This window comes from Pteropus vampyrus, unplaced genomic scaffold (assembly GCF_000151845.1).
Source record: "Pteropus vampyrus isolate Shadow unplaced genomic scaffold, Pvam_2.0 Scaffold572, whole genome shotgun sequence".
Lineage (NCBI taxonomy): Eukaryota > Metazoa > Chordata > Mammalia > Chiroptera > Pteropodidae > Pteropus > Pteropus vampyrus.
In genome coordinates this window covers 249870-393421 of record NW_011889353.1, presented here as the reverse complement: position 1 = coordinate 393421, position 143552 = coordinate 249870, and the positions used below count along the sequence as shown (strand labels likewise).

Below are 143552 nucleotides of genomic sequence, written 5' to 3'. Positions count from 1 at the left end.
ATATTTCCTAGCACTGATCACAGGAAGAGTTAAAAGCAATAACACTACAGTATCAATGAGCATACCTAGGACCCAGATCCTGGTTTTTAAATATCATTCCCCATTAAAAGGGAATCAAAGCCCTTGGCTTATCTTAAGAACTGGGATAAGGAAGATCTTATTGTACCAGAAAGTGCAAACGTGCTCAAAGATTAATGGGGATTGTCAAAAGAACACAGAAGTCCTTGTAAAGGGGACTTCCATTGGTCAAACTTGAGGCGATCTGCACACCGCAATAAATGACAATAATAGATTATAATCCATTAAATAACATAGAAACTTATGAACCTGTGACAATTAACAAATAATGGAGAGGAGGAAAGCTCTTGTTTACAGCAGAATGCCAACTAATAAATATAGATGAAATTAGAAAATCACCACTTGGCAACAATAGTCACTAGAATCACATTTAGGCAAGAATCAATGAAAGCTAAAACTACTGGGTGAAAGTTTGATTAAAAATAAGATATTTATATAGTTTCAAAGTATCTCCCCATAAATATTTAATAAGTACAAAGGCAAAAATAATAATTTTATAGTGAATAAACCCAGCAGACACCAATTTTATGCAAGTAATCACTTATTATCACTAATAAAAGGCTATATTGACTTCATGTGCCTCCTGATGATATACTAAAAATTATTTCTGTGATATTCCTGCCAAAAATGTATAGCCTGAATCTACTCATAAGGAAACAACAGACAAACCCAAACTGTGGAATATTCTATGAATGACTGACCTGTACTCTTTAAGAATATTAAAATTCTGTACAAAAGACAAGAAAAGACTAAGAAATTGTTCCAGATTAACGGAGACTAAAGACTAAAGGGACATGACAGCTAAATACAACCCGTAATTATGGACTAGCAAGAAAATATGTTCATGTATTCATTTTTTAAATCTATTTTTGCCATAAAGAACATCATTGGGAAAAACGGTAAAAGTTGAACAGGATCTGTGATCAGATGATAGCACTGTATCAGAGTTAATTTCCTGACCTTGATGGTTCTACTTTTGTACTTTATTATATAGAAGACTGCCCTGGTTTAGGAAATACATACAGCAGAATTTAGAATGATGGGGTATCTTGTCAGCAACTTATTCTCAACTGGTTCTTTAAAAATTACACACACAGATATAGAAAAATTTGTCAAAGTTCTTTGTACAATTCTTAAATTTTCTTGTAAATTTGAAACAATCTCAAAATATAACATTAAAACGTCTTTAAAAAGCACAAAAAAATAACATTTTTTAACAATTAATTGGTCAAATTTCAAAAGTATAAGTACAGGCATACCTTGGAGATATCGCTTGGAGATTTGGCTCCAGAACACTACTTAATAAAATGAGTGTCACAATAAAATGAGTCACATAAATTTTTTGGTTTCCCGCTGCATATAAAAGTTATGTTTACACTATACTGTAGTCTATAAAGTGTGTAATAGCACTATGTTTAAAAAAATAATGTACATACCTTAATTTTAAAATACTTTATTGCTAAAAAATGTTAGCCATCATCTGGACCTTCATACCTGCCCAGTTAGGAATTTCTGATCAGATCATCCATACTATAGAGTATTACATTACTCTTAAATACAAAGAGGTAGTTCTAAGCCTACTAACAAAAAGATTTCAAAAACACATCATTAAGTAAAAATGCAATGTATAGAACTGTGCAGCTAGTGAATGCTCATTTGTATGGAGAAAATATATACATATAAATGTTTTCAAATGTATAGAATATCTCAAAGATACCCTAAAAACTTGTAACCAGTTACCTGTGAGAAAGGAAGTTAGATGGCAGATCAGGGAAGGGGGACTTTTTACTATGCTCTTCATGACTTCCGAATTTTTTGCCATGCACATTCATTACCTGTGTTTTTAAAAAGGTCATAAGGCACTATATATTGTATAATTCTATTCATATGAAATATCCAGAACAGGCAAAATCATAGAAACAAAATGCCACTTAGTGATTACCAGGCCTAGGAAGAGAGTGAGGAATGGGGACTGCTTAGTTGGTCTAGGGTTTCCTTTTAGTGTGATGAAATGTTCTGGAACTAGGCAGTGGTAATGGTTACCCAACACTATAAACATGCTAAATGCCACTGAACTGTACACTTTAAAATGGTTAAATGGTGATTTTTATGTTATGAATATTTTATCACAATAAAAAAATCAAACATTTATAAATTAAATATAAAACAAATAAAATTCAAAAATCACATTAATATGATAGTGATATTTTACTGAAATTAAACTGCTAATCACTGTATAAATATGGTACCAACAGATCTGGTACAGGTTCTTTGTTTTGTGTTCAACAAGCCTGTTCTCTAATAGGGCATATGATGGCTCAATTCTTTGGCCAACCCTATTTGAATATACAAAACTTCATTTGGTAGGAGTATACCACTTACACATTCTGTCTACCCCTGTTCTTATTTGCAGACATGAAACCTTGTAATAATACTCAATTATAAGGTGACATCCAAAAGATCCAGCATATGCTTACATACTTTTACTCATATCATTTAAAAGAAAATACAAATGAGATAAAATGTTAACAACTATTGAATTAAGGATAATAAATTATTCTCTTCTCTAGATGTAGGAAATTTTCAAAATAAAAAGGTGATGGGGGAAATGAGAATATATTTTAACTGGAACATATAGGCTTAGACCTCACTTTAAGGTGGATTAGATCTAGGGTTGAAAGGATAGATATATAGGTCTTTCATCTCCATACTTTTCTATATACAACATCCCTCTCCAGCAAGCACCAGAGAAAGCGGCACGCATCTTACAATGCTCTTTTCCCCAGTTAACTTCTCTCTCTGAATGAAAGGCAGGAGGGTATCAGGAGGTTGGCACAGGTTTCCCAGTCCAGGGAATGTACTAAATCAGAGAAGGATTAAGAGATTAAGGATTGAGTAAATTTACTCCCTCTTCAATTTATCTTAACTCTTAAGTCTCTTCTCATATTTAGCAGGAAAGGGAATAAAAAACTACAGTAGAACATAATGCCATAAATCAGTAAGATGGAATATATTATACTGTAGAGTCTAAATATCTTTCTCTGAAGGGATTACCTACTGTGATAGAAAAAATTAAGCATACATGGATCATTATCTGCCACAGGCTTGACAGTAGAGAAGAAAGCCTGGAAAAACAGGATATTCACCTAACAAAGATTGAAGGAAGAAAAGAAGGAGGGAGGTAAGGTGGAAAGAAATAAGGAGAGAGCAAATCAGAGAAACAGAGCAGCAGCTAAACTATTATGCCCAGAGCTGTATCTAGGGATCTCCCTGAATTGGTATAAGCTCCAAAAGTCCTTCCCAACTTTGTCTCCACACCAGTTACCGCTTTTTTGAAAAGGTATAAAGAACATGAATGGCACTAAAGATCCTGGCTAGTTGGGAAAAAAGAAATGCTCTCTCCTCAGCAAGAAATGAACCCAATGATAAGTAAAATTAACTAATCATCACAAAGCTCAAGAACTTTGTTCAAAAGGGTTAAGCGCTTAAGGTACTTTGTTGATTTGCACCTGTATCTAAAGGATGGCAGTTACTCTTCTATACACCAGCAGATGGGGCTCTCTCTCTGAATGTATTTATTAAATCAAAAATAAATGAAATGTAATTTGGAAAAATGTGGTCTTAATGTTGCCTTTCACAAGGCCAAATAAACATCTGTGAACAATCCTAATTATTTTTTAATTACCTGAAAAATACTCATCTATTACAGATACAAAAAGAACCATAATCATTTTAATTCAATTCAACAAAGGAAAGAGGGAACGTTTATTAAATGCTTCATTTTTCTGCAATTACATACCTTTATAATTCAAATCTAACTGATGTGAAGTTACTCCTTTGACTATAATGAATTAACAATTTACTCATTTCAGTTCACCTGTCCAATTTTAGTACTATTAACATTTTTTTTAATTTTTTTTCAAATCTTTAAACACATTTTGATACTTGAAGAAAAGGCCATATTTAACCAATAAGTTTTCAATGAACAGTCTTAGACATATGCCTATTATAAAGTATAAGATTTGAATTACAAAGCTATTAATCCAATCATTAAAGATATAATATGACAATAAAAATATATAAATTGCCAACAATCTAGTGGTAATATATCAATAACTTTCAAATATAACATATTCATTCTTATAAATAATCAATTTAAGTAATACTGTAATAAAACTGGTCAATAGAAAGTACAGTCGTACCTGTATGATGTAGCTCTAATGTTGCCATTGCAGGTGCTTCAAAACAGTATTTTTCCTTGTAATTATCACCGTGATTAATTTCTCTACCACTTTCTTCAGCAGGCAGAAGATTTAAACTGCATATTCTGGGATTAGTTTGTGACTGGAGTAAAGTATCATTTGCAGCAACCTAAAAGAATAAAGTATGTATTTTATGCAAAAATTCAATCTAATTTTCCATATTTTTACATAACAGACTCCTAATGAAAAATATGAGCTACCAGTTTCTATAAATCTAAAGAGAACAGATATTTTTAAATAAATTTAAAATCCAATTTTTATTGTTTTTAAGTAGTTTTAATTGCCATAAAAGCTGAAAGACATAACAGAATGAAAATCGTGCTTAGAGTGTATTATAAACATATCAAAAGAGCTTTGAAAAAAGTCATAACATGCCATTCTCTTAGTCAATTTTTTTCTTGCTAAATTTCTCAATATTAAAATGAACACTTAAAAATTGTTAATTTTTTATAGTAATGTCACTGTGTTGTTTTTTTTTAAAGAGTCCTTACGTTTTAGAGACAAATACTAAAATATTTACAAATGAAAAGATATTACTGGGATTTGCATCAAAATAATGAGTGGGAAGGAGGTGGGGAACAAATTAGAGAGGTAAAAATGAAAGATTGGTCATGAATTGACAGCTGTTGAAGCTAGGTAATACATATATGGGGATTCTTTATATGCTATATTCTCTATTTTTGTATATGTATCAGTTTGCTGTTGCTGCTGTAACAAATTACCACAAACTTAATGACTTAAAACAATACAAATTTATTGTTTTATAATTCTGTAAATTAGAACTCTGACTTGGGTCTCACTGGGATAAAAATCAAGTTATCAGGGGGGCTATATACCTTTCTGAAGGCTCTAAAGGAGAATACATTTTCTCGTCTTTTCATACTTTTAAAAGCCATCCACATTCTTTGGCTTGTGTCCCCTTTCCTTTACTCATTTCAAAGTCAGCTATGTTGTATCTCTCTGACCCTGCTTCCATAATCACATCTCTTTCTCTAACCCTCTCTTTTGTCTCCTTCTTCTACTTTTAAGGATGTTTATGATTGTATTGGGCCCACCCAGACAATCCAGGATAACCTCCCCATCTCAAGGTCCTTAAAATTAATCACTTAAAGTTCTTTTTGGCATTTGAGGTAACATATTCACAGGCTCCAAGGATTAGGACATAAGACATTTTTAGAGGGCCTTTTTTCCTGCCTATCACAGGATATTTAATTTTTTTAAAAAATAATTCGCAACAGACTCAGCTGTCATACCTCTATATTTATTAAAATAAGTTTTAGAGACATTAAAAAAACCTATCTGATAAGATTTTAAAGTCATAATAATAAACTAATGAAGCTCATAAATTTTATTTTTTGCCATTTTATATACTTTCAAAGTTATAGAAAGGTTCCAAAAATAATATAAGTCCCATATATCCTTTACCTAGATTCACCATTTGACTACGTTTTGTTACATTTACTTTCCCTCTCTCTCTGCCTCCCTCCGTCCGTGTGTGTGTGTGTGTGTGTGTGTGTGTGTGTGTGTGTGTGTGTGTACACATTTAACATTAATCTGGAGGCACTGTGCTCCTTTCCCTCTAAATACTTCAGTGTGTTTCCAAAGAGTAAAGACACCCTCTTCCATATGCACAGTAAAATTATCAAAATCAAGAATTTAACACTGGTATAATACTATTGTCCAATGTTCAAATGTGGTCACTTATCACTATAATGTTTTTTATAATGTTTTCCCTGAGTCAGGATCCAATCCCAGGTCACACATTACATTGAGTCATCATGTTTCCTTAGTCTCCTTTAATTTAGAATAGCTCCTCAACCTTTATTTGTCTTTTCTGACTTTGATGCTTTTGAAGAGTACAGGCCAATTATTTTGTAGAATGTTCCTTGATTTGGATTATCTGATATTTCCTATGATTAGTTTCAGGTTATGCATTTTGAACAGGAATATCACAGTTCATCACTTCAGGAAGCACATAATGTGGATGGAGGAATTCATTTGATTAAGGTGGTGTTTGCCAAGTCAAAGTTAGTATTTTCCCTTTGTAATTTTTTAACGTATGTTGTTAGGAGATGCTTGTATGTTGTTAGGAGATGTCTATTCAAATATCCTATTTTCTGATTTAACATTCACCCACTAATTTTAGCACCCATTGAACACCATCATTGCTTCTACTTTGATTTAGCATTCCTTTCTAAGAAGAGCTTACTCATCTCTTTTATTTGCTTAGTATAGATTTAGACTCCTATATTATTCAATGGGTTATTAGCCATTAGTGTATTTATTTTGCTGCTCAATTTGTTCCAGATTTTGTATTTATCAAACCAATCAAGTAGAAAAACCCTGAAGTCACCAAAACAACACTTTTAGTATGAATTAATTTAATCTAATTAATTAAAATTATTTTGTTCTTAAAATGTTTTAAGAACAAAAACTTAATAGAATAGACAAAGTAAGGGGAAAGCAGAGTTGACTGCTAAGCCTAATACTCTTAGGTTTCTCATGTTGTCTTGCTTAAAATAGCTGTATAATTTCAAAAATGGCAATTTCATTAGTTTTAAAAAATAAAATAACTACTTAGTTTCCTGATATAAAGAAAAGAATAAACCAATGTTTTAAGTCTGAAATTAGTCTTTAGAACTACATTAGAAAATAAACCTTAAGACAAGGGTGTCAAGTTGACTCAGTGGAGGAAAGAAAAGTCTTTTCAACAAATGGTTCTGGAACAACTAGACATCCACATGGACTCCTACTTCACACCATACATGAAAACTAACTCAAAATGGGTCATAGGGTGTCTACGGCCATGCCGCCCTGAACAAGCCCGATCCCGTCTGATCTTGGAAGCTAAGCAGGGTGAGGCCTGGTTAGTACTTGGATGGGAGACCTCCTAGGAAGACCAGGTGCTGTAGGCATTAAAAAAAAAAAAAAAAAATGGGTCATATAGTGAAATATAAGAACTAAAACTATATAACTTAGAAAAAAATACAGGAGTAAATCTCCATGACCTTCTTATGTATAACACCAAAATCACAAGTTCCAACACCAAAAAATTAAATAAATTGGACTACATCAAAATTAAAAACTCAAAACCCCAAATGAGATACTACTTCACCTACTGCATGGCTATAATCAAAAAAGATAATAATACTTCCCCCACTGTATGGCTATAATCAAAAAGATAATAATAAGTTGGTAAGAATGTGGAGGACTGAAACCCTCATACACTGATAGTGGGAATAAAAATGGTGAAACCACTTTGGAAAAGTGTCTGGCAGTTTATCAAAAGGTTAAATACAGTTATATGATCCAGCAATTCTGCTCCTAGGAGTACACTCAAGAGAAATGAAACCGTGTCCACAAAAAAATCTGTACACAAATGTTCATAAGCATTATTCATAATACCTCATAAATTAAAAAGTGGAAATACAAACAACTGATGAATGGATAAATAAAATATGGTATATTGATACAATGCTATATTATTCAGTGTGGTAGACAGAATAATGCCTCCCAACAATGTCCACATCCTAGTCCCCAGAAACTATGAATATGTTACCTTATTCATGGCATTAGGGACTTTGCAAATGTAATAAAGGTTAAGGACCTTGAGATAGAGAGACTGTCCTGGATTATCCAGGTAGGCCCAGTCTAATCAAAGGAGTTCCAGTTTCAGAGAACCAGAGGTAATAACCTGAAGACTCAAACTGCGATTGTGGTTTTAAAAATAGAAGAAAGGTCATGAGCTAAGGAATGCAGGTGGCCTTTAGAACTTAGAAAAAGCAAAAGAAACATTATTTTCTAAAAGCACCAGAAATGAATGCAACTCTCAATTTTAGCCCAGTGAAATCTGTACTGGACTTCTGACCAACAGAACTATAATAGACTTGTGCTATTTTAAGCCACTAAATTTGTGGTAATCTGTTATAGCGGCAAGAGAAAACTAATAAATTCAACAATAAAAAGAATCAATTATTGATATACACTACAACATGATGAACCTTGAAAACACTACACTAACTGAAAAAAAACAGTCACAGAGATCATATGCTGTATGATTCCAATTATATGGAATGTCCCTAAGAGGCAAATCTATAGAAACAGAAAGTAGATTAGCGGTGCCAGGAGCTGGGAGATTTGGAGGAAAATGGGGAATAACTGCTGCTGTGTATAAAGTTTCTATTGGGAGTGATGAAAATGGTCGAAAATTCATTTCGGTGATCATTGCAGAACTCTGTGAATATACTAAAGACCACCGAATTTCAGTAGGTAGATTGTATGGTATGTAAATTGTGTTTAAATAAAGCTGCTTTAGAAAAAACTTATTTAAAATGTAAAAATGTTTTCTCCTCATATTATGGCCAAAATTCTAAAGAAATGTAGGGTAAAACATATGCAGACCAAAAAAAGCAAAGTTAAAAATTAGATGTTTTCATCTACTATAGGCCATGCTATCCTGAACAAGCCCGATCCCGTCTGATCTCGGAAGCTAAGCAGGGTCAGGCCTGGTTAGCACTTGGAAGCCAAGTGCTGTAGGCGTAAAAAATAAAAATAAAAATAAAAATAAGAGATTGTAAGTTGACAAGGTCCTTGCAATCTGTGAGGTCAACTAAGGGTTGCCTCGCCTTAAAAAAAAATTAGATTTTTTCAGCAACAAAAAAGCAAATAACTATTAAAAATCTGAAAGGACTTGAACAGATAGTTCTCCAAAGAAGATATACAGATGGCCAATAAGCACATGAAAAAATGTTCAGTATCACTAGTCATTAGGAAAACACAAATCAAAACCACAGTGAAATCTCACTTGATAGCAACTAGAACCACTGTATTGTTATACCTCAAATAATTTTATATCAAAAACAACAAGGGTCAGAAAAAATGATGTAGATGATAGAGGCCCCGTTCATCCCTCTGGCAACCAAATTAAAGTTGTGACAAACATGGAGCAAACAGCAAGGAAAATCGCCTGAGATCTAAATGAACAAGCCATACAACTAGAGAGAGAACTAAGAATTACCTTGCAATAACAGAAGGTAGGACAAGGCGAGAATGCAAGGCTGCCTGGTCTCAAGCACCTGAGTGGGACAGAGGCCATAGCAGCAGGAAATGGCAGCTGCAGACGCCTCTTAAAGGGGCCATGTCAGCAAGTGGACTTTCACGGTGTCAGAACTGCCCACTCTAAGCACAAGCACTGGTTTGGCTGTGCAGGGGGCACCAGGGACTTATAGGAAGACAGAGCTATCGAAGTGAGGGCCGAGGGGAGACTCGCTCTGTACAGAAGTGGTGGCAGTATCTATTGTTCCTCTGTTGAGCCGTCTCCCCTCCCAATACGTGGACTCAGTACCACCATAGCTAAGACATCATCAAACTGGTAAGAGAAGTCACTCTGCCCAGTGGATTCCCTAAAACCTCGCCTCCCCCAACTCTCGGCCCTACCCAAGCCACATCCAGGTGGGTCCTCACTTAGTCAAGTGCCCCTTGCTGAGCAGCGCCTAGACTCACACTGGAGGCAGCTGACCTCGGTTTCTGGTGTGGCCTTTTGAGGAAACTATAAGCACGGCATCTGTGGATTGCTTGCTGAATCTTAACAGGTGGCCCCGAAGAGGCACACACTGGGGCTAAACTTGGCCTGCAGCTGAACCCCTCTCAGGACTGTGCTGCTGGACACCTACCATACAAAGCCCCACTAATAAGACTGGGAGACTTAGGAGCTTTGCTTACTACATAGAAAGAGACACAGAAAAGCAGCTAAAATGAGAAGACAAAGAAGCAGAAACCATATGAGAGAACAGAACAGAGATCCATGAATAATGGAGTCAATCTAACAGATGCAGGGTTCAAAACAGTGGTTATAAAGATGCTCAATGGACTTAGGGGAAGTGTAGATGAACTCAGTGAGAACTTTAACTAAGAGATAAAAAACATAAAAATGGAAATGGAATTTATAAAAGGGAACCAGTCAAAAATGAAGAACACATTATCTAAAATGAGAAGTATATTAAATGGAATAAACAGAGTGAATAAAGAGAATCAAATGACCTATACAGAGGATGGGAAAGCCAAGGACACTCAATCAGAATGGCAAGAAAAAAGAAGCCAAGACTATAATAATAATTTAAGGAGCCTATAGGACACTATTAAATGTAAAAATAAACATGTCATAGAGGTACTGGAAAAAAAATAAGATGTTGAAGAGCCATTTGAAAAAATAATGATAGAAAACTTCCCTAACCTGGTGAAGGAAATAGACATGCAACCCCAGGAAGCTCAGAGAGTCCCAAAAACCAGGAACCCAAAGAGGCCCACACTAAGACACTTCGTAATTAAAACGCCAAAGGTTAAATACAAAGAGAGAATCTTAAAAGCAGCAAGAGAAAAGCAGATAGTTACCTACAAGGGAGCACCCATAAGACTGGCAGATGATTTCTTAAAAGAAACTATGCAGAATAGAAGGGCTTGGCACAAAATATTCGATGTGATGAAAACCCAGGATCTACAACCAAGAATACTCTATCCAGCAAAGCTATCATTTAGAGTTGAAGGACAGATAAAGAGCTTCCCAAACAAAAATAAGCTAAAGGAATCATCAACACCAATACAGTATTATAAGAAATGTTGGAGAGACTTAAGAAAAAACATGTATCAAAAATATGAATAAAGAATGGTAATAATTACATTCCTATCAACAAGTCCCTCAAATGGAAAAGAATTATGTGTTCCAACCAAAAGACAGAGTGACTGAATTGATAAGAAAACAAGACCCCTACGTATGCTATCTACAAGAGACTCACTTCAGATTAAAAGACACACATAGACTAAAAGGAAGGGGATAGAAAAAGATATTGCTTTGATGGACCTAGAGGGTATTGCACTGAATGAAATGGGTCAGATAAAGAAAGTCAAATATCGCATGATTTCATGTGCATGTGGAATCTAAAGAACAAAAACAGCAGCAGCAACAAAAGCGGAAAAAATTCATGAGGGATACTAGATGGAAGAAGAGAAGTTGGGGAGGACAAAAAAGAGGCAAAGGGATTAAGAGGTACAAATGGATAGTTGCAGAATAGACATGGAAATGTAGAGTGTAGCATGGGGAAGACGGTTAATAATGTAATAAGTATGTAAGGAGGAAATGGGGCAATAGATTTAGTGGAGTGATCACTGCGAGTTATGTGGATCTCTAATCACTATGCTATACAACTGAAGCTGGTATATTATTGTATGCCAACTATAATTGAAAAAAAACTCATTGTATTGTACAATGTAAATACAAGCAACTAATTGTCTTATATTTCAATAAAGACGAGAAAAAATTAAAAAACAGAAAATAACAAGTGTTGCTGAGATTGTGGAGAAACTGGAATCCTCATACACTGCTGGTGGAAACATAAAATGGTGCAGCAGCTATGGAAAACAATTTGGTAGTTTCTCAAAAAGTAAACAGAGCATTACCATATGACCGAGCAATTCCACTCCTAGGTACATAGCTAAGAGAACTGAAAACAAGGACCCAAACAGAAACTTCTATACCAATGTTCATAGCATTATTCACAATAGGCAGATAGTGGAAACAACCCATGTTCCAAGTTACATAAATAAATGAAGGGATAAACAAAATATGGTATATACACACAATGGAATATTATTTAACCACACAAAGTAACTAAGTTCTGATACATATTATGACATGGATGAACCTTGAAAACATTATGTTAAATGAAATAAGCCAGACACAAAAGGGCAAATATTATATAATTCCACTTATATGAGGTACCTAGTCAAATTCATGGAGACAAAGCAGAATAGTGATTACCAAAAGATGGGGAGAGAGGAGAATAGGGAGTTATTACTTAATAGTTTTAGAATTTAGAATTTAGAACAGTTAATAGAATTTCTGTCTGGGGTAATGAAAAAGTTTAAAAAAAAGATAGTGGTGACTGGTGCACAACAGTGTGAATGTAATTAATACCACTTACTTGCACATTTAAAAATAGTAAAATAGCAAATTTTGTTATATATATATTTTACCACAATAAAAAAAAGAGAAAAAAATTAGTAGACTTGAATCTCCATAATATGCATGAACCTGAGAACTGTAGAGTAGAAGTGCAGATTGCCATTTTATATACTTTCTATGTACCTTTATACTTTCTACATACCTAAGACCGAAACAATCCTTTCTCTTAGTACTAAATATATATTAAGATTGCTTCAAGCATTTACATTTTATAAGTAAAATGAAAGGAAATGTCCAGGATATTGATATAAATCACTATTTATATGTTTCTCTTTAAATTGTCTTATCTAAAGTTTTCACTTATGTATATGGTACCTTTAAAAGGAACCCTAATCAGAGTAACTTATTTTTACAAGAATCTTCACCCCTTCCCTCACAGCGGTATTTTTTACTGTTGCCGAAAGTTTGTTTTATGGACCCAAAAGTTTATTTTTGCCATTTTATGGCATGTTATTCCTTTAAAAAGAAAACGTACTCATTATAGCTAAGGTTTTGGGAAGACTCAGAAAAGCTAAAAATTCCTATAGGCGGTTACATATTGTTAATTCTAAATGGTATTTTTTTAAAGGGTGTTTTTTAAATAAATACATGCTTCTCTATATTATATATCTTTTACTTATTTTTTTCACCTCAAATAACTTTATATCTGGATTCAACTTTGTAATCTCTTCATTCGGACTTGGATTACTTCTTGCTGGTGGTATAAATTTTGTTTTTTTCAAGTGTTTCCCCTGCAACTGACTTGGTGCTGCTGATCGCCTCATATTCAGTAGCAGTAACCTGAAAAATACTGAAAACAAAAATCATCCATAAGTCTGATTAGAATCACCTCCAAATACAAAAATAGATCATCATTACAATCATGATATCTTTAAAAATATAAGAGAATAAGCTTGTAAAAGCTTTAAAATTTCTAATAGCTAGTAAGATTGTATTTTCCATAACATAGAGCTTTTGAAAAGAAATTAAGATATACATTGAATGGTGCAAACTTGAGCATATGTCAATTTTGATAATACTATAGATTAGATATGATGATATACGTTTAATAGAATTCAAACAGTAGTTTCGAAATCAAAGGAAACATAATTATCCCCATACATATAGCAAGTACACTGCTTTTTTCTATTCCACTAATCCATAAACTGCATGAGGGTAGCAATCATGCTTGTTTTCTTCACCATTCTATAAGCAGCATCAATCACTATGCCAGATACATAACAATTACTAATAAATATTTTTGAATGAATGAATGAAATCCTGGCAATTCAAAAGACAAATTTACAATTCATTTTATTTTTACTATCCTATTTCCTTTCAATACAGTGGAATTTTTTAAATATATAAATCAAGAGACTAGAACCAGGTTTCCTAACCTTTGCTCTATATTATTTCCACCAGGACTGGACAGGGGAAGAAAGATGGAAGAATATCACATACATCATGCTTCCGCAACAGATCGTAGCAAGCACTCCAATTCAAAGCTATTTCACAAAACACTACACAAGATAAGCCACCACCAAGGATGTACATGGCTACCGAAATTATTTGTTTAACCCAGAAATTCCACTTCTAGAAATTTACCCTAAGGAATTATCAAAGATATACTCAAAACATTATGTATAAAGATAATCATGCTAGCATTACGTATAGTGAGGAGGAAAAATTTTAATGTCCACAGTACGGTACTAGATAAATAAATTGTTACACCTATACAGTAGAATATCTCTCTTCACATGCCACTAAAACTGTGAGTTAGTACTGCAGTTTCCCAAGCAAGCCATGTTCCCTTTTCCTCTAGGCCTTTGAACAAACTTTCCCCTATACAGTGTTGGGAATGCCTTTTCCCATTTTTCTTTGCCTGATTAATTCCAACTTATCTTTTAGGACTCTCAACCAAGAGCCCTCTTCATCTCCTTCCAAAGACTTAAAGGCCCTTCCTACATGTGCACTATACAAGCACTTTTTGGTGTAATGAAATCTATTATTTCACCTAAGCTGTAAACTCCCAGATCAAGCATGAAGTCTTATATTACATTCATCACTCTATTGCCAGTACCAAACACAAACAAGGCATTCAGTATTTGTTATATGAATAATTCTACAGCCATTAATGTGGGGAAAAATCACATTTTAAAAGAATGTTTAATGACATGAGGGATGTTTTTGATATATCAAATAAAAAATGGCTACGAAATGTGATTATAGTAAGGTTGAAGGATACAAAGTTAATATACAAAAGTCAACCACTTTCCTACATACCAGCAATGAACAAGTGGAATTTGATATTAAAAACATACCATTTACATTAGCACCCAAAAAATGAAATACTGAGGTATAAATCTAACACACTATGTACAATATCTATATGAGGAAAACTACAAAACTATGCTGAGTGAGGTCAAAGAAGAACTAAATAAATGGAGAGATATATTCTATGTTCATGGATAGCAAGAATCAAAATTGTCAGGATGTCAATTCTCAATTTAATCTACAGATTCAATGCAATCCCAGCCAAAATCCCAGCAAGTTATTTTGTAGATATCAACAAACTGATTCTAAAGTTTATGTGAAGAGGCAAATCATCCGAATGGCCAACACAGTATGGAAAAAAAACGGAGGACTGACTTCAAGACTTAGTATAAAGCTACAATAATCAAGACAGTGTGGTGTTGACAAATAGATCAACAGAACAAAACAGAGAACCAAGAAACAGACCCTTATAAGTAGTCAACAGATTTCTGGCAAACAAGCAAAGGCAATACAATGTAACAAACATAGTCTTTTCAACAAATGGTACTGAAACAACTGCACATCCCCATGCAAAAAAAATGAATCTAGGCATAGACTCAAATTGTTAACTCAAAATGGATCACAGACCTGAATGTAAAACACAAAACTATAAAAGTCTTAGAAGGTAACATAGGAGAAAACCTAGATGACCTTGGGTACAGTGATGACTTTTTAGGTATAGCACCAAAAGCACAATCTGTAAAAGAAATAATTGATAAGCTAGACATCATTAAAATTAAAAACTTATACTCTGCAAAAAGGCAATGTCTAGAAAATGGGAGGACAAGCCACAGACTGGGAGAAAATCTTTGAAAAAGATTTATCTGATAAAGAACTGCTATCCAAAATGTATAAAGAACTCTTAAATTTCAACAATAGAAAAACCACCCAATTAAAAAGTGGGCCAAAGACCTTGACATGTCAAGAAGATATACAGATGACAAATAAGCATTTGAAAAGATGCCCCACATCATATGTCATCAAGAAAAAGCAAATTAAAACAACAATGAGACAGCACTACACACCTATTAGGCCAAAATCTGAAACACTAACTACACCGAATGCTGGTGAGGATGTGGAACAACAGGAATTCTCATTCGGTGCTGGTGGTAATTTAAATAAAGAGCACAACCACTGCGGAAGACAGTTTGGCACTTTCTTACAAAACTAACCATACTCTTACCATACGATAACTCCTTTCAACAGAGTTGAAAACCTATGTCCACACAAAAATCTGCACACAATTTTTATAGCAGCTTTATTCATAATTGCCAAAACTTGGAAGCAACCAAGATGTTTTTTAGTAGGTAAATGAATAAACTGTGATACATCTAGACAGTGGAAAATTATTCAGCACTAAAAAGAAATGAGCCTCCCAAGCAATGAAAGACATAGAGGAACATTAAATGCCTATTACTAAGTAAAAGAAGCCAATCTGAAAATGGCACATACTGTATGTACAACTAACTACATGACATCCTAGAAAAGGCAGCAGTAAAAAGGTCAGTGATTTGCCAGGGGTTAGGGAGGATAAATAGAGCACAGAGGATTTTTTAGGGCAGTGAAAATAATGTGATACCATAATGATAGATACATGTCATTATATATTTGTCTAAGCCCAAAGAATGTACAACTCCAAGAGTGTACCCTTGTAAACCATGGACTTTGATTATGTGTGTCAACATAGATTCATCAGTTTTAACAAATGTAACATTCTGGTGAGGGATGTTGATAATGAGGGAGGACATACACCTGAGAGGACAGGGGACACATAGAAATCTCTACCTTCCCCTCGATTTTGCTGTGAACCTAAGACTGCCCTAAAAAAAGAAGTTTCAACTTAAAAAAATGGCTACAAAACATTTTGGTATCAATTCAATTTTATAAAAGAAAAAAAGACAAAAAAAAAATAGTATATGTGTATGTACTTTTTAAAAGACTAAAAAGCAAAAGGTAATGTAGAACTTTTGGGAGTGATAAGAATAACCTGTATCAGATTTTAGTGTGGTTACGAATTTGTCAAAATTCATCAAAGTATACACGACGAACTGTTCACTGTAAATTATACTTCTATAATGATTTTTAAAAGACTAGAAAAACACATGCCACAATACTAACACATTATTTCTGGATGTTAAAATTACCAGTAATTTTTATTTTATTCTGAGTTCTTTTCTGTATATTTTGAATTTTTTACAATGAAAATGTTACCTCTGTAATAAGGAAAGTGTCTTTAACTAGACTTTTTAATTACTATATATCATAAGCTTTCAGATGCTATCTATTGTAAGATGCACTATTATTTTATGTACTTAAGAAAAAAAAGGTGAAGCCAAGTAACCTGTAACATGCTATCACCGATATTTAGACATTTCCCAATTTCAGCAATGTTAAAATGATGAAATACATGTGTATTTGATAAATAATAAGCCTTTATACAGCTTGAGGGAATCACCAGTGGAGGACATTCTCTACTGTTTGTTATTCAAGCCCAAAATAGATCTTTATTAGCACAATCTTAGAGCAAATTAATGGTTTTAATTAAATTAAAAAATGGTTTGTGACTGTTTACTTTAGAAGCAGTATTTACCAATGCCAGTGGTCAATACAGATTCTGTACAAACAAGTCATGCCAAAATAACTTCGTTAACCTCATTTCCTTTTTATAACAGGTCAGCAGAATATTACATGTCTCTAGATACATAATCGACATGAATTTGAAACTGGCACAAGTTAACTGCAGTAAAATGATTTAAAAACACAATATTAGGCCCTGTACTTAGACTCAGTTACTTAATAGTCAAATAGAACAACGGGAAGTTCAGATGAAAAACCCATGCTTTTAGATGACAATATCTCAATAGAGATAACAAGATAATGAGCCTATTGAAAGTAATAAATTCTAAATATCATTAATAAAAACGATGTCCACATCATGAAATGTAACAGGTTCTATTCTCTGCATTTAGTCAGACTACCCCCTCCTCCTCATAAAACTGTGAAAATTCTGACCAACACCTTTTTAAAAGGAATACTAGAAAAATACAGTAACCAGAAACTTTGGGCGAGCTATTTAAACTCTCTGGATTTCAATTTCTTCATTTGTAAAATAGAGAGAATGGACTATATGATAAAATTTCTTTCCTCAGAACCTTAAACCTTATAACTTTTCTAGACCTAATACATGATTTCTAATTTTTCAACCCTCCTATTTAACCTATGAACTAATAAAGAAAAAATAATGAATTTAAGAACAGAGGCAAGTGATAAGCAGCAGAGTGGTGATCCAGAAAACAAACTCTGGAGCCAGCCTAAATTGGCTTAAATTCTAGCTCTGCCATGTACCTATGACCTTAGGCATCCATCAAGCCATCTAATTTGTTTTTGTTGATGCATTTCAAAGTAATTTGCAGACATCAGTATACTTCACCCTAAATACTTCAGCAACTTTATTACTTCTTAAATTAGTGCTATTTGAGCTCTTTTCCCAGGACCTAAAAAAATAATGCCCATTTGGTAGCCCTGCTGTGATGCTACAACTTCAGGGATGACTCTAACATCCTCCCAAGTAAAATGGCGAGTCCAGGCTGACAGCTGCAATGTATCAGATGGCCTTAATTATTTCACAGCATAGTGTAATAATAAAGAACGCAGCTTTGGAGATAAATACCTGAATACAGAGCTGGATTGATACTTCCTAGCATGTAATCTTGCACAGTTTAGTTAACCTTTTTGTATATCCATTTCGTCACCTATAAAAGGGGGTACAATAATCATAATTACTCATAGAGCTGATGGATTAAATGAAATACTTTAAAGCACTTAGAACAAAGTTTACATATAGTAAGCACTCAATGATATATGTAATAATACTACGTATAATTATTATTGGATGTGTAATACATAAGGCTCTATGAGAGTAGAGAAGATGAAGGTCCCGTGAGGGGGTACAGTGAAGGATGTAGTTGAACAAAGGGGATCATGATCAGAATCCATGGATTCATTTGGGTTTTGAAAGGGGGATGGGGTGCAACCATAAAACCTCTGGGATGCAAGAATGTAAATATGACAACCATGAGCCAGCAACAAACTTCCCCTTCTGTTTCTGCTTCTTTGCCTTCCAACTAAATTACGTGACAGTTATTTCACTTTGGGGCTTATGTTGTTCCTTTGACTTTGTGGCCCTACTAAACTAGCCTACAAAAACCTTTTGGTAATTAATTATTACCATGCGTAGGAGCATATGTAGATTAGTCCTGGGGAAAAGAAGCCCAAGCGCCACAGGAGCAGAGCGGGCGGATCGCAGAGCCGGTCAGAAGGCACCAGGGCACCGGGTCGCCTCACCCGAGGACCTTCCCACCACAAACGCAAACCCATCGCCCGCCCTCCGCCACCAGCCACCCTAGGGCCAGCAGCGAGGGGGTCCTTCACACTTCAGACCGCAATCCGAGACCCGCAGGAGGAGGCGACAACACAGCCGCTCCACCGCCTACCTACACTCCTCCCTCCGAGTGCCTGCTCTGGCGCCTCTCCCCGATCAGTCCCGCAGAAGCCTACAGGCTGTCACAACCTCACCTGGAGGTTATCCTCCAGTGCCGCAGATGCTAGAATCCAAAGGAGAAGCGTCCTGCGGCAAGATTCAGGGTAGACGACACTTCCCTCACCGTCAGAGCTCAAGGCTCCCGCCTCTGCGCAGCCAATCAGAAAGAGCCCACTGCACCTGCGCACTACCTTCCTGACGCAATCCTTTGTCTAGCCTCACTCTGATTGGAGGACGTTACTGCGCATGCCCCTTTCCGCTTCTCTTTGTTTCTTTCTGCGTTTTATATTATACTGTGCTTTCTGTCCCTGTATTTCCTATCTACTAATTTGTATTTCTTAAGCCCTTCACCTTTTTCACCCATACCTTCAACTCCCTCTCATCTGGCAATGGTTTGCTCTTTGTATCTGTTTTATTTTGTTCTTTAGATTCCACATATAAGTGAGAGCCTATGATACTTGTCTTTCTTTGTCTGACTTATTTCACTTAGCATAATACCTTCCAGTGCATTTCTCTTTAATCTCTTCCAAGTTTTCTTCAGGTTTATGGTTTCTATTCAAAACGTATTTATTTGGTGCCTACAGTCAGACTTCACATAGTTGCGACAGACCTCACTTTATTTTTTACAAACCTAATTTTAGAACAGATGACACATACTTCTTAAATCTGAGAACATCTGCATGAATACCTCCCTGTGGTTTGATGGTCTGCGTAGCAGTATTTGCTTTGAAAAAAAAGTATGCATATAAAATGATTTTACCATAAAGCTCTTCAGTTATGCTGCATTTTAGTAATGAAGTGACTGCCAACTTTAATATAGCCCTTTTAAACCACCTGGCCCAAATAGGCAAAATGATGTTTTGTAAGTGGCCCAACACCTTTTTAATATAGTGACAATGCAGAAAGACATAGGCCATCAGCCTTTTAATGTAAAAGTATCTCCAAACCAGGCCACTGCAGCATATAGAAAAATATTAGTTTGAACAAAACACTTAAAAAAAAATGTGTGAATAGAATACTTTTCATCATGTAGCTTGATTTTCAAAAGCCACTAACCCTAAAAATATGTGCTAAATTAGGGAGTATTAAATTTTACCAAATTGTGATAGAGTAGCTATCACTTATTATATACTAAATTATAATTTTTGAACTTTATTTTGACAACATAAAGATATTATAGAACAGCATGAAGTTCTATGTTTATGTTTAAAAAGTTAGAACTAATTTTCTACAATAAAAAGTACAAAGAGCAGAATTATGACTGGTGAGTATAATCGAAAGGAAGTATAATCCTACTTAAAACAGCAAATAAAATACTTTTTTGTGAAACAGTAAATTTCAAGAGTTGTTTTTATATTTTATAAGAACTGTCTATGAGAGGGAGAAATCAACCTCACTTTTTATTCTAATAAAAATTATGATGAAATATTTATATTACTTCACATACTTGATTATTTTATACTAAAGATAGGCTAGAAAGATGTCATTTTAGTCAGAAAGAATACAACTATTTGTCAATGCTAACATAATTTATTACATAAATGTATTATTTGTAACTATCTGCATTTCAATCACGAAGTCTACTAGTGAGGTCAAATTTCATGTAATCCACAACTATTGAAAGCCAACTATGTGCCAGTCATAATACGTGCTGGGGATATAATAGTGGGTAAAACAGACAAAAATCCCTATCTTTAGGAACTTGCATTCTAATGAGGAGATAACAACACTTTATAGTTGTTAGATAATGGAAAGTGGTAAGAAGAGCAAAACAGAAGTGGAAGGTATTGAAATTTTAGATAGGGTAGCCACGAAAGGAGTCCCTAAACAAAGGTCCTGTGGCAATAATGTACCAGTAGGAACAGTGGGGAGGTGGTAACTGAAGTACAGTTGAGTTCAGAGAGTAGTAGATGAGGTCAAAGAGATAACAAGGAGGGGGAAATCATGTAGAAACTTGTGGCCCATTTTTCTGAAATGGGAGGCCATTGAAGAGTTTTGAGCTGAATTAAGAGGCTATTACTATAATTCAGGCTAGAGACTATGCTGGCTTGGCCAGGGTGGCTGCAGGAGAGGTGATAACAGTTAAGAGTCTAGATATGTTTTGAAGATAGAAGCCAGATCAGATGTAGAATGTGAGAAACAGTCCGTAAGAATGACTTTAAGGTTTTTAGCCTGAGAACCCAGAAGCACAGTGTTGCCATTTATTGAGAAAAATAAGATTGCAAAGAAGTAGTTACCATGGGGAGAATATCAAAAGCTCAATTTGGGTATGTCAAATTTGAGGTGCTTACTAGACATCATGTGGAGATGTGAAGAGGCAAATCTGAGGCTAGGAGAGGTTTAGGTTGGAAATTTAGAAAAATCGATGTGTAGAAGATGCTATTTGAAACCATGACAATAAATGAGGACAAGAGAGTGAATGTAGTTTAAAAAAAAAATCTTCATCCAGGCAATTTTATGGATAGATATCTTTGGAAACAAATATTCTGGTAAACTTAAGTTCATTTCCTTTCCTTCTTTCGTCGTTAAATAAATACTAGAGTGTTATCACCATTAAATACTTTTTGTAAGGACATTATACTGTGTCTTCAGGTTCAGTTAACATTAGAACTATTGGAGGTAAAAGTTTCTGTAACTCTTAATTTTAAATTAACATTAACTGCTTATTGGAAATGTTGGATAATTGTTTAACCAACACCAACATCAGAGCTGAACATTTCTCCTGGAGGGGGAGTGGAGAGGAGAAAAATATCATGGGCACCTCATTTCAGTGTGATTACCATTATTTTTTCAGTCGTGTTTATTCCATTTGTCTCTTAGCAACCACACATCGATCCATGACTGCTACTTTTTACTTTAACTTTATAATACCTGTAATATCATTTCTCTTCTAATTCATACTCTCCATCACACCACAAACATTGAGTTCTATTTTATATTTCAGAATACCTGAGAAAACAGAAGGCCACTGATGATTTCATTTGTTTCTATCACAAAGCAAGTTAATGAAAGAGAAAGCCAAGATTAGTGCTTAGGTCTTCATTTCTAATTTTTCTGCCTTTTCATTGAAAAGAGTTTTGGAGATAAAGTTATTGAACAGCATGTTGTTTCACATGCTTATGGAAAAGCTCTGGATAACAAATGTTTTAATGACTTTGGCTTACAGGTGATTCTGATTCTTTATTTAACTTAAAGAAAACAATGATTCCACAGGACCCTAAGCTGTTCTAGCATGACCAGGTGAAATGTTTAGTCAGAGTAAGTAGCAACTGTACTGTTCCAGAGCTTCCAGAACACCAAAAAGCATCATTTCTAAACAACTTAAAGCAACTGCAGACTTAAAGGGGTCCATTATGCCTGCTTTGTTCAAAGCTTTACCAAAATACTCCCAAAGCCTCTTTATAGCAAATGAAAAGACCTTCACTGGGGAATAATATACAGTTTGTCAATTCAAGTCATTTGTTAAGATTTATTAACTTGAAATAAATTTAAGTAAGAATTTTCATTTGGCTATTTTAGTTTTGCCCTTTGCTTTCAAATGAAAGCCATGCAAATCAGTATTATTTTTTCCAAATTAGTTATCTCAAAACTTTATTCTATTTAAAACCCCAGAATATATACGATAAATATACTAATCAGAACAGATTCAATTAAAAATTACACTTCAAGGATACTTAGGCAGCATGAAACAAAGGAGCATACTTAAGAATGCCTGAGATGTGAAAGAAGCAGACATAAGAACTTAGAACACAACAATCAGAAATGGAATTTCCAAAGCAGTCTGAAGTCAAAAGTATCGAAGCACAAACATAACTATATTCAAAAGATATAGGCCAGGGACACAAACCCAAAGGCAGTCTTTATATGTAAACTGTTGGGGATGGCTTTTTAGTAATCTCTCCTCTGTTCCCTGTGAAATTGAAAAAATACACATTGCCTATAATTTCTCACTTCTCAGTTATGCAACAAATAGTATTATAGATTCTGCTTACCTTCCCCCAAATTGCACTCCAAAAGAACTGCCATCACAAAAGTTATAAAATCTTCCTAATTGTCAAATCTAGTCATCTTTTCATCTTCACCTTTTGTGATCCATTTGGAGCATACAGCACTAATCGCCCAAACCTCAAGTCTCTTGACCTGCGTCAATTCTGCTTTACCGAAATGCTAACTTTTTCCTTCTTCTGCTCCCCAAGCTCTTGCCTCTCTCTTTTCCCACTAGAAAGTACTTTCAAAGCAGAAACTGCTTTGTACAATTTTATGCAATCATGGTGTAATAAAATTTAGAGATATTATAGTATCTGAAAAATACCTTTTCTATTTGATCACTCCATTTCCATTACCACTGTCTCAGCTGAGGACATTACTTTTCATTTAGGTCACTGAATCCAAACCTGGCTATCAGAATCCCCTGAGAAGCCTTTTAAAAATAGATGTAGGCTCCTGGAACTTGCATTTTTAATGACCTCCCCAGATGATTCCTGTGTCTGAAAAACATTGATATACATCAGTGGTTCTCAAACTCTATGGTACATCAAAATTTAGCAGAATCACTTGCCAGGCTTGTTGAAGCACATATTGCTGGGCCCCACCTCCAGTTTGTTAGATCTGGGGTGCTGCTTGAGAATATAAATTTCTAACAAATTCCCAGGCGATGCTGAGTTGCTGATCTGAGGACCACTCTTTGAGAATCATTGATCTTACTGTAACTGCTTACTTGCCCTTCCTGCCTCAGGTTCTTCCTTCTCTAATCCATCTTCCCCAATGTACCAGAGGAGCTGACTTTTTAAATTACAGATCTAATTATGAATAAATTTATGGAAAACACCTTTCACAGTCACTGGCCACTACTAGATGCTCATAAAAGTGTACCAAATTTGAAATTGCCGTTCATATTAACAACAAAAATCTTTAGTTATTATGTATGGCTTAGCATAGCAAATAATAAGACCTTTCAATAATTATCTTAATTTGGCCCCAATCTCCAAGTCCACCTTCTCTGCATATACATCAACAGCCTTTAATATTTTCAAATAGAAATATTATATCTGAAAATTATCATCACATGCCCTCAAATATCCTGGGAATTCTTAGACAGAAACTGGACTATCTTCACTTAGAATCTATATTCACAAGATCATAGTGTCCCAAAACTAAGTGTCCCAAAACTAAAAATCTTGCTAAAAAACACATTAAAATTGTCTAGTAGAGTTACAAATTGGTGTAATTCTATTTCCATTACTTCCACAGTATTTCTCAAGGCACTGATTTCTATAAGAAATTTATATAGATTTCTATATCAGGCACTAATTTCTATGACTTCAGAAATAATTTAGCAAGTATGCCATATTTAGTATACTTTTTTCCAGGCAGGAAAGGGTCTCATTTAAAACAATACTGTTCTACACATGTAAAAAAAATTTCAAGTATCTCCTTTATTTAACCTCTAAAACCTAGTGAGATACAGATCAGATAGATTTATGATCAGAGATTAAAGTTGATTAAAGTTGCATAGCCATTAAGTGATGAGCTAGTTCTCAGACCCACGCTTTTCAGCTCTGGAAAACTCTGTAGCATCATGTCCTATCAGAAATTTACTTGGTAAATTTTACAATCCCAAATGAAAATATGTTTTTGTCATAAACCAATTCCAATTTCTACAACAGTTGCTATCTTCAGGCTGGAACCCACTGGCAAAATTTTTTCTTGAATCTGTGTTTTGTTTGGCTCATATGATGTTTTTAGTTTTTTAATTTTAATTAATTGCCATATTTAAAAACTGATTACACACTAACAATCCAGAATTTGGGGCTTCTCTTTAAAAGAGTCAGAAGCATATCTGTTATAATGGCTACTATTAAAAAAACAAATAAATAGAAAATAACAAGGATGTTAAATAGGAAAGGATGTGGAGAAATTAGACCCTTATTGGTAGAAAAGGTAAAATGGTTCAGGTACTCAGGAAAATAGTACAGCAACTCTTTAAAAAAATTAAAAAGAGAATTATCATATGACCTAGTAATCCTACTTCTATGTATAAACCCCAAATTGAAAGTAGGGTTTTGAACAGATATTTGTACACTCATGTTCACAGCAGCACAGATTTAAAATTTTTCACCTTAACTAGTCCTTATAGTTATAATAGGCAACATAATAGGCAACAAGTGGAAGCAACCCAAATGTCCAACAGATGAACAAAGTGTGATATATACATAAAATGGAATATTATTCAGCCTTATAAGGAAATTCTGACACATGCTACCAGATGGATGAATCCTGAAGACACTGTGAAAAATGAAATAACCAGTGATAAAAAGACACATGCCACTTATGAGTTATCTAGAAAAGTTCACACAAAGTAGAATGGTGGTTGCCAAGGGCTGGAGAAAAAGGGGAATGGGGAGTTGTTTGATAGGTATAACATCAGATTTACAAGTTCTGGAGATTATTGCGCACAATATAAATATACTAAACCCTCCTGAACTTACACTAAATAAGTTAGGATGGTAAATTTTATGCTTCTACCACAAATCTAAAGTAAAATTTAAAACATAAAAATATCTTTTTAAAGAAGTTAGAGGAATCTACGGCTATGCTACCCTGAACAAGCCCGATCCCATCTGATCTCAGAAGCTAAGCAGGATGGGGCCTGGTTAGTACTTGGATGGGAGACCAGGTGCTGTAGGCATAAAAAATAAAAAAAATAAGGGATTGTAAGCTGACAAGGTCCTTGCAATCTGTGAAGTCAACCAAGGGTTGCTTGCCCAAAAAATTTTTTTAAAAAAAAGAAGTTAGAAGACACATCAGCATTGGATCCATCAGACTTCCAAGATAGCAATCAACTGAAGCTGGAGTAGTTTCCTTTACCACTGCAGGCATTTTTCAAGACCACCAGCTCCAGCTCTCCGTTTTCTCCCTGGTACTGACGCCTAAGCGTCAATTGCCAACTCTTCTCTAGTTTTCCGTTTATTCTTCACCTGGTCCTCTATTCTCATTTCTGTTACTTTCCAGGCCATTGCTAGTACTTGAATTTGCATCCCCTTCTCTAGCTCATGAATTTATAGGACCCTTATAAAATCTGGCTCATTATATCCTAATCTATGAATTTAAAAATGAAAATCAGATTTAAAATTTTTCACCTTAACTAGTCCTTATACAAAAACAATTCCAAAGATATTATCTATGGTCTGGCAATTGTAATGTCAAGTCTCCCTTTTTTATTTAGTTATTTTAAAAAGTTACTTGGAGAGACAACAGCATCATGGTGGAATGAGACCACCTCTTTGTATCTCCCCTTCAATCTACAACTATTAGGACATTTATCACCCAACAAAGGTTCCTCTGCTCAGTGTACTGGGTTGCCTGAAAGATCTATACATTGGTAAATCTGAAGGTAGGCATATGGGTCTGTGTAGGTAGTGTAGAACAGAGGAAAGGACAGGGCAGAATCCACAGCCCCGGCTCCCCAGCCACCATGGCTAGGCCTGCGGCCCCAGCAAACACAACACAATAATGGCAGAGGAGTTGGGATGCGGCCCTAAATCATGGCTCAGTGGAGGGTTGGAAGGTAGCAGCAGTGGAGGCACTTGAGAGCCTGGTAGTAGCAAAGATGCATCTCTAGCCTACTAGCCATAACACAGCAGCTCCAGTGGCTACAGGGGACCAGATAACAGTGCAGTGGGCTCGCAAACCACACTTCCCCCCGCCAACGACCTGCCACATCCCCCTGCCATAGTAATGGCGCCCTGAGACCCAAGCAACCTAGACACAACCTAGACACAGTACCTACCGCCCTCGTCACCCAAGAATGGGGCACCAGTGATCCTGGGGGCACAAGTACTTGCAGGTAAGAAATAACCAAAACTTGCACTAAAGCACCATTTACTAAAAAACAAACCTGTTTATCAATCTATTGAATTGTTAAAACCAAAATGGCACCTAAATAAGAAAAGTGTTCACTATTTCAAATTCACCAGCAGAGGAACAACACATCATACACCATAACAACCAAGGTAACATAGTATCACAAAAATAAAATAATTCTCTAGAAACCAAACTCAAAGTCATGGAAGACTGTGATCTAAATGACAGAATTCATCTATGGCCATGCTACCCTGAACAAGCCTGATCTCGTCAGATCTTGGAAGCTAAGCAGGGTCAGACTTGGTTAGTACTTGGATGGGAGACCACCTAGGAAGACCAGGTGCTGTAGGCATAAAAATTTTTTAAAAAATAAGAGATTATAAACTGACAAGGTCCTTGCAATCTGTGAGGTCAACCAATGGTTGTCTCTCCTAAAAAATAAAAGTAAAAAACAAAAATAAATGACAGAAAATTCAAAATAGTAGTCATGAAGAAACTAAACAATATACAAGAAAACTCAGAAAGGCAGTTCAATGAGCTCTGGAATAAATCAACAAAAGGAATACTTTACCAAAAAGATCGAAACTATAAAAAGAATCAAACAAATTCTGTGGCTAAAGAACTCAATAAATGAGATAAAGAATGCATTAGAAAGCACTGGAAATAGAGACCATGTGGAAGAGGGAATTAGTGAGCTCAAAGATAGAAATCTAGAAATGATTCAGGGGAAGAGGACAGAAAACTAAGGTTTTCTTTTAAATGAAAGAACTCTATGATAATTATCTGACTCCATTAGAAAGGGCAACATAAAGATAATGGGTATCCCAGACAAGAAAAGAGGAAGGGCAGAGAGAGCCTATGCAAAGAAATAATAGAGGAGAACTTCCCAAAGCTGGGGAAGGAACTAGACATACAAGAAAACCTGATTATGTCAATGCAAAAAGACCTCTCCAAGGTTATATTAATAATGCCAAAAGTCAAACATGAAAGAATTCTTAAGGCAGCCGAGAAAAGAAGACAATAACCTACAAAGGAAACTCCGTCAGGCTATCATGATTTCTCAGAAGAAACTCTATAAAATGTAGCAGTAAGTTCTCAAAAATCAATAATCACCCTAAATATAAATGAACTGAACTCCCCAATCAAAAGACACAGAGTAGCTGGATGAATTAAAAAACAAGACCCAACTCCACGCTACTTTCAGGTGACCCATCTCAGCTCCAAAGATAAAGGCACAAAGTGAAGGGGTGGAAGATGATATACTCCTAGCAAATGGTACCTAGAAAAAAGCAGATGTAGCCATAATTATGTCAGAAAAAACAGACACTGATTCAAAAAGATATATGTACCCCTATGTTCACTGTTGCATTATTTACAATAAACAAGATATCCATCGATGGAAGAATAGTTTAAGAATATGTGGTGTATGTATACAATGGAATACTACTCACCCATAAAAAAGATGAAATTTTTTTAAAAAGATGAAAAATTGCCATTTGCGACAAGGATGGATCTCAAGGATATTACGCTAAGTGAAATAAGTCAGATGAAAAAGGACAAAAACCACAATTTCATTCACATGTGGAATATAAAACAAAAAAGAAATAAGTGAATGAACAAAATTCATAGATACAAACAACAGATTGATGGATATCGGAGGGGAAGTGGAGAGGGAGAAATGGGTAAAGGGGTTCAAATATATGGTGACAGATGAAAATGTGTCACCGTGTATTTGACACATATAGTGGTGTATACAGATACTGAATGATAATATACACCTGAAGGATAATGTTGTACACCTGAAATTTATGTTGTTAAACAATGTTATCTCAATAAGTATTTTTAATTAAAAAAAAAAGGAAAGTACAATTACTTAAAAAACTCCACAATAAAATCAATTTGAAATACACTGGTATCAGGGGTGGCTCCGTAGCATGGTGGTTAGCATGTCTGCTTTACATGCAGAAGGTCCTGGGTTCACACCCCAGGTGGAGCCACAGACTATACCACAAGTGCACCAGGCCCCGGGTGCACGCTGCGAGTGTGTGGGAGGAGACACCCCGCCTTCAGAGATCTAGTTCTTAAAAGGAAACAGCAACATCCATGGGTCAGAGGTGGAAGTGGAGGGGAGAAATTGAAGGAGTAGGGGGAAGAAATACACTGGTATCATTATTCAAGAACTCTTATGTTGTTCCATGTTCATACACTTACCTATTTACTTTTTCTAAAATTTGCTTGCATAATTGTTTCCTCAATTAGATTGGTTTTGTTTTAATTTTTATTGTGGTGACATTGGTTAACCAAATCCAGTAAGTTTCAGGTGTACAATTAGATTTTTGAGGGCAGAAATATATCTTATTCATCTTTACATTCCCTAGGATGTACTAGGGTATGTGGAACACAGTACTCTCATTCCTACATTCTTAATCTGCAGGTTTTTTATTATTTTTACACAAACCAATAAAACTAAACTAACTGGACCTGCTACTGCTCTATACATACCAATTATTACCAGCAACTTTGTATTTAAATGAAGCATAACAGTATTTAAGAGTTTTTACTCTTGAGAAATACAAATCATTCTATCAAACTCCTAGATAAGTTTTGTTCTCAAAGGTATTTTGCATTTTTCATTAATTTCTCAATACCACTCCAACTTTTCCTGAAATGTCTTATGTAAAACAAAGTTTTGCAAAAAAATACATATAGTCTACCAAAGTACACATAAAATTAATAATTATTTTTCTCCCCTCTTTAATTTCCACCTTCCCGCCCCCTCCCACACCACCACCACTTCCACCCCTAACCCATGGATGTTGCCATTTCCCCTTAAGAACTGGATCTCTGAAGACAGGGTATCTCCTCCCACACACTCGTGGCATGCACCCGGGGCCTGGCGCACCCAGGGTATGGTCCGTGGCTCCACCTGGGGCGTGAACTCAGGAACTTCTGTGTGCAAAGCAGACGTGCTAACCACTACACTATGGAGCCACCCCTGATAATTATTTTTGAAGGTATATGGTGTTATATATATACATCCGAATGTATACAACAGCAAGCATCTCCCAGTATCTATCTGGCTCACTTCTAAAACAACTAAAACAGAGTATTAGGTCTTTAGAACTCCACTTCCATTTGATAAACTGATTCTGATCTCTAACACATTCAACTTAAAAAGTGGCTTCTTGTCTATAGCCATGCCACCCTAAACAAGCCCAATCCTGTCTGATCTCAGAAGCTAAGCAGGGTAGTACTTGGATGAGAGACCAGGTGTTGTAGGAGTAAAAAATTAAAAAATAAGGGATTGTAAGCTGATAAGGTCCTTGCAATCTGTGATGTCAACCAAGGGCTGCCTCACCTAAAATAATTAAAAAAAAAAAAAAATTAAAAACAAAAAAGTGGCTTCTTACCTCTCCAAAATGTAAAGGAGAAATAAAGAATTAGAGGCTAGCCAACCTGGTTTTAAATACTGTTTCTAAGTCAAGTTCCTCAGCTTTCTCCACCCATAAAATTAGGATAAAACCTCCTTTGTTATAAAGACTGAGTGATATACACATAAAATATATAGTCTGAATTACTGGGTATTAAACTAACAGATAATAGCATAAAAATAGAAATTATATTCAATTTAAAGAATTACTGGGTATTAAACTAACAGATAATAGCATAAAAACAGAAATTATATTCAATTTAAAGCTTAGAAACAAATCAAGAAATGTATATATAGCCATATATTACTTAAGAAATGTGGTTACTTAAAATAGAATTACTTTTATATGTATTTGCATCAGATATTAGGGACAAACTTCAAATTCTACCTAATGTAAAATGCATCTCTACAGAAGATGAGCTTATTAGGTTTGAGAATTGAAAGAGGTTTAGGTTATCTTCGGTTTTTTGAGACCACTAGTTATAAAAAGATTTCCATTACCTTTCACTTAAACATCAGAATCTTTAGAACTGAGCTTTTCTTCAAGGTATTTTCCTAACAAACTTTCTATTCACTCACAAATAGTTTAGCAAAACAGAGTGATAAAGGAATAGAATGAGATTCACACAATCCTTTGTTGTTTAAGCAAACTCTATATTTGATGTCAGTTATGTAGGCTCAGTGTGTTAAGATATCTCTTGGGAAAAATATGGCTATTTTCTCAGTTATAAACTTTACTCCTGTATATAAAGTCCAGATTTGATTAGACAGTTCTGATTCTGAAAATAACAGGATTAGGATACATCTCATTTTAGGCTCTAAATAACTGCATAATAAAATAGCACAAATAGGTATAAAGCTAAAACACAAAGTATACATTTCTTCTAATGTATGGAAGAAGAGTGTTGTGTTTCTTTTGTTATAGCCAAAAAGGTTCCCAAAACTATGCACTAGGGCACCCTAGTAAATTAACACAGGTGCCACAGCATATCTTAAATTTTTGAAGGGAACACATCAGTTGGACACAACACAGCTACTTGTTTAAGGTAGCTTACATTTTAATTAGATAGCACTATATTTCTTTCCATGAAAGTGTATCTTTGCAAAACTGGGTTTTCACAGTTGTGATAAAAGTGTTGTGCAAAAAAGCATAACAAAATAGAAAATGATAGTGGCGGCATCTATCTAAGCTGATTCTAAAGTTTGAGAACATCCTATGCACTTATGTAGTGTCCACAGTTACTAACAGTTATGACATAAATTCTTATTAAGTTGTTTAGATCTAACTGCTTAATAAATGGAAGTATTAGGCATTTCTTTTGTCTTGGGTATGCTGTGAAAAAGTTACTGAAATACTTTTTTTTTTTAAGGGCACTATGAGCTGACAAAATATTGGGAACATTTGTGGTATAGGCAAGAAATACACTAAGACTTAAGTCATTTTCATCACTCTCATTTTCTACCTAAGAAATTTTCTAAATAGTCTTACAAGAAGGAGAAAAATATATAAAAACATACATACAAAGTTTGGATTTTTATTGAAATCTTCTGTTAGGTATCAAACAAAACCTGCTTTCTTCAGATAAAAATATTCTCTCAGATGTCTCCAGATAACTGATAATTCTAAATTGGTCCTTCAATGTTTTATTTTTATTGTTCTCATGAAATGTTCATATACAGTTAAGATGTTACCAAAAGAATTTTTATCGTGTAAAGGACCGTACATGACGACCTCTACCACTGCCTCCACTAACAAACTTTCCTCTTGAGCCTCCACTGCCGCTATTTGCACTTGCCCAGGAAGGTCCAAGTCCCCCACGACCTCTTGAAGCACGGTCACGAGGACTTGGGCGGTAGCCTATAAAAGAAAGAATATAGTTTATAGTTGCAACAACCTTTCCTTTCCCATCTGTAGTACTAAGCTCAACCCAAGACAGGAATTATTCTTTGCTCCTTTAAAATCTGCCTGCAAATTCTGTAATTATGTCAAAAACCAGTGAATTGTCCACTTTAAAAAGGTCAATTGTCTCATATGTGAGAATTACATCTCAAAGCCGTTATAAAAAAACAATGCGCATTTGAAACCAAAAGCTACTTATGACTAGAATTCTGGAGTTACAAGACAACACTGCAAGCAAAAATAGAATACACCCTATGAAGATACCTCTGTTATTAAAATATTTTGGGTCAAAAGGTACCTTAAGGACTGGTTTTCATTGTTGAAATATAAAAACAGAGTACATAACCATAAACCTGCTCAGATTACACACATAGTTCAAAATCTAAAATTTTGATTATTTCTATAGAAAATGTACATTGGGCATTCAGATATAAAATTAAATTAACTTTAGAATCACACATCTACATTCTAAAATATTCTCTCCCAGAATCAGAGTACATGACATTCAACAATTCGCCACCCTCTCTCAGCAGTATCAAGGAGGAAGAATGTATACCTGCAGAACTAAGTGGTCGTAATGGTGGAAGAGGGCCCCTATTAAAATTGCTCTGGCCTCCACGACTTTCATTGTAAGTTCCTCGAGGAGTATTCTGAGCACTCCAACTGGAGCCTCTTGTTCCCTCCCGACGACTGTAGTTTCCTAAAGGCAACACAATCAAAATCTTTTTTCACAACTTCAGTTGGATTAAGAAGATTTGATTTCCTTAATCTTTAAAAGTAATAAAAGAGAAACTATGAAATTTTGTAAATGAAATATACTGTAAAGTGGCAGTGTCATCAATGGTTAGGAGCAGAGGATCTAGAGCCAGACCGCCAGGGTTAAAATACTGGTTCTATTACTTATATTTATGTGTCCTGGTCAGCTGACTGACAGTTTTTTCTTCTGTAAAGAGTGTGCACTAACAGAACCTACCCATTGATGTGAAAGTATTATATGTAAAGTGCTTATAACAGCTCCTAACACAGCTATGTGTTTGCTATTAATATAAACTCCTATTCTCTTTCACTCCCACCATCCTCACTCAGTAGCAGGAAAACATGCCATCAATCACTACTGAAGTATGTCCAGGAGCACACACAGTTTCTAAAATCTTGAAACCATTTAAAACAGATTAAACATTAACATTAGAAACCAAGTAGATAAGAGAATCAATGGTAAACTACACAGAACAATCCTAAGGAAATTGTTGATAAGTGCAACTGCAAAAATAATGTATGAATATTATTCAGAAAGGGTAAACACAATTCTCGATGTAAAAAGGAAAATAATTAGCCAAGATTTATACTCATCATTAAATGTGCAATTAATCAAAGGTTAACTTAAAAAAGATTATTTTCCATCCACTGAAGTACTCTGCAAATAGTACCATTGTCTAGAGAGCCTAATTATAATAACAGAAAAATATTTTTTATCTGAATCACTGCCATCTAAACTATTTCCATTCATTCTTTTATTACCATATTCTAACCCATCAGAAAACATACATAAGTAGTTACCTTTTGAAGCAGGTGGTGTGAAAAACCTATTTTGACTGTGAAAAGCACCCCGTCCTCCTCGATTGCCTGAAAATCCACCACGAGAAGAAATCTTCTGTGATACTTTGAGTGGCCGTTTTGGTGGGGGTATTCCATCTGGAGGGACCACTTCTTTACTTTCCGCAGCAACAAAGTCATCCACATGCATAGATGGTGGTCTGCTTGTGTTCTGTTTTCTCTGACGAAAAATATCATGGGGTCGTATACCCTGTCCAAATCCTCCCCTGCCCCTTCCTCTTGGTGGTGGCACAACATGAGCTCGCTTGGCAGGTTCAATGTATTCAGATTTTCCACTATCAAAACAAAAATAATCCATGAAGACTTTTTTCATATTTCCAATGAAAATGTAAGTCAAGCTTTTTTTTTCTTTTTAACACCTACAGCATCCGGTATTCCTAGGTCATCTCCCATCCAAGTACTAACCAGGCCTGACCCTGCTTAGCTTCCAAGGTCAGATGAGATCGGGCACATTCAGGGTGGCATGGCTATAGAACTGTAAGTCAATCTTTACGATATTGAAAAACATATTTCAATTATTCTATTCTAATTGTATTAACTTTGCAAATATCTCTATTACAGGCATACTTTGTTTTACTGTGCTTCACTTTACTGAGCTTCACGGATACTGTGTTTTTTACTAATTGAATGCAAAATCTTATACCAGCAAAACAATTATGATTCACTGAAAGCTCAGATGATAGTTTGCATTTTTTAGCAATAAAGTATTGTTTAATTAAAGTATATACAATTTTTTAGACATAACATTACTACATACTCGATAAACTACAAGATAGTATAAACGTAACTTTTATATGCACTGGAAAACCAAAAATTTCATGTAACTCACTGTATTATGATATTCACTTTATTGCTGCAGTCTGGAACAGAACCTGCAATATCTATAAGGTATGCCCGTACTTCCCAAGGAAATACAACAAAACCAGCTAAGAATGGTATTCACTTTTTATTAATATAACCAATAATTATTTAAAATAAGACAGTTCACTTTTGTTCAAACCTTCCAAATTCTCATAAATTAGAATAATTTAACAATTGTACTGGGTATGTCCCAAATTATTATCTTTGAAAAAATTTCCAAACAATATTCATGATTCAATTATTATGGAACTTCCTTTATCCTTTAATAGCTATGTGTCTATCTTAAAATACATTAACATATATAACTTTCATGATCACAATCAAGATCTTCAGTAGAATAAATTTTACCTTGAAGTTATAAAGGTCTCATGTTTGTGCTTCCCAAGTTTGAATCCTTTAGTGGTCTTGGTTCTCCCTGGAGATGATGGTTCTGATAAAAATGAGCGCTCTAATTCTGCGTGCAAGTCAAAATCACTACAGCATTTTTCAGAGAGCTCAATTAAGTCGACTTTTACCTACAGTCATAAACATTAACAAAAAATGAAAAACTTATCTTAAATGTTAACTATTAGTGTAACATTTGATTAAAGAAATTTTTATTTTCTAAAATTATATGACATAATAAATAAATTATAGGTCTGCCTCTTTCCCTCATCTTTTCAAAAAGCAACATCAATGGTAGTTAAAAAGAAATCTTAGAAATTCAGCTGTTTTTTTTGGAGGGGAGCAGGGTGGCATTCTTCCTCAAAGTGCTTGTAATCTAAGAGACCTCTCCTTGATAAGAAACTCAGGATTTTTCTATATAAATTAACAACGTAGTATACCTATAACTTTTCCAAAAGAATCTGAAAAGAGCATACTCTGCAAGCCTTGTATAATCAACATGTCTGCTATAAAAGGATTCTGTGCTTTAGATGTCAAGGTTTTATGCATCTAATGAGGTTCCAACCTAAGTTTACATTCAGAGAAATGAAAATTAACTTTACTTAGGTTTTATTCAAATTTATCGAACCTAAAAGTTCCCTAAGCCATGTGAGGGAGATCACAATTATCATCTCAACACAGTTGTGATTCAACAAAAGTTATAAAAACAACAACTTTTAACACAAATATTTTAGAACTGCTACGCCATATATGGTTGCCACTAACCACATGTGCCTACTTAAATTTAAATTAATTAAAAGTAAATCAAAATAAAATTCAGTTCCTTAATCACACTAGTAACATTTCATTGCTCAAAGGTCACAAGAGACTAGTGTCTACTATACTGGACAGGGTAGATTACAGAACATTTCTGTCACCAATACGAAGTTCTATCGAACAGCACAAACTGAATGATTTATACTAAAAAAAGAAATTCTTCAATAAAATTTAAATTGAATTGTATGTGATCTTTTAAAAAAGAAAAGGAGACCTCAATACACTAAATACACTTTCAATGTGAATGTTCTCTCAGTTTTATCGCACATAGTGAATACTAACATTTTTTTGAACTAGGCAATATCCAAATGTATTTATTTCCTTGTTCAAGAAAAAATATATATATGGTACAATAAGATGTGGCTGAAATCACCCTCCCTAATACATCTCTGAGAAGCATAAAACAGACTACATTAAATTTTAAATCTTAGTGTAACTATACTCTTTCATAATCAGCAATATAAGGACATCAATTTCCATTCGTACTATATTATCCTAACAAATATTCTTTACATTTCCCCAAATTAAGAGCAGATACCACAACACCATTCCTCTCCTTAAAACCAAATACAGGAATAAATTATAATTTTGTGGGATACTTTATTCTCTACCCTGCAAATATAAAAAAACAAAGTACTTAAATTATGCAAAAATGTGATTTTCCCATAAAATGTCTTATTCTCATAAATACAGACACTAACCCGAAAGAAGCAAAACATGTAGCATAAAAACAGAGTCCTGGACACCATTAAGTGGGTAACTTACATAAAAATTATGTAGTAATGATCCCCAAACACTTTTAACAGCCATATAATATGTAACCTATTTTAGAGCCAACAATGCGCAAAGAAACAAAAATCAACAATAATGTTTTTCTAAATATTTAGTAATAAATTATACCAAATCCAGATCTGTATCAATTTCTTCAGCCTGAAATGGAGTGAACCACATAGATTTCAATTGATCATCCATGACATCAGCTAGTACATATGCCGTCCTGGAACAGGAAAAGTATTTGGTAAAAAGTAGAATTCCAAAATCAAATATTTTAGCTTATCTTCTAAGTAAAATCTGTGGAAAGTACAATTAAAAATGTTACCCTGTAAAGTATTAGTAAAATTACCACTTAAAAAGACTCCCTTCAAAAAGCTATTTAATAATTAAGTATGGAAAAAATAAATAAATTTAAATAGCTACCTATTAAAAAAAAAAGAATTAAGTATTCTTAAAAACTAATAACAACGGAAACTAATCCTGTTGTGAAAAATTCTGATCTTCCAGTAAAATAAAACAAGAGCACTGCTTTTATTTCTAAAAGGCCAAGCATAGTACATTATATCAATATGTATAGAAACTACCCACATTTAATTTTTCTAAATTCAGAGAATAATTCCATTACACTGAATAGTCATTATGCTCTAAAAGTATAGTGCTCCAAAGATTAAGAAGAATGTATCAGGATCCGTAAACTATGGCCCCCATTCTGTTGGCCTGTTTTTATACAGCCTGGGAACGAAGAATAGTTTGTATATTTTTAAAGTATTTTTAAAACCAAAAGAATACACAAAAGGCTATAGAAGAATATGCAACAGAGGCTTGACATGGCCTGCAGAGTCTACAATTTTTACTATCTGGGCTGTTACAGAAAAATAGTTTGCTGGTGCCATCTAAACCTCAGCCGTTAAATACACAATATCTACTCATCAACCACAAAATATAGCTTTTTTTACCTATTGTTAAACAAATTCTGGAGAGATTCTGGAGCTGAAAGTACTGGTTCTACATCCTGGTCACTGAGAGGTAAAGGATCCCCCGATGACTCCAGCATCTGCTTAAGTCCAACTACATTGTCCAACAACGAATCCAGATTATCATCATCTTTTGAATGCTCCTAGATACAAACAAAAACAGAATAAGAAGATGCAGATAAAACTTGAACATTTATGCCCCAAATCTACTGACTCTTTAGTAGAAAAGGCTGTATAATTTCATTACTTTAGAAATTTGGAGCACCATCAGGGAATTATCAACTTAACATTAAACATATTAAAATAAGCACCAAAGCACTTTTATTTCTAAAGAATGGTAGGTAGCAGGGGGCACTCTGCACTCAAATAATAAACAATTCAAAAAGTACTGCCTTCATTTACTCCTTAAAATTCATAACAGTATAGAAGACTTAACTCCAATTAACTCAAAGAGATTTCAAATGGTATAAATACTCAACTGACAGTTCGCTATTTTAAAAAGTCACTAGAAAAATTTGTACTAGTCATATGGAGACAAAAATATGTCTTGCGAATGCACTGTTTTTATTTTATTTGTTTTTGTTTTTCTTTTTTACCAAAACAAGCTTCTCTAGTTCAAGGAACAAATTTTCTGGACTTTCTTCTTTGCTTTGTAGAAGCTGTTTTAACTCTGCAGCATTAATACTCATCGTCCGTGATGGATGAGCTCCCTCTACTTCCATGAGACCACTATCATCTCCACAACATCCCTGTAAATGTCACACACAAGTTAAATTTGAGAGCAACGAAATTTGCAAAGATGCTTCCAAACTTATTCAGATACTTAAGCCATTTGCTGCAATCTTCCCCTCAATGTTTTGATTTTACATCAGTATAAATGGTTCATTCTAAGAAGGTTTTAGCAGCTCAAAGCTGAAATAAGTTTTGAGTAAGACTCACAAAATAAGTAGTTAAATATATGCATTCAATTTAATGACATCAAGATTTCTCAACAAAAATATCCAGCGGCAAACACACTGGCACATGCAGGACACATAACATATTGACTGATAATTCAAGTTAATAAAATGCCTGCTATAACAAAGAATTGATGGAATTTGAATTTATCTTTCTGGAGATAAGGCAAACAAAGAAACAACTACTATACTTAAAACCATACCCTATCATGCAGGAAAGTTAGTGTTTCTGCTTTAAGAAGTATGCCACATAATAAAATGAATTTTGGAGTGATAATAATTCAATACTAGAAAAATTATCCAGCAAAACAAATCTTGGATAATAAATCCCTCCATATTGTCACATATGAAAAAACACTTAAGTAGTTGCAAATCTTAGAAGACAGCCCTGTTTTAAATGGCTCAACATGAATACAGTTTCTTAGGAGACTACACCCACCAATTCAGATGAGAATTTAGTATTTTAAAGAGGCATCAACAATTAAAATTTTATTTGGAGCCCCTACCATTTGTCCTGTAACTAGACATATTTCAATGAAAATTATTTTAAACAGATTCCCACTCTGAAGCACACTTGGTTCCTTTCAGAAAACACTAGACTAAAAGTCACTTATATTGTGTTAAGGAAGAAGTCATACAATTTTAATGAGAAATTCAATACACTATCATGTCTACAAGGGTTTTTACTTGTTCTGTTTGGAGGTCGGGGTGAAGGGTAGGTTGATGATAGTGTTTTACATTTTTTAATAATTAAGGGAAATGAGTTAAGAATAATCAGTGCACTGACAGAAACCTAGTATGAACAGTTCTCTTTAAAGCAACTGCCCCATAAATGCTAGTAAAATGTATAAATTAAGGGACTAAATATATTTTACAAAAATAAGTATATTAACCAGATTACAAATTATCAAGGCATCTACCTGGCCTCTTTCCTCACTCTTAGTTATTCATACCACTTTCACTGAGACATGGGAAGCTTAGTACAGCTGAATCAGAAAATATTACAATGATTATTATTTTTAAAGATCACAAAAAAAAGACCTAAATAATCAATTAAAAAAAAAAAGATAGGGGGAGAACTAATGTCCACACAAAAACTGGAACATGGATATTTACAGCAGTTTGTTCACAACTGCCAAACCTTGAAAACCACCAGAATGCTCTTCACTAGATGAATGGATAAATATAGTACATCCAGAAAATGGAATATTATTCCATGCTAAAAACAATAAAAAAAGAGCTATCAAACCATGAAAGATAAGCAAGACTTGCTACATACTGTATAATTCCAGTTATGTAACATTCTGGAAAAGGCAAAGCTATGGAGATAGTAAAAAGAACAGTGCTTGCCAGAGTTTGGTGAGGAAAGGATGAATAAGGTAGAGCACAGAGGATTTTAGGACAGTAAAACTATTCTGCAGAATGCTGTAATGGTGGATTATATGTTATTATACATTTGTCAAAACTCAAAGAATATTCAACTAAGAGTAAGCCCTAGTCTAAAGTATGGACTTTGACATGGATTATAATAATGTTTCAATCTAAGTTCATCAACTATAACAAATGTACCATTGTGGTGCAGTAGGTTAGTAGGTCAATAGTAGTAGGGGAGATTGTACACTCAATATTAAGGAAGGAAAGGAGGCTGGAAATGGGGATGGAGATGGTAAAGGGTATATGGGAACTTTCTACACCTTCCACTCAATTTTGCTAAAACTGCTCTAAAAAATAAAATCTATTTCAAAAAAAGATTGGGAGAAAGATGAAAAATTATGAACTAATTAAAACATTTGAAATGATGTAAAATATTCACCTCTCTGTACTTTTCATTATTATAAACCAAAATTTTTTTTTTCCTGCTTTACTGAAATATAATTGACATGTATCATTATGTAAGTCTAAGGTGTACTTGATTTGAGAACAGAAAGCATTTGAACAAAATAAAATGCATTTTAAATGCCAATCCATTTGTTAGTAAAAGCAGTATTAGAAAATCTAGGGTCAAACTTAGCACGATTTGAAGTTTTCTATATATACACTACTGTGGGAAATAGCAAGAGAAATTTAAGAAGATATTTAAAACTATAATCTACAAAGTGATTTCAGGAAAATGAAAATTCTATCAAATTTTTGATAACATTTCAAATCTTATTTATTTGTCAAGCACTTCAGCTATTAACTTGTATGAGACACTGTACAAGTACTCTGAGAAAAAGCCAGTAAAACATGGTCTCCTACCTAAGTGAGCTAACACTCAGAGAGTGGATTGGGAAATAGTAAATAGTCATATAAATAATTTACTAAAAAGCCCACAATAACATGCTGTGAAGTATACAGAAAGAAAAGTAATCTCAAAAAGCTTTACAAATTGGGATGCATTAAAACAGGCACTACGAACAGATTATAGTTTAACCAAGAGAAAAAGAGGGAGAAGAAAGGAGAGAGAAGAAGGGAGGGAGAGAGAGCAAGACAGACACAGACAGACCAGTAACTTAAGAGACACACAGAAGCATGGCCAAGGAGAGATGTGTAAGTAGAAAAGATTTAGGATGATGGCATAGTATAAATTGTTTTCTAAAGAAGAAGTGGTTGTAAAGGTAACTTTTCAGCCATACAGTGAATAGTCTTGAATAATCTTGAAAGTTTGGAATTTATTCTCTAGATACCAAAAGTTATTGTAGAGTGGAGGGAGATGACCTGATGTCTGCTTTAGGAAAATATAAACTCACACAGAACTACTCAGAATATATCAGAGAAATAAATGTTTGGATAGAACTGGAATGAAGACTGTTACAACACTCTGCATGAAAATATCAATAAAGAGATAATTATTTTGAAAACTAAATATAAATTCTGGAGTGGAAAAGTACAATAACTGAAATGAAAAATTGACTAGAGGGACTCAACATCAGATATGAGATAGGAAAAAATCAGTGAACCTCAAGACAGGTAAACTGAGCTTACCTACTTTAAGGAACAAAAAGAAAAAACAATGAAGACCCAGAAGCATAGCCTCAGAGACTTATGGAGTACCATCAAGAGCACCAACATAACAAGAGTCCCAGAAGAAGAAGAAAGAGTCAGAAAGAATCTGAAGAAATAATGACTGAAAACTTCCCAAATTTGAAGAAAAACATTAACCTCCATTTCTAAAAGGATCAACATACTTCAAGTAGAATAAGTACTTAGACACATCATAATCAAATTGTTAAGAACCAAAGACAAAGAGAGAACAATGAAAGCAGCAAGAGAGGTGACTCAACTAAAAAAAGAGATCCCTGGCAAGATTAACAACTGATTTGTCATCAGAAACCATGTAAACCAGAATGTGGTAGGAAAACATAAAGTGCTGAAAGCACATTATCAATCCAAAATTCTGTAACTGACAAAAAAACTATGCCCAAAAATGAGGGAGACATCCCGGGATTTAAGAGAGAGAGAGAGAGAGAGAGAGAGAGAGAGAGAGAGAATTCATCAGTAGCAAACCTACTGTACAAAAAAAAACTAAAGGGAGTCCTTCAGGCCGACATCAAAGGACAACAGACAGTTATTTGAAACCACATGAAGAAATAAAAGTGTCAATAAAAGTTAACTACACAGGTAAAATAAAGTATAAACATAATTTTTGTTTGTAACTCTTTTCTTCTATCTGAATTAAAAACCAGAATAAAGCAATAATGATAAAACTGTGTGGATGGGCTCAGTATGTATAAAAGTGTAACTGGTGTAATATCGCAAAGGAAGGGAATAAAGCTACATTGTAGCAGTTTCTGTATACTACTGAAATTATGTTGGTATTAATCTGAACTATGGTGTATTAAATGAAGGTGTTAAATGTAGTACCCAGGGCAACCATTAATAAGATTTTTAAAAAGCAAAAGAAACAAAGAAATTAAAATGGCACACTGGAAATTATCTGTTTAACACAAAAGACCTGATGGAGATAAAGAGGAACAAAAAATATATATAGGAAGTAAACAGCAAAAACAGTTGATGTAAATCTTATCTATTTATAATTAAACACAAATGAACTGAATATACCAATTAAAAAGGAGAAATTGGCAGAATGTAAGAAAACAATATATAAAACAAAACAATCCAATAATAGGCTGTCTACAAGAGACACACTTTAAGATACAAACAGGTTCAAAGAACAAGAGTAAAGAAAAATATATCATAAAAACAATAACCAAAACAGAGCTAGAGTGGCTATACCAATAACACAATATACAACTTTAGACAAAAGTTATTACTAGAGACAAAGGACATTTATAATAACAAAAGGGTCAATCCATTAGGAAGACATAGCAATTATGAACATATATGCACCTAACAATAGAGTCCTGAGATGCATGAAGTAAAATCTGATAGAAGAATGAAACAAACAATTTGACAATAATAGTTGGAGACTTCAGTCCCCCCTACTTTCAGTAGTTTAGTATTGTATGGAACAATAAGGCAGAAAACACCAAGGAAATAGAAGGCTTGAACAACTATAAACCAACTAACACTAAAATACATGTATAGAACATTCCATGAAACAGCAGAAGACACACTCTTCTCAAGTGCACATGAACATTCAGTAGTAAAGAACAGATGCTAGGCTGTAAGACAAGCTCAATAAACTTAAAAGGACTGAAATCACACAAAATATGATTTCACAATGGAATAAAATTAAAAATCAATTACAGATGAAAATTTGGGAAATATGTGAAAACTTAACATGCTCCTAAATAACCAATGCACTTAAGAAGAAATCACAGGGGAAATTAGAAAATGCGTGGAGATGAACAAAACCAAAAATAACCAAGAGTGCACAGAGGGAAATTTATAGCTGTATATGCCTTCATTAAAAAGAAGGATCACAAATCAATAACCTAACCTTCCATCTTAAGAAACTAGAAAAAGAAGAGTAAACTAACCCCAAAGGAAGGTAGAAGTAAACAATATAGATTAAAGCAGAAATAAATGAAATAGAGAACAGAAAAATAACAAAAAAGATCAAAGGAACCAAAATTTGGTTATTTGAACAGATCCACAAAACTGACAAACCTTTAGCTAGACTAACCAAAGGGTGGGGAAGAGGAGAGAGAAGACTCAAATTTTTTTAATTAAGAATGAAAAGGAGACATCATTAAGAATCTTACAAACAAAAATAGTTTTAGAAATTATTATGAACAATTATGTGCCATCAAGTTAACAATGTAGTTGAATGAAGAAGAACAAATTCCTAAAAAAACAGACACTACTGAAACTAACTCAAGATACAGAAAATCTGACAATATTTATATCAACTAAAGTAATTTAATTAGTATCAAAAAAAACTTTCTACAAAGAAAAGCCCAGGCCAGGATGACTTAACTTTCTAGTTTCTACCAAATGTTTAAAGTACTTACAAGAATTCTTCACAAACTCTTCCAAAAAATAAGAGAACACTTTCCAGCTCACTATATAAGGCCAGACAAATGACCTAAGAAAAAGAAGCTACAGACCAATCTTCCTATGAACATAAACCCAAAAATCCTCAATAAAATGAAGCAAATTGAATCTAGCAACATACATGAATTCCACTTCATGACTGTGACATTCACCCCAGGAATACAACAACAGTTTAACATGTGAAAATTAATCAGTGTAATACACTAAATTAGTAAAATATGGAGAAAAACAATCATTTCAATAGACACAGAAAAAGCATTTAACAAAACCCAATCTTTCATATTAAAAATACTCAAAAAACTAGGAATAGAAGGGAATTTCTTCAACTTTATAAAAGGCATCTATGAATAACTTAACACTGTATTTAATAATAAAAGACTGAATGCTTTCTCCCTAAGATCAGGACCAAGACAAAGGTGTCAAATTTTGCCACTTTTATTCAACATGTACTGGAGGTTCTTGAGAGAATAATTAAGAAAGAAAAAGAAATAAAAAGTATCCAGATTGGAAAGAAAGAAGTTAAACTAGCTTATATCTATTTGTAGATAACATGATCTTGTATGTAGAAAATCCTAAGGACACAACTAAAAAAACTATTAGAACTAATAAACAAGTTCAGCAAGGTTGCAGAACACATTAGCAATACACAAAAAACAACTATTTCTAAACACAAAGAACAATTCGGAAATTAAATTAAGAAACAATTCCATTTATAACAGCTTTTTAAAATTTCCTAATTTAGAGGCATAAACTTAAAAAGAGGTACAAGACATATATTGAAAACTACAAAACATTATAGAAAGAAATTAAAGACAACCTAAATATATATGAAAGCCATCCCACATTCATGGACATGAAGACTTAATTAGTACTAAAATAGTAATACAAAATTGATCTACAGATTCAATTCAATCCCCTTAGTGGTTGCCAAAGGCTAGGGTAGGGTAAAAAGGGGAATGGGGAGTTTGTTAATGGATACAGAGCTTCTTTAGTGGGTTATCAATTCATTCTGAAATTAGTAGTGATGGTTGCACAATTCTATAAATATATTAAAAACTCTAGAATTTTAAGTTTAAGAGGGTGAGTTTTATGAGATGTGGATTATAAAATGTTACAAAATAAAAATGTTACGAAAGAGGAGGAGAAATCTAAGGTAACAGTAGTAAAATATAAAAGAAGAAATAAAGTATGAAAGGTTTTGTGAATAAAACTGACAAAGAAGGAGCAGCTGCTGAAGATGATGAATAAAAGGGGTAAATTCAGCTACTATTTCATGATTTCTATCTTGAAGGTCAAGGAAGATCAATGGTATAAATGCAAGGCACATAAAACATGAATCAAGTTTAGGGGGGAACATAATTAATTTGATTTTGGATATTCAGAGATTCTATCCACTAGCTAAGAGAGAGGAGAAAAAGAGAAGGGAAAAAGAGAAAAGGAATCAAGTAAAATATTAGAAGGGAGAAGATCTATGTGATAGATAGAAATTAAGTAATGCAGGGGAACATTTTTCTCTGATTAAGAAAGGAAACAGATTAAAAATAACAGGGAAACAATCTAGGGGAGAGTGAAAGGATTTCCAAATTAAACAGGTGGCCCTGATCTTCTCAATGAAAGAGGTAAGAAAAGGAAATATATTGATGAGGAAAGAATAAAAGCATTAATCAGCAGTCCCTAGCAGATCCTGAATAACATGAATTAACACTGGTTAGTGCTTTTTGATTAGGAACTGTTTAACTGATGACATGTAAGAAAATCTATCATACTGATCTTTAGCAACATGTCACTTATGCTCTGATAAAACTAATAAGCAGTCTTCCATCAAGTAAAACTAAAATCTCTTTAGGGTAGCTATCATCCTACTGTTAAATATGCCAATCTTCTAAAATCAAAGCATCTGGTAAACTTAATCATTTAATAAACTATATATGACACAAAACAAACAATAATTTGCTCATAAAACTGGCACGATAATAACTACAAATGCAACAGGCAGCCAAGAAGGGCTTACTGGAGTAAATATCCTCAATATAAACTTAATTTTTTCTTATGAAATCATCTCATATTATATTTATTTTGGTAATACTGTACTAAACAGGTCCTCTACAACTCTTCTCAAACAGAATTCTTAAATATAAACTGAATTTCTTAAACCAGTGTTGACAGAATACTAATCCATGGGATGTTAACAGCTGTGTGTAGACACATACACTCTTACACAAGTATTTTGCAAGCAATACATTTGGACAAAACTGGTTTAGATTGTAATAAAGTAAGTTTCTATTTACCCAGGACCTTTTAGAGCTTATGATATACTAATGTGCATAGTTAAGTGTTATCAGGGAGATATTTCCAAACTTATTTGACCACAAACACTTTTTAAAAGCAGGCCTATTAATGGCTTCTGGAATTGTGTCTTCAATCTAAACCGTAATTTTGTAAAATACTAATGAGAGAAAGTCTTCATTAGATTTTAACAATAAGATTTTAGAGCTGGGGAAATAATCTTTAATTAATATCTATGATGAATCCAAAATAGTCTAGTATGATAAACTTTACATTCACCCCAAAATCAGAGCATCCAAAACACAATTAGTAAGTACTCCATTAAATAACAGTAAGTGAATACTTGATTAAAAGACTGATAAAACTTAACTATTCTAAATAAAAAAGTTACTAGCGAGATAACTCAATGTAAAACTACGTAAAAAGATACCCTACAGGTAATATTTTTCTCTAAGTTGCAAAGTCAGAGGATTCACAAATTTAAAATGTCTAATAAATTAGAGTTCAATTAATTCTTCTCTTTAACATCTATCTTTTTTAATAAATCAGAAACCTAATTTTATAGTGAGAGGAGAGCACAGAAAAAAACAATATTTTAAGTTCCAAGTGCCAAAAAACATTATTAAAGATATTTTTGAAGCCAACTGATTTTTATGACAAAAGTTTAAATTTAAGAAATACCAAATACATATAAATATACATATATATATGCACTTACCATTGTGTCAGAGTTAAGAATTTGTCTCATGAATTCCAAAAATGAAGATGCAAGTTCACCTGTGTCCTTACTAAAAGTACTGACCACTCGTTTCAGTAAACTATGCAGAGCATTGCTATTTTTCCTTAAAGAACTGTAAAGAAAATAGAGAAAATGTCTTAAAATTTGAGCATATAAATCTAGTATGAGAAATGAACTGTATCAGTTCAGACAAAATAAAATTTAGTCTATCATTTTAAAAAATGTAATAAGTACTCTCGTGTGTCTGTGTATACAAATCATGTAACAAAGCAACTGACATCTCCTTTTAAATATAAGCTTTAAGCTCTTAAAGAAAAACTTTCCTCAAATAATAAAGGTATAGAACTTAGAAAAACAAACTTACAGGTTCCCTATTTTTACACTTTTTATAACCTGGTGATTTCTCTAACATAAAGAAGTTATAGCTATCTCAGAAGCCTGACCAAAAAGCCTAACTTATATAACTACAAAAAATGACTATCTTTATGACATTGTAATCTGACAGAAGGAAATCAAAGGAATAGAAAAGGGAGGAGTCAGCAAACTTTTTAGATAAAGTGGCTGATGGTAAATAATTTAGACTATGCACAACTCAGTCTCTCTCCCTACAGTCTCAGTCACAAAAACTGAACTGCTGGTGTAGTGGAAAAGCAGCCACAGATGACACATAAGTACCGGCTATGTTTCAATAAAACTTTATTTACAAAAACTAGTGGTAAGCTGGATTTGACCTGTGGCCCATAGTTTGCCAATCCCTAATACAGAGAGATTTCAAGCATAACAAACAATAATGATGAGATATATATATATCTCTCTCTAAAAAAAATTGAGAACATACAATCCTACTAAAATTATTCTATACACATACACAGTTCTTAGTTGATCAAAAGAGAATTTCAAGAACAAAGTATTCTAATATTTAATTATGTCCCTTAAGTTGTAATATAATTAGCCAAAATGAAAATAAATGTTAACAGTAAACATGCAGTGTTTATATTTTAAAAATGTGGTTATAGTCTGACAAATCAGCATACAAGACTTTGGTAAAACAATACAAAAGAGAGAAAGACAGGACTCCTACTGTTGAGAACTTTATAAATAATGTACAAGGCATAATAAACAGGAATGAAATTAAACACAAAGATAATACAACTAATGGAAAAAGCATGGGTTCAAAATTAAACTATATCAATTACTAGTCTCTACATATAACTTTAAGCAAATGAGCCTTACTTCCATGGTCTATCAAAAACTGTGGTCCAGTATACACTTATTAAAATGTCTAAAATAAAAACATTACAGTAATACCAAATTTTGATATTTTGTTACTCAATTCGTAGAGAAGTTTTCCATGAAAGGGTAGAATGATGGTTTATTGGGGTGATGAAACTGCTCTACATGAAACTGTGGTGATAACCACATGGCCTATGCATTTGCTAAATCTATGCATATGTACAAAATCTACCAATATGTATATAAAACTACACCTCATAAAACATGAATGGGGTTACAAAGTAACGGGGAAGGCTAGAATCAACTTTCATATGTTGGACTGGATTAACAGTATCGGTATAGACTCATTTTTAAAACTACACACAAAAAAATAAATAGATGCAAAAATAAATGTAGATGTGTATGTATTCATGAGTTAGGACACATACATGTATTTCCTAGCCCAATCCAATGAGAGGAACCAAAATCAGTGACTCAAGTTGAACAATAAAATAAATAATATTGGATTATCATATAAGAAAAATATTAACGTCCATGAATTCATACTAATATAAATAACTGAATAGGTAAATGAAGGAAAAGTGATCATTCTTTACAGGATAATTAACAAATGAAAAAGGAATGAGAGAAACAGGAAATCACCATTAGAACACCACAGTAATAACTGCCACATGCCAAGACTCACTGATGGATATCAAAGTTACTGGACAAAGTTTTAAGTAGAAACAGGATATCTGCATAATCTCAAAGTATATTTTCCAAAATATTTAGTAATTAAAAATACAAAATCAGTAACTTTGCAGTAAGGAATCTTGGCAGATAGCACCTCAGTCAAGTGATCAAGGTTAATATCAATAATATGCCATGTATTTCCTGATATGATACACTGAGAAAAGTATATTGCAACGTGGTATCCTTCTTGTTAAAGCATAGTCTCAATCTAAGTATGAGTTGACATCAGACAAAGTTAAATTAAGGAACATTTTACAAAATAACTAACAAGTACTCTCTAAAAATCCCGAGGTCGTAAAAAACAAGGACAGAGAAATGTAGGATCCTGGAACAGAAAAAGAAAATTAATGGGAAAAAAACTAATAAAATCTAAGTAAGTTCTCTATTTCAGTTAATAATGTTATGTCAAGGTTACTTTCTTAGTATTGATAAATATCCAATGGTTATATAAGACATTGCATAAAAGTTGGGTGAAAGGTTTTTGTTTTTGTAATTCTTCTGTTAAGTCTAAAATTATCTCAAAAAAAAAATTTTTTTAAGTGGGACCTGTCTCAGAGTTGTTTTGAGGACTTTATGTAAAAGTATATAGTGACCTGTTTCTAAACAAAGCCAGATAAAAGCCAGATCACGCTATACCTCTGCTTAAAACTTTGCAATGGCCCTTATATTAACCTTGATGATCTGCCCGCCTTTTACTCCCGTATTACTTCTCTGACACTATGCCTTATCATTTTTGTCCTCGCTCACTCACTCCAAGGGCAGCCACCATGGCTTCATGGCTGTTTCTCAGACATGTTAGGCATGCTATTTGCAGTTGTTCTCCCCTAGGATATTAACATGTTTTACTCCTCACTTCCTTTAGGTCATCTTCTCAGTGAGGACTTCCCTAATCACCTCCCCATATTTTAAATGACAACTCCAAAGCTCACTCTGGCACTCACTATCCCACTGTTCTACTTTGTTTTTCTGTAACATATTATGTATTTTCTTTACATGTTTATTGTCTGTCTAATTCTAGTAGAAAGAAAGCACCAAGCAAGCAGGAAAATTTTTTTCCCAGTATCCAGAACAGTGTCTGGTCCAAAGAACACAATCAATAAATATTTGTGGACCAAATGAATCTAGTATTCATTTTTGCTCTTTCATAGTGCCTACTATATACCAGGTTTCTCAGTGCTGGAGGGAGTACAGTCAATAAGACAGTTCCCTGTCCTCATGTAACTTATATTCCAATGAGGGAGACAAACATATAAACAATAAACCTATATAATGTAATATCAAACAATATAAATACAGTGACAAATATAAACGGGGATAAGAAATAAGGACAAAAAAGACTATTTTAGACAGGTATTTAGGCAGGAAATATATTTATACAGATACCTGAACAAAGTGAGGAAATAAGTCCTAGAAGGATGTAGGGGTAAACTTTTGGGGGAGGAAAAAAGTCTGGAGATAGAAATGAGCTTGACAGAGAGCAAAACTAAGGATAAAAAAGCTATGATATAAGTCAAAGAAATAACAAACGGCCAGATTGGATAGAACCTTAACAACCATTATAGAGAGTAGATTTTATTTGTATTACAACTGAAAGCTATCAGAAGAATTTAAGCAAAATAATTACATGTATCTGTTTTGTTTTAAAAAAAAATCAGTCTGCGTGCTGAGAGAAAGAATTTTACAGGGACAATAGTGGAAGCAAAGAGAACAGACTGGAGGCTATTCCAATGGTTTATGCAAGAAATGACAGTGAACTAGACAAGGGTAGCAACTATGAAGGTGGAGAAAAGTGATCGGATTCAGGATATATTTTGGATGTATAATCCACTGGACTTTACTGGTGGACTGGATGTAAGGAGTGAGGGAAAAAACCAAAAATCCTGGAGTTTAGGTAGTACACCTGGGTAGACAGTGGTAACATTTACTGGGATGAGCAAGACAGAAACATGTTTGAAGCAGGAATATCAAGAGCTCTGCTTTACATTTGTCGGGTTTGAAATGCCCATTAGATGGCCAAGGAGAGATGTCAAATAGATATTTGGGTTACTTGGAGCTCAGCAGAAAGATCAGAGGCAAAGAGTGAAAAGGGAATAGGTTAAGATGACTTAGGAAAAAATTACAGATTAAAAAAAGGACCAGAAACATGAATCTAGCAAAGCCGAAAACTTCACATATGATGCTATGGGAGAGGTATGCAAAGAGTGTTTGTGAGAGCACCTCGCTCAGCCAGTAATGAAGGGATTATGGAAAGCTTTTTGGCTTTCTTGAAAGTGTAGTGTATAAAGTGAATTTTAAAGGCTATAGAGTAAATACCCATGCAACAAGAAAAAGGACATTCGAGGAGTAAAATTTAAAGACTCTGGTAATAGACTGGGGAGTGGGGAGAGGAGAAAAACTTGGATATTCAGAAGATGCTACAAATTGAAAGAGAAAATACAGGAGAGGAGACAAAGAGGTGGTGAAGGTAGGAGCCAGCACCAAACATAATACCTGGAACATAAGCTTTCAATCAATGTTACAAGAATTAATGAGAAGCACAATATATTTCTATCTCATAATCCTATATACTTCTACAAATTTCCAAGGAAATCTACCTAATAGCCAGCACAAAGAAAAAGATGAAGGCATGGACAGAGAGACCAGAGCAGACATTACATTTGAGAGACTGAGCAGCATGATATTTATATCATTTCAAATCAATTTCATCTCAGCTGTTCCTCTAGTGGGGGAAAAAAAAGAAGAAAAAAAAAAAACATAGAATCAGCACATTTGGCTTTAGACTCTTTAATATCACACTATCATCACCTCTGGACTAAAGGTGAATATATCAACAAAACAAATATCTTAAAGCATGAATTAACATCCTTAGAACAATAAGATTTCCTTAAATACTCTAAGATGCCCACATTATCTATCTATTCAATTTATATTTTTAATCCTAAAGGTTTTATTATTAGCACATTCCACTGCTAACGAATCTTCCATAAATATAAAATTTCTCAATATGAAAGAAATCACACCTTCGACTTTCTACAGTAGCTATAAATTAATATGGGAGGGGGTGACAGTGAAAAATTAAATCCAAAAGTATATTAAATTAGATAAAGCATTACCTTTTTAAATGAAATAATCCATAATCATGCTCTGCAAGAAACATCATTGTTCTGACACATGTCAGTAAACAGTTGTAACTGCTCTCGGAGTTAGCTAGCATAGCCAACAGACAGTCACAGATTGAAGCCATCAATTCTTTGTTTGGCAGAGAATTGGATAGCTGCTCCAGTTCAGAAAGAGAACTTTCAGAAGAGTTTGGCAAAATAAGTGCAATATCCTGTGAGGGAGGAGAGGAGAAAATAATTTTTTTAATTATTAACACCAACACTAAGCATTTTTATTTCAGAAGTAGATAACATACATAGCAGTTAATACTTAGTAAAAATCATCTCATCAAAATATTATTGTTACTATCCCATCGTAAACATAGATTCAAACACATTAGGAACAAAAGACTCATTTTGCCTTCCTATATAAAATACAAGGACACATACCTAAAGAATAGTTAAAAATTTTACTTTACAATATTTTTACTTTATAAGAACATCTGTTTAAAATTTTTTCCTGTATTGCCAATGAGTATAGGGTGTATCTCCAAATGTTTAAGTACATTTGGTACTAAAATATTTTAAATTCACTGTATTATTCATTCATTCATCATATTTTTTAAATTTATAAAGAAGTCATTCAGAGAAATAAATTTTAATAAATATATTCATATGTGAATTTAAAACATCACAAAAAGGGATGGATAGAGCATATAAAATTAAACAGTTTTCCAACTATCTTCCTCTAATTTTTATATACTTTTAAATTTCGAGTTTTTCAATGCTAAGCAAGTTTAGCTAACAATAACTAAAAACTGTCACTACTCTTTTTATAGAAATGGATTTTACAGGAACATTTTCAGGTACGTCTCATTGCCTTTAATAACTTAATATACTACAAATCAGTATTCAACTTGAGTTAAAGCTATAAAGCAAAGTTTGAATCAGAAGGGAAATATAACAAAGTGAGGCCAAGAATGAGGTCTCTATGATCAAAGCAGCTAGGTTGTTACAATGCTATTCGGCATAGTTATAAAAGCTAACGTGAATTATATAACAAACACCAGTCAAATGGACATTGTAAGAGATAAGGACTTAAAATATCCTATCAGGTCCAAAACTATATTCTACCAGGTTCCCTTTTTGTGAAAACAAGTCACACCAAAATTGTTCCTCTTTGACTTGAGTGTTAAATGTTAACTAAAAAAGAATTTTCTCCATTAACTAGAAAAAGATAATCTTCTAACATGGGACCCTATTAAAAATATTCTGCCTGAAAGAAAAATCACATCTTATGATTAGACAGCTGGAGCATTTTAATAAGCTAGAATGTCATTAGCATAGAAATCTCCAAAGATCCCAATCACGATAGGCTTTCAAAGTTAAAACAATTCTCATTAAAGTATGGAACTATAAACTAGAAGTCAATTATGTAAACAGCAGGAAGAAGAAATACCACTACTTTTGGTAGTCTGAAACACATTAAAACTGTAGTAGCCTGTGATGCCTTCAAAGCTGTCCTAACAGGAAAACATATTTTAATTCAACCAATCATAAAGCTATAAAATTCAAGAATGCATTGGTGTATAACTGGAAGGAAAATGAACATACTAGATATAACCAACCCCAACTAATACAGTGGCAGGTAAAGCAACTATCTAAGGATACAATCTCATAAAGAAAAAGAAAGGGCTCTTCAGAGAAACCTGTGAAATACAAACCCAAAAGGAAGCTGTGAAGCACCAAACCATTTTATTGTTGGTTCACTAAATTTATCTCCCTAAACAATAGCAATAACAACAAAACAGATGAGATCTCCTTGTTCAGAACTAGAAGTTACCTCAAGAGCTTTTAAAACACACACACACACACACACACACACACACACACAAATTTATAAATTTATAAAATAACTATAAATACCTGATCACAAAGAGACTGCAAAATGGATGTGATATATTCAACACACTGTTGGCGAATAACACTGTCTCCAGGAGACCGAACCAAAGCTAACAGATCCTGGAAAATCTCTGCATATTTTTCATCACCTTTAATAGTTCCATTAATTAGATGCAAAATAGCTAATTTACAAGCTTTGTGTGAAGCCAGAGCATCAAGAAGGGCAAGCAACCTGGTGGTCTGGCTAGTATACTGTTTTTCTTTATCTTCTGAAGTGCTGAAATAAAATCAATACATTTAGTAAACAAAGTTCTTGATTTTAAAGCATTAATATTTTTTTCAACACATATCAACTTATAGACCAATCTTGTATAAAACATTGCATTTCTTGGATATGACAATTTCTCTAAAATTTTACAATTACTATAAAATTTTATAAATTTAGGTTTTCTGTAATATATTTTCTTAAATCAGAAATCACCTTTCAAACACCCAAAATCAAGGTCTTCAAGGCATTTTTCACAATATAATGAAATAAAGTTTGCTAATTAAAAATAATCTATATATACTCATATGCACACTATGTGTGTATATGTTTATGTGTTTATTTATATGTATATATTAAATGAGCATTCTAAATCCTGGTTTCCAAATTCTAAGTGAAAAAACTGTATCTGTGTCAAGAATAAGTTGAAAAAAAAATTTTAACGCAAAATGAAAATACCTTTGCAAGTCTTCTACAATCAAATCCAACACAGTTCTCATAATCAGAAGTGCAGTTGGTGAAGCAAGGTCACACAATTGAACACAAATACGCCGTAACATATGTTGAATGGGCTGGCAGGTTGTGCCAGAGAAAGAGCGAACTATTTCTTGGAGCAACTTTGCTTGAACATGAAGGTGCATGCTCCACAATTTTCGGGTGTTGAGTGCCACTGATATATCATGTGGCTCAATAACCTGTTAAAAAAGTATAATGTGTGTGTTCGTAGATTTTTTAAATATTTATTTATAGTCACAAAAACTTCAGGAAGAACTGTTATGAAAAGAACATCTTGAGTGCATGCTTAAAACATTTAATCTTCTATTATACAATTAAACATTTGCTTCAATTCAATGCATCTAAAAAACTTATTGTTCTCAGGTTAGCAGTCAGTAGAAGAGCAGAGTCCATTGGTGAAGCAACCTAGTTAATGCAAATGCTAACACATGATAAAGAAAAAAGATTTAAAAATAACAAAAGTACAAGTGTACATAACAGCATAATAAAATTCACATTAACAAAAATTCATTTAAAATGTTACCCCCATATTTTCTTAATGACCAACTTGCTTCAGTTTTATCTCACCCTCATCCAGTTATTTTATGTCTTTTCTAGGGGAAGGGAATGAGGGTTGTTTTTGTTTTTAACAAAATCACTGGCTTTTTAAAAAGTGTTACTGCCGTCATTTATAAGATGCATGTTATATGGAAGTGATACCTGAGTTGTTTGCATAGGCAATGGTAGAGGCAGCAGCTCTGAAAGGAGTATGAGTCCAGAAAAAAATCCTTCAGGAACCTTCAAGATTGAAGAAAGAACTTCTTTTAACATTAAAGACCAAGTATTATTGGCTAGAGTCTCTTCTGAGATTGTGAGTTTTTCATTAACTCCTTGTGTAAAAGTCAGTAAGATATCAATGATATCATTCTGAATTTTCTGTTCATCACTATCCAAACGACCTGAGAGAGGGATAGAGCACAGGAGCATGTGTAAAGTCACAAGTGCTGAAGGAACACGCATATCCTTAAACTCAAAGGATCCACCTCTCAGGAGTTCCGTTAACATAGTTTTAAGGAGAGTGAGTGTGCAGCGAGCCATTGAAATAGTAGTAACTCTGTGAAGGGTAGTCCCCATGTTGACATGGAGCCTCCAAGGTTGAGTCAGAATACTGTTCAGTTTTTGCAGAACTCGAATAAAGGTGTCCATTCCTTCAGCAGAAAAAAGCTGAATAACAGCAAGATTCCATTTCAGATCTTTCTGTTGACCTGTACATAGGATAAGAGGAAAAGTAAAACTAATTACTTTTACGTTAATAATCAGTTAATATTTCTGAATATTTTATGTAATAAATGATATTTATACTAGGATTAAAAAATTTTAGTTTTAAAAGTACATTACCTTCAACAGAGGGTGGTGGGCATGCCACACTGCAGAGAACACGCAAAGCAGTGGTAAGGCCCACTCCTTCTGGGGTCATCAAATTATCGATATTCTTTAAAAATAAAAATGAACAGAAAGTTTAATTTCTTGGTACCTATAAGATTAAGAGAAAATTCCAGCAACAGCATTAGTTAAAAATAAGTTTCAAGTACTTACATCATTTTAAAGTTCTTAAGTAATTTAAAATACAAATAAGGCTAATAAAGTTTATAGAGGTATTTAATCTTTGGTATATGTTGTACCATATATGATATTATGTAAATAAAATGAATTAAGTGCAAAGTACAAGTATATTAAAAAGCACTGACTAAAACAGAGGTAACATACAGATATGTTACCTTTTTGTATATATTTTCTATACATCTTCTTTCCCAAAAATGAACCAATGACTGATTTTACAAAGCCTTGTACATAATAAAACTCTTTTAAAAATTGAGGAAGCAACAGGGAATGTTTTAGCACTACATAACATACAGTTTTTTAAAAATGCAGATACCAGAGGAGTCTAGTTATAATGGCCAGTAGGGGCATGGCTAAAGGAAAAAGAAATACAGTTGCCTCTGTCCTTAGCACCTACCCATGCTATGTTTCCTGGCAACAGTTATGTTTAAATTGCTTTGTTTTTGTAGTTTCCACACAAGACATAACAAGACATAACATTTTATTTATTTTTTTTATTTATTATTATTTATGCCTACAGCACCTGGTATTCCTAGGTGGTCTCCCATCCAAGTACTAACGAGGCCTGACCCTGCTTAGCTTCCGAGATCCGACATCAGGCTTGTTCAAGGTAGCATGGCCATAGACCATGGACCGTGACTCCACTGGAGCGCGAACCAAGGATCTTCTGCGTGTAAAGCAGACATGCTAACCACTACACTACAGAACCATGTCCAAGACATAACATTTTAAAATGTTACTATTTCAGCTTCTAAACCTCAGAGGTGAAACAAAAATAAAGTAATTCCTTTCCCTCATAGTTTCCCACCTAAGATTATCTTTTACTCTAATTTCTTTTTCCACGCTACCTTTCAATAGTTCCAGAAATTACATAAGGCAGCAGGGAACCAGAGTGAAGTTTCAGTCTTTGACCAAGAGTTTATAGTACATCTTGGAATAAGAATCACTTATAATAACCACATTTAATAGGATAAGAATTTACATAAAAATTGAAACTCTTTTAATCACAGCATGTAATTCAAATATCTAGAACTAAATTTCTTATTGGTTAAATACTTTTACCCAAGCCATATGATATTTACTGGACACCTTATATATTCTCCTGACCATGAACAAGTACCCTGAACGTATGACCACCTAAATTTACAGAACACTAATGTATTTCTGCTAAATTAAAAACTGAATGTAATAAAAACCTACAGATGTCAACTTGTGGCACAGGTAAGGAATACATATGATGGGCACTATATGAGGCAAAAGTATTTTCAGAAGAGATGGCGTAAACATAGAAGATAAGGACAGACAAGTCAATGAAGAAAACTCTGAAGCAAATAAACCCAAATAGTACTCTGTTGCAGGGTTAGAATAACAATGGATTAAACAATAATTACATATATTACTTTAATAACACTCATTTCAACTTCAAGACTAAGATGGTTTACACACACACAGACTATGTGTATAAGTATATATGTATATATATATACACACACACACACACATATATCATTTGCTAAATGAAAAAAGATAATTCGAGATCCTTTCTGTCCTTTTAGCTTGACATTTTTATGCATCTATGAGCACCTTTAGCCCTTTCTCCTATGCTTGCACACTGTATTAAGGAGTAAAAAAAAAATTTTTTAACTTTCAAAACTAACAATGCAATGATTTTAATCGATTTTTCATTATAAATTACTTGAATTGTATATAAATTTTTCAACTGTAATGTTATTAATTTTATGGTTTTCAACTTTTATAAATTACTTTGATTGTAGATTTGACTATCCCAAATTAACAAAACTAGAACTAGTCCCCACTCCAATTATCTGGAACTGACTCCACCAAGTTTCACCTAAAAATTTTGAGGGAAATTCTTTTCCACTAAAGTTTAACTGAAACAATTATGTGTTACATTATCACAGCATTTAACTTTAAAATATTTTTGTAAATACCATCAAAATGGTAGATGATATTTTCCAATTTGAGAGAAAAACATAGGATGGAATCTGGTAGTAGAAAGCATTATAGTACACAGGGCTGTGTGCACATATATACACACAATGTATATACACAATCACACACTCATCTTCATCCATGTACCAATCTGTATCCACAAAGTCAAATAAATCAGGTAGTACTCATAACAATTACTGCATTATCTACACAAGTGACTGAATGCAGTATTATAATATACTACCACATAGTTCAGAAAATCAGGCACTTTTAAGTTTTACTTACCTGTTTAACATATTCAATTAGGTTTGGGATGCAGTTAATTTCAAATCTAAGGTTTTTGAGAGGTTCAAGCCACTTGCCAAGTTCTTAAAAACAAAAAGAGTAATTTATAACGTAATATTTTTAAATAAAAGCCTTTTATAACAAAGGAAGTTAAAGGTATTCTTTTCCAAAGAAAAACATTATCAGATCCATACTGATTTCAACAATCTAAATTTCACACAGGGATGAACTTACATCTAATCCTTTAAAAAAAGCTTTAAAAGGAAATGTAAGTGCCCTACTACAGCGGTCCCCAACCTTTTTGGCACCAGGGACTGGTGCTCCTATGAGAATCTAATGTCTGATGATCTGAGGTGGAGCTGAGGCGGTGATGCTAACACTGGGGAACAGCTGCAAACACAGATGAAGCTTCGCCGCTCACCTCCTGCTATGCAGCCCAGTTACTAAGAGGCCATGGTACTGGTCCGCAGCCCAGGGGTTGGGGACCCCAGCCCTACTACTATACTGGTAGAAATAAGAAGTGACCACTCTTAGCATTTTGTTTCTGAAAACTTACAATGTTTATATCCTTAAACAGGACTATCTAATTAAACTGAATTTTTATGCAACATTAAAAAACTTTATAAAACTGACTTCTTATAAACTCATAACAGTGTTTATTTACCTAATGCTATCACTGCTTCCCACACTCTAAAAAAAGTACACACAAAATATTTTAATGTCTAACAGGATCAAACCTCTGGGGAAATATTTACTAAGTGCCTTTCCCTTAACATTATTTTTAAATTCTGTCATTTTCCTAATTTGCCTTTATGAAATTAAAAGTATACTATCGTCCCAAAATAATAATAGCAAACTTTGTTTATAAAACAAACACTAATGAAATAAACTTACCACAACTAAACTCAAAAAGTCTCCGAGAAGCTATGGTATAACACTTATATTTATACCAAATATGTTTTTTAAAGCATTCTAATACAAAAAGTGATATACCAGTTCCAGACACTTTATAGGAATGACTAAAAGAAACTGAAAATGGTACTAATGTTTTCCTTAGTTCTACACTCCTGCATGAGGAATTACAACTGTATATAACTATTTTTCTTATGTATTTTTAAATTAACTTTCATATATACAGAATATATTGTTCAAATGAAAAACATAAATAATATAACAAATACAAGTGTGTCCATTGTCCAGAATACGTAGTTAAGTATTAATAATACCTTTAAAGATGATGCATGCCCTTTATAAAGGCATACTTTAGGATAAAATATTTCCAGTATGCAAGGTGAGTTTACTACCCAACTTTTACTCGTGGTATCACACATAAAATTTAGAATTAAAAAGAAAAGCCATATGCTATTTACAATATTTACTCAATGTTTTCAAATTTTCTATTTAGTAAAATGAGAAAGCCGAGAACCAAAATAAAATGATAAAAAATTATAATTAGATACCTTAAACTTTTCAAGACTGCCAACATAAGGTTTGCCATAAACTTCAACATATTTATATGCTTTAGAATATGATGTTTATATTATTCTTCACTTTTAAGAAGAGCACATATTGTTAACCACAAATGGAGGATTTCTAAGTTATACTTAGAAATACACAAACTATACACAAAACTGAACTTTTGAGTTTGTCTTCAAACTATTTCTTTCATTTTGATTAGAAATTTCGACCAACCACCAATTTCCATGACTTTCCAGAAAAAGGAAGGTACTTTCAACAATTTCCTAAAAATCTTTTTAAGAACACCACATAAAATACCTTCATAAAAGGTACTTTCAGGAAGTGAAAAACGGAGTATTACTAGGTATATCAAAATATGATAAAGGACTAATGATACATATTCAAAAGCTTTTTCCTTCACATATCAGAAATGCTTAAAATAACTTCAAGTACCATACCTTGCAATTTAGCATTATTTTCATCTGCTTTACAAAGCTTCAAGAGAGATGCTGCATGCTGTTCTAGCATTTGGACATCACTGGAAGACTGAACCACCACCAAAATAAGTATGCATGCATAATTATAAGCTACTGACTTCTTAGACTTGGAATCACTGAAACAAAATAAGGTTTTAAAGTTTTTGGTACAAAAACAATTTTTAGGAATAATTTTAAACATTTTCTACTTGATTTTAGAGACCAAGGAATTTTACAATGAAACCTAACTTCCTGAAGACAAGAAATCAGATTTTAAAGAAAAGTTCATCTCAATACACCCAAAAACATTACTTAAAAATATATAAACAAAGCACATTTATCACAATAGAAAGTGAAGTTCTATTAAGAACTAAGATCAGAAGAACAATGAAATATTAACAAGTATACTTCGTTAGCAATTAAAGATTATGAAGTACACTTCACTGGTCTCCTTTAAAATGTCTGTCCACTCTGGATAAATATCAACAAGTGTGATGAATCAATCTACTGCCATCATCACTCATTATTCCACTCCAGAACTGTTAAGACACAGCTAGACATGGAAACCACTGCTTGCCTTTTATAAGTTCCCTAAAAGACCATGACTCAAGGAGTCATATCAAGACCCCACTGTGAGACCAGTTACCTGGATGCCACTGCTTTGCGTGACACGAGCTAGGAAAAGCATGTTTCTCTTCTCATAAACTAAAACCTTCTGCCCTACTGGACAGGCTTTTGAAGACTATTCTCATTCTCAATTCCCCCCAATAGTCAAAGCACTTCTGAAACTAAAGCACCATGAATGTTTAGAAGGCAGAAGATAGCAAGATAGTCCTCACTACTCATAAGGTGTATATTCCTGTGTCTTAGGATTCCCCTCCACACAAATCAGTAGTACTACAGTTGCAATCTTTTGTCAACACCACAGGGAAACAGAAAGAAGCTGCTAAAAGACCCACTTCATTGCTTTATAGCCACATCTTACATTTGAGATGTCATTCTGTCATTCTAATCTTTAAATTAACATGTTATGTTATGCAAAAAATTATATATAGTTTTTCCTTTCAAAGCAAAACCTTCTTTTAAGAACCTAGCCCATTAGTGATGTAGTTTTCCAATATAATAGAAAATTTAAGGAGTAAATAGAAAATTACCCTAAGGCTTCTTTGGAATAATACTCCATTAGAGTAATAAGACTTTGGAGATTTTTCTCAAGACTGAAAACATGGCCAACAGCTGATCTTCCCACAGGATTAAAAGTAATCAAATAAAGATTGTGAAGAGTTCCCAAGAGATCCGAATGGTCAGTTTCTTCACTGGCTGTACAACGCTGAAAATGGCTGAACAGTTCTGTAATACACTGCAATGTTTGGGTTGAGTCCTGTAGCCACAAGGCAAATGCATCATCAATAACGCCATCAGATGGGAGACCTTCCTCCTCATCTTGATCATAAAGGTGACACAAAGCTCGGATCAACAAATTTGTTGCTTCATATTCCGACATAAAAAACAGAAGACCCTTTTGCGACTGTGCAAGAAACTTTAAGACATCTTTTGTGGCTTGCAGTACACCAGGGTGGGCACTTGTTACTGGAATTGACAGAAGCAAGGTAACCAACTCCAAGAAGTGGTGACTGTGAAGATACCTGCGGAAAAATTAATTGCTATATGTCAAGTCAGCGCAAAACATTCTTTATTTACTCAATGGTCATTAGACAGGAGCAGTAAAAATTTTAATGGCCATAATCTTTACCTTCAGCAAAACAGCGCTTTAACTAAAAATAATGTAAGAAGCAAATCTTCTCTCCACTGGGCCAAACAAAGTGAAAGTTTGTCCTAGTTAGCATTTAACAGATGTTGAATAAATAACTGTTGACGAGTTTTCTCTTTCCAGGATCAACCCTGATTTTAAAGTCTTTCCGGGCTACTTTATCAAATGCTGCTTTTTCACCATGGTCCTAATTTACCCATGGCATATCTGATTTAATGTATCCAGGAAAAATATAGGACATACACTATAGAAAATGTATAGCATATTCGGATTTATTCTAGATAGTATATGTGAATTAGTAACTCTAGAAAAAAATTTTTCAAATTATCAATTTTTAGCATTTGACTAATTAATACTATCATACTCATCATTTTTTTAATCAAATCCAAGAACCATTTTTTAGTATACATAGTTTTAGTAAAAATTACTTACAGGCAAATGCCAAAAAAAAGGTCTCAAAAATTAAAACAAAATCTATTGTGGATGCTGATCCTAATAATGGCAAAACTGTATTAACAAATAACTAGAGAGTTAGATGGTAGAAACAAGTGCTAAAAGAACCTTAAAGATATCCTTAACCAAGATGTAAAATTAAGTTAGTAAAATATAAAGTTTACTTGCAATGTATTTATTAGACGGATAAGGTACAAAGAGGTTCACACAGAAAAGCTCTCTCCTTCCTATGCCATCCTCTTGTACCACCATCCTAGAAGCAATTCAGAAGCTTCTCATTTACTCTTGCTCATAGACATGCTTAATAAGCATTGTTGTAGATTATTACTATCTTTAACTTAAGCTGCTATTACTATTTTAAATACTAACAAAATATAGCTTACCCACAGTAACATACTTCTCATTTCACTATTTTAAAATCTCAAATATCCTTACAGATATGCATTATCTACAGATAAAATCAATCATAAAATTGCCTCCAATGATTTGTGAAATATATTTCCCAAAACCAAAAATGTCTTACCTAAAGAGAACAGGATATGGATCATCCCTCTCTGGAGGTCCAGTAATACGTGCCATGGTTGGGAAAGACTTAACAGGAGGTTGGATCATTGTATGAGGTGCAGTTTCCATTAAATGGAAGATTTCTTCTAGGAGGTTAATAAGCTTTTCTATTTCCCCTTCACTGATATTTGAGGATTCCAAAAGATCCATATCCATTGAAGTCTCAACCTCATTTTCATATTCTGGGTTTGTTCTTTCAAGCCCAGTTTCTGTGTCATGATCGGGTTCACTGTGGTTAGGAACAGATGAAGTCTTCTCTGCTAAATGGTCACCAAGTCTTTTAATCTCTGACAAGACTTCATAGAAATGGCACTTCTGAAGGATAGCTGAACCAGCAGTGACAACCCTCACAGTCTGATCTAAAAGTATGAGCTCCAAAAGTTTTTGATAGCCACTTTTTTCACTTTGTCTACCTCTTAAAAAAGCTTCCATTCCTTCTGTCATACTAATGACACTGTCCAAAGCTTTAAAAGCATTTAATTTAAGGGAAGATGAGACATGATCAGCAAACAGGAGCTCAAATAATCTGTTGATCACTCCTGCTTGTAGCAGTCCCATGACTCCCTGAGCTCCACATTCTGCTAGTGAGGACACTAATTTGGTCCCAGCTTTGAGCTGTCTGACATTTAAGGCAATGGGTTGGCGAAGGGCTACTTGTAAATTTAAAGCTTGCATGGTCCAGTCTACTAACTGGACAAGAGAGTCTTGTTTTGTGTTTTTCAATTGCAAATAACTTAGTCCTTTTATTATTAAGCTTGGAATTTCTTCTAAAGCTGTTACCCATTTTGCACCTCTATCTTCCTTATATAAATCTAACAGTTCAGTTAACTTCACTGAGGCTTCTACTGCCCCTGAATTTTCTTTATCTGGACCTTGATCCTTCAGTCTACTGATTTCAATTTCAAAAGTAGTCTTGTATGGACAGCTGAAGTACAAAAGTGGTACAAGCTCCCTGTCATACGGATCATATGTCATAGGAGGAACTGAAGCTAAGTCTTCAGCAGTGTATTCAACATCAAAGTTTGGATACTTAAATGTTTCACGTTCCAAGTCAGCAATTCCATCTTCATCACTGGAAATTTGTTCATAACCATCATCTCCTGAAAATTAGTTTAAATAATATTTGAATATTACATTATTGATGTTTAATGCAAAAAAATCGAGTTAATCAAATTTAATAGTATGGCAAAAAATAAGAATAATTTCCTCAACAAAATTAACTTCTGTCCCAACATATTAACAATTACCAACACTTATAATTTTTAATAAAATTAAAGAGAAACTTAATCAGCAAAGTCTTCTATTATAGCTTTATACCTGACTATGCTACAGGTATCTTTTCTTCAAAGAAATAAAATTAGAAATTAACTACCCTCATTCTCTCATCTTCTCTACAAAAATGTCCTCTAATTAAGAAAAGAGCCTGCCTTAAACCTAACTATTTGTCAGTTAAATAAAATAAATCTAAAAAGGAATACTTGATAATCTGGGAATGGGGGAAGCTAAAAAAGAATATCACTCAACCTAATTATATTTTGTCAAAGAGCCTCTGTGATACTGAAATATCTCTCACTCACCTTCACTATTTCAGAAAAATCCAAGGCAGATTATGTCATTTTTGCATAAATACTTTAACATTACATGACATTTCTTGGACAAATTAAGAGTCAAATAGCTTGAATATCTTTCACTTTTTCCTTCCAAAAGAAGCAAAACCTAATTAAAGAACTGCACCACCCTATCACATATCACGGTATTGATATTTTTTCTCCCTGAGCTTCTAAAAATAATGTAGCTTCTAGCTAAAATATCCAGGTGGCAGACATCTTTAGGAATTCCACCCAGCTCACACCACTCCTTACTCTGAAAACAGCCCACCAAATTCTTAAGTCACCATATATCTGCTGCGTGATTCTGCTTCCCTGGCCAAAGCTGATGGTATCAAAGGGCAACTGATATCCTAGCAAGCCAAAAGAATCTCTCTCCCAGGAAACTGGAAATGGAACTGAGATACAGCCAAGTAAGCTGGTTGATTAAAAAGAGATTAAAGCTGTGGGATGAATAGAGAAATAGTTACTTGATAAAAAATAAACTAGCAACATAAAGCAAAGATAGAAATTCCACTTCAGGTCAAGTCTTAAGGCCCAGTTACATTCCAACCCTTGGGTTTCTCAAAAGCCTATCTTCGTTATAAATCCCTCTGCATTGCTCAAAGCTACATCAGGTTAGGTTCTAGAACTTAAAACCAAAAAGTTCTAGCTAATATAATCCACCTTCACCTTCTTCATCATCTTCACCTTCTTCCTCTTCATCCTCCTCCTCCTCTTCAGGGATACTGTCCACTGTATGTCGATCATCCTCATCCTCATCCTCTTCTTCCTCTACATCTACATCATCTTCATCATCATCTCCTTCTTCTTGCTGTTCCTCTTCTACTTCTCCTTCATCAGAATATTGACCTTCCTGGGGAACAGAATTCCGATCAGGAGAAATGGGCTCAAAGTAATCTTCTCTATGAGGAACATCCTCTTCCTTGTCATCAGACACTGAAAAAATGAGTTTTAAGACACAGATTACTTTTTAAATTTACTTTTCAATTACAGTTGACATATTAGTTTCAAGTACACAACATAGTGATTAGACATTTACATACCTTGCGAAGGGAGTACCCTGACATGTCTAGCATCCGTCTGACACCAAATATGGTTATTACAATATTAATAACTATATTCCCTATGCTGTACTTTACAACCCCATGACTGTTCTTATAACTGACAATTGGTACACTAAATCTTCACCTTTTTCACCTAGTCCCCTATTTTGCAAACATCAATTTGTTCTCTGTATCTATGAGTTTGTTTTGTCTGTTCATTTATTGTTTTTTAGATTCTACATATAAGTGAAATTATATAGTATTTTTCTCTCTCTCTCTGACTGATTTCACTTAGCACAACCAACTCTAGGTCCACTCATGTCCCAAATGTTAAGATTTCATCCTTTTTAATGGCTGAGTAATATTCCATTGTGTATATGTACAACCTCTTCTTTATTCATTCATCTAGGTTGCTTCCATATCTTGGCTATTGTAAATAATGTTGCAAGTGAACAGGCATACATCTTTTCAAATTAGTGTTTTGAAGTTCTTCAGAAAAATATCCAGAAGTGGAACTGTTGGGTCCATAAGGTAGTTCTATTTTTAATTTTTTGAAGAACCTTCATACTGTTTTCCACAGTGCCTGCACTGATTTACAATCCCACCAACAGTGCACAAGGGTTCCCTTTTTTCCACACCCTCATCAACACTTATTTGTTGATTTACTGATGATAGCCATTCTGACATGGGTGAGGTGCTATCTCACTGTGGTTTTAATCTGATGATTACTGATGTTGAGCAGCTTTTCAAATATCTATTGGCCATCTACAATGTATATCCTTTTTGGAGAAATGTCTATTTAGGTCCTCAAGGCACAGATTATTTTAATGGTTTAAATAACATGAGGCAGCAAGACTGAATACTGCAATTGATGACATTTTGAATGGTTTAGCTCATAAATGCCATTTTTTTAAAAAAATGTCTTTAGAAAATATTAAGATTATACACTGCACAACTTTATACGGTTAGAATTTACTATTTTATGTCCTAATACCATAAAATAGTCCTTTTCTTTCTCTCTATTAAGTAACTATGAAGACTTTTCTCTCTGCTAATACATACTGCTTATTTTCACTGGTACACTTCTGTACATATCACTATAGCACATTAACACTTTATTTTCAAAGCAGTGTTGGTACTGCATCAAAGGGATTTTTTAACAAGTTCACCTGCCAACAGAAAAACACAAAGAAATACTGCACAGGATAAAAAGGGGAGGAGCATGTATCAAGATTTGATTATCGGCATCTGATTTTCTTTCTCTAACCAAAAAGCACTATTAACATTAACAAGGGAGTTTAAAATCTAGTGCTTTTATATGTACCTGGCAAAGGCAAGGGATCATCATCATCATCATCAGGTGGAGGGGGTCCTGGTGGAGTTCTTGGTCCCCTTGGCTGTGGTCTTGGAGGGCTTCCATTAAACTGATCTTCTTTCTCCCCATCAGCTACAGTTTTATTAGACAAAAAAAGAACTTTCAAATTATTAAAGTATAGAGAAATGAATGCATGATAAAAATGCTGATTATCATTTGAGTTTTTCATCTTCAGGATTTATTAACTTTTCCTTCTGCTATCCAACAGAAATTTGGCTAATTTATTTATATTAGGGAAAGTCAGAATTACTGACCTCCCATATACCAAAGTATAATGTATATACTCTTGGGCATTATCCCAGAGACATGAACTTATTTTCCTGCAGGAAAGTGTACACAAATGCTCGTAACACCTTTATATGCAACAATCAAAACTGAAAACTAAATGTCCTTCAATAATTGAACAGTTAAATAGACTATGATACATTCATAATATGTAATACTAATCCACAATAAAAAGAATGAATTATTGACACTTGCAGCAAAGTGGATGAACTTCAAATTAATTATGCTGAATGAAAAAAGCCAATCTCAAAAAGATACCTACTGCATAAACCCATTTATGTAATATTCAGGAAATGATATAAAGATATAAATGATATAAAGATAAATTATATAAATGATACAGAGATAAAAAACAACTTAGTGGTTGCCCTAGATTAGAGATAGGTGCAATGGGTATGGCTATAAAGAGGTAACATCAGGGAATCTTGTGATGGTAATCAAATATTTTGATGGTGGTGATTATTAAAGGCTAGACATGATATAAAATTACAGAGAGCCACACACTCACACAAACACAGAAGTGCATGTAGAACTGGTGAAATCTCGACAAGCTCAGCAGACTTTACCAATGCCAATTTTCTTGTTTTGATATTGTACTACAGTTGTAAAAGATATTAACACTGGGGGAAGCTAGGAGAAAGTACAGGGAACTTCCTGGTACACTTCTCTGAAACCTCTTATAAATCTATAATTACATCAAAACAAAAAGTTAAAAACATGCATGCATACAATTCATAAGCTTAAGTGTCCATTTTAAAACAACCCGATAAATTTAGCAAAATTTACTATATATGTCAGATACTATGGTAAGACTACAGGCAATAGAAAAGATCAAGGAAACTACAAGCTCATTCTTTGAAAAGATAAGCAAAATGGACAAGGCTTTAGCTAGACCCACCAAGAAAAAAGAGAGAATTCAAATAAATAAAATCAGAAATAAAAGAGGAAATGTTATTCCTGATACCACAGAAACACGAAGGATCATAAAAGACTACTATGAAAAATTATACAGCAACACACTAAACGACCCAGAAAAAAAGGACAAATTTATAGAAACATACAACCCACCAAGAATGAAATATGATGAAACAGAAAATCCAAACAGACCAAATACTAGAGTAAGGAAATTGAATCAGTAATCAAAAACCTCCCAACAAACTATAGTCCGGAACCAAATGGCTTCACTAACAAATATTCAAAGAATTAATACCAATCCTTCTCAAACTCTGCCAAAAAAATAGAAGAGAAGAAAACCTTTCTAAACTCATGTTAACAAACCAAATTCGACAATATATTAAATGGATCATATACAATGATCAAATGGGATTTCTTCTGGAGATGAAAGGATGGTTCAACATCCTCAAATCAGTCAACGTGATACGACTTTAACAAAAGGATAAAAATCATATAATCATTTCAATAGACACAGAAAAAGCATTTGACAAAATTCAGCATCCATTTATGATAAAAAACGCTCAACAAAATAGGTATAGAAAGAACGTACCTCAACACTATAAAGGCCATATATGACAAGCCCACAGCTCACATCATACTTGACAGCGAAAAGCTGAAAGCTTTTTCTCTAAGATAAGGAATAAGAGAAGGATACAGACTCTCGTCACTTTTATTCAACACAGTACTGAAAGTCCTAGCCAGAGCAATAAGGCAAGAAAAAGAAATAAAAGGCCTCCAAATTGGAAAGGAAGAAGTAAAACTGTCACTGTTTGCAGGTAACATAATTATATAAAAACTCTGAAGTCTCCATCAAAAAACTGTTAGAACTAATAAACAAGTTCAATAAATTGGGAGGATACAAAAATCAACATGCAAAAATCAACTAGGTTTCTACACAAAAAGAATACCTAAAAATAAACTTAACCAAGGAGGTGAAGGGCCTGTACACTGAAAACTACAAGACATTAACGAAAGAAATTGAAGACGACACAAAAAATGGAAAGATATTCTGTGCTCACGAACTGGACGAATTAATATTGTTAAAATGTTCATACCACCCAAAGCCATCTATAGACTCAAAGCAATCCCTATGAAAATTCCAATGGCATTTTTCACAGAAATACAACAAGCAATCCAAAAATTTGTGTAGAACTACAAAACACCCAGAATAGCCAAACCAATCTTAAGAAGAACAAAGCTAGAGGCATCACATTCTCTGATTTCAAACTATATTATGAAGTTATAATAATTAAAAACAGTATGCTGACCTAAAAACAGATATATAGATCAATGAAATAAAGCCCAGAAATAAACTCACACATAAATGGTCAATTAATTTACAACAAAAGAGCCAAGAATATAAGATGGAAAAGTACAGTGTCCTCAATAAATAGTGCTGGGAAAACTGGACAGCCACATGCAAAAGAATGAAACTGTATACCACTATCATACACCATACACAAAAATTAACTCAAAATAAAGAATTAAATGTTAAGACCTGAAACCCTGAAACTCCTAAAAGAAAACAATAGGTGGTAATAAGGTCTTGGCAATGATTTTTTTTAATCTGACACCAAAGCAAAAGCAACAAAGCAAAAATGAACAAGCAGGACTATATCAAATTAAAAAGCTCCCGCACATCAACAACATGAAAAGGCAATCAACTGAATGGGAGAAATTATTTTCAAATCATATATCTGATAAGGAACTAAAATCCAAAAATATAGAGCTCATATAACTCAAAAGCAAAAAAAAACCCCCCAAAAAAAACATTAAAAAATGGGCAGAAAATCTGAATAGATATCTTTCCAAAGAGGACACACAAATGTTCAATAGACATATGAAAAGATGTTCACCAACACTAATCATCAAGGAAATGCAAAACAAAACCACAATGAGATATCCTCTCACACTTGTTAGAATGGCTACTATCAAAAAGACTAGAAATAACAAGTGTTGGCAACAAAGTGGAGAAAAGGATGTGTACCATTCATGAGAATGTAAATTGGTAAAGCGCCCCTATCTAAAACGGTTAAGGAGGTTCCTTGAAAAATTAAGACTAGAACTACCATATGATGCAGCAATTCCTCTTCTGGGTATTTATTCAAAGAAAATGAAAACACTAACTTGAAAAGATATAGGCACTCCCATGTTCATTGCAGTACTTTTCATAACAGCCAAGACACAGAAACATTTAATTGTCCATCGACAGATGAATAAAGAAACTGTGGTATATCTACACAATGGAATATTATTCAGCCATAAAAAAAGAATGAAATCTTTCCATTTGCAATAACAAGGACGGATAGTGAGGGCACTTTGTAAGTGAAATCAGTCAGAGTCAAATACTGTATGATCTCTCTTATATGAAAAAAATAATTTTTAACCAAGCTTATAAAGACAACAGATTGGTGGTTGTCAGATTTGGGGGTAGGGATCAGTGGTAGGGGAAATGAGTGACCTCTCTTTTTTTTTTTTTTTTAGTTTAAAGAAATTTTATTTAAAAAAAAAGACTAGAGATGCAAATATAAAACATACTCACTGTCTACAGGAGCTCACAGTCTGATTAAAAAGAAAAATGAGCACAGAAGAATAAAGGATTAAAAGAAAAAGTGTAAGATGAACTGTGTTTAGCAGGTAAAACTTAAGAGCTTACAATACAGTGTGTGACCACCATCAGAGACAGAGCTCACACACCACACTACTACATTAATATTGAGAAACAAAGGCCATTTTATTTGTGCTCATAAAATGCTAATTGTAAAGCAAAAGATTTTTCCCTAGTGACCTCAATTATAATTTCAAAATGTATTTCTGAATCTCATTTCAACAGATTACAGTAATACTGGAGTAGGGAAACAAACTCTGAGAAACATGAGTCCAGCTGCCCGCTTTATACAAGCATTGAAGTTTACTGGAGTTCTCATTTTTCTTATCTCCAGTTAATGAGTAAAAGGTTCTCAAAAACAGGAAAATCTGCATTAGCTAAGATTTAGACATCTGAACAAATTTGAAATGTACTCCTGAAAAAAGATGCCATTAACATAAGTATTCCAAAAAAAAAAAAAATACCAAACTTACTGCTTATTCTTCAATTCTCTGAGATAATTTTGATAGCAAACCATGAATAACCACTGGATTACATTAGCATTTGCATATTTAAATTTTAAAAATCGGGTCAATTTAAAAAGCATTCTAGCAAAGTAGAAGAAAATGTAACCACTTCAACTTAAAAAGAAACACTTATAGGAAAGAATGGGAAACTGACAGATATCTTGTCATCTTAAGCAAGGTTCAAAAGTTTACTTTTTCCTGCTATAATGAACTGATAAAAGCAAATCTGAAATTCTCACCATGTTTTGGATTCCTTTTCAAACTTGGCTGTGGCTGAGGAGGTGGTGGAGGTGGAGGTGGTGGTGGTGGAGAGTCTCGGTCATGACTTATCACTCTATCCACTGATCCATATATTGCCAGTGTCAGACAGTTGTACCAGCCTCTTAGCACCAAACCATCCGTATTCACCTGATTTTTGAGTGGAAAATATCTTTCAAATTAATGTTTTAATATGGCAGAAGTAAACTGATATCAAATTACTTTGTGATTTAACTAAAGTCTTTACAAGTATGCTGAAAATGCAAAGGTCAATACTGGTGGAAATTCACCCAGAGACACAGCTTTTAGATGGCCTTACAGAGTTATCACACTTAACTTGTCTCAAGTTTAAACCTATCTCCCCATCCTTTATGTCAACCCAAGTTTAAACCTATCTCCCCATCCTTTATGTCAACCCTATTCAAAAAGCATAATCAGATTCCCAACCAAGAGATGAGAAATGAGAATGAAATTAAGTGGGAGCTACTGCCGATTAATGAATTAAACCCCAATAGTTACATGTGTCATGGAGGTGCAAAAAAGTACAAATTGTGCCCAATATCAAGATTTATAAAGTCGAAAAAATTGTACAGCATTCTTTTTACATGTCCAACTCAAACATGCAGGTATATTTTATGTGCCCACATTGTATTTTAAAAGGGTAACCAGAAGCATTAAACAAATTGTTTTTGCAAAGAAACTTTCTCCTAAAAAGATCAAAGACTTCATCACTGTCATTAACCCTCAATATTTCTTTAAAAAATAAAAATAACAATTGTTTCAGAACTTATCTATATTGATTCTTCTATCTTCGCAATAACTGTGAAAGGTAGTCAAAACAAATATTATCAACAAATAAGAAAATCAAGTCTACAGCCATGCTACCCTGAACAAGCCCGATCCTGTCTGATCTCAGAAGCTAAGCAGGGTCAGGCCTGGTTAATTCTTGGATGGGAGACCACCTAGGAAGACCAGGTGCTGTAGGCATAAAAAATAAAAATAAAAAAATAAGGGATTGTAAGCTGACAAGGTCCTTGCAATCTGTGAGGTCAACCAAGAGTTGCCTCACCTTAAAAAAAATAATAAAGAAAAAAGAAAAAAGGAAAATCAGAGTGTCAGTAGAATCTGGACTAGAAACCAAAGAAAGCCCCTGACTTCTTAGCTGTCTTTCTACTCTACCATGTTAGGTAAAGATGAAGTAATAAGTGGTAATGGATCCCCTTCCAGAGCGATGATAAGGAAGAAAGAAATTATTCTCCTTGTTAACTCTAGCAAACTTTAGTAAAGGGAAAATGAGGGACAAAAAGAAAGGCTCAAAGACTATGCCCAGGGACTGATGGACTCCAAATAGAAATCTCTTTGGAAGGAAAATCAAAAGATAAGGAAGATCATTTTTAGTCCAAACAGGATGCAGAGAATTAAATACTCATCCTCCACCAAAAACAAAGAGCAGGCTAAGTAGTTTCATACTAAATCACAATTATTTTTGGATTTCAGATCTTTTATGACTCAGAACTTCTAGAACAAGTTGAAAACTGACTTCCACAATTACCTTTGAGTTGGGTCTAAAGATGATGGAAGTATTCTCATCATATTCCAGGCTGCCAAAAGAGTAGGAATAAATACACAGGTTCAGATATTGAACATCACAGTTCATGAAGTCTTTCTAGAGTCAAATATTTTAATAAAATCATGCTAAATTTTTGTTTTGATTTAATAAAGTACAAAGTTTGGGTTTAATGTGTTCCCTGCAAAATGTTATCAAAAAAAGTATAAAACAAACTCTCCAGAGAGTCTGATATAATTGATTTGGAGTGACTGTAGGTATCAAGATTCTTTTTTAAACCAGCCCCCCGCGCCCCTTGCAGGTAATTCTAATGTACAGCAAGAGTAGAGAACAATAGTATAAGAAAATCTTCGAAAAATATATTATATTGGGACCAAAATTTTAAAAAGCACCTATTTTTATCAAGTAGGTACTGACATTAAAAATTCTATAATATTAAAAATCAACTGCTTCAGATAATCTAGGTTTGCTTCATTTAAAATAAGGTTAAATTATTGACATAATAACAAATGAGTGAAGAACAAATGAAAGAATAAGCAAAATCTAAAAATACTATGAATAGCAATATCCTGACAGGGATAGAAATTTTTCCATTTTTAAGCTGTCTTTTAAATCTTTTATTTTATAAATGAATTCTAAGTAAACCCATTTAATGGTCAATTATTTTGCAGATATCAAAACACCTAACACGTGTTAAATAATCCAAAAAGGTTATCTATTAACAAAATTCTCATTTTATAAAATATGATTATGGAATTTTAAATTATGCAGTAGTGTGATATAGAAGACATAGACAAAATATTAGCTTTCAATGTGTTCATATAGTTTTTAAAAACTGAAAAGCAATCTTTTCCAAATTAGGATATTAGAAAATCATGTGATCTATATAAGAAATGCATACAACCATAAAAAGCAAAATATGGCTAATGTTTCAGACATTAAAATTTTTATTTTGTAAATAAACTACATCTTAGGAGCTGGACATTTCTTTAATATTGCCAACTGATAAAATTAAACTCTGAGTTCTTGGGTCTACCACTGTATATATACTCTTTCTCCTATCTAAAGAATAAAAAGGTTTCCTTACTGACTTATGAGTTTCTGGTAAAATCACCTAGTAGGTACATACCTTCCCAATCTATCGAAAACTGGGGCACTTGGTTTGCTTACATTGTTAAAGAATAAGTCTAATTGAAATGTGTGTGGAGATGTCTCCCTGTGAATGAAACAAAGTTGAAATGTCAGCCTTTGCAATAAACAGTTCCTAAATTAAAACAAAAAAAATAAATACATCAATTCTAGAACTAAGATACAACGCTCCTAAGGTTCAATAACAAAAAACATACAGTTCATTGTAATATTTTCTGTCATTTTATTCATATCTAATTCTCAAGTGGCCAACTATTCACTTTGACTATTCTTGAAAAAATTTTAATCATCAAGTATCTTTTGCCTGCTACTTGGACCATTCTAAAACATCTAAATATTTTTAAATTTTAATGTATTTTAAAGGCAAATTCGAATTAATTGTGACCAAATTTTATAATTCTTTATATTATTTTTTTCTTTAGCACAAAGAATCAGAAGTTGCATAATTACAATTGACTTCAACTTAATCCACATTAATACAAAACTATAATAATTTTAGCATCAGAGCCCTGAATTATAACTTAAAACCTAAATTAAAATTTGTATAGTAAAGAAATCTAACTATGGGAGGTGAACGCACAATGTAAACATATAAATGCCTTACTGTTAAAATGTACAGCTGAAACTTACTGGATTTCGTTAACCAATGTCACCATAAAAAAAAATAAAAATTAATAAAATAAATAAAAATTTGTATAGCAGTGATTTATATAAATTTTTTTTTGGTAGATTTATATAGTGAAACCTATTCAAATTTGCACTGGAATGAAATCTTGCTACACTTGACATATATTTCACCCTTAGCTGAAATTCCTTAGGCTCAATTAAAATCTTGATTTTAAACACTCCAGGCTTTGTTGTTTATTTACAAAAAGTCCAAATGGTAAAAAGTATAATGCCCAAAATATTATCATAGAGGTTCCTTCATGCACCTCTGGTAGATGTACAAACAAGTGTAATCATTCTGAAAGACAACATGACAATAAAATTCAGGAGACTGACAAAATGTTCACACTAGTTGATCCATAAATACTTTTTTCTATAAAGTATGTCTATGGAAACACTGATATACAAAGATTTTTTTCAAAAGGATATTCATTATACTATTATTTGTAATTTGACAACTAAAAACCCACATGAGGAACTATCCAAATAAATTATAGTATAGTCACTCAGATTATGCAGCCATTAGAAATCATATTTTCAAATAAAACTGAATGATGCGAAAGTACTCCTGACATAATGTTAAATGAAATAAAGGAATACACAAAACAGTATACAATTGGGTCAGAAAAGTATTTTACTTTATCTGAATTCAACTATATGTGCTCAACAACTCTAGTCTCTTCCTCCTATCCTTCCTCTTCAAACTAGACCCTGACTTCCAAAATCTCAAAAAAAGAGGAAAGGGCTGAAATGCCACTTCTTTACTTTTGAGGTACCAAAGACTCAGGTCCTAGTCACTGAAAAGCAATTTAAAGAATCAATGTTAATTTGACTGCACTAGACTTTCATCTTAAAATTTGCTGACTCAAACCTAACCTTGCATAAGGTATCATATTTACAAAAAATAACTAAATATATATACAAACACATATATATTTAAAAACACAATGCATCAAATGTTAGGATTCTCAGGACGGAGAGATTATAGGGATTTCAATTTTACCTATATAGTTCTGAATTTGATAATGAGAAAAACTTGTAAAGTATGTTACACAAATATCCTCTGATCTCTAACATTACTTTCAACTTTGAAATGTCAGGCTTCCTGACAGCTTACATTTGTGTTACTGAATGAATTATTTTACCGTTCTGTAACATATTATGTATAGAGTTGTTTCTAATAATTTCATATTTAGAATTATTAAAACATGAACAGCCATTTACTCCCAAGAATGGCTAAGAAAAAGATGAGATAAAAAGAGGGAAAATGTAACAAATATTCTTAACATATTTCAGCTACTGGTAGAGATCTATTTGGCCTGCTGCAGTAGCTAGCCTCAAAAATGGCCCCCAAAGATCCCTACTAAAGGGTGTTCACACCCTTGTGCAGTTCCCTCTCATATTGTACAAATAGAATATGTAATCAACAAAATATAGTAAAAGCAACAGTATGTCATTTCTGATATTAAATTATAAAACACACTGACTATGGCTTCCTTTTTGGGCATGCATTCTCATTCTTGGATCACTCATTCTGGGGGAACCCATACTGTGATATGAGAGGGAACTAAACACTACATAGAGAGGATCTCCTGGCAATAGACTGAAGTCTCCTGCCAACAGCCACGTGAGTGAGTTTCTAAGCAAATTCTCCAACCCAGGTCAAATCTGAGACTGCAGCTGGCCACATATCTTGACTACAATCTAATGAGGGAACTTAAGCCAGCTAAAATGCTCCTAGGTTCCTGACCCTCAGAAATAGTGTGAGATAATAAATGTTTTACTGTTTTAGGCTGCTAAATTCGCTGTAATTTGTTATGCAGCTATAGATAACTAATAGACCTTTCTTGACCAAAAGCAGTACAATAGAGAAGAATGCTGGATATATTAAAATTACTCCATCTTTCCCATTCTATACAAATCTGCCTTTATAGAAAAGTAGAAAGTATAAGAACACATGAGTTTTTATTTCCTTAAACATGGAAAAAAGAAGTCAACCATAATGATCTTATTATAAACATTAATTAAACATTCTTATTGCTTTTATACTTGTTTTACTTTTGAATGAACTAAAGACATTTGAAGATTTTACATATACTTCTGCAAATAACCAACTACTTTTAACAATCATGAAGAAATGATCCCTCAAATTCAAATCTGTACCATAAACTCACCATTTAGTAGCTGGTTTAACTCTTTCACACAATAGAAAATGAGCTATCACATCATGCCCATAATGAAATATGGATTATATAGAAAACCTAGAGACAATTTACAATGTTACATAACATAACCTTAACTGAATAAAGTTTTAGGGTTTGTTTTTTTTACTTACAAAATATTACCTTAAAAATCTGCATTTGAGAATACGTTTCTAGGACAATCTTTAGTCAAACATACTGTTACAAAGAAAGTTGACTTACCCATATGCTCTACTGTCAGGTAGGCTGCTATGGGCTCTTACTCCAGGGGGTATGACTCGGACTTCATTGATATAAACCACACATGGAAAACGAACCACATCTATATGAGAACTTTGCTTAAAAAAAAAAAAAGCAGGGAGTGGGGGGAAGGAGACATACTGTAAGCAAAACATTTTGTCTATTCAAAATTTACTATTCAAAATCATCAATTTGTTCCACAATACCACAAATAATCTTAAAATAAATTCCATATCATTAAAACAGAGCTATTACATAATTTACAATGACGTATAAATCACTCTTTTTAAAAATAATTGATGATAAAATGTACTTAGTTAAATCTCTCCATTTGTAGAATAACATTGCTTCCTTGATGATGTTTTGCTTAGGCCAATACAGACCCAGAATCCCTTACTGGAAACCTCTAAAGCCAGATGCCTTTTAAATCCTGACATTTTAGATTTTTAATAAGATAATATGATACAAATACTGCAGAGTACTTTAGCACCCACAGTGGCTTTTGGGGCAGTACTTCGTAATCAAAACATTAATATCTCTGCAGTCACATGTATAATCATTCACACTAAATAAAGAGATTGGGGTTAGAGGGCTGGAAGAATGAGGTGAAGGGTTAAAGAAGTACAAATTAGTAGTTGATAGATGGTCACAGGGATGGGGAGCATGGCATAGGGATTGCAGTCAGCATTAATGTAATGGCTATGTGGAGAGCCAGAGGAGAGAAATAGCAATAATGGAGATTGTTTTATAAACTATATAAATGTCTAACCAATGCACTATAAACCTGAAACTAATAAAATAAAATTAAAAAAAGATATTGTAACTACCTTCATGTCAGTTCTGAATAGTTGATATAAACTCTCTGAATTTAATTTTTATTTTTCAATTAGAGTTGACATTCAATATTAGTTTCAGTTGTACAGTATAGTGGATAGACATTTATATAATTTACAAAGTGACCTCCCCAATTAGTCTAGTACCCACCTGGCACTAAACAGTTATTACAATATTATTGACTATATTCCCTATGCTATATTTCACATTCCTGTGACTATTTTGAACTACCAAGTTGTACTTCTTAATCCCGTCACCATTTTCACCCAGCCACCCAAACTCCCTCCCATCTGGCAATCACCAATTTGTTCTCTGTATCTATGAGTCTGTTTTAATTTTGTTTCTTCGTTTACTTTGTTTCTTAGATTCCACCTATAACTGATATCATATGGTATTTGTCTTTCTCTGTCTGACTTATTTAACTTAGCATAATACACTCTAGGTCCATCCATGTCTTTGCAAATGTTTAAGATTTCATTTTTTTTAATGGCTGAGTAGTATTCTGTTTTATGTGTATATATATACATATATATGGGTGTGTATAATATATATATATTATACACACCCATATATATGTGTATATATATATATATATACATATACACACACACACACACATATATATATACTTCCTTACCTAATCGTCTACTGATGGGCAGTTAGCTTGCTTCCATACCTTGGCTATTGTAAACAGCACTGCTGTGAACATAGGGGTGCATATACCTTTTCAAATTAGCCCTTCGCCGAATTTAAAAAAGAAAAATCATTTGACACAGTATCAAACGAATAAAGCTCTTGTAATCGATAATTTAAAAACAAAATTTTCACACTGTTTTTGGATTATTTTACATCAACTTCTAGCAGTTCAGCCAACCATCATTACCTAGTGGTCAAAGTTCATAATGAGAAGAATGGTTCACATTATTTGTTTCTAGAAAGACCAAATCTTGTGTCTCTTTTGAAGTTGCAAAAAATATCATGCATATCAATAGACCAAAAGACTGTTCAAGTCAGTCTTTCCTAAAATGTGACAGAAAATTACTTCCCCATTTTGCATTTTAAACTCAGAGATTATAATTAAATGTATAGGTATAGAAATCTTACTATGTGTACTGTTCAAGTGTACTTGAAAATCTCAAAGATATAAATAAAACAGGACGAATGCAAAGTGAGTCTGATTGCTAGCTGTCTTCCAATACCCATTTTCTTTTTCCTGTAGAGAAATCTGAGTTGGACACAAGGGAGCTAAAGACTGGTATTTCAGACTCCTGGGAAGCCAGGGTGAACATGTGATTACTAAATTCTGGTCCGTGGGATAAAACGAATATGATGTAAGCAACTCTGGGTCATGTCCTTAAAGGAAAAGGTCAGACTTCAGAAACTCCTTCCACCTCTTCTTTCAATATTCTGCTACCTTTCTAGAACACTGAAGTTACGGTGTGCTATCTTGGACAATACAAACAATACCTACAAATGGCAGAGGAACAGTAAAGAAGAACCTAAAGCTACCCTATTAGCCCTAGAATACTTACAACCAGATAATTGAAAGAGAAAATCCTCTGTTATTTTGACTTTTTTTGACAGCAGTTCAACTTGTATCCTAATTATTACAAATACGCTGTAGGTATTCAACAAATATGACAATAGAGTTATATAAAAGGAATAAACATTTTGCCTCAAACTTTGGTGTTATGTTTCCTTCCTGTAAGGAACTCCTCTACTTAAAAAATCTACTAGAGTCATGTGTTGCTTAATGACGGGGACACATTCTGAGAAATCCGTCATTAGTTGACTGTACAAACACTTAGGGGCCATTATGGACTGAACATGAGATTGAATCAAGCATAAGAGAAAACAATGCAATCAAGACACAGGTAAACACAATATGTATGAAGCTGCTGCTGGTATAACACAGCATACTATTTTTCAGCAAACTTCCTTTTTTATAAGTAGAAAGAGTACACTTTAAAATAACAATAAAGAGTATAGTATAACAAATACATAAACCAGTAACACAGTCATTTATTATCATTACAAGAATTATGTACTGTATTTAACTATTAAGTGCTATACTTTTTATACGACTGGCAGCGCAGTAGGTTTACACTAGCGTCACCACAAACATATAATGTGTTGCACTAGGACGTTGTAACAGCTACAACGCTAGATAACAGGAATTTTTCAGCTTCATTATAATCTTATGGGACAATTGTCATATATCTAGTCTGTCACTGAACAAAAACATTGTTATGCAGCACATGACATACGCTCCTTTGCTTACATGGTTATAAAGTTGCATCAGTGTTTACAAATAAAGCTTAGAACCAAAGTTTATCAATTCTATCCTCCACTAATTAATGGTATTAGTAGCAGTTAGGGTACAGTCACTGTGGGCCTACTAAAATGAACTTAAGGTTCTACAAAATCTATTTTGTAAGTATTAGAGTTTCTGCATTAGGTGATACCACTTTTATTCCATAATTATTTCATAATTATTATTAAATGTCTATTATGTTCCAAGATATGCTAAGTCCTGTGGATACAAAGACAAGACATAATCTCTACCATTAAGGAACAATCTATTGTGGCAGACAAATTGATAACCTGCCATGACAGACTCACACAGGAAACCATGAAAATGTAGAGGCACTTACCTAACTCAGATTGTAAGCAAACATTTGTGAGCGGGGGGAAATGTCAAGGAAGGTTTCCCAAAAGTAGCTGAGCTAACTAAATCTTCAAGGAAAACAAGAATCAATGGAAGAAAAGGAGAAGGAAGAGCTTTCCAAGCAAAGGAAGCATACACAAAAGAAAAGCAAAGAAAAACTTGGAAGGGTCAAGTAAATGCAAACATAATTCACCACAGCTAGAGGGCAAAATGGGCAAGGAAGCCAGGCAGAGTAGCTAAGTACAATCAATAGAATTACAAGAAATAAGATTTTCATCCATTGCCAGAAGTCGACTCCAAATCTATATCCCCGTCTAGGACCTCTCTTCTGAGCCCCAGACCACCATATCAAACTGCCAACTGGACATCACTTGAATGTCCCTTTGGCACCAGAAATTCATCAAGTCCAAAACTAAAATCTCCTATATTAGTGATAGCACCACCATCCACACAATGGCCAAAACAGAATCCATTATTATCCTTAGCTTCTTTCTCATTCTCTCACACCTAAATCATTCATTAATCCAAATATCAATTCCTGATGATTAAAGCTCTAAACAGCTCCAAAATCTGTGTAATTCCCTTCATTCCTGCTGTCACCCCTCTAGTTTTAGACACTGTGCACTCTAGATAACAGCAACAGGATCTTAAGTGGTTTCGTGCTTCTTTCTTGGCCCCCTCTAACTGATTCTCCTATTGCAACTGTGGCCTTTCTAGAATGTAAATGTATCTCCTTCCTTGCTCCTTACTGTCCGCAAGCCAAATTCCTTGGTCTTAGAAACAAGTACCATCTCTTCTTATCAATTCAAATTTATAGCCCAACAAACCATGCTCTTTCACATCTTTATGCCCTCACTCATGCTATTATCTCTACTCAGAACCCTCCTACATACACTCTTCTGTCCCAACACCTTTCGGATGTCAACTTTCTCTTGAAAGATGAGCCAGATCACGTCTAGATAGGTACCTCTCTCTATGTATCCAAAATCTCCTATCAAACTAAATTTAATTATCTCTTTTCTCTCTCCATTCTAGTGGCGTTTCAAAAATACAAAAATCAAGCCTCAGTTTACTCATATTCATAATGCCTCGCATATTCATTTAATGGATGAATGACTTTTAATAGGTACTTAATAAGAGTTGATTAAATTGCATTTTCAGAGTTTAAAGTATTACAGTGAAGGTCTTAAAATATCTTGAGGAGTACATAAACCTAGGAAGACAGGTTAAACATGGGAAATCATAGAAAGGTTATGATTAGGGAGCTAATAGGAATGTGAAGAATAGACTGGTCAGATTCTAGGACTCCAAGCCACATCATCCATTCCAAAGGAGTCATTGTGTGCTGAAAAGGTCACAGTATAGCTACTTTCCCCACTTACTCTTTTATGCCTGTAACTATCTTCTCTTCTCTTTTTACCCTCTCCTAAGGGTAAACTAAGGCTATCTCATCTATTCCTACCACTTCCATTATCATTTGTCCAGAAATTAGTTCCAAACTGGTTTCTTAAAGAAACTCTGAAAAACAGAACTTTTTAGCATCAATCACTCTTTTAAGACTGAATTTTAATCCAACAATTCCACTCTGAAATAAAGAAATGAAGATATATTTAAAAAATTGACATCGAGAATACCACATCACTGTAAAAAGTCATAAGCCTGGGTGGCTCCATAGTGTAGTGGTTAGCACATCTGTTCTACATGCAGAAGGTCCTGGGTCTGCGCCCCAGGTGGGGCCACAGAGCATACCCTGGGTGCGCCAGGCCTTGGGTATGCACCGCGAGCGCGTGGGAAGAGACACCCCGCCTTCAGAGATCCAGTTCTTAAGGGGAGACAGCAACATCCATAGGTCAGTGGTGGAAGTGGGGGGATTGGGGAATTAAAGAGGGGGGGGGGAGTCATAAGCCTAAATGTATGAGAATTTAATATATAAACAATAGCATTACCACTTAAAACAATATTATGCAGCCAATAAAAATGATTACACAAAATATCTATGGTAGGAAGCAGGATGGCTTAGGGACAGGGATGAAAGACTTTTTATTGTATATCCTTTTGTACCTTTTGAATTTGTACCTCATACATGTTTTACCTAGTTCAAAACAGTAAATGTGTTAAAAATGAAGCTTACTTTTAAAATGTTATATAAGTGTATTTCCTAATTTATAAAGATACACATTGTTAGATGAGAAAAAATTACAAAACAGTATCAAAGTATTGGTACATTAACGTGAGTGGTAGGTACACACATTTAAGCATACACATACACATATTTACTACAGGATTTGGAAATAAATTAAAGAAAGCTGTTAATGATAGCTGAGACTAAGAAAGGTGAGATTATGAAAGCCTTCACTTTCCTATATTTTCTAATTTTTCTAAAATAGAATCAAAATTTACTAAAATATGTATTTTTTAACACATTTCTCTCTTAGAAAAAAAAGTACAGCTCACTGCCAGCGTTAATTTGATTTTACATAAACACGCTCTTTGAGGCTGAAGCAAATATGACTGATTTTCAATATGAAAATAAAATATAAAAACTGTTTTTGTTATTTCTAAACAGAACTTGTTTCTAATCCTAATGTAACAAAATGTATACAGAAATCAGATTCATCGAATGAATCTTTAGCTAACACTATTCGAGAATGATGTTAACATCACAAGTAGGAATGATACATTTTCTAGGATTTGACATTTTTAGCAATCAAGAATTACTATATTTTATAAATGGAAATAACCACTTTACATAAAACAGAATGCTATAAGTAGAATGATGTCATTGGTTTTCAAAGACTTTCATGGCAAACTTTGGAGGTAAGGTTAGGACTGTAATCTGTGAGTTATCTTGGGGGTGCTGCTGGTGAGTATTCTTGAGGCAAACAGGAACTGGGTTAAAAAGTGGCATATAAACCACAATTTGTAATTCATTTAGAACTACTCAAACCCCTTAAAGTATTCCCTTTGTGAAACTTGAATGTCTGGCATCCCCACTAGATTACAAACTCCTTTGAAAGCAAGGGCAATGGGTTTTTCATCTTTTTATTACTTGTAAATGCCCTTCCTAGAGCTATACCTCACCTTCACCTACCTATACCTCACTTTTCAGAAATAATTCTTAAACAGATTCCCAACTTCCTTCCATACAAATCTATCTGGTGTACCACTAAACACATCAAAAACAAATTATCTTGTTCCCATCAAACCCACTTCCAGATTTTTCCATTACTATCAATATAGCCCCACCCATCTCTAGCCCCTAAAACTAGAGGCTGTCTCCCTCACAGGATCAGTTGCCATCCTGTCAATTATCTATCCAAAATTTAACTTGTATCTATCCACTTCCACTGGGACACAGCATGACATGGCTTTGGAGCCAGGAAATGCATGCTGATGTGTGTCAGCCCAGCTATGTATGCCCCTTTAGGAAAGTCACTTGACCTCTCATGCTCAGTTCTTTATCTATATAATGGGGATAACGATCTTTCAAAACTGATGGAAAGATTAATGTCTTTAAATTACCAAAGCAGTTCTTGCAGAAAATAAACATTCGATAAATGCTAGTGATTACTGCCCATTTGCTAACTCAAGCTTTCATTACATCTCTCATCTTTTCTTCTTGATTTGCCATCTCTAATTTTTCTGAACCACTTTAGATATTACTAAAATGGATTAATTTACCTAATGTATTTTTAGTAATCATATAATTTGCCTGCTCATAAACTCACATTCTTACAAAATAAAGTCCATATTCCTTTGCTGAGCATTCAGGAAATTCCATGATCTGGCTTCAGACTGTCTTTCAGGTGCCACTTCACACTGCTACTTGCAGTATACACTACAGAATACTGACTACTCCAGGAGAATGCTCTGTTTTCCTATCTACAACTGTGGAACATATCATATGCTAACTGCCTCGATGAAGTCTTCCCTGATACAAATGAAGTGATCTCTCCCACATAGTCTTTATTTTTATTTGTACCACAAAAGAGAACTAAGTAAATACTGACTGGGGTCCTAATATGTCAGAAAGTGATGGGCATTTTGGAAATAAAGGTGACAAACCCCAAGGAATTCCCACTGTCTATGCACTCATAACATTCTAAAGTGAATCATAATGTTGTGGACCTAAACTCCAATACTTAGTTATAAACTCATTGAAAACAAAACATCCCAATAATCCATATCCCTAGCCAATAATATTGTAATAACTGGATAGTGCCAGGTGGGTACTACTAGACTAACCAGGGGAATCACTTTGTAAATTATATAAATATCTAACCATTATGCTGTACAACTGAAACTAATATAAAATAATATAATGTTATCTGTAATTGAAAAGCAAAAAAAGATTAAAAAAATAAAAACAGGCTTCAAACACAGGTAATGGTCCCAGGAAACCAGGATCTATAGATCCAACTACTGCCTCCACTGTAAGTTTTCTAAAACCGAGCTGGAATTACAGTCAGAATTATGGTCACTGGACAAATAGCTAATTGACACCTGAAATGAGAGACCGCAAATTCATTCATTGTTAGTAAGACGTACTAAAGTTTCCAAACCGTTTATTTTTAGACCTAAAAACCATTTGTTAAAATAATTAGAAGACCAACGTCGTTGATTTTTTATTTTGCCAAGTAAAGCATTAAAAACCACTAACTAGTATTATCACTATCTCCGAAGAAAAAAGAATTCTCTAAAATGATTACGTTTACGCTGAAAAAAAAAAAAATGTGGGTTCTGAGGTTTTTTAAACTTTAATGTGCATTTTTGACCGGCTTTCGAGAGCCTTTAGTTACCTAGTTATATTCAATTTACATATCGCTGAGCCAGTCAGTCATACATTCAGGGGCGCTAAGGTTATTACAGAACGATTACTCCACAATTCCCCACCCTCGCCCCTCAAAACAATACAACCGTGCTTACAGTTTGACAACAATTCTCTCAATTTTTCCCTTCTTGCAGGTATTCTCCACGCAAAATCCGTTCCACGTTAAGGATTTCATGTCCTAATGTGTGAAACCTTTCCAAGAAATAACTGAAAGTTTCAGGACAAACTGGAAAACGTCGCAATCCTAAACCGAATGAGTCTTACATCTGGGCAACCTAACTCTGGTCAGAAAAGGGACCTAAGAGAAGGGATTTAGGAACCACGAAGCCAATATGACCTGCTCGGTCACCGGCACTACTGTCAAACACAAGCTGTCTGAGACCCCTCTCAAATACCGTCTAAAGTAAACTCGAGAACCAAGACCTTTTCTAGGCCGATAGCTGACGAGGGGCTGGGGGCCCAAAGCAAGCAGAGCAGCCAACTCAACCAAAGACCGGGGGTCTGAGGTAATGCAGGGCAATGAGAAGGCCACCGCTGCCCTCCCTTAGACGTGGTGCCCACACGCTGCTGGGGGTAGGGGGTTTGGACGTGAAGAATTAAAGCGGCAATCGGCAGCAGAAAAAGTCGAGGCATACCTATAGGTTTTTTGTAAAAGTCCCAAAGTCAAGAAGTAGGATCGGAATCAAGCGGGGAAGCCTTACCTCAGCGTTCGGGTGTTTAAAAGTATCTAAAAATAGGAGCTCCATCCCCGAGTCCACCGCCATGTTTGCCGCGGGAGGGAGACAGGGAGAGGACTTCCGGGGCAGCCCTCCAACCTCGGCGACAGTGGTTCAGGACAGGGAGAGACGGCAGCACTTCCGGTGACCGAAGCGCTAGCGCCGCCAGCCTTGGCCTATCCCGAAGCGCGGTACTGGCTGAAGATGCAGGCCAGCGCGGCGCCGGGCGCCCTCGGAGCACGGAGGCAGCGGCGGGAGAAGAGGGGCTTACGGCGGCTCCAGCGGTCCAAACCCTGTGTTTCTACTGCGTTACAAAGCCACGATGGCCTTGGGGTGGCGGAGTGCAGAGCAGTCTTTCGAGAAGTGGAGGAGGGGTGGGAAAGGCTGCTACTCTGGATACCCAATGAAAGCGCTCGCAAGCCGTCGTTCCTGGGCTGGCCGGAAAAAGATGCAATGAGAGAACTGGAAAAGTTAGACACTTTTTTAAAAGGAAGAAAAGAAACGGCGCAAGACGAGATTTTTTTCTTGTTTTCTCACCTGAAAAATGTGAAGAATAATACCTAACCCACAGGCTTTTTGTGAGGATTAATTGAAATAAAATACAAGAAACTCTATAATGTGAAATGCCATCAACATAAAAATGCAGAGTGGAAAGTAAGTCTCCCTGTCTCCCTGCTGATGAGCATTGCAGCGACTGGAACTATTTGGTAGTCTATATTGGCACGAGGACTTGGGAGAGCAATTAGGAATTATCTAGTGAAATTACACGCGCCTACCTCACTTCTAGGAAAATTGTTGCTCAGATGCCCAAAGAAATACGTGCAGATACAAGAATGCTTATGGCAACACTTTATAGTTGCAGAAAAGCTGTAAACTTCTCATTAACAAGAATAAGTAAACCGCGACATATTTATGCAATGTAGTAGTATATAACAAAGAATGAACTAGTACCATATCTACTAACAATCTAAATGGGTAAGCAAGCAAGTTGAAAAATATGTAGTATAAAATAACATAGTTCAAAGCATGTACAAAAATATAACTTGGGGGCACATATATGTTATAAAATTACAAAGATGCATAGAGATGATAAAATTTTAAGATCGTTGTGAACTGGAGAGAATTGTAATTGAGAAGTATACAGGGCCTTCAAGTGCTTTGGTAATATTTAGGTTGGTGATGGTTTCACAGGTGTGCCTTGCATTATTGTTTGTGCCTTTTGGTATTTATTTAATAATTAATTTTTAATTTTTTAAAGTAAATCTCCCATCCACTCCCTTCCTCAGCCAGCCAATTTCCTCTGTTAACTAACAGTTTATCTCTTTTACGGTGTTTTTTCAAAGACCAAGTTCTGGCATTCTTATTTATTATTTCCAGCATTTTTTTAGTTTCTTTAGTTTCTTTAGTTTTCTTTATATTTTTTAGTTTCTGCTTTGGAATTTACTGATTCCTTCTGCTTTCATTAGGCTTGTATGCCTGCTATTCTCTTTCTAATTCCTATAGTGATGCATAAGTTATTTATATTCATATATCTTATTTATTACTATATATGTTTATGTCTACCAACTTTCCCCTCACCTCTGTAACTAATGTACCTTGTAGTGCTTTTATTATTGGTGGTTTTTATATGGCTTGATTTTCTTAGCTTTGAATTTCTTTTTTGACCCAAGAAAGTGTTGTAATAGCCCGCTGAAATGTGAAAGGGTTAAAGAATAATTAAAACCTGAAACTGGACAAAAGAAGTCTATAACTTAGGCCTAGTTTCTGGAACCCCTAACCACATTCTGTTAATCATGAAACTTGTAACAATGAGCTCATACGCTAACTGCCAATTTTAGCCTGTGTAACCCTGCTTGCTTGCGTGGCATGAAAAATAATCAATTGTATATAAGCTGAAAATTACTGTTTGGCCATCGCCCATGGGAACACCGGCTATTGTCCATGGGAACATAGGCAATCACCCATAGGAACATAACATTCTAACACAAGCTTTCTGCTTCTGTACTTCCCGCTTGCACACCTGACCAGTGGGTTGACAGGTAGTGAATAGGAGAAAGATGGACCTTTGTGTTTAAGACAGAATGAGGAATGGGATTTGGGGCTTAAAAACCTTGTATCTTGGCATTTCGAGGCTGCTCCTTTGCAAGGACAGCCGCCGGCTAATAAACTGTCTCCTGGTTAAGAGCACTCAAGTTGGGTCTGGTTATTCTGGACACAACAGTGTGCGTTGTTTTTCTTCAATTAATAGAGTGTTTTTTGGGGCATTTTTAGTTTTACAGGAAATTGAGCAGATAATAGAGTTCCCATATATTTCCTTTTTTTCCTTTTCAAAGATTCCCTTATTATTAATATTTTGCATTAGTGTGGTACATTTATTACAACTGAGGAACCGGTACTGATACATTATTATTAACTAAAGTCCATAGCTTACATTTTGATGCACTTTTGTTTTGTATATATATATATATTGTATGTATATTTGAATTCATAGACTGTCTCTGAAAGAATTATGCAAGAAACTGAGAATAGTTGTAGCCTCCAGGGAGGGGAGCTTAATGACAAAGGTATAGAAATAACAGGAAATCTATTTCCATATACAGATATTATCTATTATAAAATTAAATTTTTAAAGATTAATAAGAATTGAGTAGTAGAGAAAAGCTTGTATACAAAACTCCTTCAAAAACTTTCTTGCATAGAACAGAGAAATGAAGTAGTTGTTGAAAGAGAACATGCAGTCAAGAAAGAGTGTTTTTAAGATGAGGGATATCAGTGTGTAGATGGGTGGGAATGAAACAATAGAAACAGTGATGATAAAGAGAGAGAGAGGAATATCGAGACAGCAAAGTATTGTGGAGGTGGGAGAGGTACCCAAGTAGAAAAAGACCTTTGCTAGAAAGAACACCTGCTTCCTGGTAATCAGGGACAAGAGGGAGTCCATGGGTGCATGTGCAGATGGGAGTAATGATTTCGTATGTGGAAATGAAGGAGTTTCTTTTGGATGGTATCTATTGTCTCATTGAGATCGTCAGCTATGATTGAGAGGGCAGAAAGATGTGTAGGAGGTCAAAGAAGAGAGACGGTATTAACTAGATTTCCAGGAGAGTTCAGAATCCCTGATTGGCTACCATCACCTCTCACAGTATGCAGGACCTCAAATTCACTTCTTGCTCACTCTTGCACCTTGTCCCTACCACACCACTCTGATGATTCAGCCATTCTCAGCTAGATATGGCTCCCATAATACAGAGGTATTTCACATCGCTTACATGGTTTCTTCTGCTTTGAATATAACCCCTCCATATGATTTTCAAAAGCCTATGTATAATTATAATATCATCTAAAAGAATAAAATAGCTAAGGAATAACATTAACTAAGGAGATGAAAAGCTTATACAGTGAAAACTACAAAATATTGCTGAAAAAGTTAAAGACAACTAAATGGAAAGACATTCCGTGTTTATAGATTGGAAGACTTAATATTGTTAACAGTATTACCCAAAGTTATCTATAGATTCAGTGCAATCCCTATCAAAATTCTAACAGCCCTTTTTTTTTTCTTCAGAAATGGAAAATCTGATCCACACATTTATATGGATTTGTGAGGAGCCCCAAACAGCCAAAACAATGTTGAAAAATGACGAATATGGAGGACACACACTCCTGATTTCAAAACTTACTATAAAACTACAGTAATCAAAACTGTGGTAATGGCATAAGGATAATGTAGGGAGGAGGCCAGAGAATTAAAATATTAAATCAAGCCACATTCAGAGACTGCAATATGCTGATCAGCTCTGCAGCCAGGCCTGGAGGACACCTGCAGAACAAAGGAAGATTTCTGCTGGGATTGTTAATGACCCATTTCCCACACCTGTAAAGGGGAAAAAGGAAAAACAGTCTCTAAGTGGCTGCCCTATGCAAAATAAAATCATTCATTCCCAATGGCTAAAACCATGGGGAACCTATGGATTAAAGGCTTAGAACTGCCAGCAGGCCTTTCATGCTACACATTCTTTCCTTTTCACGCTACATACTCTTCCCCTTCCCCTTCCTCACTGTATGTCATATCAAAGGAAATGGGTAAACAAAGTCTTTAAACTGTAACTCATAAGAACTAGGGAATGATATATAAACTGAATTCCCCACACTCTGGGGTCCCTCTCACTGCCTTTACTCTCAATGTCTTTCTCTCAGAACCTCTCAGTCTTTTTCTCCTCGTCGCTTTCACTGTCTTCCTCTTGGTACTCTACTTTGTCTCTCTCACTGTCCTCATCTCTCTTAGGCCCTCTAACTCTGCCTCTGAGAGGAGACGACTCTTTGTCTATGCAGCGTTACCCTTGTTCTAGTAAACTTTCCTTTTGACTCTAACTTTGGCATGTATGTTAAATTCTTTCTACACTTTCTGCCAAAGGACCCTCTTCTTCTCTCAGTACAGGGCTTGCTCTCCTCACATTGGGAAATTTGCCCTGTCTTGCATCAAGGATAAACAGAGCCCCAATCGAATAGAATCAAGAGTCCAGAAATAAACCTTTACATATATAGTGAATTGATTTTCAACAATGGTGCCAAGGGCATTCAATGGAGAAAGAATAATCTCTTCAATAAATGGTACTGGGATGACTGGGTATCTACTTGCAAAAGAATGAAACTGGAACCTAACCTCAGACCATATACAAAAATGAACACGAGATGGATTGAGGACCTAAAAAGAAGAGCTAAAACCATGAAATTCTTGGAAGAAAACATTACATACTGATAACTCTTCATTGCCTGGAATTTAGCAATGGATTCTTAGATGACAAAAAAACATGAGCAACAAAAGAAAAAATAAATTGAACATCAAAATTAAAAACTTTTGCATCGAATGACACTCTCAAAAGAGTAAAAAGAAAATCTACAGGATGGGAGAAAATACTTAATTAAATTTAATTAATTAATTAAATCCCTAATATATAAAGAACTCTTACCACTCAACAAAAAGATAAACTGCCCTATTAAAAAATGAGCAAAGGGACTTGAATAGACATTTCTCCAAAGAAGATGTACAAATGGCCAATAGGCACATGAAAAGATGCTCAACATCTTTAGTCATTAGGAAAAAATAAATCAAAACCACAATGAAATACTTCACACCCATTAGGATAGCTATAATTTTAAAAAATAAGGGTTGGTGAGGATGTAGAGAATTGGAACCCTTGTATTTTGCTAGTGGGAATTTAAACTGGTACAGCTGCTGTGGAAAAGTTTGGCAGCTCCTCAAAAAGTTAAACATAGAATTACCATATGACCCAGCAATTCCACTGCTAGATATATACCAAAACAAGTGAAAACAGGTTCTCAAATACTTGTACACATGTTCATAGCAGCACTACTCACAATGGCCAAAAGGTGAAAACAACACAAATACCCATCAACAACTAAATGGATAAACAAAATGGTATGTACATACTCCCTGCTCCCTATTTGCTCCCCCATCCCTCAATAGATTTTATATTCTCTGATTTGTGACTCCGGTATATCCACAGATTAAGCTCTAATTCCCGAACAGTTTATTCCCTTATTTATTTACAGGTCAGTATTCTTCTTCTAACCTGTGAGCTTCTTCCAACAGAATGATTATATCCTATTCACCAATACGTCCCTACTTTCTGGCACACGCTAAACACTCAAAAATGTTTCTTGAATGAATTGATTTTCACTATTTCAAATTACATATAGAATTATATATTGTGCATGTTTTATATATCAAATGCTTAGATTGTACTATCTTTATTCTTTTATTCTTGTCTGTCTTGCTCATCAGATTATAACCTCCCCTAGAACAAGGCTCTGTGAACAGTCCATAGTAGCTTCTGTTGTTTTACAAACTAACGTGTCTTCCCTTCTTTGATTTTCACCATTCTGCAGTAAAAAGAGCACTTTGAAGAAAAACTGAAATTGCCTCTAATGTGAAAAAGCAACTTACGCAAATCTTAATGCTTGCCAGGAACAACTTAGCAAAAAGGCAAGGATGGAAGTGAGCTAACCAGCCCACAACAATTCAATGTTGCATTTATTTGGTAACAGGTGAGCTCTTTTCTAAGGTGACTGACATGCACAGAAGAAAACAGAGCAGGAGTGGGATCTAAGTGAACTGCCAAGCATTTCAGCCTCTTCAGAGAACAAGTTCATCAAGAACAACTGATTTGAGAGTCTGGCAAACTGCCAACTGCAACACATTCATCCACCAACAAGAACAAAAAGGACTTTTGCTTTCCTTCTTCTCTGAGCATACTGATAAAAAGTAACAGCTGCCACCCCTTCTCCAAGATACTTGATTATGATCATTTCCCACAGCCAAGAGCTTGCTCTGAAACCTCCACATCATTCTTCAGAATGTATTCTGGAGATTACCTAAAGATTTCAGATATATTGATTGTAAACTGTTATCTACACAAAGTATCTCAAAATAAGCCCACCGATTAGTGCCAGTTGTTCTGAAAGATTGAATGACTCCAGCTATTTACCAACTTTTTTCCAGCCTCAAAAAGGCAAAACACTCTGAGATCCTGTCTATTTTCTAGACAGGCAAACAGCCAAACTCTCTGGTTCAGTTCCACTCTCAGGTACAGAGCCAGTACTATGTAGACCATAAACTTACATATGGCACTTTTCCTTTTTTGTAATTGTGCTGCTGTATTTAGCAGACCCCACATCTCTCAAAGCATGTTTCCACAAGAACACAAAGGTTTCAGTGATCAAAAATAATTTAGGAAATCCTGTATACCCTTGTCTCCCTCTTAGAGCTTCACCATGTATATTATATATATTATATATTTCTATATATTATCTATATGTATAGAAAAGAGACTTCTATTTTTTGAACTTAACTACTAGCAGTTGCAGCTTAATCTAAATTTGCTCTTAACAACTTCAGATATTCCTATACCCTTAAGGGCTACTGACATCAGCCTTACAGCACTTTTAGCACTTTTAAATAAAAGACTAAGTACAAAAGCTAGGTGGATTTAAAGATGCCTGGTAGAATGGATTGAGTTGGCTTAAAAACTTGCTTTTATATAAGAACTTTATGTTGGTTGATGAGAAAATATTAATTAGGTTCTCTCTCTCTGGATCCACTTTTACTCCTGCATCAGAGATTCTACGCCTATGTAAATCTTCCTCAGAGTATATGTGGCAGTAACCTGGTCTCCCAGTTCCAGCTAATTTGACCAAGGATAGTCACCGGGCACAAGTGGGTTGTGTGGAGTCACCAATAGGCAGCAACCTCTGACTTACGTGGCCTGACTCAAAAAGATGAGAGACCCACGTAAAATTACCAGCTGGAAATAGGACAGAAGGATGAAGATACATGATGCAGAGCCAAGTCAAATTACGTAAAGACAAAGGACTAGACTGGAATGAGTGTTGATGAATACCTATGCTGAGGTCCTAGAGCTGCCTTGAGTCCAGAGAGAGATTCACTGAGGTGGGCCATGTCGCTGCTCTTGTTTGAGATCAATGTTTCTTAATGCGATCAATCCCCTTGTATTTAATTAAATAGCTTGAGTGTGTCTCTATTTCCTGCAATCAAACAATTCTAAATAAAACAACTGCTTACAAAGTTTTTCAGAGCTCAACAGGACATATGCTACAAAATGAAATATGGTAGTGATTTTAAATGTATTAACAATAAGATTGTAGAAATAAAATACAAACATTAGAAAGATGATTGATAATTTAAGACTAAACTGTGGGATACAGTATAAAGAGATCACTGTACTTCATGAGAAAAAACATGAATTTTTGAGACCCGGGATTCAGGGTTTTGACAGGAAAGAGATGGCACATCTAAAAGGTTTAATTCAAGAACGTTTAACGATAAATTTTTTAAAAATGTTTAATAAAACTTTTGAGGTAATGAATATGATCATTATATTGATTGTGGTGGTAGTTTTATAGTGTATATTGTGAAAACTCAACAAATGGTACACTTTATTAAATAGATAGTTTCCTGAATGTCAGCTATGCCTCAATAAAGCTAAAAAAAATGTTAACGAAAGAACTACTTACAGAGTGTGAGCAGAGTTAAGGGTAAAGCATCTATCTATAGGCAAGCAATTCCGAGAAGCCATTACTACCCTAGGCCTGAAGGAGCACAGGGAGATTTCACAGAAAGTCATCAGAGCTGGGGGCATAAACATGGGGCCAGCAGTTTACAAACTATTTGTTGTCATCCACTAGAGATAAGTTGAGAAACTGAGAGTGAGTGTTTAGAAACTTCTTTAGTAATTTAACAGATTAATGTTATATTTGTTGACTCAAATAATATAAAACCTGAAAATTATATTTTGTATGTCTTTGAGTTTTTTCACTTTTCTAGTAATTATTTTTGTTTTTGTGTGTGTGTGTGTGTTGATCAGTGGTGGGGTGGTAATTAAAAAAAAAAAAGAATATTCACCACTGATAGTTTGAGAAAAACTGGTATAGAGGAATTCAACCTCTAATAAAACTTCAGCTCCACAGGGAGAGAGCTGAGAAAAGCATATCTCAGTCTCTCTTCCCATACTTCTCTCCCTTGGGCCAAACTGGATAAAAGCTAGAGGACCGAGTAGTTCAGGTGATGTAGTACAGGGCAGAAATGGGTGGTAAATGGATCTGGAGGAGCAACCAAATGAGATGTACTCTGGACTATGACATTCATTAGCTTTGTGGTTTCTGGAAAGTTACTTGGTCTCAGTGATCCTCAGTTTTCCTCACCCCATAAAACGGGGAACCTCAGACCACCACCCACTTATTCTACCACTCCCTATTCACTTGCTTAAGCCAGAGACTTGGCAGTCATTTTTCTATTCTCTTCACTCCCATCCCATCCGATCAAACCTAACCATCTCACCTCTATAATGACATTCACACGTGGCTCCTCCTATCCATCTCCATTGCCCTCCCTTAGCTGAGTTCTTCAGCATTTGTCCACTGTATTGCAACAGCCTCCCTCCTGACTGGTCTTGCTCTGCTCCAATCTATCCTCCAGAGTGACAAATACAGATTTGACCAACTCATTCTCTAGCTTAAATAAAGATTTTAAGAGACAACATTTAGAAACTACTTAAGGTTTTAGAAGCATTGAGTGTTTTGGTTAGTTTTGATTTTGGTTCTCCAATTATAAATGCTTTCTTATATTTCATGCTTCCAATCCTGCTCTTTTCCTGTTTGAAATGCCCTTGTCCCTTCTTTGCCAGCTAACTCTCCATTCACCTTTCAGAACTCAATACAAGCAAGGGGTTGCTTTATGCTCTTACCATGTTATTTTATTACATCACTTATTCCTGCAATGTAATTAGCTTTCCCTTTAGGAAGTGTAAATCCTTTGAAGGAAGGAACTATACCATCTTCATGGTTGTATTTTCTTGCTTAATGGTACCTGGACACAATAAGTGCTCTCTTCATATAATTTGTTGAATGAGTGAATAAATGAGATTTGGGATGGTTGGTTGAGACTTCATGATAATGAAATTTGAATTAAATTGTTTCCAAAGGATAGATAAGAATAAGATGGCCAGAGAGGAGGGGAGCAAGTTCCCTATTGGTATAACAATTGGAGCCAAGGCAGATTGACCAGTTTGATCAGTGAGTAGAATTTGAATGTAAGAGCTAAAGATAAGATGAGTGAGGTCCATTGAGGTTCTACAGAGAACAGCGTTGAATTCCATGTTGGAATTGGTCTTGTAAGCTGAGAGGGAACTGAGAAACTGAAATTGAGCATTGGCCTTTTTGAAAGTTATGTAATTACAGAAAAGATGCGTTAGGGAAACTATCTTTCCTGTGGTGTTTACAATTAATTGAAGCAAAAAGGTCATTAAGAATGTTATTTTAAAAATTTACGTGAGGAAATTTAGATTGCTGGAAGTGGATATGGAAAGAAAAGAATGAGAAGAGACATTAAAAAGAAAATGTGTTAAAACAATGGTTTCTAATAACTAGCATAAGTGCATAAAACTTAATATTTACTAATTATGATACTCTAAAATTCTAATTGGTACCAATGACAGAAATAAATAGGGGGACACGATGGTAAGGTAATAAACAAATCTGTTTTTAATAAAGTTTATTATTATTTAAATTTAAAAAGCTAGGTTGAAAAGTAAAATCTCATTTTACATTTTGGACTCCAAGGCCCAGTTGTAATATCTACTGCCATCTACTGGCAGAGGGAAAATGACTATAGTCATTCATATATATATATATATATATAATGTTTAAAAATAGCTTTATTGAGATATGATTCACATACTATACAATACATCCATTTAAAGCTTGGAATTAAATGGTTTTTAGTGTGTTCACAAGTTGTACAACCATCACCACAGTAAATTTTAGAACATTTTCATCATTCCCCCCTAAAATTCTTTTCCATTAGCATTCACTCTCTATTCCCCACCCACCCACCTCTGTATCTCTAGGGAACCACTAATCTACTTATGTCTTTACATAAATTTGCTTATTCTTGACATTTCATATAATTGGAATCATACAATATGTGGTCTTTCTTGCTGGCTTCTTAACATAATGTTTACAATGTTGCAGCATGTATCCATGTTCCCACATATATCAGTGTTTTCCTTTTTATTGCCAGAAATATTCCTTTGTATGGAAGGAATATGTATTTTTACAAAGCTCATGGATAACATTTCCCACTAGTTTACATACATAGAACATACTTTGAAATGTTAACTTGCGTTTCTAATACGATGAAGAGCATTATCTACAGTTGTTTCTTTCTTGCACTTCAGTAATAGTGCACCCAGAGCTCTCTCTTGACTCTTAAAACTGGAGGGTTGCTTTTTATTAGTGGTGGAAAAAACATTTTAGTGGATGAAGAGCAGGGACTTGTTTTTTAAATATTAGAATGGAGAGTGACAGAATCTATTACACATAATAAAGGTATTTTATGAAATTTAGGGAGCATATGTGTGTGATTGTGTGTGTGTATCTTCACTGAGTCTGGATGTGAAATATATTTCTTACTATGGGTTACTTGTTTGTTTTTCTGGATTTATTGAAATAGACAATTAGTTGCTTGCATTTACATTGTACAATTCAATGAGGGTTTTTTTTTTCAGTTATAATTGGCATACAATAATATACCAGTTTCAGTTGTACCGCATAGTGATTAGAGATCCACATAACTCACAAAGTGATCACCCCACTAAATCTAGTACCCTTCTTCCCCCTTACATATTTATTACATTATTAACGATCTTCTTCATGCTACACCCTACATCTCCATGTCTATTCTGCAACTATCCATTTGTACCTCTTATTCCTTTTGCCTTTTTTCACCGTCCTCCCAAATCCCCTATCTAGTAGCCCTCAAAATATTCTCTGAACCTATTAATTTATTTCTGCTTTTGCTGTTCTTGTTGTTTATTGTGTTCTTTAGATTTCACATGTATGTGAAATTATGCGATATTTGTCTTTCTCTATCCAACTCATTTCATTCAGTGCAATACCCTCTAGGAACATCAAGGCAATATCTTTTTCCATTCCCTTCCTTTCAGTCTGTGTGTGTCTTGTAATCTGAAGTGAGTCTCTTGTAGGCAGCATATGTAGGGGTCTTGTTTTCTTATTCATTCAGCCACTCTATCTTTTGGTTGGAACACTTAATTCTTTTCCATTTGAGATACTTGTTGATAGGAATGTAGTTATTACCATTCTTTATTCATGTTTTTAAAACATGTTTTTTCTTCTTAAAGAAATCCCTCCAACATTTCCTGTGATACTGGCTTGGTGTTGATGAATTCCTTTAGCTTATTTTTGTCTAGGAAGCTCTTTATCTGTCCTTTGACTCTAAGTGATAGCTTTTGTTGTAGATCTTGGGTTTTCATCGTGTCGAATACTTTGTGCCAAGCCCTTCTGTCCTGCATAGTTTCTTTTGAGAAATCAGCTGCCAGTCTTACGGGTGCTCCCTTGTAGGTAACTAAGTGCTTTTCTCTTGCTGCTTTTAAGATTCTCTCTTTGTATTTAACCTTTGGCATTTTAATTATGATGTGTCTTGGTGTGGGCCTCTTTGGGTTCCTGGTTTTTGGGACTCTCTGAGCTTCCTGGGGTTGCATGTCTATTTCTTTCACCAGGTTAGGGAAGTTTTCCATCATTATTTCTTCAAAAGCTCTTCAACATCTTGTTTTTCTTCAGGTACCCCATGACATGGATATTTCAACATTCAATAGTGTCTCATAGTTTCCTTAAATTATTTTTATAGTCTTGGCTTCTTTTTTCTTGCCGTTCTGATTGAGTGTCCTTGGCTTCCCCATTCTCTATATCAGTGGTTCAATCCTCTTCTTCATCCACTCAGTTTATTCCATCTAATATACTCTTCATCTTAGATATTGTGTTCTTCATTTCTGACTAGTTCCTTTTTATAATTTCCATTTCCATTTTTGTTTTTCATCTCTTTGTTAAAGTTCTCACTGAGTTCATCTACACTTCCCCTAAGTTCATTGAGCATCTTTATAACCAGCGTTTTGAACTCTACATTTGTTAGATTGCTTGACTCCATTATTCTTGGATTTCTGTTCTGTTCTCTCATATGGTTTCTGCTTCTTTGTCTTCCCATTTGGGCTGCCTTTCTGTGTCTGTTTATATGTACTAAGGAAAGCTCCTAAGTCTCCCAGTCTTATTAGTGTGGATTTGTGTAGTAGATGTCCAGTAGCATAGTCCTGAGAGGGGTTCAGCTGCAGGCCAAATTTAGCCCAAGCCTGTGCCCCTTCGGGGCCACTTGTTAAGATTCAGCAAGCTGTGCTTATAGTTGCCTCAAGAAACCACATCAGAAACTGAGGCCAGCTGCCACCAGTGTGAGTCTTGGCACTGCTCAGCAAGGAGCACCTGACTAAGCAAGGACACACCTGGATGTGGCTTGGGTGGGGCCACAGTTGGGGGATGCGAAGTTTCAGGGAATCTTCTCGATGGAGCAATCTCTGTTTTCCAATTCAATGATATCACAGCTATGGCAGCGCTGCATCTGCACACTGGGATGGAGGAGGGCTCAACAGAGGAACAATGCCAGCACTTCTGCTGGGGAGAAAGCCTCATCTCTGGCCCTCACTCTAACAACTCAGTGACTCCCCTGTAAATCCCTGGTGCCCAGGTAGGCTTACCTGGCGCTGGTGCTCATAGCCAGCAGATTCGTCACCGCAAAAGTTAGCTGGGGACAATCCCCTTTAAGAGGCGTGTGCGGCTGCGGGCTGCCGCTGCTGCAGGCTCTGTCCCACTCAGCTACTGGGGACTTGGCAGCCTCTGTCTTTGCCGCCTCCTACCTTCTACCACTGCAGGTTGATTATTTGTCTCCCTAGTTGTAGTGCTTCTGTTCATCTAGGTCCCAGGTGACTTTCCTTGCTGTTTGCCCAATGTTTCTGTCATAACGTTGATTTGGTCACAAGAGGGAGAACAAAGCCTCTATCATCTATGCCATATATATTTTTTTTACTACAGTCTCTTAATTGCAAAACCTACAAACTTAAGTTATCGTTATTATCATCTAAATGTCAAGCATCTGGATTGTAATAGGGATTTCTATTCTTTATTATATAATCTAATTGCTGTATAACTATCAGATCAACGGGCCCCGTGGACTTGCTACTGTCTGATTAAGCTTGATACATTATCTCATTTTAATTCCACAGTTAGTGAATGTTTTTAGGATTTCCTTAGGTTAATAGCTTCCTCACATCTAATATTAAAACAGCAAAATTTTGTTAGTTGCTTTGACAAAGATATTGTAAAAAAGAATGGAGAAAAAAACATGTTAAAAAGTAAGAATAGTTTTGCTTGTACCAGGCTTCTGGTTTGTTCTACAAGTTGATTTTTTAATTTTTTTTTTAATTTTATTTTTGCCATACTATACTAATATATTTTAAAATCTAGTAAAGTGATCCTATATTTAAATTTATATTGATATGTTAATATTGGTAATACTGAATCTATATACATATCCTTTTATTCATGCCCTTTTACCCAATACTTTTTATTTTGGAAATTTATCCTAAGGAAGTACTCACAAAATGGTGAAACAGCTTTACTTACAAACATGTATCACATCACTTATAATAACAAGACATTGAAAATAATGTTAATGTTTAATAAAATAGTAATTGTAAACAATGCTATAAACATAAGATGAAATATTTTACAGCCATAAAAATGATATTCATGAATAACAGAATTGCATGAGAAAGTATATTTTATTTGTTTGGAAAAATGCATTTATGGTATGAGTACAATTATATAAAGCTAAATAAAATTTTAATATTCCATGCATGTCAAAAAGCCTAGAAAGAAGTATAAGGGTCAGGATTGTTTGGCCAGGGATATGTTTTTCTTTTTAAGATTCCAATCTACCCTTCTCCATGGTAAATTACTAAAAATCCCCTATGGTGCTTAATAAATATTATGTATTAGGTAAGTATTCTTTCCTTTCTTCTACCTATTCACCCTTGGGGTAGAGAGAGATTATGCATATTGCTTCATATGTTTATTCTTACTAATTTATGAAATATTTTTATCTTTTCCCTACTTAATATTCCCAAATGAGACTATGTGCTTTGAATCCGTGTCAGAATATTAGCTGTAATTACATGGAGAAATAAATAGGTGTGATTGGCTGGCTGCTTCAGGCAGACTCATGGTGAGGTTACAGCATCTTAGCATGATCATGGGCTAGATTCTAGACCTAGAATTAGGAGCTGGGCTTCAAACTAATAGAATTAGAAGCTATGGTTAACTGGTTTCCTCAGAAATAATCAGAAGAGTCATTTTAATCACCCTTACAAATGACTAAGTATAAACTATATTTTGATGTTTTAATTTTCATTAAAAAAACAACAACAACAACAGAACCTGTGTTAACGTACCATTGTAGATCTTATAGAATCAGAGTCCTGAATGGACTCAGGAAACTCCAAAGCCCAGTCTGTATAATCAAGCTCTGAATGCCCTTTTCCTCTCTGGGGTTATATCTAAAAAAAGAGGATAATAACTGTAGAAGAACAGATAGGTGCATCTTCTTCAACGCTGAGAACACTGATTTGTTTAGGATACAAACTCCTCAATTTCCTCCCTGAAACCATACATTTCAGGAAAGCTGGCTTCAGCCCTCGCTGGAGGGAGTGTGTCTTGTTTGGTTTAATTTCCTTTTATGACTATTACATTATCCTTGCCAGTGATTAGTTAAGGGAGAAACATGTAATTCCACTTAGGTCAATGATACATGTGGGGAAGTTGGCTGAGTAGGCTTCTAGAAAAGATTTCTTAGCTTTTCAAGCTAAAACTATAAAACTTTGAGAAGAAAACATAGGAGAAAAGCCTTATGATATGGGATTCTACAATGATTTCCTGGGTATGACACCAAAGCAGGCAACAAAAGAAAAAATAGATAAATTGGACTACATCAAAATGTAAAACCTCTGTGAACCAATATACCTGATTAATACCCAGAACATATAAAGAATTGCTACAATTCAACAGAAACAATGACAACAACAAAACAATTAAAAAATGGGCAAAGGACTTGAATAGACATTTCTCCAAAAAAGATATGGCCAGTAAGCATATGAAAATATGTTCAACATCACTAACATTAGGGAAATGCAAATTAAAACCAAAATGAGATACCTAACATCACATCCATTAGGGTGGCTAGTGTTGAAAAAAAAAAAGAAAAAGAAATGGAAAGAGAGAAAGAAAGGTTGATAAGTGTTGCTTTAGGCAGTATGGACATTTTAACAGTTAATTCTTCCTCTATGAGCATGGTTTATCCTTCCATCTATTTGTATCTTGTTCAATTACTTTGTTCAATGTCTTATAGTTTTGAAAGTCCAGGTCTTTTACTTCCTTGGTTAAATTTGTTCTTAGGGTTTTTTTTTTTTCTGATGCAATTTTAAATGGGATTGTTTTCTTAATCCCTCTGATAGTTCGTTATTGGTATATAAAAATGCGACCAATTTCTGCATATTAATTTTGTACTTTACTGAATTAATTTATCAATTCTAACAGTTTTTTGGAGGATTCTTTAGGGATCTCTATATACAGTATCATGCCATCTGCCCTAGAAATTTTAAATGATGGAGACTTACATACCACTTAATGTGGCTTTCTACTGTTAAAAAGTAAGTCAGATATCCTATTTTCAACAAAATTAGTAAAGATTGGAGATAGTTTTCCTACCAAACATAAATGTAATCCTGTAAGAACGCCTTTGTATTTTCAGTGCAAACCCTGAGGTCCATAATGGTGCAAATTACAGCTTCATTCTTTTTATGAAATAACAACTAATCCAGTAGTATTGTCATTTTCCTCATTTCCAAATGAGGACAATCCAGACTTAACCCCCATAGGCTGTTCACAGATGACAATCATTTTGAAAGAGAACTTCAGTGGATAAATGTGATTTATATGCCCCATTTGCTTCCCTTGGGAACCACTCATTCCACACTCCAAGTGGTCCAGGTGGGAATGCAATCATTGGGCCATGCTCTAATGTCTACCTACATGGCAACAGTGATTGTTTCAGAAGCAAGTTTATAACTCAAACTAGGAGAATGAGAGCCCTTTTTACGACTGCTGCATTTTTCCTATGAGGCAGAGAAGCTGGGAGCACCTGAAACTAAGGTGGTCAATGGCTATCCAATTGAGCTACTATCACTTGCAACCATAAGGGTTTTATCTCATATAACGAATAAAGTATTGTTAAAATATAGTGTTTCCAGTAATGATGTAGTGAGTAAAACAAACTTCAACAAAATTTTATAACTGTAAGCACAACTAACCTTCTACATTTTATAATTATAACTCTACGTTTTAGAACTGTAAACAAAACAACTTTCTACAACAATTTATAACTATGAACACAACAATCTTCTATACTTTATAACTGTAAACAACCTTCTGCAACATTTGATAAATGTAAGCAGAACTTTTACAATATTTTATAACCCCAGAAAATCCAAAGAAAAAGTAAAACTACAAATTGTAAAGAATTTAAGTGGCTGATCAAATTATCAAACTGGATGAAATATATATAAAATGTATCTTTCAAAATATATATTAAGCATGATATGACCTATTTTCCTTTAATCACTATTAAAATCAGACCATGACTTCCTTTTAGTTAAATTTTTTATTTTTTTATTTTTTCTGATATGGTTGTGGCTTCGTAAGGCTAAAAAAACTATTTTGGCCAGAAAGGTTCATAGACTATTGAGTCTCTATAGAAATGGTCTAAACATTGAGAAGGACATTAAGACTGAAATTTTTATCTTACCAGTGTATAAAAACCACAAATGATAAATTTGTCTCTAAAGTACTGAGTGCCACTTTACAGGTTTGACTTTATATTTCAAGACTATGGTCTTGTTAAAAGAAGAATTTTTTTAATTCCTTTTCTAGAGTTAGTACAGTTAGGTAGTCAGTAGTGTTTAATTAATATTTGTTACGTGAACAATGAGCTTTAAGGGTGTACATACACACACACATACACAAATATGAACACCGACCAGAACCTCTCAGAAGTAACAAGAGATCTAGGTCACTCGGATTTGGGGAGGCTAATGATATATTAAAAATTGAAAAAATGTCAAAACAGTTATAACAATTGCGGAATATTTTTAAATGCTTATATTTAATACCATTAATGTTTTTTTAATATGTCATGGAATATAATATAATTAATTCTATAAACCACAAAATAATTAGAGAATTTATTTAGGTAGTATTCTATAAGGTATGTGGTCTGGTAGTGGGACAGGAATTTAAAGTTACATGATGAAGTTCCTCTTTCCGTTGTAACAGTGTATCTCTGTAAAGATCACTCCCGTCTCCAAAGGTTGAGACCCATTGTGAATCTGCCGCCCAGGCCAGTAGTCCCCTGGACCTACCTGTGAAAGAATGCCTTGATATTAGAGAATTGAGAGAAAGTCTTCATTGTAATCATCCTGATCAACAGCAAGAAATACCTGAACCACATGAAATTGCAGCTGTTTGACATTTTTTGACCTAAAAAATCTATAGTTCCAGCCTAATACTATGCCCTAAGAGCTGAGTTGTTGAGGACACAAGAAAGTGTAAGGCACACCTATAGCTTTCCAGGGGCAGTTGAGTTAACAGATCATAAGGAAGTTTCTATCTCCCTTGACAGAATCTAGCCTTGGTTTGAAAAAGGATAGGGACTCCCAATAGGAAGAGGGCAAGTGGATCACATAGATTCTCATCTTGTTCACTCCAAGCCATCTTCCCCTTGGATATCTCAAGTGCTGGCCTTTGGGTGTACTCTTTGAAAATTCCGACCCCTACATGGACACACTCACTTCCTCTTAATTCCCTGTAACACTTACAGGTGTCTTTCTTTTATTCATAGAAATAGCTAAACTGCTGTGCTTAAGAAATGGCAGGAAATAGTGAATTGGGAGCAAATGACCCAGAGAGAAATGGGGAGATCAGGAGAGAAGGGTTGGGCTGGGCTCAGATGTACCTAGCATTTTTGACGCCATGAGTGGATCATTTTTAATATCAAGAAATTAAATGAATGATAATAATGGGCAGAAAATAGAAACAATGAAAATTTTTCTCTGCTGACTTTAAAAAATTAAATAAAATATATGTTACAGTACAAAAAGGAAAAAGCAAAACTGTTTATTCAAAAGATTTTATATATACCTACCACTTTGAATTTTGATGCCCTGGTTATACCTTAACCCGATAATAGTTTGTATAAATAATTGTTCAATAACTAATAAATAAATTTTAATAAAATCAAACCACCTGCAAAAGGTATGATTTAGGCAACTACTAAATTGTAAAACTGATGTAACTTTGTATTTTCTTGATTATTTTTCTAGGTTTAAAACAGAACAATTTTACAAGAATAATACATTTCAATGGTAAAGATATTTGAATTTAGTAAAATATTTCATGTATGAACTAAAGCTTGCCAAACCAAAATACACAACTTGCAGTTTATACTCTATTTTAAACACAAATGAAAAGTTCAAGTGGTTACACAGAATGGCAGAGATGAAGTAATTCAAATTTTGTTTCTTTGTCTATATAATTTTCAAGTTTAATTTATTTCAAATATACTATTTAAACATAAGGGTTGGAGATATGAACTGAGCCCAAACTGAGCTTAGATCATTTTGAACTTTTATGAACTTACTCTTGAATGCATATACCCAAGTCCATGTGTGCTAGGAGACAACTGTATAACTGGGACCTCTTCCAATTCACACCCATGTGAAATGCCAGGTTTATTAAAGGATAACTAAGAAAAAATATGTCAATTTGAAGCTATTAAATCTCTCACCAGTAATTGCAGCAAGTCTTTTGAATCTAGAATAACAAAAGATTTTATAGAGGAGCAGATTCTTACATTGTTTAGAATTACAGACACATAATGATAATAAAAATAGAATCGAATTTTATGGATTTTATTTTTGGTTTTAAAAATACAAACTACACACTCCCTTCTTGCAAACAGAAATATTAGTAATAAAATTTCAACTTGTTTGCTCTGTTGTACAGTTAAGTTTGCTATTCACTACAAACTCCTTACCAAAGATTTAAGAGCAACAATTTGGGAAATTGTAGAGAGTACCCACAGTTAAAGAATGTGATCTACAAAATCTCTGCACACACCTATCCAGCTCATGCTCTGCCTGCCAGTGGCTGAATTGTATCTGCCCACCCCCACTTCATATTCATATATTGAAGCTCTAACCACCAATGCAATTGTATTTGGAGATAGGGCTTTTAAGATGTAATTAAGGTTAGATGAGGTCATAGGGTAGTGTCCAAATTGATCGGATTAGCAGCCTTATAAAAAAGAGAGAGAGAGATGTCTCTCTCCCCATGCACAAACCAAGGAAGGACCATATGAGGATATAGTGAAAATATACAAGCCAGGAAGAAAGCTCTCACCAGTACTGAATTAGCAGGCATCTTGGACTTCCCAGCCTCCAGAACTATGAGAAATAAATTTCTGTTTAAGCCACTCACTGTATGATATTTTGTAATGACAGCCTGAGCAGATTAACACACTGCCTCTTGTAGTGAGCTCTACCTTTGTCCCTACTGAAAGTTAACAGAAGAGATAGCTCTAATCAAGTGAGCTATTCAGTCCATGGCAAGCAAAGCAAGAATTGAAGATGGCTGTGGATTTGGTGAGATGGACTCCAGGGGAAGAGGGACACATGAGACTAATAGGAGTTAGTCATAAGGTCTGTCAGGTTGGACTCCACTTGTAGCTGGGAACTGGAACAAATTAATGCAGTTCCCAGCACCTAGTATACATCTGCTAATCTGGAATATGCTGTTTTCCTCTATCTAGATATTTTAAAAATACCAGAAACAATTTGCTTTGACCTATGGGGGGATAGCAATATAGCTTTATACCTTTGACTTGGGGCTAAATTAACTCTCCATTTTTGGCAATAATTAGGAACCTTGACGATTTAGTAATTCTACAAAATATCACACTGGTTCATGACATTGCTAACTTCATGTTAACAGATCTTGGTGGTCAGGAAGTAATAAATATTCTATTTATAAGACACTTGAATGCTAGTGGGTAGGAAATAAATATGAAAACGGGGCACTGTCCCCTCAGTTATTAGCCATTCTTAGTCTAGTTGCAATGGTATGTTGGTGTCAGCTTATATCAGCTCATGAAAGCTTCTTGCTAATTATTCAGGAATATTATAAGAATATTGTCACAATGCTGGGTGTATCAATTTCCTGTCTGCTATAACAAATTGCCACAGACTCAATGCTTTAAAACATCACATAGTCTACCCTGTGCTATCTGAACACATCACATAGTCTACCCTGTGCTATCTGATCGGGCCATGCTACCCTGAACACGCCCGATCCCGTCTGATCCCAGAAGCTATGTAAGGTCAGGCCTGGTTAGTACTTGGATGGGAGACCACCTAGGAAGACCAGGTGCTATAGGCATAAAAAATAAATAAATAAATAAAATAAAACATCATATATTTATTATCTCATAGCTCTAGAGGTAACAAGTCCAAAATTGGTCATCTGGATTCCTCCTGGAGAGTCTAAGGGAAAATTTATTTCATTGTCTTTTCCATCCCCTGGCTGTAGTAATTACCTTTATCCATCTTCAAAGCCAGCAGCATAGCATCATAGCATCTTCTACTCTCTCTCTCTGACCTGTGCTTTATCTCATCTCCTTGTCCTCTCATAAGGACCATTCAATTACATTGGGCCCAACTAGATAATCCAGAATAATCTTTCCATCTTTAAATCCTTAACTTAATCACATCTGCAAAGTCCATTTCGCCATTCGACGTAACATATTCGTAGGTCCCAAAATGTGAACATTTTTGAGAAGCCATTATTCAGCCTACCATATGATCAATCTTTCATTTCTTACTGATTATAGAGTTAGTCTCAGAATCATTCCCCACATAAGCACTCTATAGCAGTAGGTCTGAGTTGGCACAGGAGATAAAACCTATATTCTTATCTTTAGCCAGTACTAAATTTATCCAATCATTCAACACATTATTTATTTATAAATAAAGTTTTTACTCTGAGCCATATATTGTGCCAGATCAATGTTGACGGAAATGGACACAGACTCTGCCCTAATAGATAGAGTTCAGTCTATGGAAGAAGAGAGACACTAACCAGATAAACAAACCAATAAATACAATTAAAAAGTAAGAGGAATGCTAGGAAAGAAACAAACAGAGTTCTGATGGAGAAAAACAGGTATGATAGTCAGGGAAGGACTGTGCAAGAAGGTAACACTTCAGCTGAGACTTAAAGGACAGGAAACCAGTGCTGTGAAGAGTGGGGAAAGATGTTGTCGGAGGGGAAACCATGTGTGAGAAATCTCTAAGGTTGGACTAAACGCCTTCAGCGTTGGATCAGAGAAGGAATGCCATAGATTGCTTCCTCGAGGTAGAGACTCTCTGAAGAAAGCCAACTCACTTCCCCACAGAGGACTCACAACGGTGAGACCATATTCACCTATGACCAGACCTGTCACAGCATGGTCACAGCTCTAGCCACATCCTTTGATTAGCTCTATATAGCAAAGAAAGCTATTATGAAAGTAACCTTTGCTCTGATTTTTTACCTGCCCAGGGTCCTATGCTTCAGCACTTGAATTTGGTTAGGGCCTTCCAACAGTCTGTTTTTTAGGAGGGAAAATTTTGACTTGAGTATTAGTTCAGAGGGGACTAACATTTTAGACAACTATGTATTTCTTTTATTTTAAAAGAGGAACTGGTATCTACTCTGCCTAAGAACCGGTTACACACACTGATGCTGTTCTTGGACTCATGGAGTTTACAACTTATAAACACAAATTTAAACACAGATACACTTTAATGGAATAAAAAAGTAATTTTACCTGTCTGTTGAGTGTTTGAAAACATCGTAGTAGTAGCATTTGTTTTCTTCTAGAACTGCTGTTTTTGTTTTGGTTCATATATCTCTGTTTACTGGTTAATATCAGCATTGTTCCTAGATGCCCCAAATGTTAACTACATTTTATTCACTGAAACCTATCATTTCTTTTATTATTGTCCTTTCTGCTTTCACATTAAGATGTTGACATTATTCCCACTTTTAGGACAGAATTCTTGAACTCAAAAACAAAAGCCTTGGAGAAGCTCTATTCTCCCTTAGTATAAAGAACTCCTCAGTAGGGATGTCTATTTAAAGGGACTTTAACAAGAGGAGGGGCAGAGTTGTTCTGAAAATTACTATACTGACTCTTGTGGCCGCCAGAGGGAGTCCACACTGTTGAGGCTCTATTTTATCAGTGGAACTCCTAGTGTTTTGTTCTTTAGGTGTTCTTTGACTTCCTCCAACCCAAACATGTATCTAAATCAGGGTAATTGCATGAGGTAGCCCGGTCCTATTTTCCTCATGGTATATAAGATCTGGGAGCCTTTTGTTTATTTGCTGTTCCACTAAAGTGGTTGAGGGACCATTGTGACAAAGTGAGTATTCTAAGCTAAAATAAGGTCCTAAAGATCCAAATTCTAGCTACTATGTGTGTGCAGACATGCCCAAGTAGATCGAGTAACAAAGAAGCAGTGTGAACTCAGTTTTCCACACAGATGTGTGCTTCTTTTATACTTCAAATAGACCATTCTCAAAGGTGGCTGAAAAGAAGTTTAGGAGCCCCGGATACTAAAAGGTAACAATGCCTTAGCCACACTAAAAGCAACACTAACCCACAAAATGACAAATCCAACTATTCTGTGTGGTACTCACTACTTCACAGATGAGGAATTGAGAGGAAAATATGTACAGAAGTTCTAGCCAATATTGCAGTGACTTGATCACTGATAGGCTGCAGGAATTATTCCAGCATACATAAGTAGAGATGCAGGAAAGACAGGTCATTTTATAATGACTGTCTAACCAATTTCAATAAAAAATGCCTCTATTTCATATCTCTGTTGATAAATCTACTAAAAGAAAAATGCTCAAATTTATCAAAACACTAATAGAGTCAATTCAATTTAGTGGTTTTCTGCTTTTATTTTAATCTTATCTTCTGGATTCTCTCCTAATTAGCCACGGACTCGTAAAGAAAAAAGCTGTTTGGCCCTGCCTTCTTAAATTTTGATACAATAGAAAGGGGAATTAGGTTCAGAGAACTGAAGTTTTTTTTTTTGGTTTCTTTCTCTTTTTTTAAATTTTATTATTTGTTTCAAGTATATAATATATTAGACATTTATATAGTTTATGAAACGATCGCCCTAATTGTTCTTTCTCTTCTCTGGCTCTATACCTAGCCATTACATTAATGCTGACTGCATTCCCTATGCCGTGCTCTCCATCCCCATGATCATCTATCAGCTACTAATTTGTACTTCTTTAACCTGCACACCTTTCTTCCAGTCCCCCAAATCCCCTCCCCTCTACTCATCACCACATTGTCCTCTATATTTGTGAGTCTGTTTTTGATTAGTTTGTTCTTTTTGTTCCTTAGATTCTGCATATAAGTGAAATCATATGGTATTTATCTTTCTCTTATTTCACTCAGCATAATAACCTCTAGGTCCATCCATGTCATTGCAAATGGTAGGGTTTTATTTTTTTTTTTAATGGCTGAGTAATATTCCATTGTACGTATGAACCATAACTTCTTTATCCAATCATCTGTTGATGGGCATTTAGTTTGCTTCCATATCTTGACTACTGCAAATTGTGCTGCCATGAACATAGGAGTGCATAGATCTTTACAAATTATTGTTTCAGTTTTGTTTGGATAAATACCCAGAAGTGCAATTGCTGGGTCAAAAGGTATATCCACTATTAATTTTGTGACACTGTTTTCCATAGTGGCTGTACCAATTTGCAATCCCACCAACAGTATTTGATGGTTACCTTTTCTCCACATCCTTGCCAACACTTGTTGTTCTTCAATTTATTGATGATAGCCATTCTGATAGGTGTGAGGTGATAGCTCATTGTGGTTTTAATTTGCACTTCTCTGATGATTAGTGACCTTGAGCATCTTTTCATGTGTCTGTTGGCCATCTGTATTTCCTCTTTGGAGAAATATCTATTCAAGTTTTCTGTCCATTTTTTAATTGAATTGTTTGTTTTTTTGTTGTTGAGTTGTAAGAGTTCTTTATATATTTTTGGATATTAACCTCTTATCAGATGTATCATAAGCAAATATCTTCTCCCATTCAGTTGGTTGTCTTTTCGTCTTGTTGATGGTTTCTTCTGCTATGCAAAACATTTTAGTTTGATATAGTCCCATTCGTTTATTTTTTCTTTTGTTTCCCTTGGCCTAGAAGATGTCTGAAAAGAAATTACTGTTAGCAATATCAGAGTTTACTGCCTATGTTTTTTTCTAGAAGTTTTATGATTTCAGGTCTTACATTTAAGTCTCTAATCTGTTTTGAGTCTATTCCTGCATACAGTGTAAGAAGGTGGTCCAGATTCTTCAGACATCTAATTTTTAAAAAGCTGTAGAGAGGAGTCTGATTCATAGTGAGACCCAAGAAAGGGTGACTTGGCCTGTGTCATTGACACACTGAACTACTACTTACGATCTCTGAAAAATCCTCGACTTCCCATGCCCATGACTTTGTCCAAGCTTAGCCCTCTTGTTTCATTAAACATTTCTGACCTCCCAAATGGACTCACCATAGCACTTTGTTCTTCTCTTATGTTGTTATTGTATTCTGCCCTGAACTACTAAGGTTCATGCACCTGTATTACCTCCTTATCTGACAGAGAACACTCTTTGGAAGCAAGCCTGCAACTTATTTATTTTTACATCCTCTACAATATCTTGCAGATAAATGGCCAAAAAATACTTGTTCTAAATCTAATGTGATACCCCAGATTAGATCCTGGAACAGAAAAAGTCTAATTGAAAAACGAGTGAAATTCAAATTAAGTCTGTAGTTTAGAAATGTACCAAGGTGAATTTGTTATTGCTGTCAAATAAATGTGTAAAGATTACATAAGATGTCAATATTAGGGGAAGGTAAGCAAAGAATATACAGGAACTCTGTACTACCTTTGCAACTTTTCTATAAATCTAAAATTAATCATTCCAAAATAAAAGTTTATTTTAAAACCAAAAAACCTTGATAGAACAAATTTAATTAAATAACCATTAAACATTTTATCTAAATGTTTCCCATCAAAAGATATTTACAAAAAATTGTTACATTCGAAAGGTTATAAAAGTTATATATTTCTATATATGATATAGATGAAATACAATGAAAAGGATGTACACCAAAATGTTAGTTATTTCTCTCTGAATGGTGGGATTATAGGTATTCCCTCCCCGGCCAGTTACACTTAATTTTCCAAATTTCCTATAATAAATATGCATTATTTTGGTAATAAAGTAAGATTTTTTTTTAATTTAATGTTCTCAAATGTATTAACTCTAGAGAAGTCCCATATTATAACCATTTATGATGTACAGCTCTGGGCTTTTCCCAAAGTTCTGATTCATATTAAATAGCACTTTCTAGAAACTGCTCCACATAATGACAGTAATTCCCACTCCAGGCAGAGGTTAAGAAAGACAGATTCAATCTCCTCTAGGTCCCTATGTTGGAGCAGAAACAGAACTGGTTCATAAAAGCCTAAAGATGCTCTCATTAGATAAAGGTGATTTGAGTGACTACAAACCACCTACACTTCGTTTTGCATGTGGTGAAAAATACGTAACATAAAATTTACTATTGTAACCATTTTCGAGTATACAATTCAGCGGCATAAGTGCATTAGCAATGTGGTGGAACCGTCACCACCACCCATCTCTAGAACTTTTTCATCATCATAAACAGAAACTCTGTTCCCATTAAACACTAACTCTTCATATCCCCTACCCCCACACAAAATCACTTTTCTATTTTGTCTCCATGAATTTAACTAATCCAGGTATCTCATATAAGTGTAACTACATAATATTTGTCCTTTTATGTCTAGCATAATGTTTTCAAGCTTTATCCATGCTGTGGAATGACATTCCTTTCTATGGCTGAATAATATTTCATTGTCTATCCTTTCATCAGTTGATAGACATTTGGGTTGTTTCCATCTGTTGGCCATTGTGAATAATGCTGCTGTGAACATGGGTGTACAAGTATCTGTTCAAGTCTCTACTTTTAATACTTTTTCTCTGTTTTTGTTTTTTAAGGACTTTATATAGTAAAAATACAGCAAATTTTTTGTTATTGTTGTTCTAAGAGGAAACAATATATTGCTATGGTGATAGTTTTAAGGATGATTTAACTAGTCTCTGGCTCCTCAACTGTGCACTGTAGTGTAGGCTGACTTCAACCACTGCTTCTTCAGCTTCATTATTTATCAATGCTAAAATCGTACTATAAAGATACATGAAGAAACAGAGCAAGTGGAAACCAAGCTTGATCATGGCTTTTTTCATGTGTGACTTCAGCTGCCCTCAACTGTGTATTTCTGTTAGATCAAATACTCCCATGTTTGGCACCACTTGGCACTATAATGAACCATACATATTTCAAGTGCCAACAGGTAAGTTGGGAAGGAGGATGAACCAGTTAAGTGAAACGAGCATTAATACAGTGACGATGGTATGGCCAATTGATTCAGGAATTACTCACTTGTTTAATGTTGAGCAACACGATCTAACATTATTGTAATCACATTCTAAATCAGGCAATGTAATTATGAAGTACTCTGAAAGGAAGATGAATGCACGGTAGACAAGGAGAAAGAAGACGAACACTATCACCTCCACCCTCCTCCAGTGTTATCCTGTTTTTAATCCTTTTGGGTACTTAGTTGTGGAATTGCTGGGTAACAAGGTAATTATGTGTTGAACTTTTTAAAGAATTGCCAAACTGTTTTCCACAACAGCTGCACCATTTTACATTTGCACCAGCAATGCATGAAGGTTCCAATTTCTCCACATCCTCACCAACACTTGTTATTTCCCATTTTTTTTTAAATAATAGTCATCCTACTCGGTGTGAGAGACACCCACATTTTATATATTCTGGGTATCCTTAACAAGCACACTATCAACAAACAATTATGTGTCTGTTAAGATTTGCCACACTAATTAACATTTGACCCTGGGCAGTTGAAAACCAAAGTTTGCTGTTTAGTCCCGGCGCTCCCCACTACACACACACCTAAAAACTTTGTGTCAAAGAAAACAGGCGTTGAACTAGACAGCCATGAGAAAGCATGACAAATGAGGACAGGAAGAGTTCCAAGGGAAATTCCGGACAGGGCAAACACAGAGGAAACCAAGCAAAGGCACAAAGACACAAAAAGAGATAAAAGAAGAAAAAAGAAAGATTAAAGATTTAGGAGAGGGAACAAGAGACCGAAAATTCAAAAGAGATTTACTAAAACAGAAATATCATCAAACTGCCACTCATTCGGATCAAGCCTGCTTCCAGAAAAGCCAGTTTGGCAGCTTGGAAAGAGGAGAGGGTAAAAGTCAAAGCTTCTGATTTGAATATTAGAAAACATATCTAAACATAATTCTGACATCTTGATCTTTTTCGGTTACTTTGCTAATCCCCATTCTGCTTTAAGTGATTTCTGAAATTAACCTGGGCATTACATAACCACAAAATTATTCAGGCATCTTCAATGAAACTCCTTTCACTAGTTTTCAAAAATAGATGTCTGGGTGTATGCAATCAGGTAATTACAAACTTGAATGTCTCATATGCCATTCTGTCCCACAAAAGCATTTTGCAAATCAAAACATACTTTACAGTTTAAAAGATTTTTTAAAAAACACTTTCATTCCCTAATTTTTGCTGGAATTGTTCAATTTTGAAAGAAATGTTCTATTTTAACTGTAAGATTTAACTTCTAAGCTTCTAATAAAAAAATTTTAAAGTGTATGTAAGATTTTTTTGTTGCAAAAATTAATACCTATTCCTATGACTCATTTCCTCCATTTCACACTTGAACCTAGTGGTCTGAAAACAGATTTTTTAAAAATCTTAAAATTAAAAACGTGAAAAATATTCTTTCTGAAATTATTTAAAATTCTTTTGAAATGTTTGTTATATATACATATTATATATATAACTAAATGAAATGTTATATATATATATATATATATATATATATATATATATAAAACTAAATGAAAAAGAGAAAAATTCTAAATGGCACTCTGACCTATTATGCTATTCTCCCAAACTAATATCATTTCTAGGCATGACTAACTGGACACTTCTTGAGACCTTCGAGGGAAACCAGGTGTGCTCAGGGACATATATTGTAGGTGATTTAGTAAGACAAAATTTCCTTCTGAGTCAGCACTAGGAAAATATTGTTTATACTTAAAATGATACATAAGGCATAAGAAGTAATCTCAGGCTGAAATTATCTCCTCTATTTATTAAATGACATTTCAAGAACATATTTATTTACAACTAATCTCTTTATTAATCTCTGCTGAAGCTTTTAAAAATACCATTAACCAATTTCTCTACACCAGAGTATCAATCAAATTGTTTATTGAGCCTCTTTTATGACCACTCTGGCAGACATTGTGAGGAACGGAAACGAGGTAAAGCATAACTCTTGTTCCATAGAGAAGTTACTTTTTTTTTTTAATATTTCACAAGAGCTAGTAGCCTGTGTTTGTGTATATATGTTTTGTCTTCTTTTATAATTAATTATTTAAATGCTTATCTCTCCCAACAGAATCAACATGTAAATTCCTGAGGACAGGAATAAAAACTCTTTGGAAAGCAGGTTTATCCTTCCACAAATTTCTCATAGTTAAGTATTTGTTGATATATATAAGCAGATGGGCCACAATTTACAGTATCATGGTTTTATAGTTTATTACTTAGTTTTAGGAACTCAGCACAAGATTTCCAGTAAAATTTTTTAAATTGGTGGTTCAATGGACAAATTGGCAAAAATGAGAGTTTTTGCCAGAAAACTGGAAGTTGAATTTTGATATTATATAGGTCTCCTTTCTAGAATGTAAGGTGTAGGAGGACAGGAGATGCATCTGTCTTGGTGTATCAGTAAGAATACTTTTGCTACAAGCAACAGGAATCAACTCTGGGGGTATCTATGCACAGGGAACGTAACCAATGAGGCAGTGTGACAGAGGAATGTAGAGTAGACTATAAGAGCACAAGATGAGGAAGGGACATGGAAAGTTTCCAAGAGATTATTTCATTTAAGGTGACTCTTAGATGACAAACATGTTCCCAGGCATAAAAGTGGAGAAAGGGCCATCCATATGGAGGTGCCACCCAGGGAAATAGAGTTTATTTAACGCATCGAGTAAATGGCTGCAGTTTAGTACAGCAGGAAATACAAAGTTTACGTATTTATTCATTGATTCACATTAAAATATGAGTGCTTCCTATGTGCTAGTACAATGAATGTTTATTGTCTTTTTAACTACCAGGTTTTCGTTTTCCCTTCTCAATACCAGCTTATTCTTTTCGAGAAATTACTTTATCTCTGTCCGCCAATTTCTCAACAGATAGTTTGCAGGCTAGAAGGGATTGGCACAAAATATTCAAAGTGATGGAAAGCAAGGACTTACAACCAAGATTACTCTATCCAGTAAGGCTATTATTTAGAATCAAAGGAGAGATAGAGTTTCCCAGACAAGGAAAAGCTAAAGGAGTTCATCACCACCAAACCAGTATTACAAGAAATGATAAACGGACTTCTTCAAGAAGAAAAAAATATATATTTATTTATTTTATCAAGGTAGACTCATGGATATTTATTTTATACTTTGGGTTATAATTCTATACTATTTTCTTTTGTTGCTCAGATTATTCCAGCTTTGTCCATTAAAAAAGATTGTTTGATTTACCATAGGTGAAGAATGGTGAATTAATTCTGTTCTGTTTCTGTTTCTCTCCCCTTGTATTATCTGTAGATTTTACTTATGTATTTTGGTGTTGTGTTATTTGGTTTATCACTACACTTAAGTTTTCTTTATGGATTCTATTTCTTATCTTTTAAACTAGATTTTCTCCCCTGAATATGACCTAATTTGCTATTAATTTCTTGGCCATTATTTATTTTTTATTGCCTTACCTGCCCTTATATTTTTATCTTTTATGTTTAACCTTTCTGGGTCTCTTTATTGTGAGTAAGTTTTAAAAATGTAGCATGTAGATAGATGGGTTTTGTTTTGTGTTCCACTTTGAGAATTCTTTTTTAAAATAGGTGAGTTTATATTTATTAACATGACAATGTCTTCTGAGTTGTGTTAGTTTTTTTGCTTTCTCTTTTTAATGTTGGAAAATTTTAAATATTTTACTATCTTCTTTGTTTTGGGCATGTTTTTCTTTCTATGACCTAGACATTTTATAATTTCTGTATTTCTCCAATGGCTACCTTTATAATTGTATAATAAACTGAAATTCTCTCTATCTTTAAAAAAAATTACCTTATCTCCATTGGCCAGTTATATGGGACTTTTTCAGGGGCCTTGCTCTCATGGCTAGGGATGGGTATAGCTAGGACAATTGGATATCCCTTTCTTGAATTTTGCTCAGCCAGAGAGACAGAAAATGGTAAAAGTTCATCCAGTTTGCTCCAAATACAAAACTGTTCTTTCTATTTCTGTTTCCTGTCTCTCAGTAACAGCCCTGGACCCTGCCTACTTCCAAATCTACCTCTCCGTTCTTCCAACTGATTCTATGAGCTGATATTCCTCCTATAGATTCCCTTTGGTTTAGGTTAATCATAGTCAGGCTTCCACTGTTAATAGCAGAAGAATCTAACTGATACAGCCAGTCTCCATGTTAGCAATAAGAATATACAACTACAAAAGATGTAGTCTGGTAGCTGAAGGAAACTGGACTTTGGGCGGTAAATACACAGTAGCATCTACAGATGTCAAATTATAATGTACACCTGAATATTATATAATTATATTAACCAATGTTACCCCAATAAACTTAATTTAAAAAATTAAAAATAAATCAAATAAATAAAAAAGATGTGGTTCTTATTCTGAAGAAGCATGTTTTCCAGAATAGGGGCAGGGGGAGTAGTGAGGCTTCTATAAACAAACATGATTAAGTTATGTGCAAAATATAATGAGAGCATAAGGAGAGTAATCCTAAATCTGGGAAAATCAAGGCAGGCTTCACAGAAGAAAAAGCTCTTGCTGTATCTCCTGAAGGAGACAGAGGAATTTATGGATAGAGAAGTATGAAGGACATAACAAGAAAAGAGATCCATATGCAAAAAGGAAAAACCATGGCTTATTTGGTGGAACTGAAAGTATATTTCGGAATGTGAAAAAGACCTTGTATAAGATTCAAATATGTTTGATTTTACCCTATAAACAGTGACAAAATGTTTAAGAATTTTAGGTTGCAGAATTATATGACATGATTTATATTTAGAAATATTACTGCAGACTATAGACTGAAAGAAGATAAGAGATAGGAAGTGTGAGAAGAAAGGGAATGATGGAGAAAAGGGAAGCACTAAACTGGAAGAAGAGGCTACAGAAACAAAAAGGTTATTTAGATGAGTGATAACAAGGGCACAAACTCAAAAAATTGTCATGAGAAGGACTGAGTCAAGAGCTATTTCAAAGGCAATTGACAGACTTGAAATCTCTTGGCTGTAGAAACTGAGGGAGCGATGAAGGAGAGATAGTATAGTCTAAGGTGAAGGATAAATCATAGGGCAATTGGTAATAATTAAAATAAGGCATGCAAGGGAGAAGCAAATTTGGGAAAACATAATGTGGCACCTTTAGGAGGCTGTCTTCAAGTCAAGTCTAGAGCTCAGGAGATAAGAGCCATCATGAGCCAGTAATTAAGGGAGTGGAAGTAGATGAATTGCCTAGGAGAGTATATGGAATAAGAAGGAAAGAAGAGAGCCCCAAATGGAAGCTTTATATGTAGAAAGTCTCCAAAGATGGCCCCAATGAATCATGCTTCCCACTACCCATGCCCTTGTGCAGTCCCTTCTCACACAGAATCTGAGCTGGCAATGTTCTGTATCATGATTGTGGTGATGGCTAAATAGCTATATATATTTGCCAAACTCTTCAGTTTGCATATCTAAAAAGGGTGAAGTTTACTGTATGTCAAATATACTTAAATAAATCTAAGTTTAAAAAAATAAAGAAAAGCAATAAAGCAAATGAGAAATTATGTAGTATTCTGATTCTATTATCTCCAGTGTTCTTGAGAACCAGAATTTTTAGTAATGAGAAAAATAAGGTATCGATATAATATAGAAGGTTATGTAAGAATCTCATAGTTCTGAATTTGAATTGAAAGTATCAGCAAGACTAGGGAAGTATTTTATCGGAAGGAAGGAAGGAAGGAAGGAAGGAAGGAAGGAAGGAAGAAGGAAGGAAGGAAGAAAGGAAGGAAGGGATGGGTGGAAGGAGAGAGAGGGAGGGGAGAGAGAGAGAGAAGAAACAATAACCAACCCAATAACAATAACTCTAAAACCCAAATATGGTCTTGGAATGCCTTTTCCCACTAATTAAAACAAAGCTCCTTGGGTGATTGAAAAAAAAAAAAAAAGCTGATTCTAAGACTAAGGCTGGAAATGTGTAAAATGAGCCTAGAAAATCATATCACACCAGAGAGAAAGAAAAAAATATCTATCAAAAATTGATAGTCATGTTCAAAGGATTCGGGCGCTAATTTGAAGAGGTTGCCATTGGTAAAGATGGGACAGTTCGAGTATCAATAAAGATAAAAATATGTTTAAGTCCATATGTTTCACAATAATATTAGAGAAAAATTTGGTTATCTTGGGAGGATACTTATAAACTAAATTTATTTTGAAAACTGGTAAATAAAAAATTTATTTACTGAAGAATATATCTTGCATTTCCCATGAATATACCATGGGGTAGCCAAATAACTGATATAGGGAAGTTTCTCTTTGTAGAAGCATTTCAACAATACATGAAGAAGGATGATAGAACTGGAATATCATCATTTTGCAATCCCTGACGAATTGAGTCTCACTGGTTGCTGCCAACACAAAAAGAGAGCTGTCTGGACAATACGTGCTTTTTGAAGAAGAAGACAACACAACCTACAAAAAAGTCTTCCTCCCCCAAATCAAACCTGCATCAGATAAAGCCTCTAGATGCAACTATCAATTTGTAGGAAGTACAGAGAACAGAGGATAATGATACACATACTATGTTCATAAGATTGCAGTCAACAAAATCTGGACTCTGGGAAACTCATCAGGACAAATGATCCAGTATCTTCAACAAACAAATTGTGATAAGAAAAATGATTTAGAAGACCTAAATGACACATTTTACAAAAACAAATAAAGCCATGGATGCACAGTTAGATAATAAAACTGCAAGTAAAAGAAGGTAAAGATGAACATAAAAGTCAAGACAGTGGCTCGTCTTCGTGGTGAAGGATTTGTCTTTGGACATAGCAATGGCTTCTGGAGTAGCTGGTAAGGTCCTATTTCCTTTTGTGAAGGGTGATTACAAGGGTATTTGCCTTATAAAAATTTATTAAGCCGTATATTAGTTTTAAGTTTTTAAAAATATTTGTGTATAATAATTCCCCCCAAAATTTAGGGTTTTTTTGTTTTTTTTTTTTTTAGGTGAGGCAATCCTTGGTTGACCTCACAGATTGCAAGGACCTTGCCAGCTTACAATCCCTTACTTTTTTTTTTTTTTTTTTACGCCCACAGCACCTGGTCTTCCTAGGTGGTCTCCCACCCAAGTACTAACCAGGCCCGACCCTGCTTAGCTTCTGAGATCAGATGGGGTCAGGCTTTTTCAGGGTGGCATGGCTGTAGACCAAAACCTAGGCTTTTGATGGCACAATAAAGGTGTTTCCATCACCATCTTCCAAAACAAAAAGAATAGTAAGAGAAACACAGACATATTCATATGCCCTGACTTTTTGAAACAGTGATCTGTAAGGGAGGTTAAAAACACCACTAGCATAAACTTGAAATGTTATACCAGTTAACTTGAGATTTCACCATAAAACTGACCAAAACTACACAGCATTTTTTTAGAGAAATAAAAAGCCATGCCTTGCTAAAACTGACCAATCTTGAGTGATGAATTTTGTGACCTAAATGTATAATTTGTATGATACAGCTAAAATATAAGCCTCCATCCTGAAGACCTTCCAGCTGACAGTTCCCTGGAGCCTGGTGGTCACAACCAATGAAATTTTCATACCAAATCAAGCATAGTGTAAAGCTAGTCACAGAGGGTGAGTTATTTTATTATCTAAATTTTAAACAGTTTTTAATGTCTCCCAAAATGTAAAATGACACAACCACCTTGGAAAACTGGCAGTTTCTAATAATCTTAACTATATGCCCTACGACCCAGCAACTCTGCTTTTAAATAACTTCCCCAGAGAAATTAAAACATATGTCCATGAAAAGAGTTGTACACAAATGTTCATAGTAGCTTTGTTCATTATAGCCTGAAAAGATCTGGAAACAGTCTAAATGCCCATCAATAGGAGAACAGATAAATTATGGTATATCCATACAATAATATACTATTTAGCAGTAAAAAGAACTATTACATGCAACGACATGGATAAATCCTAAAAACAGTGGAAGAGCCAGACTCCCACTCCCCCGCTCCCAAAAAGTACATATTATATGGCTGCATTATATGAAGTTCAACAACAGGCAAATCTAATCTGAGGAAATAGAAGTCAAAATTGTAGTTGTCTCTAGAGAGCAAAAAAATTATTCTTCTCAGGAAGTTTTCTAGTTTATAAAATTAAATGTTATAGATCCCTTAGTTTGAGGAATTTTTATTAATAGAAAACTAGTTTCTCTCCACCCTCACTAAATAAATGTTGATCATTTACAGACTACTTGTTAATTTAAAGGGGTACCAAATTCTCAGTCTAGCCCTGGGAGTAACTGCCACCCCTGTCGTGAACAAGGGACATGGCAGAAAAAAAGGGGACATACCCCCGAAGGGGAGAGACAGAGAGTGTGACTTGAATACAGAAATACTTTGGCCCTCGCCATGCAGCAGAAAAAGCCAGTTATCTACCCCTTGGGTCCTTCTGGGAGTGGAAGACAATGATAGATAAAGGAAACTGCTTTGGAAAGAGGGAGTGTGGTTTCAGTTTCAGCTACTAGAGGGCAGAATTGCAGCACCAGTGATGGTAGAATGTTTCCAGAAATGGAGAAGCTGGAGGCAGAATTAGGCATTTAGCCAGTAAAAAAGCAAGAAAAGGTACAGGCCTGAAAAGGCACAGGAAACATGGGCTCAGCAGAGCTGGCAGGCAGGAATGTGGACAACCAGAAGCATAACACTGAGGTGGCAATAGGCTACCGAAAACTGCTGCAATGCAGGGCGAGAAGGGTTGAATGGACCTCCAGAAACTGGCATTGCCTCTGACAAGGGTACCCATGGTGTAGCTACTGCAAACAAGAGTCTGTAAGCCTGTACGCCTAGATATCTATTTATTGAGGATAGGGGAATGGGGCTACTAGGGAAGGACAGTTTTCCAAGGGAACCTCCCAGGAAAGTTGGAGAGGATCCAGAAGCAAGTATAGACAGAAAATGGGGATAGCCTGTAAAAACAGAGGTTTTTCAGGGGAGTGGTAAAGAAATTCTTCTCAGTCAGTAAAGTGATGACTGAAATTTCATCAGCTTGCTTTTTCTTAATCCTAAAGCTTTTATCCCAGTTGAAATGCAATGCCCAATAAAAATGTAATACTTGCAGTATCTGTCAGTAATTTATACTATGTTGCAAATGAATGACTCAATTAAACAAATGTTAATTGAGCATCTGCTTTGTAGAGCTAGAGCTTGTATTCTAGTGAGGCTGGACCAGCAATAAACAAGTAAACTAATACATAAATATATGCAAATACATCAGATAGTCAAAGGGCTATAGTGAAAATGAATCAGATAGCAAGAAAGAGATAGACTGGACAGGTTTGTAAAATCTTCAGATAAGATGCTCAGGAAAAGCTTCTTTAAGGATAATATTTGAGTCAAGGCCTGAAAATTGAGGAGTCTGCAATGCAAAGGTCCACAGGAAGGACCTTCGGGCAGAGAGAAGAGCAGTACAAGGGTTCAGGGCTATCTTGTTTAGCTTTGGAAGCTCCAAAATAAAGGGTTGGATTTTTTTTTCTGCTTGAAATGAAAAATCATCAGAGAGTTTTAACCAGGAGAGTGGTCTGACCTCATTTACATTTTTAATAGTGCTCAGTGGAGCATCAATTCTAAGGAGGCAAGAATGGAAGCAGAGAGACCAATTAGGGAGCAACTGTAATACTTTCCATGAGAGACAATGGTGGCATGGACTAGAGAAGTAGCCAGGGAATGATGGTGCTCTTCAAAGAAATGAGAAAGACAATAGAACCAGCTGGTGATGTTAGGGGTGGGGGAATTAAGGGTTCTATTTCGGAGATGTTAAGTTTGAGATCCCTATGAGATATCAATAGAGATAACAAGTAGGCAGCTCTGGAAGATCAGGGGTGAAACTATAAACGCCATCAGTATATGGATAGTATTTAAAGCCAACTGCCTAAATGGGATCACCTAGGGACAACATATAGACCTGGCCGAAAAGAGCCCAGTCAGAGCTCCAGGTATGGGTCCTAGAAAAGGGAGGCAGGGGAGTGGAGCCAGCAGAGGAGCCCAAGGACAATCTGAGTGGTAAGACTGCCCAACTTGTGGAAATGAAGAGTTGGAAGTATTTCAAGCCAAGTGGGTGTGCCACTATGTCCAATGCTGCTGAGCTGCTGAACAAATTGAGAAAGAGAAGTGATGATGACCTTGACAAGGGTAGTTCCAGGAAGTGAGGAGGTTAAAAACCCACTGAAAACCAGGTTTTGATAAAAAGAAGAACTTTTGTGAGAAGAGATCATACAGGAGAGAGGCATACCCAGATACATCAGAAAGACTCCGTCAGGGAGCACTGAAGACAAATCTCAAGAAGAGGTTCCCAACCTGGCTGAATGCCAGTATCACTGAACAACTTAAAAACAGAAAATAAAACAAGTTTCCTGGTCCTCTCCCAGATCTACTGAATTAGTAGGTGTGGAAATTGAAATATATATGTGTGTGTGTATACACACACACACACACACACACACACACACACACACACACAATAGTGTCCCTTATTCACAGGAGATACATTCAAAGACCCCTGGTGGATAACTGAAACACCAGATAGTACCAAAACCTGTATATACTGTTTTTTCTCTATATATACATACATACCTATGATAAAATTTAATTGAATTAGGCATAGTAAGAGATTAACAATAATAATGAATAATAAAATAGAACAACTATAACAATATACTGTAATAAAAGTTATGTGAATGTTGTCTCTTTCAAAATATCTTATCGCACTGTACTCACCCTTCTTGTGATGATGTGACATGACAACACACCTACATGATGAAATAAAGCGAGATGAATAACATAGTTCTTGTGACATAACGTTAAGCATCTATTGACCTTCTGACAATCCATCAGAAGGAGGATCATAGGCTTCCATTGATCCTGGATCATCCAGCCATGACAACGTTGATGGTTGGATCAATGTCAATGGCTGGGGATCCTCAATAGTTGGAGTTTTTTTTGCCAAAACCTTTTGGAAGAGCCTTGTAATTGGAAGTTGTTTTTTTTCTTTTAACTCATCAAAGTCTTGCTGAAGAGGTTGTAATCTTTTGGGGATCATCTGGGTGACTTTAGTGCTGCATCCCATCAAGGATCTTATCCCATAAATTTTGTAAAATGGGGGTTACTTGAACACAAACATTGTGATACCTCAACAGTTGATCTGATAACCAAGAGGGCTACTAAGTGACTAAGGGGCAGGGAGCCCAAACAGCACCATGCACTGGACAAAGGGATGATTCATGATGGAGCACGATGGAGTGGGAGGGCATGAGATTTCATCATGCTACTCAGAACGGCCTGCAACTTAAAATTTATGAGTTGTTCATTTCCGGAATTTTTCCTTTAATATTTTCAGACTACAGTTGACTGCAGGTAACCAAAACTGTGGAATGCTAAACTATGGATAAGGGGGCACTACTATATATATGTAAATTATTATTTTTATTGTCATTAGTTTTTAATATAATTTTTACTAATGGTCTCTACATTTTTAAAAAGTTTCTTGGGTAATTCTGATTTAACTGATAAGAGTAGAGGTGAACTGAACAGGAACGTTCCCACCAAAATAGAATCAATAACTTTCTCCTGGTTAAAAAAATTTTTTTTAAGGTTAATAGGTAGAACTTTCACATGTTATCTCTCCTAAATTTTTTCTTCAGAGGAAAAAACTAGAGCTTGCTACCAGTTATCATCTGATGAATTTTAGTAGACCACAAAATGTAAAACTCAAAAATAGGTAACCATACTTAGACTTCTTACTCTTTTTCATGGATGTATGTACTCATGATGGAGATTTGATACTGCATGGTTAGAATTAGAGGGATTTTTCCTGCCATTGAAATTGCTTTTTGTACTTGATAGTGGAGGGGTTTTTTTTTAAGCAATTTTGACATTGTTATGCAAATTGCATATAATGTTTAGGTACTCTGCCATTAGGACAGGTTTGAGAATGCTTGAAACAGCTCTGAAAGCTTCTTGCTTTCCCTCTCCCTCTCTTCCTCCTCTTCTTTCCATCTCTCCCTCTTTCTGTCTCTGTCTCTCTCCCTCTTTCCCCCATTTTCCCCCACCTCCCCATTGCTCTGGTGAGCATTCCCTGAGGGAGGTCTGAAAGCTAAATCCCTATACCCTTTGAGTTCAGCTGGCTGGAAGAAAATCCCCAAATGGAAGTAATTTGATATTCTGGAAGAAGCAGGAAAAACAAAATTTAAAATAAGAGCTTTCCTCAAAGAGGCCATTGTAATACCATCTTACATGTGAATAACACTTTGCAGTTCACAGTGCATCATTATGTCTATTACTTTATTTGATCTTTATATCAAATCTGGGAGAAACTATGCTCTCATCAATTTCCCACCACTAAAAAAAAAGCAGATGAATAAATGGAGGCTTAAAACTGTTAAGACAAGTTCCAGGGTCCTTCAAGTAGAAAGTACAAACTTCCAAGACTTATTCACAATCACAGAGTAAGTAAGTGAGTGAACTCAGAAATGAAGAGGAGCCAACTATTGATACATGCCACAGCTTGGATGACTCTCCAGGGCATTGTGCTGTAAAAAGAGTGTAAAAAGCCAACCCCAAGTGGTTACATACTGATTCCATTTATGTAAAATTTTTGAAATGACAAAATTTTAGAAACAACAGTGATTGCTAGAGGTTGGGTATGGTGGAAGGAGGTGGGACAGGAGGGAGGTAGGTGTGGTTATAATAAAACAACCCAAGGGATCTTTGTGGTAATGGCATTGTTCAGTATCTACACTGCTATGGTGGATACATCCTTCGCAGGTGAAAAAAGTGCGTAGATCTAAACACACATACAAATTAGAACAAACAAAATAGAAAAAATCTAAATAATGAATTATATCAATGTCAACATCCTAGTTATGATACTGTACTATAGTTCTGTAAAATGTTACCATTGGAAGAAATTGGGTATTTTTCTGTTTAAGTTCTTACAACTGCATATGAATCTGTAATTATCTCAATAAAACGTCAATTTAAAAAAACGAATGAATCAGGGTGTGTCTAGGGGGTCTTGGTTTCTGCCTGTGTATTGTTTACCTTCCCAAAGTGTAGTGGAAAAAGATAAGGCTTTGTTCTTGGAATCCCCAGTTTGACTCAGTGCCCTTTGAGTGAGTTAGAGATGGGGTATATCCAAATTTGACCCTAGAAGGTATTATTAAATCAGACCAAAAAAAAATAGATTCTCCAGAATAATTAAACTCCCAGAGTGTTCCATACATTGAGAGCCAGGAATACCTAAATTTTATACTGAGCATTGCAGGATTTTTATTTTTCTGAGCCAGCTATTCTACCACATGTATCTTGAGTTTTCCCTGACTTTATGGGCTCAGCTACATATGGCGGACAGTGTTAGGGTAGGGAAAGGAGGGAACAGTAACAGAGCCTTATATCTGTGGGGTAGGGCAATTAGGGTTGATTGTGGGAATGGTGATTTTCTCTAAGTAACTATTTGTGTGACAGAACCAGAAGCTGAGTGTGGCCCTCTGACCAACAAGGCTGGTACAAGATGCTCACCCATTCCAAGCCTCAGTCTTTTTTTGCCATTTTCCTTCTCTTCATCTATCACTTAATTTTAGCTGCTTCTCTCTCCTCTATCCCCATTCTGTCTTCCTCTTGATTTTTATTTTTCTTCTTTTTGCTATATTGTTCTACAATGACATTTTAATTAATACACCATTTAAAAATGCTAACAAAAAAATAACCAGATGGTCACTAAAACCTAGTATGGTTGTGGCTGTAAAGTTACTAGAGACTGCAACTCTAGTCCGGAGCACTCTCCACTATAAAACAGCTCCATGATGCCGGAGTACTTTGTTATAGGTAGAAACACCTGAGTAACAGTCTGGGCTCCAGCACTAACTCACAACTCGATCTAGAGCAGTTTGTTTCCTCACCTACAAAACAAAAGAGAAGAACTCAAAATTCCCCCTCTCAAGTCCCTTTCAATTTTGTCTGAGTGCAGAGAAACAAGCCTTTCTGACCAGGAATGGTGGAATGCTAGGGAAAAAACTGGCCAATCTCTACAGAGGATGAGAAATTAGGTTACTTCACTTGGAGCCTTTCCAAGAGGCTGGGTATTCCTTTGGGACAGGAAGTTATCATCAAACCATGTTCTATCAGCCCGAAGCTGGCCAACACTATAATTACATTTAGGCCTTAATAGCAGGCAAAACCTGTGTTGGATCAGAAAGGGGGCAGTTAATCAGGAGAGGAGATATCTGACCTGTGCAGAATGACTGTCAATCTAGAAAAGGGAGGCGATTCATTTCATGCATCCAGGCAAAGGTTTGGGTGGGGTGATTCCAACAGCAGCAGAAAGAAGGACAAATTGGTTCTCATTAGAGATTGAGTGAAGAACAAAAAATGTAAATAGATTCAACTAATGGAAAACATTGAAGAAAGAGAAATTGCTCTTCCCAACGCTGATTCCCATAGCAACAATAACCCCCTACCCCAAAGCCCTAACAGGTTAGGGTCAAAGTGAAGGAGGAATTTATCTCTGGGGAAGGATATACAAATGTTTATTGTGCTCTTAGTACAAGCCAGACACTTTCATGGGTGTTATCTCATTTAATTTTCACAGCAATTCTACAAAGTATTAATATCTCCATTTTGTACCTGAGGAAACTAAGGCTCAGGGAAGTTAAGTCACAAAATAGCACCTTGGGCAGAACTAGCATTAAAGCTTAGTTTGTCTGAGTCCTAAACCCGAGCTTTGTAAGTTCTTTTTAGTAGCTGCTGAGCCACCACCTACTCCAAAGTCTCTCATCTGGCCTCGCCACTGACCATACTTGCTCACACACTAATGATAGCTCTAAGAATGCTTTGTTAACTGGCAGTGGGCAGGGAGCAATGGCCCTGATTTTGAGTCAGAAAATCCTGAATTTTAATCTTGGATCTGCTAACTTGGTGCCCGTGGGCTTCATCTTAAACCTCAATATTAATTTATTTAAATTAGGAATAATATTAAAGACCTAGAGCTATTGTGAACATAATATTGTAAATGTAAATCAGAAGCTCAATGCTTGGCACATAAGTGCTTAATAAAATGATAGCCCTTAAATTATATTAGTGAACCTAGGCAGTGACCCTCTAGCTTGGCTGCATACTGAAATCACCTGGAGAGCTCTAAAAACACCAAGGCCCGGGCTGTCTCCAGCACTAGAGATTCTGGTTTAATAGGTCTGCAGTGCAGTCTGCGAAGGGAACTTTACAAACTTCAAGTGATTCTAATGTGGTTCTCAAGACTTGTGCACATGCTTCTGAATCACCAAGAGGACACGTGAAAACAGTTGTCTGGGCTCCATCCCCAGATTCTACATCTGAAATCTAAAATCTTTTAGAACTTCCAAGCTTTCCAGCTTCCTTAATGAAAATAACATGCTAACTGCAGTACAGGTAGTATATCTCATCTAATCCCCAGAACAACCCTGTGATTATTTTTCATTTTATAGATGAGGAATCCGAGGTTCAGAGAGGTTAAGTGACTTGTTCCAGGGCTCACAGTTGCTAAGTGGACAGAGCCAGTTGGGCTTCCATGTACATCCTCTTAATCAAGACTCTATAGTGTTTCTTTTCCTTCTAATGCAATTGTTTTCTATCTTACTGAAATCTTCAGACCTTGGCCTCTTTTTTCTCCCAGTCTCTCATCCATCATCCTTCCTTCCTTCCCTCTCTATCCATGGCCAACGGTGGGTGGGGCCTGAAAATCTGCATTTCTAACAAGTTTCTAAGTTGATATTGATATTGCTGGTCTGGGGACCACAGTTTGAGAACCACTAGCCTGGAGGAAGTGGGAAGAAGACTGAAAGAGAAGAGTATTTGTTTTAAAACCCCACACCAAGGAATCATGGTTCTTTATGATTCACAAATCATTTGCTTCTAAAAGCAGAACATTGTTCCAAGCCTGGGTTTCCTTAAATGAGTTGATTCAGGGTTATTGGAAGATGTGGTTAAAGTGCCTAGGATCTGGTAGTTGACACTGAGTGGGCATCCAACACCTGTTCTAGTATGCAGCCGCAGAGCCACCTTTGCCCTAAGACCCAATATATTTAGAACAGAAAATCCAATCAGGAAAGGAAATATTCTTTTCACATCGCTAGACAAAAACTTCTGCCCTCCACAAAGGAGCCTTATTTGGGAGTCCTATATATACAATGGCTTTCTTTCTCAAACTCTGCACAACAAAGTATCATGAGTTTACTCTATTAATCCTCCCTGGAATATTTGCAGTTTCAAAGAGACTGACGGAGTGTGCAGTTAAACACAAAGAACTGAATTGCTTTAAATGGAACTGTGTAGAACTAATAAAACTGCCTTTCAGGTGGAGAGCTCAGCAAGAAGCCACCAAACTGTACCACTGGGTAGAGTGCTCCTCTTCCCTCAGTTTCCCTGTTAACTCAGAAGCACTGTAGGGTGAAGAGACAGGATGATACAGAGTAGCGTTTTAGCAAGGTCTCTGCAGGGAAGTGGAGAATGGATTTAAGAGAGCAACTGTAGAATCAGTGACACTGGTTCAGAGGTTATTGGAGTAGTTGAGATGAGCAACTGGTAGGGAGAAGGGCAAGAGGAAGCAGAGATAGAGAGGAGTTGCTGGGCACAAGATTTTTAAGGACCAAGAATCTGCAGAGCATTGTGATACACTGAATGTGAGGGGTGACAGGGAAGGAGAAAAGTCCAGCGTGATGCAGGATTCTAACCAGCATGGCCCACAAGGGAGTTTTGAAAGATGAGTGGGTTTACAGGTAGAGAAAATAATAATGAGTTTAGTTTGGGATATATGGAATTCATATATCTGGAACAGCAGAGTAGAGGTGTCAATAAGCTAACACTTACTGATCAAATATGACAGATACTGTGATAAGTACATTATAAATCTTATTTCATGACTCTTTTAGACAGGTACTCCTATTTCCAGATGAGATAAAGAATAGATAAGCTAATAAATTGCCTACAGCAGGTGGTAGAATTAGGACTGAAGTCTAGCCTCTGAACTAGAGGATATTAGCATTTGGAAGAGAGGTCTGCACTGAATTCTCACCAAGATTTGGGAGTTATCAACAAGTGTAGCTGGAGCCATGGCAGTGAACTAGAGAAAGTGGAGAGACATGGGTGTTCAGAGGGTGAGAAATCTGCAAAGGTCATCAAGAAGGCCAGCCAGAAAGGTGGAAGGAGGACCACAATTGGCTGTTCCCTTAGAAACCAAACAGAAGGCAGTGATGCAATATGCGAAATATCATGTAAGAAGGGATTTAGCAACTTCTCATTGATGACCTTTGCCAGAATAAGTTTCAGCAATATGTGAGAACTAAAGGTAGAAGATTATTGCTGAGTTGAAAGAGAGACCAAGAAAGGAGGAGGAAAAGATAGCATTTTTTTTTAAGGTGATGGCTTGGAAGAGCAGAAAAGATAAAAAGCTTTAGCAAGAGGACAGTCTAGGAAAAGCTTTCCTTATTGAGAAGAAAGGTTTGAAAATACAATTTTAAAAATGTGCACATGTATATGTATATATGTATTTATTTATCTATCTATCTATCTATCTATCTATCTATCTATTTATTTATTTATTTATTTTTACGCCTACAGCACCTGGTCTTTTGATGGTCTTTCATCCAAGTACTAACCAGGCCCAATCCTGCTTAGCTTCTGAGATCAGACAGGATCGGGAGTGTTCAGGGTGGCATGGCCGTAGTATATGTCATTTTTAATCATCCAATCTTTTGTATTATGAAATCTTTCAAGCACACTGAGAAGTATGACGATGTAATGAACAGCAGTGCATCCTCAGCCCACCTGTCACATCCCAATGTTTTGCCATATTTTATATATAGATATATATTTTATGTTAAAAAACCTACTTCATGTTAAGTTTTCAAATGGTGAATATTATTTCCTGCTTTCTTAGAGTCTGTTGAGATAATGAGCTGATTTATTTTTACTCGTTAAGTGTACTGGCCCTTTGCCTTGCGTGGTGATGCCTATGTAGACAGGGTGGAGAAAACTTGACTATGTGCAGCAGAGTTGGGTTGCACCCACATTCAAAAACAGTATTAATCTGAAAATTTGTTCTTTCTGGTTATTCTTGTCAAGTTTTTAGAATCAAAACCACATTATCATATTCATCAAAGGGTACAAACTTTCAGTTATAAGTTCAAAAAGCCTAATTTACATATAGCATAGTGATTGTAGTTAATAATAATGTACTGTATACCTGAAATTTGCTGAGAGTAGATCTCAAGTGTTCTCACCACACACTTATACACACAATGGTAATCATGTGAGGTGATGGGTATGTTAATTAGCTTGACTGTAGTATTTTCACAATGTATATTCATATCAAACATCACATTGTGTATCTTAAATATATACAATTTTTATTTGTCGATCATACCTCAATAAAGGTGGGAAAAACATTAATCATAAAATAAGCAAAACTGTAAAACATATCCCACCTTTAAAAAAAAGTAATGTAATACACATGGGGATTATGTAATATAATATAATATGAGGATTACACAGTTTTTGAAAGTTTGGAAAAGTCCTTTAAGGGTCTTTGGTCAAGTGACCATTTTTCCCAAAACAACAATATCTTTGTTGATTTTTCCCATTTTAGTCACTGTAAAAAAAAAAAAAATTAGAAATGTTTTATGTAAAAAAGAAGTCTTTGTATCTTACTCATTGAAGAGAAGCACCATTAAATTTCATCTACATCCTCCCAGTCTTTTTTCCTTTTTAAATTGGATTATACATATATATCTTTTATAACCTGTATTTTTCTTTTATTGACAGATTTTGGCCATCGCTATGTTAATACACTGGAAATTATACTGTTTCTATGCCTCATCAAATATGGATAGTTTCTAAATTTTTTATTCTTAAAAAAATGTGAACAATCTCTGCTTCGTTTTTTAAATATTCATATTTAAACATTTGCTTGGTAAAAATATTTAAAGTACAACTGCTGGGTCAAACGGTAGCCACAAAAATTTTGATATTTCTAAAGGTACTCCAAAAAAGTTCTACTACTTACCCTCCCAGCAATAGAACATAAAATGGTGGCTTTTTGTTGTTGTTCTAGTAATCATTTGATAAGCGCCGGTTTCTTTCTCTCCTGTGTATATATAGAGCATCATGGTTTCTTTAGCTACCTTGAGGTTGGTACTCTGACGCTATTATAGTTACCCTCTTCCACTTCTTTAGCACATTTTATAAGTTTGTGGCTTAAATTAACATTTTTGTCATTAAAAAAATGTTTGAGTTATATCATTATTTCCTTTCTATGATTTTGCTACTTCAAATTTTCCTTTTATTTTATGAACTAAGCTTGTGGTTTCTCAAATTTTTTGTCCATAGCCAAAGTATTTATTTGTCATTAATTATATAAAAGACAAAAAATAGAATTGATAAACCAATCTATTCTTTAAAAATTAACAATGATTTTTCAAATATCTAATTTTATATAAAATATGGCAAAATGTTAAGATATGGCAGAACTGAGTTGTTAAGAGGTACTTTGTTTCTTTTTATAATCTTTAGATAGAAAACTTAATTCATCGTGTTTCTTTAAAAATGTACTATTGTAAACATTTAAGAGTAAAGAAGTGTTCTCTAAATGCTGACTTAACAGCATCTAATATGTATCTTATATGTGGTGCCCAGCTAGCATAGTCAATAGAGCATGAGATCTTTAATATGTATTATATTTTTATTTTTGTTGTTTAGAAAACTGATAATATTGTGATCTGGATTTGCTTTATAAACACAGGTTTCATATAAGAGAATATATGTATATATACATGTATATGTACACACTCATATATACATACATCTGTATGAATTAAAGACATCGCATTAAAAACATATTTGAAATTTTGTTTTGTCATTAAGAATGCCATATATGGAAATATCTTGAAGTATTAACTATGTATATCTTTGTCCTATAATACAGAAACAAATTATGTAAACCTTACAACTTTACTTGAAGACAGTATGTTTCTCCACATTCTACCAGTAAGATCTTATCATGTATAAAGTCTACTGTGAATTTTCCAGTTCTGTAATTTAATTCTTTCAGCATTATGGGAGTGACATTAACTTTTCAAATACACTCTACTATAATGGTTCCTTTTCATCTTTTACTCTGCTAGATTTCAAAATGAGTTTGGTAGCTCTTTGATTTCGCTCATCTAGGCAGTGGGAACCATGTGTACAAAGGAAAAAGGTGTCACACCACACATCAGAGGGGTAACTGTGAGTGGTCTGGCATGGCTGGATGACAGAGAGTGATGGAAGGAAAGGTGATGGCCAGGAGAAGGGGAAAAAGGAAGCCAAGGTCTTTGAGATCTCAGTAAGATCAAAGAATAGCTGCATTCAGAGGAAAAAAGGCCCTATAGGGTCTTGATTAAGAGGATGTACATGGAAGCCCAACTGGCTCTGTCCACTTAGCAGCTGTGAGCCCTGGAACAAGTCACTTAACCTCTCTGAACCTCGGATTCCTCATCTATAAAATGAAAAATAATCACAGGGTTGTTCTGGGGATTAGATGAGATATACTACCTGTACTGCAGTTAGCATAATGTTATTTTCATTAAGGAAGCTGGAAAGCTTGGAAGTTCTAAAAGATTTTAGATTTCAGATGTAGAATCTGGGGATGGAGAGCAGACAACTATGTTTTCACATGTCCTCTTGGTGATTCAGAAGCATGTGCACAAGTCTTGAGAACCACATTAGAATCACCTGAAGTTTGTAAAATTCACTGAGTAGTTGTGGGACTTGGAACAGATCACTTAACCTCTTTGAGCGTCAGATTACTCATCTGTAAAATGAAGAAAAATCATAGGGTTGAGGATTAAAGGAGACATAACTACCCATACAGCAGTTAGCATAATGTCCAGCACATAATGAGTATTTAATAAAAATGTTACTTTAAGAAGCTGGAAAGCTTGGCAGTTCTGAAAGATTTCAGATGTAGAATTATACTTAAGAATAAATAATGGTTTCCTATACATAATTTTTTCTTAACTTTGTTAAGAAATGTTCCGTATCATTACAGCACTTGTCCTTTATAGTATGTATTCACATTGAATTCTAACTATTTGCCCCCCAATGTAGACTAGAGGCTCTGAAAGCTGGGGTGGGGCCTCATTCTTGTTTTTATTCTCAGTGTACTTTGTCACTCTCATAATATTTGTTGAATTGAATTTGGAAGTCATTCCCATAAAGGATGATAGCTAAGGTAAATGATAAAGCTCTCCAGGAGAGAACTTTGAGTAGGAAACTGCACACCTGACAAGAGACTAACAGTCTAAAGATTTTATTTCTGTTTTCTCATTAACTGTGCACTTACATGTCTCACGGAAACATATTTTCTCAATGTCTCCATCTGCTGGGTTCATTACTTTGCTTCCTAACAGCTGTCTGTTTATAAAATTGATAAGCACAGTGATGGTTTATTAAATATTTAAAAAGAACAAATCTAAAAGTTCTTTGCTACCTTATTATTTACAAACAGACAGAGGCAGTTGCCCCCTAAGAATCTAGTCTCAGAAAAGGAAAAACCAACCAATTAGAAGTAATGGCTGCTTATGAGTTGTATGAACTTAAAGGAATCATTTAACCTACTCAAATCTCATTTGTCTCACCTACAAGATGAAGATAATACCCTACCTTTTTTCTTTTTAACAGATTTGAGTATCCAATGAAATATTGCATGTGAAATCCTTGAATACTGCTTTGTTCTATTATATTCAAATGCAAGATAGTATTCTCACACATTCACTAGAGCCTGGTTTTTAAGCTCTTACTAAAACATTGCTACTAATAGTCCAAAAGATATGCTTCAACTTGACATTGGATACTACAACATATATTGAGTACATAGTTTACTTATTTGCTGTCATATAGTGCCTGGCACAATACCTGGGAAAAAGTAAGTCCTTGATAAATATTTGTTGAATGAATGAATGAAGGAATAAAAAACTGCAAAGGTATATGTGAATAGGTTTCTGGCTTTAGAACTATTTGCAAGTGGGGCAGAGCAGTTGTGTGAATGAAGCACGCTGATCACCACAGACTTTTAAAGCAGGATTTCCAGAGTGGGCATAGCTGGTTGTGGTAGCCAAAGATGAAACTGCTTTCCTCCTGTTTTGTTCGAATGGAGCAACCTCCCTTGTAGCTTTTGACTAAACTAAGGAGTTAGGAATAAGCATAGGGGAGAGAGAGCTTGGATCAGCATTTTGTCTGAAAATATTTTTAGTTAGCAAAACATCATCAATTAACAATATTTAACAATTAAAAATGGAACAAAGAGTAGGTAGTACCACACTTACCCACATCTGGACTGCTTCCTTTCCTGTGTCTCCTAGCCAGACAGGAATTGCTGACTGCTCAAACTTGGTGCTTTTCCTTCTCCATACCTCTGCTCAGCCACCAATCTTTTCTGCCAACTGCCTGTCAAAGTCTTAAACTTCTTTCATATATGTCAATGAATTAATTACTGGATCAAAAGTATTTATTGTGTTCATTTGAGTACTTACAATGTGTAAAGATGAAGGGAGTTCATAGTCCGATTCTAGTAGGAAGAGAAATACGTAAGACATAATTTGAATGCTATATAATAGATTTTTATATAATAGCTTTATTGAAATACATAAGACATAATTTGAATGCTATATAATAGATTTTTATATAATAGCTTTATTGACGTAATTCATACACCATAAGATTCAACATTTTACAGTGTACAGTTCAGTGGTTTTTGTTACATCAGAGTTGCAAAACCAATATCACTATCTAAATTTAGAATATTTCACCTCACCCCTTGAAAGAAACTCTGTTCATTAGCAAAAATTCCCCATTCCCCTCTCCCTCCTAGTCCCTGACAACCACTAATCTACTTTCTGTCTCTATTTTGGATATTTCTATAAAAATATCCAAAATATGGATTTGCCTATTTTGGATATTTCTTATAAATAGAATCATACATTTGCGACTGGCTTCTTTCATTTAGCATGTTTTCATGTTTCACTTAGCTTATACCTTGTATCAATATTTCATTCCTTTTTATAGCTGAATAACATTCTATGGTATAAATAGAACATATTTCTTACAGTTAGGTCCATGAACCATTTTGAATTATATGTGTTTAGTGTATGGAAGAGGTTCAACTTAATTCTTTCCCATATGGCTATCCCATTGTCCCAGCACCATTTTTGAAAAGACTACTCTTTCCCTATTGAATGGTTTTGACACCCTTGTAGAAGATGAATTGACCATAAATTTAAGAGTTTCTTTTTTGACTCTCAATTCTATTCTATTGATTTATATGTCTATCCATATAGTAGTACCACATTGTTTTACTACAGCTTTGTAGTAAAGTTTGAAATTGGGATATGAAATACTCCAACTATTTTCTTCTTTTTCAAGATTAGTTTCTGCAAAAAAGGTCACTGGGATTTTGATAGGGATTGCATCCATAGGTCAATTTGAGGAGTACTGCAATCTTAACAATATTAAGTCTTCCAATGCATGGACATGGGATGTCTTTCCATTTACATAGGTCTTTAATTTCTTTCAACATTGTTTTGTCACCTCCCATGTACTAATCTTATACTTCTTTTGTTAAATTATTATTTTATTCTTTGTGGTGTGATTGTAAACGGATTTTTTTTTTTTTTTGGATTGTTCATTCATAGTGCATAGAAATACAATGTATTCTGCAACCTTGTTGATCATTTTTTTAGTTCTAATTTTTTTAATGGATTCCTTAGGATTTTCTATATATAATATCATGTCATCCATGAATGGTCTTATTTCTTTCTTTCCCATCTGGATGCCTTTTATTTTCTTACTTAATTTCTTTGGCTAAGACTTCTAATATATTGTTGAATAGAAATGGCAAAAGCAGACATCCCTGTCTTGTTCCTAATCTCAAGGAGAACGCATCCAATTTTTCATAATTATGAGATTAACTGTGGGTTTTTCATGGATATTTTATCATGTTGAGAAAGATCCCTTCTATTTCTGGTTTGTTGTTGTTATTATAAAAGGATGTTGAATTCTGCCAAAATGCTTTTTCCATATTAATTGAGATGATCATGTGGTTCTTGTTCTTTATGCTATTAATACAGTATATTACAATGATATATGGATGTTGGGCCAACCATGCATTCCTGGGATAAATTCCACTTAATCAAAGTATATAATCTATTTAATATGCTGCTGGATTAAGATTGCTTAGGAATGTTGGTCTGTAGTTTTCTTGTGATGTCTTCGTCTGGTTTTGGTATCAAGGTAATATTAGCCTTATAGAATGAGTTGAGAAAGTGTTCCTTCCTCCTATATTTTTTGGAAGAGTTCATGAAGGATTAGTGTTGAGTCTCCTTTAAATATTTGGTAGAATCACCAGTGTAGCCATCTGGGCTGACAGAGTCTTTAAATACTATATGATGGGCAGTATAGACAGTTGTGGGAGGCTAGAAGAGCAAGTAAAAAGAAAAAAACAGCAAGAGTTTCATTTATATGGCTGATGTGTTGGGAGCATAGAGAATGAGAGAAAAGGGGCTAGAAAGGCAGGCTGGAGATAGATAAGGCAGGACATTGAATGCCCTCACCAGATATAATCTATTACCCCTCCTATGTAGTTGTTGCCATTGTTGTGAGGGCAGGTAGGGGAAGTAGGAAGGTTTGTTGAGGGCATCATACCAAAGAATAGTGCCATTGACCAAACCACAGGAGGAATTTTGCTAGCTGACGTCAGTCAGAGAGAAGAACGCAGTTGAAGTCTGAGTGTCCAATAAGGCAGATTGAAAGCTGATTGAGTAGATACAAGTTGGAGGAGGTAACCAAGTGAGGATAGAAAATGGTTTAGGCAGATTGGCAACTCGGATTCAGAAAAACATTGCTGTACAGACCACCTACTATAGCATCGTTTTTATGAGTGCTCTGGGCTAATATCATGTTCTTAAGGGTTCCACACCACACTCATCAGCCAAGCTCTTTGAGTTTTGCCTCTCATTGGATTTCAAGGTCCTCAACAGCAGAGACCATGTCCTGTGTATCTGTATCTTCTAAAGAATACCAAAATCAAAAGAATGCATCCATTAAAATTTCTTTAGAGAGTTTTTTTTTAAAAATAGCTCGTCCAAATTTCAGCCCCCTACCTCCTGCCCTTCCACCAAAACTCTTCTAAATTCTCAGTGTGTCATGCAGTAGCTCCAGAATCAGACTCCAGAACAGCAAGGTGTAACAGCATCAGAGGGGGACATCCAAGTCCACTTTCCATCCATTAAACTGCAATGAACAAGACCTCTCAACCAAGATATCTTTTCCCTGCAAAAACCTTAAGAAATTTTACCTAGAATCACCTTCACAGATACATTCAAGTCCTATCTAGAAAGTCTATTCTATTCTCGGAGGGAGCACACCGTCTGGGTAGTCATGGACACAACAAAGAAAGAGCATTGGGTTAGGAGCCGGGAGACTTGAGCTTTTGAGTACAGACCTGCTGCTAATTAGCTATGTCACCTTGGTTAGGGAAGTCACTTAACTTCTTTGGCTTCTTGTGGAAAAGAGGGAGATGGAACAAAATTTATTAAAGTCTCTTCCAAATTTGAAAATAATAAACTTTGATGACATATTTAATGCTTACTTGAACTACCATGCTAATTATAACTATTACAGAATGTTACTTCTTTAATGGGTCTCAAGGATACTTCATAATTCATGGTTACCTTGTAAATAAGCTGAGGTATAAAATGCAGGTTATTTCATAAAATTTAAGGTGTGACATTATTATTAAATCAGCTAACTGTAACTTTACTTTTGTGGTTTATTGGTGGTTATGTGAATGTGTTGCAGCCAAGCTCTCACAGGGAGATAGGTTTTACTTTGTGATAGTCTGCCTTATTTCACTTATTAAGATTTCTAAAGTATAACAGTGGTTTTTGTTCGGTATACATATAATAGTGGCTAAACACACAGTCTCTGGAGTGTGACTCCCTAGGTATAAATCCCAGCTTTGTCAGTGCCACCCAGGTAATTTTCACCAAGTTATTCTTTACCTGAGGTTTCCAGTTATAAAGCAGGGGTTGGGGTGGGGGTCAAACACTACTTTTACCTCATTTGGTTGTTGTGAGAATTAACTGAGACAATGCTTTTGAGGGCTTTGATTGATACCTGGTATTAGTGTCGATTCAATAAATAAAAGCTATTTTATTGTTGTTATTTACGTATGTAAAGAGAAAGACCTTTCTCCACTCTCTAATCGACCCCACAACCCACTTCTCAGAGGGAGTCTAAGTGCTAATGGTTTTTTGTGCTGCCTTCCAGAATGTTCTGATTCAAAATATTGTTTGCAGAAATGGATTGATTAAAAGAATGGGTTCAGATATTTCCTCCACTAGCTAAAGCAGGGACACAGAGAAAGGGATGTCCTATTACTGGAAGCAGTTCTTTTATTTCATAAGTGTTGATTCTTCCCTTGAAGGCCAGCATAATTGATGAACACTCTTGCCAAACCCCTTTCCCAAATCCGAAGCATGAGCAAGTTCTCCTGAGTGTTCAAGTGCCCAGAAAGAGAAGAATTTATCAATGGTAATGAAAGCAGGCATAAGCAAAGTGACCACTGAGAGACTCTAGAAATTTAAGGTTATTGCTACTTGAAATACATAATATGAGGCAGCATCTTAAGTATATAGTCTACAGCAGTAATCACTGACGGCTTGACTCTCTGGGAAGCAACACAGATGGATTTGACATATGAGATAGAGTATATATTTCATTCCATAGCTCCAATTCAATTTGAGAAGGGAGCAACAAAATTAAAGTAGGCTTTTTTTAAAAAAAAAAAAAAAAAGGTGTTTAATATTAGTAAGTACGTTTTATTTACAAATGAGGAGGTAACTACAAAAATAGAAAAACAGCTGAAAATGGATAGTAGCTGCCTCTGGGAAGCAAGAATCAGAGTTCAGGGAGAGGAGAGACAGGTGACTACAATTTTTTATTATAACTATTAGACTTATAAAATGATATACATGTATTACTTTGATTTAAATAAATATATATTAATTTAGAAACATAAGTGAGTTTTAGGAAAATCAAATTTGTTGATAATCTGTAGTATCTTAGGATCAAGACCATGGCTCCAAAACACTGGTATGATTTTTTTCCAGTGTGAAGTTGAATGAGAAAAAAAATAACAAATGGCAAATTTTTCATAAAGCTGATTCATGTAATATAACAATGGTTCTTTATTCAGAGTCTATCTTTTCAATGTTAAAATAACCTTTCTCTTATGAAATGATGGGTAATTGGTTTTGTTTTGAAATATGCTCCTTAGCAAAATTAAAAATTGAAATCCTTTCTATGGCAGTTGCCCTTCCCTCCTTTTTGGTTTAAAGATCTGTGAAATCCAGTATTCCCAGAAACCACTGGATCTGTGGGAAAGGTTAGTGTATACAGTGGAGGCCTGTTGCAGCCATTGGCAAGATTCTGTAGTTCTGGGCCAGACGGGTCACATGAGGCATGGTCGGGAGTGATCCAAGAATGGCATCACTGGGGAATATTCCAAGGGACCCGGTGAATAACTGGACACAAGGGAAGTCTAGGGAGATTCTGGAGGTCTCACCTTCTCAAGTATCTTCATCTTTGGGCTCTTTCCCGTTACTTCCATTGCCACAGCCATCCACCATAGGCCTGTACACAATCCACTGCAGCGAGGCTCTTTCCCTTTTCCTTACTTGCTCATACCTCTTTGCTTATTTCATCTCTACTGCGGATTTTAATTCAGATACTACTGCTTATTGAACTCTGTCTCCCTGGTTGCTTGTTCGTTTGTGCAATCTCACAGCACTGTGTACCTTTAGAACACTTACACCAGTTTGTAGCGATCCATTTGTTTTTGTGATTATTTGTGTCCGCCACTCAATAAGGGCTATGACTGTGTTTGTGTTTATTCACTATTGTACTTCCAGTGCCTAATACTTTTCTTGCCTGATGTATACTAGGGTGCAAATAAACATTTGTTAAATAAATGACTGAATGTATATATCAGATCTGACACTTTTAGATTTTTGTAGTCATTTAGAAATCTATAGGTAAGAATTCACTGACATGCAAACGAAGGAGATATAGGCCCATTGTAAAAATTATCTTCAATGTCTCCAAATGGTAGTTTCTGCCAAGTATACTTAATACTTTACACTAATTACTTCAGACATAAAGCAGGTGACAATGATTTGCTTGTCTTTGGATTACTTTTCCCTACCTTTCCACTTCAAGAATTTGGACTTGTCCAGGGAGTATGAAATGTGACCTTTTATAACTGCACCTAATACAAATAACTAAGAAATATCAATAGCCTGTGGTAGCCCCAACACAGGCTTTACTTTGATTTGCTTTTTTACAAACGGATATAATTTACATACCATAATGTCCACCCCTTTAAAGTATACAATTCAGTGGTTTTTAGTATTTCACATGTTTGTGCAACCATCATCACTAATTTGAGAATATTTTCATACTTTAATCCATTTCCGAAGTCTCTTTTCTTACAGGTACAAGAGAACAATGAGATACATGCAACTGAGAACTCCAAGAAAGATCCGAAGATCTAGAACAAAACTGGAGTCAGCAAGTGTAGTGGTGTTACCGTAGTCATAAAAAGAGAACTGCATTGCAAGTAGTAAGAATATGACATAGTTACCACTATGGCTCAGGCTACAGCAGACACATTTGAATTCTGTCCTGTTTAAGAGCTGCTCTCTAAAAGTTATAAGAAGAAAAGAGTCCGAGGAGAGTAAGAGAATTAAAGTGCAGAAAATACTCACAATGAAGCTTTAAAGAGCTTGCAGTAATGTAGCCTAGGACGGTTATTTAAGGACAACCTTAAAGTATCTGAAAGGATTGTTATACAGAAAATGGTGACCTCTTCTTTTTCCTTTCACTAAGGAAAAGATAAAGAAAACAGATTCATTCTTCAGTATGAAAGATTAGGTTAGAATAAAAAGCTATGAGATAGAGACTTGTTAAACAACAGAATGGTGGTGGCAGCAAAAAGTCATCTGATACTTTTTCAAATCTTAAACATTGCAAAGAATAGTATAAAGAATTCCTTCACTCAAAAGTCCCCATTATTAACACTTTACCACATTTGCTTTATCTTCTATGTATATAAATATGTATATCTTGTCAGAATCATTTGAGTGTCATAGACATGATTCCCCCTTATCCCTAAATACTGAGTACTTCCTCAAACAAAGTAATATTACAACAGTAATATTACAAAAATCACTGCAGAACAACAGTAATATTACAAAAATCACTAAATTAACACTCACACAATA

At 34.8% G+C, this 143552-nt stretch overlaps 2 protein-coding genes, 1 long non-coding RNA gene, 2 other non-coding genes and 6 pseudogenes across 17 annotated transcripts in view; 4 read left to right on the top strand and 7 right to left on the bottom strand.

The window, feature by feature from the left end:
• The window catches only part of RAD54B (RAD54 homolog B (S. cerevisiae)), a 179084-nt gene extending 159708 nt beyond the window's left edge, over window positions 1-19376 (bottom strand). For 5 of the 11 annotated variants that reach the window (XM_023525570.1, XM_011384370.2, XM_011384373.2 and 2 more), the window contains exons 1-4: window positions 19225-19367; window positions 18320-18401; window positions 12987-13147; window positions 4281-4449 (exon numbers count right to left, since the gene is read on the bottom strand). In XM_023525570.1, coding sequence (XP_023381338.1) covers window positions 4281-4449; window positions 12987-13147; window positions 18320-18353 — 364 coding nt within the window. In that variant the 5' untranslated portion in view covers window positions 18354-18401; window positions 19225-19367. Of the gene's footprint in view, window positions 1-4280; window positions 4450-12986; window positions 13148-18319; window positions 18402-19224 lie in introns of all 11 variants that reach the window. The other 6 variants (XM_011384375.2, XM_023525575.1, XM_023525573.1 and 3 more) reach the window with 3 other exon arrangements.
• Window positions 7137-7255, top strand: LOC111733547. The gene has a single exon (XR_002778018.1). It is a non-coding gene; the product is annotated as a 5S ribosomal RNA (ribosomal RNA).
• Window positions 19377-27285: 7909 nt separating the features above from the next.
• LOC111733530 lies at window positions 27286-27404 on the top strand (annotated as a pseudogene).
• A 4593-nt stretch (window positions 27405-31997) lies between these two features.
• Window positions 31998-87173, bottom strand: VIRMA (vir like m6A methyltransferase associated). 3 transcript variants are annotated; one of them, XM_011384367.2, is made up of 24 exons: window positions 87027-87173; window positions 77975-78090; window positions 74866-74952; window positions 73722-73770; window positions 72151-72319; window positions 67508-67630; window positions 65810-66076; window positions 63490-64630; window positions 61897-62388; window positions 60725-60879; window positions 58809-58891; window positions 56349-56442; window positions 55671-56215; window positions 54915-55150; window positions 54215-54467; window positions 52304-52521; window positions 47205-47337; window positions 38402-38554; window positions 37788-37948; window positions 36958-37054; window positions 35206-35372; window positions 33940-34271; window positions 32939-33082; window positions 31998-32340 (listed from the first exon to the last, which is right to left on the bottom strand). In XM_011384367.2, exons 1-24 carry the CDS (start codon window positions 87087-87089, stop codon window positions 32186-32188), a joined length of 5433 nt encoding a protein of 1810 aa, XP_011382669.1. In that variant the 5' UTR covers window positions 87090-87173; the 3' UTR covers window positions 31998-32185. The 3 variants fall into 3 exon arrangements, with proteins under 3 accessions (XP_011382669.1, XP_023381348.1, XP_011382670.1); XM_011384368.2 differs by having other exon boundaries at window positions 32186-32340; window positions 65828-66076; XM_023525580.1 differs by lacking the exon at window positions 38402-38554.
• On the bottom strand, window positions 34353-34471 carry LOC111733538 (annotated as a pseudogene).
• LOC111733542 lies at window positions 57082-57197 on the bottom strand (annotated as a pseudogene).
• On the top strand, window positions 73038-73156 carry LOC111733531 (annotated as a pseudogene).
• A 4941-nt stretch (window positions 87174-92114) lies between the features above and the next one.
• LOC111733524 lies at window positions 92115-95370 on the top strand. The gene is made up of 2 exons (XR_002778015.1): window positions 92115-92481; window positions 92952-95370. It is a non-coding gene; the product is annotated as an uncharacterized LOC111733524 (long non-coding RNA).
• An 18409-nt stretch (window positions 95371-113779) lies between these two features.
• On the bottom strand, window positions 113780-125275 carry LOC105308423 (annotated as a pseudogene).
• LOC111733537 lies at window positions 121239-121357 on the bottom strand. The gene has a single exon (XR_002778017.1). It is a non-coding gene; the product is annotated as a 5S ribosomal RNA (ribosomal RNA).
• A 6512-nt stretch (window positions 125276-131787) lies between the features above and the next one.
• On the bottom strand, window positions 131788-131904 carry LOC111733544 (annotated as a pseudogene).
• Window positions 131905-143552: the final 11648 nt, after the last annotated feature.

Coding starts and splice junctions, on each gene's coding strand:
- VIRMA (XM_011384367.2), bottom strand. CDS start 87,089: ATGGCGGTGGACTCGGGGATGGAGCTCCTATTTTTAGATACTTTTAAA. Junction 47,338..52,303: donor GGATTATTTCATTTAAAAAG/GTAATGCTTTAT, acceptor TTTTCTTTACAG/TTCTTTAAGGAAAAATAGCA. Junction 33,083..33,939: donor CACACCACCTGCTTCAAAAG/GTAACTACTTAT, acceptor TGTTGCCTTTAG/GAAACTACAGTCGTCGGGAG.